Raw genomic sequence first — 144,179 nt, 5'->3', positions numbered from 1 at the left:
AGTATCCAGCCACACACAGAAATGCAGTAAATAGAGGTTCCTGTAGCACCAACACTGCCCATATGTCTACGTGAAACAAGCTGGTAAAAAATCCAGGAACTCATTCCATCAGTGTTTAGGTACTTTTAAGTTCTGATTCCATTAGGAGAATAATGCACCAGTAAACATAATGTTCAAATGCTCAATAAATCAAGAACTATGAAATACTTGTAAGAGCCAGCAGCCCCTTAAGAATTTGAAATGTACTGAACCCTTGTCCCTTGCCTTACAACCAGCTGCCCCAGGACCTGGCTCTACCCACCAGGGGGCCAGCAGCCACCACACAAAGCAGGGCTTGGCAGCCAAATGGGCCAGGGGCATGCCCACCTACCAGTGTGCCCATAGTAGGAGGCCACAGCACAACAGAAGGGCCACAGAGCCCACACAGGGGGCACCCCTAGAGCATAAAGTCCTGCTGATCAGAGCGAAGTGTGCTGGTCTGCTCCACAGGACAGCTCCTACATAAGATCACTTCTCCAAGATCCAGAAATATAACATATCTACCCAGTATGTAAAAATAAACACAGAGAATTGGATAAAATGAGGAGACAGAGGAATATGTTCCAAACAAAGAAACAAGACAAAACCTCAGAAAAAGAACTAATTGAAGTGCAGATAGACAACTGACTCACTAAGAGTTCAAGATAATGATCATAAAGATGCTCAAAAAACTCAGGAGAAGACTGAATCAACACAGTGAGATCTTTAACAGAGTCAGAAAATATAAAGAAGACCACACAGAGCTGAAGTTTAAAATAACTGAAGTGAAAAACACACTAGAAAGAATCAGAAGTACATCAGATGATACAGAGGAATGGATCAGTGAACTGAAAGCCAGAATAGTGGAAATCAACCAAACTGAACAGAAAAAAAAGAAAAAAGAATTTCAAAAAATGAAGATAATTTAAGAGGCCACACTTACACGGTCAACTATCTATGACAAAAAAGGCAAAAATATACAATGGGGAAAAGACAGCCTCTTCAATAAATAACGTTGGGAAAACTGGACAGCTTACGGGCCAAAGAATGAAACTGAATTATTTTCTCACACTGTATACAAAGTAAACTTAAAATGGGTTAAAGACTCAAATGTAAGACCTAAAACCATAAAACTCCTAGAAGAAAACACAGGCAGTACGCTCTTTGACATCGGTCTTAGAAATATATATATATATATATATTACTCCTCAGGCAAGAAAGACAAAAGCAAAAATAAACAAATGGGACTACACCAACCTAAAAAGCTTTTGCACAGCGAAGGAAACTATCAACAAAATGAAAAGGCAGCCTACTGAATGGGAGAAAGTATTTGCAAACTCTATATTCAATAGGGGTAAATATCCAAAACATACAAAGGATACATACAACTTAACATTACTTAAACAAACAACTTGATTAAAAATGGGCAGAAGACCTGAACAGGCATTTTTCCAAAGAAGACATAAAACTGGACAAAAGACACATGAAAAGATGCCCAATACCATTAATCATCAGGGAAATACAATTCAAAAACACAATTAGATACCACCTTACACCTGTCATAATGGCTATTATTAAAAAGACAACAAATAACAAGTGTTGCTGAGGATATAAAGAAAAGGGCACCCTTCTGCACTATTGATGGGACTGTAAATTATTGTAGCCACTCTGGAAAACAGTATGGAGGTTTTTGAAAAAAATTAAAAATATAACTGCCATATGTCCAGCAATTTCATTCCCGAGTATTTACCACAAGAAAAGAAAAACAGTAATTTGGAAAGATACAAGCACACCAATTTTCACTGCAGTATTATTTACAATAGTCAAGATATGTAAACAACCCAAGTGTCCATTAATATTTGAACACAGAAAATGTGGTATACACACAATGGAATATTACTCAGTCATAAAAATAAAAATAAATTTTGCCATTTGTAACAACATGGATGGATCTAGAAGGTATTATGCAAGGTGAAATAAGTCACAGAGAAAGACAAATATTGTATTATCTCACTTATATGTGGAATCCAAAAAACAAAACAAATACACAAATGAAATCAAATCAAAACAAGACAGCTGCAGAGAACAAATGACTGGTTGCAAGAAGGTAGGGGGTGGGGGATGGGGGCAATGGGTGAAGGGGATTAAGAGAGATAAATTTACAGCATAAGGAATATGGTCAATATGGTCAACAACACAGTAATGACTTTATATGGGGACAGATGTAAAAGTTATCATGATTATCATTTCATGATGTTGCAAATGTCAACTCATTATGTAGTACACCTGAAAATACTATAATATTTTACATCAACTATATTTCAATGAACATTTAAAAAACAAAATAAATTAAGAAACAAAAGAATCTGAAGCATAAGAAACTTGGCAAATTAAATAGATGTCAAATTTGTTACATCTGACTGGCCAAGCCAGAGGTCTTCTGGTCCATCCTGTGGAAGAGGATGGTACATTTATGGACCTCTGTCTCCTGCTGTATTTTAAGACAAGTTGCAGAAGGGCTGGTTATTGGAGGAGGCAATCAGAGCCTGGAAGTCAGAGCCTGACTGGAAGTTCAATAAAGGCAGAAAATAAACACTTCATATAATGCAACATGTATATACACCACCCAAATTCAGTTTTTAGAAAACACTGCTGGTCAAACATAGAAAGAAATACTCTCAGGATGACAAGACTGATTTGTAACAGGTATAAGGAAACTGATGACCAAATTAATGTCAGAAGGGAATGGTGCTTATTATGACTGAGATAAATGGGAACTGGGGAGAGAGAACTTATCATTATTTATTTATTTAAGATTGTTCTGGAGAAAGAATGGTCAGATTCTCGGCAACTTCTCTCATACTTGGGGATTGTAATATTCCCAAAATTGGTAAAAAGCTCAGGCTGTTAATTCCGAGGGCCTGGATTCCAAAATGAGGACAGGACCTTGGGAAAGTTATTTAATCTCTCTGTGCCTCTTTCTTCTCTATAAAATGAGGATAATGAAAGAAACTACATCAGCTTATTTTGTTAACAGATGCAAAGACCTGAGAAACTTGAGATCTACAGACCGTAAAGGAATAGAGCGACATATTTTAACACATTAATTTTTAAAAAGCCTCTTCAGCAAGGCACCATAAAAATTTTAAATCACATGATATTGAAAAACCTTATAATGTATAACAGAGCATTAACATTTTTAATACAGAAAGAGCTCAAGAAAGTTTAAGAATCCAATAAAAACCTGAGCAAAAGAATACAAAGAGGTGATTTATAGAAGCAGAAAGAACTGAGTGGATAATATACATACACCAAATAAACAGCCTCCAAGTAATCAGAGATTTTGCAAATAAATGAAATTTCAAGTGAAAAATTTGATAAACAGCACCAGCAACAAGATAGCTTGGTGATAGTTGGGGTAAGAGTGCACAGTTACACAGAGTTGGTAGAAGTGTAAAAATTTCAAACATTATTGGTGATTAGTTTAGGAACATCTATTAAAACTTCTGAACCATTAGACTCAGCAATATAGCAGAAGGTATCTATCTTACAGATAGATAGATAGATAGGTAGATAGATAGGTAGATAGATAGATAGATAAATACAGATGGTATTCACTAAGTGAATACTCAAGTTTGCTCATTGTGTACCATTATTCATATGAAAGATAATGAAATCTACTTAATGTGTGCCAGTACAGGTGACTAGTTAAGGAAACCACAATTCCTTCATGGTATATTGTGCAGCCATGTTAACTTAAATAAGGTGGATTAATACTCATCAGCATCCAAGGATGTTCATGATATTATAAGCATTTTCTTGAGTGAAAAAGAAAGTTACACAGGATAAGAGTAATTACATTGGTGAAAACTGATATCTAGTTATTCCTAAAGATTAGGATCTTAGGAAATAAAGGGTAGAAATAGGATAATTTGACTTCGTTTTGTTTTCTGGAACCTACATATCACTTCTTTTTTTAACTTAAAAATAAGCTATACACTTAGAATTGATTTTTTTAATATTGTTTCCAACATTTCTATTAAATTGAAGGAAAAGATATCCATCTTAGCTCCGTATCTCAAATGCTTGAAACTGAAAAAAGAGCACACAGTCTTTGTATCAGTAGGAGAAAATGTGAGGAAAAATGGTTTACTGAGCTCTTTAAAAGGCAGAGGCAGAAAAGACAGCACTGACCACTTAAAACTTTAGATGGCAGTCAGAATTTTCTACCAATGCAGAAATAAAAGAATGCTAGTGAATGTGTCTCACTTAATAAATAAAAACTTTGAGATAATTTTATATAAAAGTAATGTTTTGAATCTGGGAAATTTATTTCTTTAACACATAAGTTTTCTTAGTATGGATGAATAAAAAGTACATCTTGGTTTTTTCTCCAGACTCTTCTAGGTCTTGGAGCTATGTTTCTGCTTCTCTTGGTAGTGATTTGTTTCCTTTATAGAGCCAGAGCTTGCACCAAAACGACTGCTCTGATTCAATATCTTGCTCCAAATTTACCTTTAGCTGTTCCATCAACTGAGAAATCTTTCATGGGTCTCTATTCCAATCTGCAGGTACACCAGCATGGAAGGTCTGCTGGAACATGCATTATGAAAGAAAAGACATTGACCAAGGTCTTCTGGTACAGCTGTAGCAAAGATCTTCTACCTGCAGAGAATATAAATCTAATCGTAAGTTTTGATATATATATATACCCATGAAACTATCACAACAAGTAAGATAATGAAGATCCCTGTCACCCTCCAAATGATTCTTCATGCCCCTGTAGTTCCCTTCCTCTTTCCCTTTCCAGCCTCACCCTTTACCCTGCCAGTCAGACCTTTCTGTCCCTAAAGACAAGTTTGCATTTCCTAGAATTTTATGTAGATGGAATAATACAGTATATATTCTTGTTTTGTTTTTGTTTTTTTTTTTTTTTGAAGGAGGAGCAGGCCACATGCCCCAACTGTCGTTGTGAGATCAGCAAGAGCCTCTGTTGCCACAACCTGGCCGTGGGGAAGGCCGTGAGGAAGGCCGTGAGTCAGCTGCCCTCCAGGTGTGGCTTCTGCCTGTGCCAGTTCCCCTGCTCCCTCCTGGAGAGGCACCAGAAAGAGGAGTGCCAGGACCGGGTGACCCACTGTAAGTACAGTATGTGTTCTTTTTTCTTTTCATTTAGCTAAAACATTTTAAGATTCAGCCATATTTTACCATGTTTCAATAGTTGATTCTTTTTCTTTTTAGTTTATAATTGGCTAACATTGATTTTTTTTTGGTTTAAAACAAGACAAATTTATCTACAGTTTTGTTTGTTTGTTTTTGTTTTTAGAAATTAACCATTTTATGGTCATACTGCCCAAGGCAATCGACAGATTTAATGCAATCCCTATCAAATTACCCAGGACACATTTCACAGAACTAGAACAAATCATGATAAAATTTATATGGAACCACAAAAGACCAAGAATTGCCAAAGCATTACTGAAGAAAAAGAAAGAAGCTGGAAGAATAACTCTCCCAGACTTCAGATAATACTATAGAGCTACAGTCATCAAGACAGCATGGTATTGGTTACAAACACAGATATATGGACCAATGGAGCAGAATAGAGAGCCCAGGAATGAACCCACAAACTTTTGGTCAACTAATTTTCAACAAAGGAGGTAAGAATATACAATGGAATAAAGACAGTCTCTTCAGCAAATGGTGTTGGGAAAACTGGACAGCAGCATGTAAAGCAATGAAGCTAGAACACTCCCTTACACCATACACAAAAATAAACTCAAAATGGATCAAAGACTTAAACATAAGACAAGATACAATAAACTTCCTAGAAGAAAACACAGGCAAAAGATTATCTGACATACATCTCAAAAATATTCTCCTAGGGCAATCCACTCAAGCAACAGAAATAAAAGCAAGAATAAACAAATGGGGCCTAATTAAACGTACAAGCTTCTGCACAGCAAAGGGATAAACAAAACAAAATGACAACCTATGCAATGGGAGAAAATTTTTGCAAAAGATGAAACTGACAAAGGCTTGATCTCCAGAATATATAAGCAGCTCACACAACTTAATAAGAAAAAAAAAAAAAAAAAACAACCTAACCCAAAAATGGGCAGAATACCTAAACAAGCAATTTTCCAAGGAAGAAATACAAATGGCCAATAGGCACATGAAAAAATGCTCAATATCACTAATTCAAAGAAATGCAAATCAAAATACAATGAAGTATTACCTCACATCAGCCAGAATGGCCATCATTCAAAAGCCCACAAATGACAAATGCTGGAGAGGCTGTGACGAAAAGGGAACCCTTCTACACTGCTGGTGGGAATGCAGGTTGGGCAGCCACTGTGGAAAACAGTATGGAGATTCCTCAAAAGACTAGGAATAGACTTACCATATGACCCAGCAATCTCGCTCCTGGGCTTATATCCAGAAGGAACCCTACTTCAAAAAGACACCAGCACCCCAATATTCATAGCAGCACTATTTACAATAGTCAAGACATGGAAACAGCCTAAATGTCCATCGACAGATGACTGGATAAAGATGTGCTACATTTATACAATGGAGTACTACTCAGCCATGAAAACAACAACATAACACCATTTGCAGCAACATGGATGGCCTTGGAGAATGTCATTCTAAGTAAAGTAAGCCAGAAAGAGAAAGAAAAATACCATATGAGACCGCTCATATGTGGAATCTAAAAAAAAAAAAAAAAAAAAAAAAAACAAAACCATAAATACAAAACAGAAATAGACTCACAGACATGGAATACAAACTTGTGGTTGCCAAGGGGGTGGGAGGTAGGAAGGGACAGACTAGAATTTCAAAATTTGTAGATACTGACAGGCATATGCAGAATAGATAAACAAGATTATACTGTATAGCACAGAGAAATATATACAAGATCTGGTGGTAGCTCACAGTGGAAAAAATGTGATAATGAATACATGTATGTTCATCAGTATACTATATGAGAAAAATAAACTTTCATCTCAAACATTTTCATGTGATATTTGATATGTGTGTAAAAGAAACTACATGCATTATCTTTTAAAATTCTAAATTAATAAAAAATAAAGATACATGAGAACAATATCAAGCAGGTTTCTTTATAGAGAAATTTTAAACTGGAATACAAGCATACCTCAAAGATTTTGCAGGTTCGGTTTCAGACCACTGCAATAAAGGCAATATTGTGATAAAGTGAGTCACATGAATTTTTTGGTTTCCCAGTGCATCTAAAAGTTATGTTTACATTACACTGTAGTCTATTAAGTGTGCAACAACATTATGTCTAAAAAAATAATGTACATACCTTAGTTTAAAAATACTTTATTGCTAAAAAATGCTAACCATCATCTGAGCCTTCAGCGAGTCGTAATCTTTTTGCAATCGTAAAATCAAAGATCACTGATCACTATAACAAATATAATAATGAAAATGTTTGAAATATGGCCAAGAATTACCAAAATGTGACATAGCTACACAAAGTGGGCAAATGCTGTTTGAAAAATGGTGCTGAAAGACCTGCTAGATGCATAATTGTCACAAATCTTCAATCTGTAAAAAAGGCAGTATCTGTGAAGCATAATAAAAGAAGATATGCCTGTATTCTTCCTAAAAATCAAATAAAAGGCAACAATGCCTACCTTCCCTTCTAGTACTTAATATTGTGGTGGAATAATAACAAATTAAAAAGTTATGAAACAAACAAAAGGAAGCAAAATTATTATAAGTAGATAATACTGTTCCTTAAAGTAAAAGTAAGACTACCTTTGAGCCCTATTAATAAATACTCCACCATAAATCTAACCACTCTTGAGCTCTAACCACTCCTCCATCACTGTGGTTTGGTTTTGCCAGTTTCTGAACGTCTTACAAATGAAAACACACTTCAGATAATTTATATCTAGCTTTTTCATGCAATGCTACCTCTGTGGAATCATCCATATTGTTTTATGTATCAATAATTCATTATTTTCATTGTTAAGTACTGTTTTTTGAATAGATCAAAATATATGTATCAATTCTAGTATTAATGTACTTTTGCTTTGTTTCTTTGGCATATATGGGGGCTACTATGCTTTAAGCTTCTGTGAGCATTTCTTTTGGTGGATCTAAGCCACAATTTCTGTCGGATATATGCCCTGGGGTGGAGTGGGTATGTGTATACATGTTTATCTTTATAGATACTACCAAATACTTTTTAAAAATTTTACTAGTTTATACTCCCATCATCTACAATTGTATATCAGTGTTTTTAATTTTTTAATTGAATCTTTTTAGTTTTAGTTATTCTGGTATGTGTGTTGTGGTATAATATGTTGGTTGTAATTTGCTTCCCATGAGAAGTCATGATGTTGAACACTTTTTCTCAAGTTTATTGATCATTTGGATATCCTCTTTTGTGAGGTGCCATTTCAAATTCTTGACTGTTTTTAATTGGATGCTTTCTCATTTTCTGGTTGATATTGAAATACTACTTTAAAAATATGCAAGAAAGCTACAGATATAAATAAGCTGGAGATACAAGTAAACCCATAATCTTCGGAGTTTTTAACCCTGGTTAGTCTGACAACATCATCATGGTCTTTGGGTTTACCATGTGATCTTTCTGATCCAACCAAAATGCGTCCTTAGTAGTGTTCTTTTGTAGGTTCATACTCCCTTGCAGGTAGGAGATCTTGACTAATTCTGTACCAGAAGTCCTTTTCACAACGGCTTTCTTCCCTAAGTTGCATCCCAGAATTTCCTTCCTTCATATTAATTTCATTCAAGAACATCCCTTCTGATTGCAATAGAGACATGCAGAGAAATTTCTGCTGTAACTTATTCAACAATTGCTGGAAGGGCTAAAGTTAAGTTTGGAGCAAGACACTGAGTTATAGGAGTCCTTGTTAGTGAAAATACTTGCTCTAAAAGGAAAAATAAGTTAATGCCAAAAGGCCCAGAAACATAGATCCAAGATCTAGAATAGTGCTGGAGAGAACAATCAGGATTACTTTATTCATCCATAAACTACTGTGAAAAATCATATAGTAAAGAAGACAGCATTTTTCAGGAATCAATTACTTACTCTTAAAGTTACATCAGTGTTTTTATTCATTAAATGAGAAACATATATTACAATTTTCTTATTTATGTATTATCAGGAAAATATGATTTTCATCCAAAATTCTATCTGTTCCACCTTTGCCTTTTAACAGAATCCAATGAAGCGGTCTTTCCACACTGTCCTTGGTGATACAAAGGCAGGAGTCATCTTCCAGTACAAATTTTGGGAGAATGAGTTAAGACAAGCTCTCTTTGCTTCAGAAAAACAGAAATACTGGACACAATTCAAGAGTCAATTTCAAACACATAGCTAAGAAAGGGAAAAAAAAGATATCTAGGTTCCAGAAATTAAAAGGAGAGTTTAAAGATCTCATTTCTACCCTCTATTCCCTTAAATTCTACTCTTTTTTTAAAAAATTGAAGTATATTTGATTTACAATGCTGTGTTAGTTTCTGGTGTACAGCATAGTGATTCAGTTATACAAATATATTCTTTCTAATATTTTTTTCATTATAGGTTATTATAAGCTAGCAGATACAAACTACTATATACAGACTAGATAAACAACAAGGTTCCTTACTGTATAGCACAAAGAACTATATTCAATAGCTTGTAATAACCTCAAATCCCTTAATCTGCTTGTTCACTCAACTTGTTAAGAAAACACTTCGATTCAAGTGAAAACTCTTTATTTAAATGAATTTATTTGCTGTGTAGTATTCCATAATATGAAAGGACCAGTGTTTACTTAACAAATCCTCTATAATAGCCCATTAATGTGACTACAATTACCCTTTATATAAATAGGGCTGCAATAAATAAATTTGTGTTCACATTTGGGCAGGGGTATAGACAGAGTATTTCTGTAATATAAATACCTAGAACTGCATTTTCTGAGTCCAGTGGTTTAAAAATTTCTGGTAATTTTTACCAAAATAATTACTGATATGTGAAAATTTTACATTTCTACTGTGTGTGCTCTTACCTCAAACATCATCAAGCCATCTTGCTGTTTATTACATGGTTTTTCTTGTAAATTATCCACTTGTAGCTATTTCTGCTTTTGAAAATTAACTCTATATTTCTTGCTCATATTGCTATTGGGTTAAGCTTTTCTGAGCTCTTTTTAAATTGACAATGTTATTATTCAATTGTATGGTTTAAGATTTTTTCGTACATGTTTCAATTTTCTTGATAGTTCTTTACTGGACAGACTTTTTCTTTCAATTCATGTATTAAAATGTGTTGTTCATTTCCTTCTGGCCTTGGATTTCACATCACTCAGGAAGAGCTTTCCCATCACTCAGGAAGAGCTTTCCCATCTGAAAATTTTAAAACTTTTCATATACACATTTTTCCTAGTATCTGATAGGTTTGTTTTTGCTTCATATACTTATAACCATAACCACTCAGTGATTTATAATACTCACTTAGCAGCTGGATTACCTGAGACATAGAGAGGTAGAGCAACATGCTCACAGCCATAAAGCGGTGTATGGCAAAGCTGGTATTGAAACCCAGGTGATCTGCCTTCAGAGCCAGCACTCTTATTTCTTCTTATTCTGTACACATCAAATTTCACTTTGTGTATTGTGGGAGATTTGGAATCTGATTTTTCCCCCCAGATAGCCTATTTTCCCAACAATATTTATTGCATTAGTCAAGCTTTCCCCCTTTAGTTTAAAAACAACCATTATTCAATTATCAGCTCTCATATATACTTGAGTATATATATGCCAGGAATCTTAAAGCAATTTCATTTGTTTTTTTTTTTTTGTGCCAGTACCAACTTTAAAAAGTTCAAATAAAAACATTTTCTTTCTCTTTAAATAAAAAGTTATATATGTTTCAACAAAAACATGTTTTTGCAAAGGCATATGAAAATGCAATTCAGATTGTTTTTGGAATCAAAACTCGGAACGAAACTTCTTAAAATCCATCTTTCCCAGGCTCTTCCATCTGGATTCTGCTCACTCCATCCTGCACCCTATTCCTCCAGCCCCTGCACCACAGAGCCCCTCAAGATCCTTTCCCTTTACCTCTCTTTCTAAATCCCCGGAGACCCTCTCTTCAAATCTTCTCTGACTACATAGGGAGTTTGCCCATTTTTTGACTCCTGACACCGCTTTGCTGGGTCTATTCTTCTATCCATCTTCCATTTATTTTCCTCCTTTACACTGTGAAAATTGCTTTGTATTTTTCTGGGGCAATTTCTGTATCCCTGTCTATACTTTATAAATACACATAATGCAGCACAGCAAAAGACCAAAAACCAAGCAGGGAGATACACAATTTTTCTTAGAAAGTACCCAAGAGGGAAAGGCTGTTAATACTTACTCATTTGTTTTTTTCTTTGCTTCTGTTAATATTTCAGTGGAAATGGATTTGCATTTAGCTTGTTTCATATATTTAAATAAATAAATGAGGACATGGGGCTGATGAGGGAGCAGGGCGGATGAGGTCTACCAATGGTCCTGACTCACAGCTACCACTGGCACTGCTTGGGGTGCTTGAGGTGATTCTGGCAGTTGTCCTGCAAGGTAGGGTCCTGGTCCCCTTCTCATTTGATGACATAGTATGGACCCCAGTTCCTGTGGCCTGATCTCTACTCTGGAGAACAGACCCCTGAATGTTATTCTTAGAGTACTGCAACGGTCAGTACCCCTTCTTCACCCTAGGCCTACCAAACCACATTGCTTGTGTGGGTGCCAGAGAAAGTCAACATTCACCCCCACGGGAGACACTTGGGGTCTCCTTCTTTATTAATTTTCCTTATTTCCTTACTTTTTTAACAAACCTTTTAACGGATAGGAAGCCCCTCCTAATTTCTATCCTGATATCCTCCCAAAGGCTGAATTCACTTACTTTCATTTAGAGGCATATTCCTTGGAAGATCCTCTAAGCTTCCAATCTTGGCTCCTCACTGCTCAGGAGGGGGCCCCTCCTTTCTCCCTCTCCTGCCCTCCTGCCCCCAATACAGCCCCAGCTGTCCACCTGCTGATGAGGCCCAGGGAGTAATTTCTCCATCCAGGTCTTATCCCCAATAGCATGAGACCCTCTTGTGCTGCTAGGCTGAGAATCTGCTGGCGCTGCTCATGGAGGGCACAGTGGCTTGGTCTCTTGTCCACGGCTGACTGTCTTCCATCAGCCTCTGAGGTAAACTGATGTCTTTCCTATTCTCCAGGCGTGAGAGAAGAAAGATTCTCAGTGGGTACGGAAGCTGTGAAGTCTCCTTCTTGCCTAGATTATACCCCTGAGTCTGAGTCCAGCTCAGGGAGAACTGAGGCTGAAGCAGACCTAGTACCCCAGCACGGGCATATCTATTTCTTCAAAAGTATGTTTTTATGTGGCATGGGTTTCACAGTTTATTCAGTGTATACTCAGAATATGATATCATTATCTGAATTGCCTAAATATATTTATATAAGGTATTATATTTTACATTTTTTCCTTATGTACTGAAGATGCCTAGCTTGAACCTAAATAGTGTTTTCCCTTGGATTCAGACCAGTGTGGCCTGTGACGGGGGTCTTAGAGTGATCTTACAGGGATCAATTTGCATGAGATGACAAGGGACCACCCAAGAAGAACCCATCCTGAGGACCACAGCCTGGTCCAATCACAATAACTCTGCTCAGGAGTAGAAGATCAGTTTTGACAGAGCCATGCAGTGTGACACTAGGATCTCCTGTGGCCTTACCCTTATGACCATGCCCACGAATGCTGTGAAAGAGGACAATTAGTGGGTTTTTTGTTTGTTTTTATTTGATTTTTTTTTTGCTTATTTTTAATATCTAGGCATGATATTAAAGCACATGATAATCTGAGAGAGATGTTCTGGAGAAGAAATCTTTCCTCTGGAGTATCACACTCTACCCCACGTGTCTATAATGCCATGCGTGGTTTTTGGTGTTCAGACATGAGCCCATCTGCCCCAGGGAACTTTGTGCCTAGAACTTACAACATAAACTTACTGGTGGAATCTCTAGCATCCTTTTTCCATGGGACCCTTGATTTGTATCTTCTGAGACTATTTACCTATAGAATGTTACAACTGAATCCCTGATATGTCCCAACTTGTCTCTGCCCTTCTAATTTCAATTCATGGTAGAAATCAACTTATTGAGAAGCATTTGACATTTTTATTATTTAGTTCAGCTCCTGAACACTATCCTACCCACAGAGACTGTGTCCTCTTTCCTCTTCCCCTCTGCTAGACACAATTGGGTCCTTCAAGGTATTTTTTCCTGTAACAGCACAGTTTGCTCTGGAAATATGCTTAGTTCCTTCCCAGTTCCATCCAGTCTTTTCCTCTTCCACTTCTCCCTCCCTCCCAAGGAGTGAGATTAGATTAGGAGATGTTACTTTAAAAACACCTGCTATACTGAATAATATATTGGCTAAGAATTCAGTTCTTAATGCTCTCAAGTTAACTGTTTTTTTTAATTAAAAAAATATTTAACACCTTTATCGTGGTATGGTTCCTGTAGAGTAAACTACACATATTTCATGTGTACAATTTGATGAATACCGGTAGATGTATACACCAATGAAACCAACGCTACAATCAAGATAGCTAACATTTCCATCACTCTCCAAGAAGTGCAATTTTTGAATTCCCAATTTATCCCTTCCCAAGAGTGGGATTGCTGGATCATATGGTAAGTCTATCAGAAATGAAAAAGGAGAGGTTACAACCAACACCACAGAAATACAAGGGATCAGAAGAGGCTACTATAAACAACTATACGTCAACAAAAAGGACAACATAGAAGAAATGGACAATTTCTTAGAAAGGCACAATTTGCCCAGATTGAACCATGAAGAAGTACACAATATGAATAGACCAATTACCAGCACTGAAATTCAATCAGTAATTTAAAAACTCCCAACAAACAAAAGTCCAGGACCAAATGGCTTCACAGGTGAATTCCATCAAACATTTAGAGAAGAGTTTACACCTATCCTTCTGAAACTATTCCAAACTGCTGAGGAAGGAACACTTCCAAACTCATTCTATGAGGCCATTATCACCCTGATACCAAAACCAGACAAAGATATCACAAAAAAAGAAAATCACAGGCCAATATCACTTATGAATAAAGATGCAAAAATCCTCAACAAAATACTAGCAAATCGATTCCAAGAATGCATTAAGAGGATCATACACCACGGTCAAGTGGGATTTATCCCAGGGATGTAAGGATTTTTCAATATCCACAAATCAGTGTGATACACCACATTAACAAATTGAAGAATGAAAGTTAACTCTGTCTTGATCAGATTAATAACCACTTTGTTCATCTGACATGAACCCAGTTGAATTTATTCTGTTATTTAGAATAATTAAATTTCTCCCAGGGATCTATGCCTTATAATAGTACAAGGCTTACACTGAAACCTAACTTGTTATAAATTTACTAAAACAATGTGCACTTAGCTGTCTTACATAGAAAAAGTTACATGATTTATGGGTCAAGGTAACCTGCCTTTTGTTCTACTCAAACCTTGATCTGCCCTTTCCAAGAGGTACACATCTCTTACCTTTGTTCATGAAAATTTAACTGAACAGGTTTCCAAAATTCTAAGAAGCTGGATTTCCCCAGCATTTAAGGTAAACCCATGAGACTGTTTTTGTGTTCTAATCCCTTCCCTGTATACTTGGAATGTGACTCTGGCTATTCATCCCTAAACACTCGTTTCATGCTGGCTATCTCCTGCCTATCCATAATGTTTCAAGTAAACAATCCAAAGAAATCAGGAAAATTGCCATCAAGTCTTTACTAACAGTTGGTAGAAAAACTGATTCAGTGGCCAGCCATTTTGGACAATAACAAGACAAGTGGTTTTTTGAACAGAACAAAGGGAAGAGTGTAAATGCCTTATGTAACTATAAAATTGATCCATTTACAGCATTTGCATGTATTGTTTTCATAATTTTTTCCAGCATATTAAGTTTTCTATAAACTGAACAAAAGTTTGAAGTTGGTACAAGTGGTTTCTATATTACTTGGTAGTTGAAAGCATTACTATGACCAGAATGACAGGGATCAAAGGCCCACGAAGGGTAGATTCAGAAAAAGATTGTCTAAGATGACCAGAACAATCAGGAGAGAGGCTCCCGCCTGGACATCTGCCCTACATATCATACCATGCCATTATTTCACCATGCCCTTAATATACACGGATAAAAAAAAACACTCTTTCATGAGAGAAAGACAGATACTTTTTACTCCAAGAAGTAGCTTATCCAAATTTCCCATCCAGGAAAAGTAGAGAAAAAGAAAAACAAAAATAAAAACTTTACCTCTTAGCAGACATATGTAAGCAAGACTTTCTCATCTCTAGATAGAGTCTCCTCACATATACAACCGCCCATGACAATATGGTACTGATATAGCCCTTCTTTCCTTTAACACCTTATTTTAAATTTCTTCATTCATTCAGTATTTAGATTGTCCCTGTTACGTGCTCAACAATGTGCCAGGTAAAGAGTTAGGAAGTCTCTACTACCATGAAGTAGGTCATATGCTAGTTGGAAGATGGAGAAGTGATCAATTAAGGTACAGTGTAGTTCGTGACACATGGTAAGAGTTGTGATCTGGAAGGGCACAGATTCAGAGAAATCAGACTGTAATGGCTTCCTGTGAAGGGAAGACTTTTAAGTGAGTCATGAATGGCAAGAACACATATTAGGAAAAGAATACGTTTCAGGCCAAGGAAATAGAATGTGAGTTTGGGTTTCCTATGGCCCTAAATGTAAGTTCTATATGCAGTGCTATTAGAGGTCAGATGCTGAGAAAGCAGACTCTGAGACAAAAATGACCCCTCAGGAGTTTATCAGGGAGTATATGGGATCAACACTCAAGGGAAGAGAAGCCAGGAGGATTAAGCACGGGGAAAGTTTAGCTGCAGTGCAATCACAAAGAGGACTTGGCCACAGTGGGGGGCTCTGAAGCTGGGATGACCCTTCAGAGGCGGAGGGAGCCTTTACACCTCCACATCGACCAGTCACTGGACACAGGCAGAACCCCAGGAAAGGGGAGAAAACTTGGGCTAAACGTCAAAAGCAATTCGAGGAATGAACCCCACATCTATTTATTTACCAAACATCTCTACATCTCAATAAAGAATATTACTAGATCACTTGCCATCTTTCACCTGGGATGAATCCTCTATCTTACAGAAGTTTGGTTTTCTTAGTGCCCACAACATATTCTTTGTCTAATTAGTTACTGCTACAGTTGCAGTTCTGATTTCAGTCAACCACAGGCATGAGGATCAGAAACTCTTACAGAAAGAAACTCAGTTTGGACCATTTTCCTTTAAAGGCAGTTATTATTACGGGGTATTACTGTCTCTACATTCAGCTTCTTAAAGAGGGAAAAAGACCATCTAATCTGCTGCTGTGAAAAGGCAGTGACAGAAAAAAAAAAAAAAAAAAAACCCCAACTATCCTTAGCAACTACCTCCTATCCATAGGACCATAGTATTTGTGGGAAAATATGAATCACTAAGCTCAAGACCATGCCTTCATCTGTTAAAAGACTAGCAAGGATATAAAAAACAGGGATGTGGTTCATAAAGTGTAGTCATGGGACCTGCAGCATCAGCATGATCTAGGAATTGTTAGAGATGCCAATACTCAGTCCCCACCACAGAATTACTGGATCAGAAACAGTGGGGGTGAAGCCATGTGATCTGTGTTTTAACAAGCCTTCCAAATGATTCTGATGTGCTAGAGGTGAGGCTTAACTTACTGCACACGATAACCATCCTAAGCCAAATCTCTAGAAGGGGTCATATTTATTCTTTTTTTTTTTTTACATTTTAAAAATAAAATAGCTATTTTATTTTTCCTGGTTCTAAAATGAACCCATATTCATGGAAATAATATTTAATCTGAAAAGTGTAAGAGAATGGATATTCTATCACTGATGTGAACATTTTAGTGCATATCTCTTCAGACATTTTTCACACATTTTATTTACAGAAAACATGGTACTGTACTTGCTATTTCATAACCTGTTTTTTTTGTTTTAGTAATCTATTTAGCTTAGGATGTGTAGGTGTAACAATAATAATTCAGATGACTCAGCCTGAGAGTACAAATGAACTTACCCTTACCCTGAGCTCACTCAGGCATTACTAACAGGGCACCAAATCTTTTAAGGTATTTCTCTTCCTCAAAATCTCCAAGCTTAGAACTCTGGTTTTAAAGTTTTAAAAGGGCACATATATTTAAAAGCAATCCATTTTTAGTTTGTATTAGGCAGCTAAAGAAAGTTATACAAGCAGGATATCAACTTATAAAGCTAAATGTTTGGGGAAACATTAGCATGTAAAGTATTGGTTTTAGCTTCTAAATATTAGTGTTATCTGCTGTAAGTTTCCACTTGGCAGCTTCTCTATTCTGTGCTCCTTAGTTCTTAGGAAAGAAATATCCAGGAGGAGAAAATATCCTCTCTGTAATTCAAGACTGTGAGAGTATGCAAACTTGAATAAGAAAAGCCAGGAGAAAATTATCCTTAATGTCATCATTATATTTCCCAGTGACATTGCACAATGCCATTCAAGTTCGTAGTGCCTAGAACACAATGCAGGCTTTTGAGTCAGGCTGACCTGGGAGGGGATCTTAGCTCTGGCATTTGCTAGCTCTATGGCTTGCTATGTTATTTTGAGCAAGTTACATACTTCACTTTTAAAGTCTTGTTCTCCACATCTGAGGAAAGAAGAGAATAACAGAAACTATCTTGCAAGATTAATTTGAGCATTGACTAACATGTTAACTGATGGATTTGGTTCTGAAAAGTTCGTGGTTGAAAGAAAACAACAAAAACTCTACAGACCATGAGACGTAAATGACCTGTAACCAAATTCAAGTTGAGTGCAGTAAATATTTCTCCTTTCTCCACTTCCCCACTTCTGCGTGAACTTGAAGGTCAGTAGGTCAACCCCCGGTCCGAATGTGACGGCGACAAAGACTTCCTCCTGACTGCCCAGCCTCTGCTTCCTCACCCCCTTCCACTATTGCAGCCACCTGGCCTCAGTCTCAGGCTCTTATCTGATTCCTCCTCCTCCCTTTCAAGCCAAATCCAGAAGCACTGGCTAACAGTTAATACATGTGGGCTAAATAAACCGAAATGGAATATGTTCTTTTTACATCCAGTGATAACTTTTACCTAGAATTATACAAGGAATCTGAAGCAGAACACGACATAAAGTAGCAGAACGAGCACCAGATTGTGAGGCCATGGCTCTGCTTCTCACACTGGGCAAAAGTCGCTGTGACTGTGGGAAAGTCACCAAGCCTCAGTGAATGAACTTCAGCTTCTCTGGCCTCACATTCATTCCATGACTATTTCGGGGAGCTCCTGGCTGGAAGAGCTGGAATCCCTTCATCACCAGCATCTCCCGGGAGCAGGAGCCCTCTCCTTTGGCCTGGGTGCTCTTCTGTCCAGCCGTCCTCCTCCCCCATGCAGCCCTCCTCCTCTCGGCCACCCCAAGGGCAGGCTAGTTCAGTCCTGTTTCTTCTAACCTTCACCTAACTTCTTTTCACCAGAAAGACTCCTTCATATATATTTCTGATTTCTGTGACTTATTAGATATTTTATTATTTTAATTTGTTATATTCACATGATTAAAAATTAAAACATAAAAATACGCTGTAAAGCCTCTACCATCCTGTCCTCCTCCCCTACTTTCTCCACCCCACCAAATACAGGCTATCACTGTAATTTATTTCTTATATATTCTTTATCCACATATAAGGTCAAATATAAAATTTGTCTTACATTTTAATCTCAAATACAGCATTTTACATACACTGTTCTGCATCTTGCCTATTTTTTACTTTATTTTTTAGTACAGGAGGAGCACTCTCATTCTTACCTCCAGATGAATAGTGTTCCTTTTTGTGAATATACCTTAACTGTCTTTAATTAGAAGATTTTGGGCGTTTCCTATCTTTTGATATTATAAATAATACTGCAATGAAAATATTGTATGTCATTTCACATAGTTGCAATTGTTTTTACAGGGCACATTTTAGACCTATACTTGATGGATCAGAGTATATGCGTCTATAATTTTAATAGATGTCACCAAATTGCATCCACAGTGATCACAGCAATTTCCAGGGCTCTGGCAAATGATAAGAGCATTCCTCCTCAACATCTCCATGAGTGTAAGATCAAACTTTAAGGTTTCACCTATCTTTTAGGTTATAAATGGCATGTTATTCACTTTTAGTTTATATTTTTCATTGTTATGAGTGAGGGTGAACCTCTTTTCATGCATTTATTTTTTTCCTCTGCAAACTGTATGTCCTTTGGCCTTACTTCTAGTGTGTCAACTGTAACAAATCTTCAGTGTGTAATGATATTTTCAGATCCTGCAATACAGATTATTCCTAGTATTTCTCATTGTTTCTACCAATTTCTGGCAAATAAAGAAATCACTGGAATGAATATTTTATCATAAGGAAAGTATTATTACAGTGGAGACACATTCCATTATATTGCCAATTTTTATGAAAATGTAACCATTTGAAGCACTAATTATGAAATATAAATGAATCATTCAACTCAAAAATATAAGATGGATAGAAAATACAAAGTGACATCACAAAATAAAAACAATTGTAGTCAGTATGTATAATCTTAAAGCACAAATCAATGTGTATATATACATGTATATACACACACAAAACCAAAGCAATACTACCATTTTAAGACAAAAGAAAGAATAGCGTCTGGAGAAATCCTCCCACTCCTCCACCTACCCTATACTTTTAAAGCCTGCAGTTGGCTCTTGCTCCACAAGGTTCAAGGATCCATTCCTTGTTTGCTCAGCTTTCCTGTGAGTTGGATCATAAAGAACAGACACCGGTTGATTTCTATCTGGACAATGGTCCAGGCACAGCTGCTGTATTCCTGACTTTCCAGGTAATCATGGATCCTTTGGAAGTAACTTTTAACCTGTAACCTAAGGTTCTCACTACCCAAGATGCCACTTCTCTGTTCAGCTTGCAGTCGTATGAGTGTTTCTAGGTATTCCAGCTGTTGATGAAGTTCAGAGAGGAATCTATCCATTTGGATTTCTTCCCAACCATCCAGAGAAATAACTGCCCTGAAGAGGTTGAAAATCTGCTGAAGCATCTCATGAAGAATGGCCAGTATGTGTCCTTTCTGATACTGGTGAGGATCCATAGACTTCTGGGGAAGCAAGAAGTTTTTCCTATGTGGTAGACACTGCTGAATTGATGAGGTCCGCAATTTATTCAGGAGTTTTAAACTCTCTCTGTTTACTCTTCTTTGTTGGAAAAGAATCGGTTTCAACTCTCGGGAGAAGATGGTGGAAAAAGCCAGCAGCACCAACACAATTTCAAAGAAAGGCTTGTTAATCATGTTGAAGGTAAACTATTCCACTTGTCTCTTGGCAGACTTGATAAAGCTCCACTACTAGAGAATATCTATCTTTTGCGCATCTCAGCTTACACTAGAAGGTGTTCTCTTTTGTAGGTTTGTTTTCTAATGCTGTCATTTCTCCAAGTTTACATGTTAGGCTTTCTGGTTCCCTTTTTATAGTGTTCACGTGACATTTCCTCCACTTTCCCCATTGTGTTGGCTGTTTGAGGAAGTAATCAAAAGAACTTGTTTTCTTTGTATGTGTTCCTTGAGACAATTACAAACCAGTCATCCAAAAGTACCTTCTATTACTCTCATTATTTATTACATTCAAAGTTTCACTCAACACAATATGCTTTCTAAATATTTAGTCAAGCTTATTAAAGTTCTTTTATGGAGAGTTGTTCTTTTTTTTTTTTTTTCAAAGGAGTAGTCTTTCATGGAATTATATTTATCAGAGGCTTAGCAGCGCCTATAAGGCACTCAGGGGCAAAAACTAAAACCTATACAGGCTACGGTTAAATAAGAAAAATTTGATAGAGTAAATTTAAAGATCAAATTGTTTCCACCACACTGGAGAAGAAGAAAGGTTTTTAAAGGTAGAAAAGGGGCAGAAAAAGAAAATTATTAGCAAAGAATGTATTGTTACAGGCAAGGTTGCCTTCCTAAGGGGAACGGAGGGGCCTATGGCAGATGACCTCATCTAGTGCTGACCAGGTAATTCCAGGTTGACTAAAGGTTACGTTGAAATTGCAGTTAGGTTAGGTATTAAGCCCTGGTTTGCTGACATGGTCTTTAGCACAAGTAACTCCATTTGGGACCTGTTGTCTCTTTTTTTAATACTACTAATTTAAAATCTCAAATAGAACTGTAAATTTGCACAAATGCTTGAGCAATTTAATCTTAATGTATGTTTCAGCAAACTTAAATTATTTTGTATCTTATCCAAGAAGTTTAATATCTAAGAGTCTACCCCATGGAAGTAATATGGAAGGGAAAAAATTAGCAACAGAAGTTTGTTGTAAAATTATAGCAATTGCAGAATACTGGCGACAGCATATAGGTCCAACAATAGCAGAATGGTTAAATAAATGTTGGTAATCCATATAATGAAATGCTATATAACCACAATAAATGATAAAACGATATGTGAGAAGAGTTTGGGGGCAGTTGGCTAGTCTATATTCCCTAGGGTACTAATAACTATGGCAAACCAATGTGACGGTTTTACATTAATAACACTTACTAAATTACAAATTCTCAGTTTCATATCCTAAATGCTCCAGAATAACCCTTCAGTCTGCCTTTCCAATCTTATTTCTCACTGTTGCTCCAAATGCAGTGTGAGGGAACCTGAATTCCAGATAAAATTAATGACTCACTATTTCCTCAGTACAACTAGCACTTGTGTGTGTGTTTGTGTTTATTAATGATGTTCTCTCTCTGAAACATCACCTGCTGCCTCCTTCACCCCCAGTACCTGTCTGTTCAAGGACTAAGGACTACTTCTTTAGCGTCTAGATCTCCCCTCAAGGAGCTATAATCTCTCCTCTGGATCTTCACAGCATTTTGTACCTCTTAAGACACTTTTCTTGGTCTGTCTTATACACGGCTATTTATTCACTTGTCTTAAACCTTCTAACATTAAAAATTTTAAGTGTGTGGAATAAATACTCATCTTTTTTTTTTTACTGTCTATGCAAATACAGTAGGAACTTAATAAACCTGTGTTGACTTTGAGTGAATCAATGTGCTCTAGCACAAAGTCATACAAGATGTCACATCTTATATCTGACCATTTCTCTGTAGGCAGATGGGTGAAATCCTGAGTGTTGAAAACAGACTGTAAACATATGTGGTCTCATTAACAACCAGCTCGGCTCTATATTGGTGTCACTTAAGTCAGTCTGGTATTAGTAAGTTGAAATAAACCGAGTCAGTGGGCTCCATGGAAAAGTCTTTTCCTGTACAAAAGTTCAACCACACTGATCAAAAGGTTTCTAACATTTTGGGTGCTGTGAAATTTGAACTTTCAGATCCATGAGAGTCAAATTACAGAAATCTCTTAACTGAGCTAATAAGCTAAACAGCCTTTAAACTGATGCAAAGAAGTGGGCATTGGGAAGAAAAGAAAACTTCACACCAAATTGGACAGAGTAGTAACTGTTCACAAGTAGGTTATGTCATATTAAACCTCAGGCTGATGACTACAGACTTAACATCCAAGTTATGCATAGTTTGCACTGGATGTTGTCCTGTAAAGCATGTCCTCTCTGAAAAGTTTTTATACTTTTCACTTGATCAAAAATTACCTAGCAATTCTGTTAGAGTTAATGGTTATTTGACATCTGTACATGGTATTACTCTGCTTGGAGCCATGGTGTCCATCAGACTGACAAATGTCTGAAAACTTCATTCATGTTTTCACACCTCCTAGGGCAACCAGTAAATTCACAAAATGATTCAATGATCAAAGGGTTCTGTTCTTTCCCACTGGATGCTACAGAACCCAAATGCATGAGGAAGGATAGAGAAAAAGAAGGACATCTGTGGTATCTTATCATCTGAATTATGGAATTTAGGTTTTGAAGCCACAAAATTCTGAAATGGAATATTCTCTCCACCACTGGCTGGTTGTGTGACTTTGTGCAAGTTATTTACTTAATCTCTTTCTTAGTTTTTTCATCTCTAATTTATAAAACATTTTTGAGGATCAGAAGATAAAAAGATTATAAATAAAAATCTAGTATGGTGCCTAAACTACGGTAAATAACTAATGTATATTAGCTTACTTCCACTTAACAAATAACTAAATCAACTACATTTTCCCTGGGGATTCATATAAGTTACAGTAAAATATTTTTACAGATAGAACAGAAGATACTAATTAAAACTTGGACATTTTTATCTTCTTGTGGCTCTTTTGAGGGTAAGTTGAGTTGCTCTGGGCTTCTGGAATGGTTTGATCTCCCTATAATCTAAATAATTTTTACTGTGGCAGCAACTCCACTAATGTTTTTGAAATTTCTTCTTCTCTTCTCTTTTGGACCCTGCTTTTAAACTTTGTTAAAATGGATGGAGCACAGGCTTCATAGTTTAGGGCAGTGTCATCCCACTACTCAGGGGCTATCCTTGTGAGGACTTTTCTCAGTGCTCCATGTATTAGGAAGTCTTTGCACTTTGGTTGGTGGAAAATGAAATATTCCTGGTCCCGTGTCAGCCCTGGGAATAGCTGGCCTGCTGTTTTCTGGGCATTTTACCCCAGGCGTGGGTGATTCACAGATCACAAATTAGTTAGACTCCAGCAGTCCCTTCTAAAGATCTCTGTATCTTTCTCTCTCAGTCTCTGTCTCTTTCCTCTCTAATATCAAGCTACCTTTCTGAATTCCAAACTGACTTATCAACTCAGTGAGACAACTGGTCTGTTTAGGTTTTCTCTCCCTTGTGCTGCAATCTAGAAACCTTCTCCACACAGAGAGAAGCAATAACAGGGCTAAGTATACTTATTTCTCTTTTCTCAAGGGTCATTATCCTATGTTTCCTGTTACTCAGAGCTGTTATTTCATATGTTTTGTTTTGTATTTTAGTTGTTTAAAGTGGGTGGATGAATCTGGTCATCCATCATGTCTGGAAGCGCAAGTTCTCTTAACATTAATGAACTGAACTAGAAGTTGGCAAACTACACAGAGCCCATGGGGCAAATACAGTTCATTGCTTGTTTTCATAAATAAAGTTTTATTGGAATACAACTATGGCCATTTGTTTATGTATTACATATGACACTTTCATGCTATAATTGGAGAGTTGAATAGTTGTGCCTAAAATGGGCATTGTTGGTGACTTCTAAGTTTATTGCATAAATGTATATTTCTACTTATTCCCTTTTCCCACAAAATGATTTATTACCATTACTGTTAATCTAAAAAAAATTAATGCTGTATTTAAGGTCCTGATTACCTCTGCATGTTAAAAATATGCCAAAATAGTGTTAGTAAGGAAAGCATTTTAAATTCAACCAAAGGATGGCAGCATAACATCAGTTACTTAGAGCCTGGTATCAACTCACACTGTTGGCAAGAGAAATCAAAAAGTTCATGGTATCTAATGGTCTAATAATGTGTGGTCAACAACACATTATTACTTCGACCAACTGAATTATTCCCATAATGCATAAGCTTACTGATCACCCTAACCTGAGATACTTACTGGTTCATGTTGTCAAATATTTCCCTTTTTTGCCTTGACTACTCTAATAGACATTTGCTGCTTTCTGGGGCTCCACTGTCATCCCCCCTCTCTTTTCTGAGGGCTATGGGTAAATATGGCCTAATTTCTCTGCCTATTCTTGGATCTTGTACTTCTGGCCAGACTCCTCACTGTGAGACATCTTGCCCCAGTCCAAACTACTCAGTGCTTCACTTTGCCCTGGCCTCAGTGACTATTTCAGACACAGTCATTTGGCCCAGTGATCTCAACAAACCTCTACTCCCATTTGCTAGCATGAACTTGCAAATTAAATTAACCAGATTAATTTACCTATCATAGAATGCTGGAGTTGCAAGTAATCTTAAATAGCACATAATCTCTACTTCGCTTTCCCTTCCTGAAAAATTCAGTTCTAAAGCCAACAGATAAGCAGAAAAAAGTAAGCACTGTGCTGGAAGGGGTAGGGACCCATGGAGGTCCAGGGTGGGATGCCAGAGTTTAAAGGGGATGGGGCAAGCGTGCACATGGGGAGATAACCTGGCATGAGATGCTGGAGCCTGAGAAGAGTAAGTAAAGCATCTGTGGTGGGTGGGGTGAGCAGCTGCCGTGAGGAGTCACAGCCCGAGTGGGGAAAAGAAAGCAAGGTTTTCTATGGACAAGGTGTCAAAGCACTAGACTGACTACAAAATACTCAAAAATCGTGTCATTTACTTATTTGTATAAGTTGTATATATTTAAGGTACACAATATGATGTTTTGATATGTATGTACATTGTGAAATGACTGCTACAGTCAAGGTAATTAATATATCCATTTCCTCACATAATTACCTAAATGCTTATTAGTTTTAAAGAGTGAAAGAGTAACTTCACAGTGGAAAAGCCAAGCAGCCACAGTCTCATTCAAGGGCTCAAAGTGAACCTCATCAATAATAGGACAAATTGAAATCATGGATGACCTGATAAGACGCAACTCAAAAAACACAACATCCCTTCTGTGCTATTCCTGCCAAGTGTAAACAACTTGGATCTAACCAGGAAGTACCATTAGTTAAACTCAAATTGAGGAACATCCTACAAAACAATTGTCCTGTAATATTTCAGGGTTGTAAAAGGCAACGGAAGACCAAAGAACTATTTCAGGTTAGAAGAGACTAAAGAGACTTCCAGTTTCCAGTTCTGCATGTAAGGAGCGTAGAAGTAGTTGCTCTGTCCTAACAAGTAAAAAGCTGAACAAACTGAGAAATCAACAACTCTTTTTGGATCCACAGAAGAGGGGAAGACACAGGGCAAACTGCTGTCTCCCTCATTCTGGATGTTTCTGTAAGAGTGTTTTTGGATGAGATTTACATTTAAATCAGTGCACTCTGAGTAGAGCCTTTGGACTCAAACTGCATCATCAGCTTGTACCTGGGTCTCCAGCCTGCCAGCCCACCCTGCAGTCTTTGGATTTGCCAGCTTCCACGTGTGCGTGTGTGTGTGTGTGTGTGTGTGTACATACACACATCCTATGAGTTGACTAATACACATAGTTAGGTAGGTAGATTGGTGACCCTAAGTTAACAATGGCATCAAGTCACCCTGCTTTGAGCAGAAGCAGAGAAGGTCCACAGTCCATTCAGTGTTGGGACTTTGCCTGGTGTCAACTGAATGACAATCAAACAAGGGATTCCAGGATATTATAAAGAGAGTAGCAGAAGCACTGGAACTTAGAACTGATAACAGGTGGGTCTGGATTACACCTAAATAATCAAGTTCAGGAGCAGCAGAGTCCTCCTACACCTCTCTGACCATATTTCACAATTGAGTTCCTGTTTTCTCTATGCTTAATACTTGGTTAGATAACAATGTTACTTGTGGAATGCATCCATTCACGTGGCAATATCCAAATAATAGTCAACACTTACTATTTGTGAAACACTTCTCAAAAAGCTTTATGTATTTGGTCTTTATCACCTTCTTTGCTTTCCCTCTCAACACTCAGCAGGATTCTTTGGTAAAATGTTATAAGGTGATAGAGGCTGTCGGCATTATAACACGTCAAAGTTATGAGAAGTGGTCCAGATAGCAAGAGGAAATTTTGTCCTGTATGTGCTCTATTCTGACAAATTAAAAGACCTAAGCTTCTCTAAGATGAACAGTAAAAGGTACACGAAAGCTCTTCAAAGATGAAAGCTTTAAAAAGGCAAGTATGGTCATCACGGTCTTGAGGACATTTCATCATGTGGCCAGGAGTGAACTACAAGATAGGCAGGGTAGGGAAGAGAGATTTAGACAGAGGGAAAATGAAGGGGGGCAATGAGAGAGATGGGACGCTGGAAAACCACTAAAGATGATTTCTATGAACTGAAAAGTATCTCAATGGGAAAAGTTAAGAAATGGTCTGTACACCTCTAGATGCCAGGTGTGCTCACTTTTGATTAATGGTAAGATTATTTTCTTACTGGTAGTAGACATGATTGTCCAAAAGCATTTACATAACTCACATTTATACCTATTACTATGTGTGGGGCATTATTCTAGGCAAACTATAAATATGAATTCATTTAATCCACACAACTACTCTATGAAGTAAGAACCATTATTATCCCCAATGTACAAACAAGGAAGTTGAGACAGAGACATATTAAATAACAAATGTTGTACATTACTAAGACAATACATTAATATTATTTCTAATCTTTATAATACACTTGTGAGGTAGGTCTTATTATCTCTATTTTAAAAATGAAAAGAAAAAAAATCTATGATTTAGAGAATTAAATAACATTTCCAACCACATGGGCTTATATTTCTGGTTATGAGGAAGTAGCAGGGTCAAGAATTATTCTCCCATTGTAAACAACTAGAAAACTAGACAAAACACAGGCAACAATAATTTTTTTTCACTGGGTAATAGGCAGTAGAAAACTGATCCCTGAGAGATGGGAAACAAATGAGGCTTTCTGCCTGGAGGAAATTTCTAGATTAGGCTGCAGAGAGGAGAAACCTCCTTGGACAATATCTCTGGATTGAAGAAACAAAAATCAGAGTTTGGGGAGACCAATGCAGCTAGAATTTTCAGGGCAGAGTACCCAAGAAAAGGGAGTGATCCAGAGAAAGAACTCCAGAAATTTTCATAGGGTTCTTTGGTAGATACTGAATGTCCACATATCAGGTGAAACTGTACAAGGCCCGACAAGTACAAGTTCCAGAGGAAGAAAATAACTATCATGGAGTTTTAAGCCAAGGGGAATTCAAGTTTGGAAATCATTCAAGTTCCCACCATAGGATAGGAGAGACCTTGTTGAATATACAGGGTGTTTAGTAAAGACCCCCAAATGAGTCACTCTTAAATGTGTAACTAAATTACTCATTTAGAGCTTAAGAACAAGACTGGGAAAAAAAATGAACTAATCCACAACCAACATGACTGTCTGCCAGAATGAAATCCAAAACTCTTTAAAGAAACACAACAAAACCCAGCATACTAAAACAGAAAATCTGGCATTCAATTAAAAATACTGCACATAGGAGGAAATAGGAGAACATGATTGACACTCAGGAGAATAATGAGTTAATGAAACAGATTGAGAAATAATGGCATTAGTGAAGATATTAAAAATATGCTCCATATGCTTAAGGACATAGAGGAAAACAAACATAAACAGGATGAGAAGGGAAATGGGAAACAAAACAAATGAACTGAAGAGAAAGTCAGGATTTAAAAAATACAGTATCTGAAAATGTCACTACATGGGATTAACAATCAAACAACAAAGACACAACAAGGACGGTCAGGTTACAAGTAGAATTAAAACAGTTACATGTGACTCTTAAGATATTATGATTTGCCCATGGTGCTTCTCATTTTATAGTGCCCTATAAAAAGCCACAGCTAACAATAAAGGCAGAAATACCATCCAAGCAGAGGCACTGTGAGTAGAGGGACAAATGTAAACATGTCACAAGGAAGAGAACAATTTTAGAAACAAGACAGACACAGGCTCAAATTTAGCTCTGTTATTTACCTAGGTGAACTTGCACAAATCTCTGAAAACTGAATTCACTGACTCATCTGTAAATTTGGGATAGAAAGACTTGATACTCAGCAACGTACAGCAATAACTAAGTTAACATGAGAAGATATTTATCACTCTACATGGCACGTAGGCACATAACTCTTTGCCAATAGCTGGCAGAGAAGAACCCTGAAATTCCTACCTGGACTCAAGAAACTAAATACATATCACTGATTAGGGCCTGAATCAGGCTCAGGAAAAGCTGGAGAGAGAGAGAGAGAGAGAGAGAGAGAGAGAGAGAGAGAGAGTGAGTGTTTGTGTGTGTGTAAGGGGAAAAGCTATAGGGTGTGTGTGTGTGTGTAAGGGGATGGTCCTGCGTGCAAAAGATTTTGCACCAAGCTTCTAGCCACTTTGAAAGCCAATGGGCCAGATGATTATCAGTGAACATGTTTATCCCAGATTAGTATATAAAGCCTTAATGGATATTACTCTTTTGATGTAAAAAAGTTAATAGGAATTGTAGGTAGAAATCATCATAGAAAAGGATCTGCCAAAATATATATATTTAGGAAATGTGCCAATCAACTTCACAGTAATGAATGCTCTCTTTTTCCCTTGGAACAATATGATGTATTTGAGTCTGTTTTATACTGAGGTAATACCGGTTCTGAAGCCCAGCGTACTAGGTCTGAGAACTTGGAGTTAGTGATCTCAGCAAGCATCCATTTTTTGTAAAACTGGAATGCTAATAATAACCTTGTAGAGTAGTTATAAGGATTAAATAAAGTAACATATATAAATTGCCTAGTATTCATAATTTAATATTTACTTGTTTCCTGCCTTTTGGAGTCCTTTTACCCTTCAATTCATATTTATTTTATCCTCATATGGGAACTGAACTAAGATTCCATACCACTAACCTCTGATGTCAGCTCTCTCAGTTTAGACTTAATCACTTTTTCTTTTCCTGAAGCAACATTTGAGGGATTAAAAGAGGCAAACACCAGAGAAGTCACTGTAACCTCAGAGCTTTGTCACATTTGGGACTCATTAATCTCTGAGCTTTTTAAGGAGAATTCAGTTGGCTTCACTTCTTGGTGGAGCAAAGAGAAAAATAAACCAGAAAACTATAAAATAGTAAAGAGCTGAAACCTTTGTCCTTTGCCTTCTTAATCTAGCTTACATTTTTCATGGTTCTAAGCAATTATCAAGTGACACAGTTGTCTAAAATCAACACTGCCACATTGTGTAACCACCAGAAAGCAGATATGAAGACTGGCGCCTGACTTGGTCCAGAAATTAATGAGTTTGCTAAGTAATGTAGTCTGACAACCTGGTCACACACTTCTCTTGGTACGGGATGGGAAGGATGACTAGTGCAGAGGCTATGGCCTAAAGTGGTGCCAGGAAATGCTCAGATTGGTGAGAGTATTACAAAAAGATCAGTGAGCAGGGAGGATATCCAAGTGTGCGATAAGCTGCGATGCCAGGAATCCAAGTTCACCTGCATTCTCGGTAAAAATACTCTTGTAGACTAAAATAAGATTTGTTGTCTCAAATAAACAATGTGCTCCTCTAAATAAATAAACTAAAAACTAAGACACCATATTGTTGCTTATACAATCTTATTAAAGGTACAGTAGTAGTCTGCAAAATTCTTTATAAAGACTTAAAATCTATGCCTGGAACACAGAGGGAGAAAACACTGAACAGATTTACTTAAATTCAATTTCAATTTTTGTGGGCTTAATTATACTTACTAACATTAGGTCAATTTATCTTCATGATCAACTTCCTGAGGGCACCTAAGTTTGACCCTGTCAGTGTCAAACTTCAGTCTGACTAGCCTAGGAAGTCAGGAAACTCAACCTGTGCGCCTTGGGTCACGTGTGAATGCAAGATGAGGAAGGTCATTCTAAAGATGCAAAATGAGGAGACTGCTGCCAGAGTAGCCTCTCTGGAAATTCAAGAGAAGAGGGCTTGGAAACTTTTACACACACCCAACAACAGGTAGCAACTGGGACATGGGTGGAGCAAGCTGGACCAATGACTGTCTCTGATAAGCATCCTGTGTGGTGACAGTTCTCTTTGGGGCAGAAATAAAGGTTTTATAAAAAGCCTGTGGACCCAGAAACAAATGTCCTCTTTGTCACTGTGACTGTGCAGCAGATAGAGTCGGGTCATATAATGAACCCATTCATTAGCCTTGGGAATATCAATGGAGCCTCTTCCTACTCATCTCACCCATTCTGAAGGTCAGAACAAGATTAAGATCATCCTGAAATGAACTGACTCCTCTGCTGGTAGTGTACTGATACTTTCAAGATGGTTCAGTTACATCAGTTTCTGAGGCCCTCTGAATTATTTTTCTTTATCCACCAGTATGCATAATATTTACATACAAGGCAGAAAATAGTGTTTCTAAAGAAAACACCTTATATCATAGAACAGGGAAAACGGTCACTATAAAATACTGCCAGGGGAGGGTATAGCTCAGTGGTATAGAGCGCATGCTTAGCATGCATGAGGTCCTGGGTTCAATCCCCAGTACTTCCATTAAAATAACAGTAAGTGAATAAATAAATAAATGAACCTAATTACCTCCTCCCCCAACAAAAAAAATTATATAAAAGTTTAAAATATTGCCTGTCAGCTGCTACCTGGAGAGTTGAATACAAAATATTGCAGTACTACAAGACTATGAGGTTATTTATGGGAATTTCAGAGACCAAGGACACGCATCATTTTATATTCATCACTTAAAAATATGTATAATTTTGAACCATAGCTCATGGCCACATTCTTTGTACTTTCACATTATCATCCAAGACAGTTAAGAAGGTCAGTGATTTTCTTTTTAAAGGAGAGAATGAGCCTGAACACTATGGTGCTTAATTTTAGATTTTAGCAAAATTGAACTCTTCCATCTCTAACTCATGTCTATTCAGCCATAATTAGAAAATCACACACGGATGTGAAAAGGAAAAGTGCAGATTTGTATGCGAGAGGAGGAGAGTAGTAGGAAACCAAGGGCATTAAGACAAGCAATAGGTACAAAGCATTTTGTAATTTACTGAGTATAAGTACAGGCACAGCCACTTTTCTAAATAAGAAAAGCAGTCAATTTTTTGAAAGTCTAAAAATTTTGCATTAGACTTTATATTAGACTGTTTATCTTTTTAATTATCAAGCGGTAAATAACTAAGATTTGGTTCTCAAACTCAGTGGAACAAAGATTCTGCAAGTTGGACCTGCAAAGCCATATAATGGCAAGCACTTCCCAATGCATACACAAATAAGTGAATGGGCAGAGCTTGCTATTTATGAGGAAAATTGTAAGCATTTTACTGATAAATTGCTCTTAAACCATTAGTGTGGGCAATGATTTATCTTGACCTTTCAAGGTGGTTTCTGATTTGTCCAATAATATATAATTAAAGTTGTCAGAGCAGTAATTCATGGTGTTCTTTTAATAACACCATGACTCCTAGATGTCCCTTCCCTTATAGACATTAGAAAACAATAGACTATGATCACTCATCTATTGGCAGATAAACAAATTGAAGCTTAAATAAGTAAAGAGAAAGGAGTCTGAGTGTCCTTCTGTGCCCCCAACAAAAATGAGGACACTGGGTGTGGTCTGTGGAAAAGGAGGTCACTGCACATTAGGCAATGTGGATATCTTTGGCAGTCTTTTGAAAGAATGAAGTTTCAGCAAGTGGTACACAGTTAATTTTGAGACTTTAGCAGAAGGCAGTGCTGTCATTCATTACTCTTTATGCTCCTCCTAAAGAGAAGTTGATTTTTAAGTATTTGATACTTCTTTAAAATCTAGATAGTAAGGGCTTGAAATGACCATGAACTTTATTTAAACAATAAAAACTGTCAGTCATTTTAACAAATATTTACTGAGTGCCCATCAATGACAGCAGTGAAATGCAGATGCTCATTTGATTCCTTAGAGATTGGTTTTGATTTTTACATCACTGGTTTTCTGAATTATCACTCCTCTTGGCTTTCCCAAGAGAAAGAGTAAGTTGTTAGCTTTTAGATTCTCTTGTAATTTTGCCAACTTTTAAGAAGAACTCGAAAATAAACCCTCATACTAAAACACATTAACAAGGAATTACAAATATTAGCTAAAGGCAAGAGAAATACCATAGAAGACTTTGCATATCACCACACGGCTTGATTACTATTTTTAAAAACTCAGTCCATTAATGTTTAAAAAATTAAAGAAGGTCAAGATAAAGGAATGCTTCACTCTGATTCTGGGTATAACCATAAAAGGATGTTTCCAGGAGCACATGAAGAAAAGTATAAGATGAGATTAAATTAGAAACTGGGGCTATTTAAGTTATGTGTATGTCACTTACTGAGATATTCAGTATAACAGAACTTCAGAATTAAATCAAGGTTGAAAGATATTGGAAATTTCACATTTTGGACTTGATTTCTTTAATCTAGAATGGCCTTCTTTTTTCTCATGACGTTTAACTCATTTACTCAACAAATCATTGAACATTAAATTCATTTGTGAGGTGAGTGTTAAAAGAATCGGTCTAAAGTAGAACATGAAGAGACCCAGACTCACATGTACTCCAGTTTACCCAAAATTCTTGAAAGCAATATGATAAGGGGTGGTAAGAGAGAGAGGCAAACACCAGAAATTGGGAACTGACGTGGGCTTATCATGAAACGATGAGAAAGAGGAGAGAGAAGGAATTGCTAAGGTTTAAGACTTTCTGGAGTATCAGCAACTTGACTCTTGCAAGTGTGGAGAAAGTCCTATAAACGAATGGTTTGAAGGACAAAGTACTGTTTGATAAAGAGAAACAGAAGAAGAGAAAAACAAGAATTGTGATTGTGATTTTTTTTAATCAATGAAATTACTTTAGTGTTTCTCAAAGTGTGATTAGGATGTATGATAGTAGGAAAGTAATTCTAAATTTGGAAGTGTATGTAGCTATATTAATGTTATTCAATGATGGCACTTGGTGAGGGCAGGCAGACATTGCTCACCCCCTTATGAAGACAGCCCCCTGCCCACAGTTCCTATGACCTAGGCAGCCACATTTTGTAGCAGGCCAGAGGTGTCCGGACCAGAGTTTGTACATGACCCAAGGACTGCCTCTGCTAGAATCCTATGAGGTGATTTGGTATAAAAGGAGAGCTTAGCCTCCATCGGCTCCTCACTCTTGGGACTAAGAATTGGGATACATGGAGAGTCTGCTACAATTAACAGCGGGAGGTGAAAGCTAAAATGTTGTGACGCAGAGACAGAGCCCAAAATGGTGGTGGTACTCACGTAAAAGCCCCTTCTAAGCCGAGACCATGAGAAACAGAAAATGAATAAGAACAGAAAAGTGCACTGAAGACGAAAATGGAGTAAACGCTCAGAGGGGAGCAGGGAAGCAATGAGCAATAGATATATGGGAAATGACAGGTGGAAAGAAGGGCATTCCCTTACAGCCGCTTTGGTTCTTGACAGCTTCTAGTTTCAGCCATTAATACTTAGACTGGACTCCTTCTCCTTGAGGTAACCTGAAAGACTCTGATCCTTGAAATCAACAGAGCTTAACCGCAGCAGCAGCTTCCATAATAAAGCACTCCCGGAAAGCCTGGGCAGGGAAATGAACTCTCACTGAGCAAAGGGGCTGCAGCAATGGCAGCACATCGTGGGTGCGTGCACGCACACGTGTGTTATGACTTAACAACAGTCCCTTGGAAGTACTTTGTGCATTACACAATAATTGATAATCATGATAACAGATATTCATCAATGTATTATATGTGTAAGGTTTTGTACTAGGTACTGTGAAGACATGGAAAGAAGTTAAGACATGCACTCTCTCCCTGCAAAGCACTCTTATGAGGATTTGACTAAACTTAAAACCTTCTTCCTTGGAACAATTCTTCTTTCACCACTTCCCTTCTAAATTAGGTTCTCTTGTCATTTTTCCACAAGTGAAAAAGTTCTTCCCTATCATAACCAAGCTTGCGATGGCTTATCTCTTTTCTCACACTTCAAGCCATGGTGGGGGGGTACTGGCTATGTATATGGCATATGATACATGCTTAATAAATACTAAATGACCAATAAATGACCGAAAAAAAAATCTAGGCCATGACACAGCAAGTTGGGTGGAGGACTTTTGTAATTCTAAAAAAAAAAAAAAAAAAAAAAAACAAACCTGACAGAGCTTTTATATTCAGTGAAGGCAGTATGCAAAATTTAGGGAAAGTATTCATCTAATCACTTAAATTTTAAAAGGCAGGTTTTCTCTTAATTTTTCAGTTTGAGGCCTTCTCACCAGGTACATTCGTTTCCTTCGTTTTTACCTTTCTCATTCTCAAGTGCTGATTTTTCTAAGATTAGACCTTGATCTTCCCCAAATAACCTCCTTTCTCTCTCTCTCTCTCCCTCCCTCCCTCCATCTTTCTCTGTCTCTCCACAATTCAGTAATAGAGTCAACCTAACTTTTTATGACCAATCTCCAAAGTTCAGTACACAGTCCCCTGCAATTTAAGAAACCAGGAAAGATTTGCAAGTGAAAAGGCAGGTGAGAAAACACGGGTTGATACCATTCTCGGTCACACAAATTCCAAGTGCTCCTCTGTAACAGCCAGGTCATTAATTTGCAATCAGCAAGTCAAATCACTCATTTTTCTGCAAAGTTAAGCAATTAGATAGAACATATTTCCAAAATACGCAACTATGAAGGTGGCCTGGTTCCCAGTAACTACATCATCTTCCTATAACGCCACCTCAAACACGCTTGATGGTCTCCTCACCACACATCTTTTTGGACCTCTAGATTTTGAATTCCAAATTTAGCAAATTATCTTTGCCAACATTTTTCTAACTTGCAGTTCTCAGGGCATTACACAGGCATTGTAAGGCAAATCTCCCACTGTTACTTTCTGACTTAAGTCGAGACTCTGAAAGCTCTCCAGACTCTTCAAGAACGGCTATCGGCTCTTGCTGATCATACACAGGTGATATGCCTGCTCTCCCAACGGAAACTACCACCATTTGGCACTCAGGACCCTCTTATCTCCAAAAAAGGACACACACCTAGCCTCAAATATTTGCTCAGATTGGCTAACCAACTCACAAATGGACTTTCTTATCATTTTCCAGCTGGGCTCTTATTTCAAAGACGTAAGATGTATTATCTTTACATTGGGGAAGTATCAGTAATTCCTGACAGCAATGAAATATGTGACCATACATGCAATGCACAGGCAAAGGCCATTAATACTCAAAACTAAATACACATCTACAAATAACACACGTACTTCTCAATTTGAACTACACTGGAGAAACTTGAGGAAACAGGTCACCTGATCCATAAAGCTCTCCCCGGCTGCTCCACAGCAGGCTCTTGCTCCTCCAAACTCCTGTTTCCCAAGTTTGGCTATTTTGGCAGCACCTCCACAATATTTGTCATATTCACTTTACCATAAACGTACCATTTTATCTCATTAACTCTTAAAACATTAAAACAAATTTACTTTCAAAAGGAAACTCCAATGTGAATTTTTCTAATATCCATTAAATAAACACACAAAGTATTTATATGGGAATAAAAACATTGTCTAAATTTCAGTGAAACTACAAGTAGTACCTTGGTTTAAATGTGGTTTCAGACCGTGCTGATGGAACAGGAAGTCCGCTGCAGTGGAAGCTCTAGGCCTCCCACTTTTTTGCTGCTTTCCTAGATGTGCAGAGCTGAAAGCAGATGGGCCCAACATATACTCTCCTCTCAGCTGCTTACAGATGTACTGGTGAACAATTAGAATCCTACAAATTAAAACTTTATAGCCAGGTTTAGAATAAGATGTTTCTATTTTATTAAAATTCCAGTCATTTCAAAAGCAAATTTTTATAGGGGTGAAAGGAGAGAGGGAGGATTGGAAAGAATTTATAAATAGTATCTTCAGACGCCATGTAACTTCCTACCATTTTTGAAGCACTTTCACATACCTTATTTAATTTGAACCTCATAATAAGCCAACGAGATAGAAGAAAAGTATATAAGTCATAGAATCAAATATCATCATTATTTGAAGGCCTACAAGCTCTTCAGGCTTAAAAACAGGACAAAAGAAGCTGGATCTTTCTTCAAGACAAAACTAACTAAAATACCACCTTTCTTTTCTTTCGACTGGAGTTGTTTTAGCAAATAAGTAGTTCGGACTAAATGAGAACAAAGTTCTGCCTTTTACCCAGAAATCATAATTTTTAAATCATATTTAAATTAGACAGTAACAACACAAAGCAATGAAACACTGAAAATAATTTAAATTACTACTGAAAATCTCCAACTACTTCCTTTTTGTAGGTTGCCTTCCAGTTTGCCTACATGCTTAGTTTTCACAGCTGTATTTTGCTTTCCCTTTTTTCTTTCCAATATATCATATCCTCTCTCCTACTATTTCCCCCAATTTACAAATAAGGTAACAGATTAAATGATCTGCCCAAATTCATGTCCACAATCAGAAAATGACAGGAGTGGGAGTAGAGCCTAGACTGCTTTGCATTTCATTCCAAAGCTCTTTCAACTGCACCACACTGTCTCACGGAGTAAAAGATGTCCCAATTAAAAAAATCCACAAAAATCTGAACTTAAGAAATATATCAATTAGAATGTAATCCTTTAGTTTATAGAAAGATTTACCACTGTAGGAAACCTATAAGTGCTGAAAATTCCCCTTCTGCATAATTAGACCTAGTCTAGCCTCAAGGAGCTCGTATATCATTTACAATTTGACAGAATTCTTAGAGAAGAATGTCTATTTAGAGGTAAAGGATTTGGGTCAATATCAAGTCAATCAGAAAAGAAAACAAAGCATCTTGGAAACTGTAACATGAACCAGTGGAGAAAAGATAATTGAAGTTAAAAACAACTCTGCAGAAATGCATCGGCAGCCCATGGTGCTCCTGTGTGTAGTTACACAGGCTGTTTATATAAGAAACCTCAGAGTATGAAGCACAGTTACAAAACAGTGTTCCAGTTTTCCATAAGCACAGATGCAGTGGGAAAGCAGGCTGCTTTCAAGACCATGCCCAAGTTCCACATTGGGAATTGTATATGATTTTTCAAAATCTTTCTTGTGACTTAAGATCTAAGGCAAGTGTTCTCAAAGTGTGGTACATCGTCAAACTGAATCCAAATAAGCGCTCATTAAAAATGAAGATTCCTGAGTCTCAATTAAGACCTATTAAATCGGAATGTCTAGGGGATGGTTTGGGATCTGCATTTTTAGGCAAGCTCTCCAGGCAACTGTTAAATACAACACTAAAATGTAAAAACCACTGACCTACAGGAGTTATTAGATATCTTAGAATATTAATTTCATAGCTTCTCATTTTGATGTTTCTATATTGTAAGTTTTATTTTTCCCCCCATTATCACCTGGAATCAAAAAAGATGGTTCAGGTGTTTAGCAAATTACAGTAAAACACACAAAGATGTGGAGGACCGATCGAAGTGAGCTCAGGGTTCGTTCCCACTGTGGATCCAGCTCATCAAGGGGCAATGGGTGTCTCTGCCAGTGGATGTAGATGAGGGCAAAATGGAACTCTGAAAAAGGCAGAGGAAGCCCAAACAAGCTCAAGAAACAAGTTTTTAGAACAAAGCTATAGGTCAAAAAAAGTATTAAATAACAGCAGCTCCTAGAACGGGCTGAACGTCCCAGCCTATTGATTCTGCACCAAGTGTCTTTGCTGGATAAAGAATGAGTAAGGTGACGTGGATGTCAGCGTTCAGCTACAGCTATTGTGTGGGTTCTTAAAAGTCTTCACGGGCAGTGTTAGCTTACATAATGACCCTACAGGGCTGGGGTTCTGTGTATTTATTTCTGGCTGATAACTTTAAGAACTGAAAGAACAAAAAAGGGGATGAATATACAAACCATCAGGATCAAGATGATAAACCTGCAGACACTTCAGATTAGGAAAGCAGCATAATAATGCTTAAGGTACTTATCATAATATTTGAGTTTAGATGATGTCTCTAAACTAGTCATCCCCAGGTACCAACAGAACTTTTATAAGACTTGATTAAAAGTGCTATACTTTGTGCTATGTATTTTTTGTTAAATTAACAGCTCAGATTAATATACTCTGAGGTAAGACAAAAAGGTATAATAAACACTTTCTGGATGTTATAATACCAAGAGAAACAATAAGTAAGTCATGAGTACAGACTTCGTTATTTTATTTCTCGGAGAAGCATCAAAATTAAAATAAAATTTAGTTTATTAAAAGCAAAACTTCTCACTAAAATGTCAATTCTTAAAACATGAACACCAAATAGCACTTATTAAGTATTCTTACCCTGTAAAGTGAATCTGTAAAACTTGCTCTTAAAAGAGATCTACAATGAGCAATTCCAGAAAAAAAAAAAGAAGGTAGAGGAGTGAACTAACCAGGAAGAGAAGAATTTGAGACATTGGACAATTAACTCCTTGGCCTTAACAAAGAATTCCACATGCTATAGTTCTGGCACTGCACTGCCACACATTTCATATCTAATTCCCTGTTTCTAGCTAAAGAAAAGCTAACTTTTTCTCTTGGTAGTAAAATAAAATTCGTTGGGGGCCACTACTACTACACATACCTCAGGAATTTTAGACACTAACTTCTTAGACATGAAGAAAGAATCACCTAGCTAAAATATCTCATTTCTTTGTCTCAAGAACCCTGAGCGGTTGATTAATAATAGTATCGTCATTTTACAACTGAGAAAACTGTAGTTCAGAGTTAAACGACTTGTCCAGAACACACCATAGGTAATACCAGTGGTGAGGTCTGAACGTAAGTTTTACGCTGAAATCCATGCTTTTTCTACATTCCCATGGATGTTCTGACTTCCAGTCTATGGACTCAACAATACATGCAGTCATCCCTCAGTATACGGAGGGGGTCTGGTTCCACGAGTCCCCATGGATACCAAAATCCGTGGATGTTCAAGTTCCTTAAGTAAAATGACATAGTACAGGTGGCCCTTTGCATCTGTGGGTTCAACCAACTGTGGATCAAATTTCAATCTGAGTACAGAGGGGCTGACTATATATTGTGACTGTTTCAAGGAGTTAGGTTTGCAGACACAGAACAAAACATATATTTATTTCTTTGTTACCGGTAAGTCAGGGTTTCACCAAAGCCATTCCTAATGGGAAGAGACTGATGTCTCTCCCGCATGACAAATTCAGGGCGAAGTCTCAAAAATATGTATTAAGGGCCTACTATGTGTCAGGCTCTGGGGATACTATGGTTGATCAAGATCAACAAGGTCCCTAACTCTCAAGAAGCTTACATTCTAATGAGGGAGATAAAAACACTAAACAAGCAAACAATGTGTTTCAGGTAGTGACCAATGTTTTGACAACCTACAGCAAGTTAGAGGCATGAAGGGTGCCTAGAATATAGGACAACTGTTTTAAAGGGTGTAGTCAAGGAAGGCTTCCCTGAGGAGGTGATGTCCTCACTGAAACCCAAATGAGGAGAAAGAGGCAGGAATATCCTGGATTTGCTCAAAGGTCAGCTAGAAAGGCCAGTGTGGTTAAAGTGGAGTGACTCAGAGCATGGCAGGAGAGGTCAGGAGGGTAAGTGGCGCTGTGTCATGGAAACCCACATCCAAGGAAGGGCACACATCCGTAGCAGTGCATGGAGGAGCGGCACGCAGGTGGTCATGGCTGCTGTCAGACAAGAGAGATGGCAATATGTTGGCATAGCAGGTTCTCAGTGCAACAGCTATGCCAGCATCTTGCCTCCTCTCCAGTTCCAAGTTACAGGAGCAACACCATGCCTCTTCAGTGTTTTACTTTTCCAAAATCTTCCCTTCCACCTGAGGGAGGGAAAACACACTCATTAATTGAAAATGCAAACTCGTTTCTGAACATTACCACACAGTCTTCTTAGAGCACCCAATTTTGAAGATGTAGTTAAGCACAGGAAGGTTGTGGCTAGTTTCTTTTTTTCATGGCCTTTGATCTAAAATGAGCTCCGAGAATGTTTACTGACTGCTTGTGAAACGAAAGGGGGAAAATTCTGACAAAAATTTTAAGTCAGTTAAGTCTACAGTTGATGATAGTTAATTATAGGCTATTACCACCATATTTACAGTCCACGGTACATCCCAGTGACTCTCAGTACAGTTTTATTTTTACTCTAATAACTCTGTTGGTCAATTTCTGCCACTCTGATGTACTCAAACAATAACAAACTCTCACCCTGCAATGTGTAGTTTATTGCTTTATGTGCTCTTAAAAATAGTGCTCTTTTGGGCCAACAATTCCCAGCTGGGAACTTAACCCACAAGTACATTTGCAAAAGCACCACTATATGACCAGGGATGGTCACTGCAATACTGTTTTTAACAGCCTAAGGACTGGAAACAACCTGAGTGTCCCTCAATATGATTGATACTGGTAAATTATGACTATACATTAGATATAGTCTTACAATAAAGTATTTTGTCATCTTTACAAAAGATTAAGGCATATGAATAATGACATGGAGTATGAAAACTTTTGTGTAAATGAAAAAGTATGCATAATCACATACATATCCTGGGGTGTACATATACATTCTTTTCTTGAAGGGTACATGAGTGATTTATTTTAAATAATGGTTTATTATTTTAAAAACAACTGGATAGGACTATCAATTATTTTTGCTTTCCTCTTTATATATATATTTCTTATAAAAATACTAATATTATTTATCAAAAAAAGAACCTAAGACATACCTATAAAGATAAAATATTTATTTGCATAGTGCTACCAAGGTACAGGTAAGAAAGATGCATACTCACCTAAACTTGACTAGTATCAATTGCATTTGCCAGAGCCAAAGGTTCACTATTTCCTAAGTCTGGAGAAAGGTATATACACACATTCACTTATATATGTACACTATGTGGTATATGTTTCTTGTGGGAGGGCAGGAGGTTATGAGGATTTTATTGCACAAGACCCTATAAAATTGTGCCCTGGGGCTAGGGAGCTGGTGGAAGAGGTAACTGACTTCCTAAAATACAATTCAACTTGATCATGATCTTCTAATGTAAAGATGTTTAGGAATTTTGGTTCACCAAGTACATAACATTGGTTTAAAATTAATGGTAAATACAATACAGATTAAGTTACAAAATGCATCACAGAATCAAGAAAATTTAATTGAATCATTTCTCCCAAAAGTTGTCTTTTAAAACATTCCTAATATTTATAATTAAGAGGCAGATGTAGGTTGCATCACTTTAGAAGGTACATACTACATATTTGAAAACAATAATTCCTTGTGATTTTTTTCAGATTCATTTTGCACATGCAAAAGAAAACTGAATGCCAGCAATTATCTGATTTACCAGTCGGATGCAGGTGATACAGCAGATATCTGCAAAGTCATATGGGCTATTTTAAATGAAGATCACTTAAAGGGAAAAGATAGGATAATACAGTAACTCGCCATATGTTTCTCTTCCTTATTTACTTGCTTTTTTTAAAAGGAAGAAACTTAATTTTATAAGTTATCAAATAATTTCTCAATTTATAAGATAAAAGTTTAGAAGAAGACCATACCCTTCCCCTATTAAACTGCTGAAACTTGAGTTCTTTTAATTTCTCTTATATCAGTGAAACATGGCTTCTATCCGGTTACTGGTAAAATGCACGTCCTCGCCACACACACCTCTTGCAAAAATACAGCCGAACCATGAATTATGTTACAGCTGTAAAGCAGAAAAAATACTATGGGTATCTGATTATACCGTCCAGCAGTTTAGACTAAACTTTGAAAAATAGGTTAAACTTTGAAAAATACTGTCAATGAAATGCCCTGGAGAGAATGCAGGGCCTATTTATAAATTTTTTTTTCCAGAGTAAGAATAAAAATAATTTTCTTTAACATCTCAAATCTTTAGTAGTACAACTGACAAAATAAAGTTCAAATTCTAGAATTTTCAGTATTTTAACTAACTTTAAACTCATTTTAAATGAATAATCTGATTTCATTTTGTGAATAACTGATTAATAATTATTTCGTATTTGTATTTGCCTTTCTGGCAGCAAATCCAGTGTGTCCCAGACATGGTGGGGTGCAGGGGGCAGTTAGCTATACCAGCTCAATTAGTACACGAATTATAAAGAATGAGAACAACTCAATCACAGGAACTAAAAAAATGATGTAACAAATACTCAATGTGCTTCCTTCCAGGGCTAGAATACAATCTACTTAATGCTTCATTAAAAAAAAAGTTTTAAAAAATGGCTGGAGGTAGGGGACTAATTATGTATAAAAAGCTAGAATGTCCTATTTTTCAAGTGCAGTATTATGGAAAAATTTGTGGTCCAATCAAGAACATAACTGTGGCGAAAAAATAACATTCACTGAATGTGTTGGTATTGCTTTTGGGAACAGACAATTTGACAGGATGTGCTTAAAGCTACTCCCTAACTGATAGAAGCCAGATGTGTGTCTGCCCTGCATCTAGGGGATTGCAAGAAAGAAAGGAATAAAGTTATATATGTATATAATTTCATGTATATTTATTTATACATTTAATTTATGTATAACTTAATTATATATAACCATATATAAAGACTGTAAGACTATACATAAATGTATATAATTAAATATAAATAAATTAAAATTATGTATTTTTTAATTCAGATATATTAATAAAACATAACTGAATATCTGTATTAGGCATCAGAAACAAGCCCTAAACTACAACCAGTAAATTAAAGAGGAACTGGCAAAAAGGGTTAGGTTTGTGTTCCTTGCCATCCCCACTAGCCCCTATCTTTCCAGATGGAAGATCTCATACTCCCTCTGACAGTCCAATGTCCAGCTCCCTCCTACATACATATGGTACCCGCTAGACATGTTCTCCCTCAAAGAGCCCCATTCCCCCAAATTACAGTCCTTTACCAATTCTAAACTGCCTTTTCCTCTTTGTATAAGTTCTCTATGGAAATGAGAAAGAAGAAATCTATCCCTTCATTACAGGAATTTAAGACAAATTGTTAATAGGCTTAAGCCTTCCAGGGGGCCTAACTTTTCTAGGAGATAAGTATGATACAGAATTAGTTTTTAATTAGAAGACATGGAAAATGTTTTAAATAGAGGGCTTTCTATCCTCCAACTTCTTGCCCAAAACAGGCCAAGATTATATCATTTACTATTTTCCCAGATTCATATAAACCCAGTAAGAAAGGAAGGTGGTGGGGAAGAGAGAAGAACTCTCTTTTTTTTTTCTTAACATTTTTTTATTGAGTTATAGTGCAACTCTCTTTTTTGAAAGAACGGTATGTACGTTTACATTTTCCCCTATTTAACTCTCAGAAATGTGGTTATGGTGGGTATGATTATCTCCTATTTATAAATGATTAAGCTGAGGCTGAGAAACTTTAATTATTTCAAGTGGACAGCCCAAAGTTAACCTACCAGTAATTCTGTGACTTTAACATTTGTTGGGCATCTATCAAATGTCAAACATTGTGCTGAAGACAGGATCTCTGTCCATAGTGCATTTCCTAAGTTGGGCATAAACTCAACACATGATGTATTTTGACTCAATTTGGTAACTCCTATGATCATGTCACGTACAAAGTATACTAAGAGAAAACATGGCATTGTGATAAATTACAATCATGGCCTCAGTTCTCCCTGTATTCATACCTTGGCCATGTAACTTCACAGAATCCATTCTGATTCCGGAGTTAGCTGTGTAGTTTGCTTTAAGTCAACTAGTCATGTTAGCAAGATAGGATGAAAGCAGAGCTTAAAAAGCACTGTAAGACTGGGCTTGCCTGCTCTCTCTTGAGCCTTAGCCATCACTATGAGAACATATCCAGGCTACTGTACTGAAAAATGACACACAGAGCAAAGTTTCCCTGGTCATACCAGCCAATGCCAGCCAAGATCAGTCAACAGCCCGCCAACCCTGACGCGTGAGCAAGCCCAGCCAAGATGAACAGAGCTGCTTTTAGCTGATCACCCAATATGTCAACAAACACACACTTCTGCTGAATTCCTTTAGACTTTTTTGATTGTTTGCTACACAGTATTATTGTCTTACAATAAGTGACATAAGTAATGGTTACGACTATCTGCTCTGGATTTAAGCTGATTGGATCAAAATTCTCCTTAGAGCAGTGTAGGCCATATTTGTTCAAGACATTCATTTCACTAAAGGCATAGCAAAGTCATCTGACACCCAAGTTCACTGTGGCACTTTGCTGGTAAACTGTAGGATTTCAGTGAACAGTTATGAACAAATATGTAAGCTTTGATCAAGCACTGTTTTGCTTGACACTGGGCTCCTTGAGGGTAGGAGGCAAGTCTCATTTATCTCTGCATCCCCAGGAAACAACAGGCCTTTAGTACAAAGGTCAGTCAGTACTCGCTGAATAATAATAAGGATTTGGTTATTTTATTAAGATCAATGGGAAGCTGCCAAAGAGCTGTAAGGAAGCAATGTAAGACTTGTGTTTTGTTTTGTTTTTTTAAGTTTCAACACTTTTTAGCTCTTATTTTTATTTATTTTATTTTACTTTATTTTTTAACATTTTTAAATTGAGTTATAGTCATTTTACAATGTTGTGTCAAATTTCAGCGTAGAGTACAATTTTTCAGTTACACATAAACATACATATATTCATTGTCACATTTTTTTTCACTGTGAGAGCTCTTTATTTTTAAGACTTGTGATTTGGCAGACTTGGCTGCTCTTTAGTGCTAAATGGACAGGAGGGGCCAAAATGGATGCACAGGGCTGTCCAGTCAGAGATGGTGTCAGCTTGGATTAGAAGAAAAAAGAACACAGACCCCAGAAATATCCCGAAGGCAGAACCGAGAAAACTTGCTTGAGAACCTGAGGGCCTAAGGAAATAGAGGAACCAAGAAAAAGCCCAGTTTTCTGATCTGTGCTCCTGGATGGGCAGAAGTGACTTTCACCGAAATAGGGAACTCTAAAAAGGGACAAATATTTTAAAAATGTAGACTTCTGATTAGAGAGATCTTGAGTTAAGCCCAGTATAAAGCCACCATCTGGAACTTCAATTTAAAGAATCTGTGGCATCAATTTACTTGAAGATTGATGTTCCTTGAACACTAAATCGTATCCTGTTGTGCTGGAAAAGTTCATTTGCCTTATGTGGCCGAAGTGATCTGAAGGAAGGCCATGCTGGATCTTTGTTAGAGGGAAAACTACAGCCCTGCTGTAAAAACTTCTAGAACCGTATTAAACCTTTAAAGGAAATTAAGCTTAAGGAGGGAAAGAGTGTATGTGATGCATTTGAAATCAGCTTTAGAGACTAAGGATGAATCCTTTCTTCCTTAAATTTTTCATGAATCTAAAAAATTGACCTAGACTTTAGAACATACTAAGCACCTCTTACTTTGCTCACTAACATTCATCTTAAACTTCATATTCCTAGAATTTCATTTAATGCAATTATTTTAAAAAAACTAATTGTTTAAGGTCATGATTCAATCATCCTTTTGAACACTGCTGTAGCCACCACACTGTGATCTATAGCGGTGTAAAAACAATTGGCTTGGATTGATAACTGGCATCTTTTCATAAAGATTTCAGTCCTAAATCAAGCCCTTAGAAACATGTCCTTTATTAAAATGTTTATTCTACAATAGAGTCATTACTTTATTTGGGTATGATGCACTCTACTTTGTCTTGATTTCATGGTCATGGACTGCCACCCCAATCCTAGCTAGTCACCTAAAACTGTGCTTTTGGCCTTAAAGGGGCCAAGGTCACGAGAGACTGGAGATAGGTCTGTGCAAGCCTACGAACACTTCTAGAAAGAGACAAGAGTATTCTGGTAGTGGAAGAGGTATATTTGCATGTGTGAAAATGTGGCACCTTTGTGAGTTATAGGAGGAGATGAGTGACTTATCAGTAATACATAGTACTTCCCAAAACCCAACCAAGAGGATCCCTTTGATCACTGGACAGCCCCTACTCTTAAAGATCTGGTACAGTGCATATTTTAAAAAATAAAATCTTATGCTGTACACCTGAAACTAATAAACTATTGTAAATCAACTATATGTCAATAAAAAATCTTTGTAATAGTTGTTTTCCATTAAATTCATATTCTAGATTCTCCAAAGCCTCAACCAAAGAGAGGATCAATTTAGAATATATTAAGTGTCAAACACTTTACATTATTCTTTTATTAAACTCTAACTCCCAACTGAAGAGTTGAGGAAAATGATCTCCATTTTATGCATGAGGAAACTAATCTCAGAAACATTAAGTAACTAGTTTATAATCACACTGCCAGTAAATGTTACAGCTAGAATCAGTATGTCTTCCTCTCAAGTCTGCACTCCATCTATGCCCCCAAAGCCACTTCCAACTTCACCAGCTTTATGTCCTACTCACCAACACGGCTCTCCCTCTGTGGCTAGAGTCATCTCCTCACCATCTCCCTAGCATGCCAGATACTTCCTCAGCTCCACTATGTTCATACCATTTCTTCTGTCCCTGAAATATTCTTCTAAATGATTATTCTGCTTCATGATTCTGAAAGGAACCATCCAAAAGGAAGCATTCTGAACTCAAAGGAATGATCTACCACATTAATTCACAGCAAAACTATAAATGACTCCATTTTCTTCTTTGTCAGGAATCTTTGGAATATTGTCTAAACATATAATAAAAATGTAAAATACGCTAGATGGTTACCTGTGAGCCAACTACCACCAAAGTCAGACATAAAAAGCATGTATCACAGGGGAATCTTCCAAGTAATCCAGAAACCGGGGCTCTAAAATATCTCCAACATCTTTAAGCGGCATGCCCTTAGAATGCTAAGTCTCCAGCCTTTTGCAATTGTTGTTCCCTAAAGGCTATTAACATCAGCCTAACCTGCCCTTTGGTCTACCTGGGAAACTAGAATTCATCTTCAAGACTCTGCTCAGGTGGTGTCTCGCTGCTGCCACTGCAGATGCCAATGATAAATGCCCCTATTCTAACAAAGGAACAGACTAAGGAATGCTAAGTTATATTTACTGGAAGTTGTGTTTTTTTTTGGGGGGAGTAATTAGGTCTATTTATTAATTAGTTTTTTTTTAATGGAAGTACTGGGGATTGAACCCACGAACTCGTGCATGCTAAGCACACACTCTACCACTGAACTGTACTCTCCCCTCAGTTGTGTTTTTTTTTTAAAACATGTTGATTGCCCACTGTGGATAGGGTGCCCCTAAGGAAACACAACTGTCACACATTTGTGATCAACATGTCCTGTGCAGGTAATTTTGGTGCTGCTGCTGGAAGACACATTCACAAACTGGGCCCAATCTCTGCTTTTGCTGAGGCTTTTGCTCTAATTAAAATCTAATGCCCTGAGCCACTAATGATGACAGAGCAGTTTTCAGACCCAGAGACTATCAAGGCTCCAAGAAGAGCTGGATTACAGAAGGGTGCTTTAGGAAGGAATATGGCCTGGCCACATCAACAAAACTGGAGTGGAGGTCACAGTGCACAGGCTGCAAGTAACCTGGGGTAGGGGTGGAGAGGTGGACAGTCTGTAGGAGAGAACAGCAATGATAACAACAATGGTTGTCACTTGTTTCTCCTCTAGGCAGGCACTACGAGCTAGGCTTTTATATATGTTATTGGATTATTTCCAATCGCCCCAAGAGCCCTGCAAGGTTAAGCACCATCATTCCCATTTTATTCTCTTTACAGAAATGCGCAGCAGTGACGCTTTGTAACCCAAATCAGATTCACGAAAAGGAGTTCTGCTTTGTTTAAAAAAGAATCAGACTCACAGACATAGAAAACAAACTTATGGTTACCAGGGGGGAAGGGGGTGGGAAGGGATAAATTGGGAGTTTGAGATTTGCAGATACTAACTACTATATATAAAATAGATAAACAACAAGTTCATATTGTATAGCACAGGGAACTATATTCAATATCTTGTAGTAACTTACAATGACAAAGAATATGAAAACAAATACATGTATGTTCATGTATGGCTGAAGCACTGTGCTGTACACCAGAAATTGACACAACATTGTAAACTGACTATACTTCAATAAAAAATATATATATAAAAGTAAAAAAATTTTTAAAAAATAAATAAAAACAAACCAATACCATGTTTTCCCTTTGCACTTTTTCCATTCATGTTACCCTTTCGCTAAATGTTCTCCAAGTTCCCTTCTAGGGCTAAAATTCTTTAATTTTAATACCAACCAAGGGAAGATAAATATTAATAGATGTTAAACAAGAATGAGAGTAAATGTGTGTAGTTTTAGATATTTCCTCGAAACAGCTCAAGGTGCTCTGTAAATACTTCTTAGAGTGTATACATCATTTTCCCAGTAAATGCCTATAAGAATCTGAAGTAAACTCAAGAAATGAAAAAGAGGAAATGAAGAAACCAAAAGAAAACCTGGAGAACCAAAGAAACAAGCCCAGCTTCTGTGAAGAGGCAAGTCCAAACAGTAATGAACTTGGCAGTGTACTGAAGGGACTGCTCTCTAGGCCACAGTAGCAACATCATACTTAAATTGTCATCACTACCCTTTTATGCTATTCTTTCTGCCAGCATCTGGTAATCTGATATAACCACAGGAAGAAGTGCTTATACCCCCAGATGGTGAGGAAGCCCCTGCACTTGGGATTTTTGTTTTTCATAGAACTGGGTATATTACTACAAATACGCTTATTTTTATTATTTTATTTTATTTTTTATTGTTTTTCTTAACTTTCATTGATTTATAATCATTTTACAATGTTTTGTCAAATTCCAGTGTAGAGCACAATTTTTCAGTTATACATGAACATATACATATTCATTGTCACATTTTTTTCTCTGTGATCTACCATCAGATCTTGTGTATATTTCCCTGTGCTATACAGTATAATCTTGTTAATCTATTCTACAATTTTGAAATCCCAGTCTATCTCTTCCCACCCCCCACCCCCTTGGTAACCACAAGTTTGTATTCTATGTCTGTGAGTCTATTTCTGTTTTGTATTTATGCTTTGTTTGTTTGTTTGTTTAGATTCCACATATGAGCGATCTCATATGGTATTTTTCTTTCTCTTTCTGGCTTACTTCACTTAGAATGACATTCTCCAGGAGCATCCATGCTGCTGTAAATGGCGTTGTTGTCATTTTCATGGTTGAGTAGTATTCCATTGTATAAATATACCACGTCTTCTTTATCCAGTCATCTGTTGATGGACATTTAGGCCATTTCCATGTCTTGGCTATTGTAAATAATGCTGCTATGAACATTGGGGTGCAGGTGTCATCCTGAAGTAGGGTTCCTTCTGGATAGATGCCCAGGAGCGGGATTCCTGGGTCATATGGTAAGTCTATTCCTAGTCTTTTGAGGAATCTCCATACTGTTTTCCACAGTGAGTGCACCAAACTGCATTCCCACCAGCAGTGAAGGAGGGTTCCCTTTCTCCACAGCCTCTCCAGCATTTGTCATTTGTGGATTTTTGAATGATGGCCATTCTGACTGGTGTGAGGTGATACCTCATTGTAGTTTTGATTTGCATTTCTCTGATAATTAGTGATATTGAGCATTTTTTCATGTGTCTATTGATCATTTGTATGTCTTCCTTGGAGAATTGCTTGTTTAGGTCTTCTGCCCATTTTTGGATTGGGTTGTTTATTTTCTTCTTATTGAGTCGTATGAGCTGCTTATATATTCTGGAGATCAAGCCTCTGTCGGTTTCATTTGCAAAAATTTTTTCCCATTCCATAGGTTGTCTTTTTGTTTTACTTATGGTTTCCTTTGCAGTGCGGAAGCTTATATATTTCGTTAGGTCCCATTTGTTTATTCTTGCTTTTATTTCTTCTAGGAGAAAATTTTTTACATGTATGTCAGATAATGTTTTGCCTGTATTTTCCTCTAGGAGGTTTATTGTATCTTGTCTTATGTTTAAATCTCTGATCCATTTTGAGTTTATTTTTGTGTATGGTATAAGGGAGTGTTCTAGCTTCACTGCTTTACATGCTGCTGTCCAGTTTTCCCAACACCATTTGCTGAAGAGACTGTCTTTATTCCATTTTATATTCTTGCCTCCTTTGTCGAAGATGAGTTGACCAAAAGTTTGTGGGTTCATTTCTGGGCTCTCTATTCTGTTCCATTGGTCTATATGTCTGTGTTTGTACCAATACCATGCTGTCTTGATGACTGTAGCTCTATAGTATTGTCTGAAGTCTGGGAGAGTTATTCCTCCAGCCTCTTTCTTTTTCTTCAGTAATGCTTTGGCAATTCTAGGTCTTTGATGGTTCCATATAAATTTTATTGTGATTTGTTGTAGTTCTGTGAAATATGTCCTGGGTAATTTGATAGGGATTGCATTAAATCTGTAGATTGCCTTGGGCAGTGTGACCATTTTAACAATATTGATTCTTCCAATCCAAGAGCATGCGATATCTTTCCATTTTTTAAAGTCTCCTTTAATTTCCCTCAGCAATGGCTTATAGTTATCTGTGTATAATTCTTTCACCTCCTTGGTTAGATTTAGTCCTTGGTATTTTATTACTTTGGGTGCTATTTTAAAGGGGATTGTTTCTTTATTTTCTTTTTCTGTTGATTCATCATTACTGTAAAGAAATGCAACTGATTTTTGAACGTTAATCTTGTAACTTGCTACCTTGCTGAATTCTTCGATCAGCTTTAGTAGTTTTTGTGTGGATCTTTTAGGGTTTTCTATATATAGTAACGTCGTCGGCATATATTAACACTTTTACCTCTTCTTTTCCAATTTGGATCCCTTTTATTTCTCTCTCTTGCCTGATTGCTGTGGCTAGGACTTCCAAGACTATGTTGAATAGGAGTGGTGATAGTGGGCATCCTTGTCTTGTCCCAGATTTTAGTGGGAAGCTTTTGAGTTTTTCATCATTGAGTACTATGTTGGCTGTAGGTTTGTCATATATAGCTTTTATTATGTTGAGATAAGTTCCCTCTATACCCACTTTGGTGAGAGTTTTTATCATAAATGGGTGTTGAATTTTATCAAATGCTTTTTCTGCATCTATTGAGATGATCATGTGGTTTTTGTCCTTTCTCTTGTTGATGTGATGAAATACGCTTATTTTTAAAATTAGATTGAAGATCTATTTACATATTCCTAATTATGTTTCTGCTTGTATTGACAAGAATTATCTTTTACTAAAAGCCTATGTCTTGATTACTGAAGTCAGCCTGAGAATATTTACTCAAAAATGTATGAAATGCAAAATCAAAGTAATTTCATTTCCTGATGACAGTCATTAATTAGTATTTTGCATTCTAAGGCAAATAAATACACTACGCTTTTAAGACAGAAATATAGGAGGAATCTTTGCCTTATTAATTTACAATTAGCTTTCTCCTCTAGAGACATAAGTTGTGTTGGGCTTTTAGCAAAACAAAATACTTTAAAAGGAATGGAGAATGTTTACTTAGGTAATTTCAACTTTGGTTTTATCATGTTTGATATCCAGAAGAAAATGCCAACTATTCCATTTACTATATTGCAAAGTATCTGCTACTGCAAAGATGATGACTTTTTAAAGACCTGAAACAAAAAATTCGGCTGGATTGTTCTGGGAAGAAATAAATAGGTGACAAGGTGCTTTTCAAACACAATGGGATGGTCAGAATAGAACCACAGATGCATGGATATCATAAGAAGGTTAGAAAAAAATGTAAAGCAACAAAATACAACTCATTGCTCTTCATTTAAAACAGAAGATAATGAATAATGAAAATGTCTTCATGTAATAAATTAGAATTTCACATTTAAACCCTCATAATATTTATTAAAAGAGAGAAATGTTTATTTTTAGAAATACTACTCTCTTTAAATTATGTCTCAGAAATCCTAAAAATTTACTCTGTAACTTAAGATAATTCTAGTGACCCATTTTAGAAACATTGAAAATACAACCACTCTCCAATAAGTTCCAATGTTAAGAACTACATTTATTTTTTAGATACGGTAACCACTTAAAGTGGTTAATGAGGGAATATCAATGGATGAATCTTGGGAAAATATAACTCTGTCTCCAGTCACATTTGTAAGTACAGATAATTGCTTCTTACCAGTTTTATTACTCAGTTTATTTCTGATTTACAAAATGTCTTAAAAGCAGCATAATTATGAGCGATTTTTGTTCCAGTTTCCATGTCAGAAGATCAGACTCCAAACTTCTTCCAGATTAGAAGTGAACTTTTCATTTCCTTCAAATTTCATGATCAGTGACCAGAGGGAAAAGACAGAACTGTCAGGGTGTACCTGTACAAACTGCTGCCTGGGTCTGATGCTAGGCAAACTCCTCTCTTTCCTGAGAATTCTAGTGCTTTTGGAGCTTCCAGCAGAATATGGGTTCTGTCCTTGCTGTTCCCTAGAATCCTTTGAACTTGAAAAAACAACTAATGCCTGGACCCCCACAACACAGTGAATAAATCAGAATCTCTAGAGATAGGGGCTGAACATTGGTATGTTTATAAAAGCTCCCCACATGATTATAATGTGCAGGCAGGGTAAAGAACCACAGATATAAGGTTTTAAGACAGATGGATGGTTATATTATGGTCAGCTTAACGAGCTGGTGAACAAATAATGTTGAGTGCAGAAAAAATGAGGGGGAAGGCTCTATGATGAATTGATTATGACCAGAGAAAGCTCTATCCATAGGTACAAGAGGACAAAGTCAACAATTAAAGAACATTAAGTTCTGGCATGACTTTGTCCCTAGCAAGCCATGTGACTTTAGGCAAATCCTCTAAGTCCCCTGGGGTACAGAATCAGAAGAGAAGACAGGGGAAGATTCACCACTTTCAACCACAGAGCTTGACTTCTGTGTTTTATATGTTTTGTTTCTGCATGAAATTTTGAGAAAGGATTCTGTGGCTAAAAACAGTTTGAATATGGCTGCTCTGCATGTCCTCCAAGGTCTCTTCTTAGGCAATTTTACAACATCCAGAGTAACATGAATATCAGGAATCAGCCTACTGGTTCAGCATAAAAAAGAATTTCAGATCATCATGATGATACTTCTGTTCTCTGTGGTCTACACCCACTCTTCCCTATGGATCAACTTTGTGGGCAGGAGTTTATCCAAAATGCTCTCACATCCTCAGTGGCCTTCCCTCTCCTTGCATCGCCCAGGTACTCAATATCCCTATGACTTTTCCCTCTCACCATTGTACCAGATTGCACTCCTTTATGAATCAATTCAGATTTGTAAAGTAAATATAATCAACTCAAACCCAGATTATAACCTATATTCGAGGCCCTAAAACATCACTGTTTCTGGAGACAAATTTTCATTATGGAATAAAGAGGCTATAGGTGTTCCAGCTGTCTTCCGGGTTTACCTCTCCAACTCAGCTCTCCACCCTGCTCTTCACCCTGGGAGGCTAACCTGTAACAAATGTGAACTATTCCCCGGTCCTCTTACGTCCTGTTGGGGACAGCACTGAGAAGCCCTGACAGGAGATCAGAGGGAAGGAAGACACGGAAACTGGGATATAAGTCCCCTGGGCTTGCTCCCTGTGGAGCTGCCACAGCTTAACTGTGACCCTTGGACCAATGCCACAGGTTCTCTCAAAGTGGCCCTCTTCTTGCAGACTCCAATAACTCCCATCCCTCACCTTCTTGCCTCGGGGTGCACACTGTCTCTTCTTCCCAGCCCTTTACTTTGCCCTCTATAATACAGGCAAGAACAGAAATAGCTAAAGATTTTAAAAGACAGGAAAAGGATAGATGAATTTTGTCTGGAAGGAGGTCATGGAGGGCTTCAGAGAAGAACTAATGACTGAGCAGGAATGTGGACACTAAACAACGGTTCAAAAATCAGATAAGGCAGGATGGAAATTTTCTAGGAGAGAAACAGTCCATGCAAATGATCTAAGGCACGAAACAGCCAGGAACTAAACAGAATTAGCACTGCTCTCTTTCTCCTAAAACAGAAACTTTCAAGGATCTTGACTTCAAGGGCAGGAAGTAAGCATTTATGAAAAACGTATTATATGACAAGGATTGAGATCTGTTTTTTCATTTTTCAAACTGAGACCATATTACAAATATGAAGACTGAGGCCCAGAGAACCCAGGGCTATTTTAGATACCTATGGAATTACACCTCCCTAAATAGTTACTTAGTTTATATTATTCTTATGTTTGTATGCAATTTCCCCCCTCTTTTTTTGTATTGTATTCTATCAGTTACTCTCATTACATGGAAAGGACTTCCCAAGATGAATGAATGGTGCCTAGGGTTTTGGATTAACTCACCAGAGCACTTCCGCATCATAACAAAAGTTAAATATTAACTCTCTGCTGATACCTGTCCATTGTGTGCATGTGTGTGCGTATGCATGTGTGTGTGTGTGTGTGTGTATAGGGCCAGTAGGAATGGGACACGTCATAAATGTAAGCAGCTTGGGGAGCAAGTAATCAGGAAATAACGTGTGCTGTGCTGGAATAATTACCTTAAAGGTGAGATCTTCAATGAAAGCAAATCTTTAAGAAATTCAACATAGGAATTAAATTCTTTTAAAATTACAGGGTGTTCTGAACTCTGGATCTGTTAGAATTGATCATAACTATTGATAAATACTCGCATTTGTTGTTTTGAAAACATTTTCCAATGCTAATCATTTCAGGCCACTTATTTTGATTGGAATGGGTTAATTCTGGGGTTATTAATTTTTGCTGCTTCCCAAGTATGGAAAAAGTAATTCTTTAATAATATGCCTACGTGGGCCAAAATCTACAAATGTTTAATGCAGGTATCAGGTTAAGTGTCACTCTACAGCTTCCTGAATAATGCAGAAATCAAGTTAAACCCAGTCCACCTCTCAGCACTAAGGGATTCATAGGGATATAAATTTACTTGGCCAAGACAATAAATTCAGTTTTTTAGCACAAACCAAATTACCTTCTCAGATGTATATTGCTTTACTCCACTTAGATCTCCAGTCTTTGAAGCCCAGGCATCCTATTAAGAATCTTTTAATAATTCTATTATAGCTCAATTATAGCTCAATCTTACACCGCCTGACTTCAATGGGATATTCTCTATGAAAAGGCAAACTGACTTGAGTTCCTTTAAAGTTTTAAAAAGTTAATTAATATTCACCAAGCACTTTGAAGATAAAATGTGTCAAGAGTAATAATTATTTTTAAAAATAAAATCACAGGGAGCTACCATTCTATAATTCCTGGGTGTATCTTTGTTATTTTTTTAATCCATGCTTCAATATCCCCCGAAGTCAGGAGGTGGTGCAGATATCAGCATGTAGTCTGTATTTTCTTTCAAGTAAATGCAAAGTCAGGGGGAAAAAAAAGCACTTTTCACACCATATTTTGTTTTCCACAACTTTTAGGCATGAAGCATATTTAAAAGCACTACTCTAAGTATGAAGGAACCACTACATCAAAAAGCAGCAAGGAGGAAACTGACCAGTTTTAAGTCCCAGCTCTCTCAAGGCTCTGTGATCATGGCCACAGTTACTATAAATCCAAACCCGAAGATATGGACTATATTTTCTATGTAGAGCCCTCCACTTAGCCTTTAACATTGCATCTCTGTTACCCTAAATAACCAAGTGTTTGAAATCAGCTTATTTTCTCTATATATCAAATTGTCAAACACCATGATTTAAATTGGCCATGGAAATTTGATAAATTATATAATTAATTTTTCTAACACTTAGAGACTTTCAAAAGACACACTCCTAAGAATCTAGAAGAACCTTGTAGGAAGTTATAAACTGTGGCAGGGCTGAGGTTAGATGCCTACCCTCTCACCAGTACCTCTGCGTATTAAATCATCCCACTGTGTGGCCTTCACACAACATGTGTGTGTGTATGTATATGTGTATGTATATACATATTATACATACATATATATGTGTATATATATAACATTTATCATGTGAGTACGTGGTGGTTGTTTACAGAGGTCAAGGAAGCACTGTTGAGACTGAGCACATCAGGAAACTTGTCTCTAGAAAATTACTTAGGATGCTTGGCTTCTAGAGAAAATGGCTCACTGATTCAGCTTGTCAAACCCTTGACAGTCTTCTAACTTACCAAGTTGATTAGCATAAAATGCCCACTGGCAGAAGCAAAAACCGAACTGTTTAGATTCTCTCTCACTTTGATGATGGGTGTCAAAATTTTTTGAAAAAGATTTTAAAGGATGACCAACAGGTTTAAAGAAAGTTAAAACAGTTTCAAATCTGAAGCCTATTTAGAAAACAATGTTGTTTTTGCATATTAGCATTTATTTAGCTTTGTCTGTACCTAGCAGGCATTTCCTAAAATTACAACCAAAATCCAATGAAAGCACATTGCTTGTAATGATCTGAGAGAAGTTGGCTAAGTGAATAAAATTTTAAAAAGTATTTACTCCTTTACGACTCATGATTGCAGTATTTTGCCAGTAAATCTATAAAAATTTCATATCATCTGTATTAAAGATCATGTTTTTGAATGAGCAATTCTTAAAAAGTAAAATTAAACTAACTCATAAATTTGAATAGTAGAAAATATTGCAGACTTGAAATTAATTAATAAAAATATTCCCAAGTCCAGGAATATGATAAAATAGCTGTCTTATGTTACTGGAATAACATTTGTTTTCCTGTCCTGTTGGTAGCTAACAGAATTTTAACTGGGGTGATGATGTATTCCACAATACACAGGGTGACAATTTCAAAACCTTCCCACAAAATAAGTATTCCCATGTCTTTTAAGCTCCTAACTAAGCAGAACATTTTCATATAAAAAGTCCAGCAAAACCATGAATGGTTGCACAAGTTAATACCAATCTACAGGGGAGCCAGCAGGAAAGAAAATACATACCAAAGTCACTCATGGATGGAGGGCAGAAAACTCTTGGAATGATAAGAAATATCACGGTGTAGCGTATTTTGCCGGGGCAAGGAAGGTCAGCTCTGGGCTGGTTCTTGCCAGGAAGCTGAATGAATGCACACTTTTTAAAGTGCCCATTCACTGAGGTGCATTTTCCCAGGAGTTTTTATAAAATGCAAGCATAACCAGGGCCTGTTTTGACAAATACATCATCTCTTTGTGCTCACATGGAAGTATGGCCTGTCACTTGGCACTTGGTGGATTACTTCTTGAAAAGGAAGTCCTGCTGTCAGAAATTGAGAGGTATAAATGTGGGTTCTTAGGAAGTGAGGATAGAAGAGTCAGGGACAGCATAGCTATTTTTTGCTATGTTCTAATCATACGTATAGTAACCACCCAAGCCAACTGGAGGCTGAAAAGTCTTGAAGACAAAGCTAGAAAAAAAGTTAACAGGGATACCATAGACCATGATTCAATTAAAGGAAGACTCCTAGAATTTAGGATATGAAAGCTTGGATGGAACATTATTTGGACTAAACTGGATAGTCTAATTGCCTTGTTTAACCATTTCAGAGAAGTAAAAACAAGTCATCTGTGAGAACTCTTAACCTACAAAAAATACCAAATTCATATTAAATGTGCATGATGCATGAATTGGTTAACAGGTCTATGGAATGAAATGCAACGGAGAGTAAGCTGTGGAGGGGATGGCCTTGGTGAACTCTTTTTCCTCTTTTCCCAGCACCATGGCAAAGCAGGTAGCCTCACGTACATAGGCAGGCTGTGAAAGACTAATTCTTTGCAATGAAAGGTCCTTTTGGAGTATTTTGCTTTATTTTCTCAAACATTGTTTTTATCTATAATTCCCAGATAGTGACACGGAAATTGCTTATATAATAAAAACACACTCCAAATCAGACTTTTCCTCATAGGGTAGGAGGTTGGGGAGAATTTTTTTTGTCTACTCATCACTTGCTAGGGATTTTGCATAGTAGCTCTCAGTTGATCATCACCCTGTGAAATATGGTATTCCATCCACTTCACATAAGATAGAACTGAGGTTCCAGGTGGTGAAGTGATCTGTTAAGGGCCAAAGAGCTGGGAAATGGCAAAACAGGATTCAAACCCAGTTCTGCCTTGCTTCAAACTCAAAGTGCTTTCAATTTATTAACTTATTTTAAAAGCATGTTTAAAATATCCAATTCTTGTCCAAGGAGAGGTCAGAAAAGCCATATAGCAGGGTTTTCCCTAATTATAAAGCATCACCTTGGGACTTTCAAGTGATGATTTTGTGCCTGAAACCAGAAATGGAATAGAGGCCAAGTGTGTGGTCTTTCAGATTAGCCTACTTCTCACCCTCTTGTTCCCAATCTTTTTTCCTCATGGTTTCCAAATATTCTTCTTCTATTCTTATTACAGACTTTCATTTCTCTCTCTGCACTTTTGGAATTAAACAGAACGAGCAGATGCTGATTCAATACTAAAGTGGTATAGGTAGCTCCTAATCACTCGTGCTCCCAACACGTGATATGCAGTAGCGTTACTTCTCATGTTTAACTCTGATGCTGTTTCTACAGATTTTTGCCATGTGATATGAGGATCTGGCCATGCAATAGGAGAGCATGTATCTATGCTGCCCTAAGCTGTAACCAAAGAATTCTGAAGCAAGATCTTCTGCACATGTATGTAAAAAATAAATATGATGTCTGATGATCACAGAATCCAAGTTTTAAGTAGCTTCTCCAGGTCACACAGCCCTAAAGTGCCAGCATCACTCTAGTGCCTGTGATTCTAACTACTTCGCAATTTTGCTTTCCACCAGAACTGACTATAAATAAAATTATTAACCACCTCACAGAAAATACAAAGACTATAATGAGGGTAGACTCAAAAGAAAAACATACCATGTATTGAAGAATGACTTGTAGAATGTATGAGTTGTTCTGTTTTTGATTAATCAGGCACAAATTATCAAATATACCATGTAATCTCAGAAAAACAAAACCAGTATGAACATAGGGAAAAAGGAGGTGTTCACATAACCTTTAGAATCATATTTTTAAGGGATCCATTGCAGGAAATGCATTTTACGTCATGACCTGTTACACAATACATATATAACAAAGATGAAAGTTTTACAAAGCAATACTTATAATCACTATGTGCAATGCATTCTGTTATTTCACTATTTCTTTTCTTAAATAATGTTTATGCTGATGTACACAATTGATTTCATGATACACTAATGGGCCAGACCCATATTTATTTATTTATTTATTTATTTATTTATTTATTTATTTATTTATTTATTTATTTATTTATTGAGGTGTAGTCAGTTTACAATGTTGTGTCAATTTCTGGTGTACAGCACAATGCTTCAGTCATACATGAATATACATATATTCATTTTCATATTCTTTTTTACATAAGCTACTACAACATATTGAACATATTTTCCTGTGCTATACAGTATAAATATGTTTATCTATTTTATACATACCAGTCAGTATCTGCAAATCTCGAACTCCCAGTTTATCCCTTCCCACCCGCCTCCCCCTGGCAACCACAAGTCTGTATTTTACGTCTGTAAGCCTGTTTCTGTTTTATATAAAAGTTCCATTTGTCTTTTTTTTTTTTTTCTTTTTTTTTTTAGATTCCACATATGAGTGATATCCTATGGTATTTTTCTTTCTCTTTCTGGCTTACTTCACTTAGAATGACAGTCTCCAGGGCCATCCATGTTGCTGCAAATGGCATTATTTTGTCATTTTTATGGCTGAGTAGTATTCCATTGTACAACTATACCACATCTTCTTTATCCAGTCATCTGTCAATGGACATTTAGGCTGTTTCCATGTCTTGGCTATTGTAAATAGTGCTGCTATGAACATTGGGGTGCATGTATCTTTTTGTTTTAAGGTTCCCTCTGGATATATGCCCTCCTGGGATTGCTGGGTCATATGATAAGTCTATTCCTAGTCTTTTGAGGAATCTCCATACTGTTTTCCATAATGGCTCCACCAAACTGCATTCCTACCAACAGTGTAGGAGGGTTCCCTTTTCTCCACAGCCTCTCCAGCATTTATCATTTGTGGACTTTTGAATGATGGCCGTTCTGACTGGTGTGAGGTGATACCTCACTGTAGTTTTGATTTGCATATTTCTGATAATTAGTGATACTGAGCATTTTCTCAGGTGCCTATTAGTCATTCATATATCTTCATTGAAGAATTGCTTGTTTAGGTCTTCTGCTCATTTTTGGATTGGCAGACTTACACATAAAAACCCCCTGTGCTGCCACTGCTTTTATCTTGCCCAAGACAGACAATATTAATGGGTCACAGCATCCCTTCCAATGAGTTCAGTCAAGCCTCAGGACTCTTTCAAAATTGGTGTTCTAGGCAGCAAATATCAACTGGAGTTGTGAAAAAGCCATGACATGGTCACTATCTAAGTTCCAAAGGGACAAGGTGCAGAGGTAGAGTAGTTCTCTTTGTTATATGCTCTCTTTGTATCCCTAGTGCTTGCTTAGTACCTGGCACATGGTATGTACTCAAATATCCATTGAAAAGATGAATCAATAAATGGTCACTAGGATTAGAGATTAAGCTTTGGATCTTCAAGTTCTTCTGTGAGTCCTTTCTCTCCCTCTCTTGGCTACCCTGTTATCTTTAAATGTAAAGCTTTCATGAGTCAATGGTATTCAGTACTGTATGTACATTCCCTTCTTTCCAAATCCTATTTTGTAATGAAAAGTTATCTGCACTACACTACTTGATGTTATCTCTATTACTTTCAAAGACAATTGGTTTACATTTACAGAATTACCAAAAGGGATTATGAAATTGAAACCATAGTAGAGTTCCTTGATAAGCTGGTCCTGGAAGGAAGGAGGAAAACTGAAACGATAGGACCTGGGGCTGGATATTGGTGCATCTATGTTCTCACTTCAATCTTTCAATAATATGATCAGTTTCATACCATTACCCCATCTTACTGGTGGGAAACCAAATCCTTAGAAAAGAGAGGTGATGTCATGCAATAAATGTCTGGCAGAGCCAGGACTGAAACATAGGTATTTCACTGCTCTCTGTGTTATACATCAGCTGCTCCTGAAAATGGCACATTAAATTACAAAGAAACAATGACCAGAAGCCTTGAAACCATTTGAAGGGTGTGAATTTAACAGGTTATCACACTGGAAAAATAAAACTTAATACCATAGGTAATACACTTCATCATATAACTTTATTTTTTCTTCGCCAAATCTTTGTGAGTTATTCATTGCTGGGTATGTTTTTCTTGGCAGCTGTTAATCTTGGCTCAGACATAAGTTCTTACTACAGAGCAATTCAAATGTGTTAAGTCCTCTATTACCCAGAGCAAAAACAAGACTCTGTGTGTTTGTGTTTGTGTGTGTTTATGTGGGTTAAGTCCAAGGGGAAGTATAAAAGGGAAACAATATATGAGTTGGGGGTGTGTGTAGGGCAGTTAAAAGAAGTTACAGGCAGAATAACAATTTTGGCCTTCCAGCTCTCACCAAAAGCAATGTAAGGAAATGGAGTAGAAGAGAGCAGCATGGGTCAAGTTCAACTCACATCCACCCCCACCCAAGTGTACATAGCTTGATACAGTCATAGAATCTACAATGTGTAATTTGCCCAATCATGATCATGAGTCACTGTAGAAGTTACTAAGAAGGTTGTTCAAAAAAGTAATTTCTGCTGTAAGTTTAAAACAGTGGACATTTGGCAGTGTCTGGAGACATTTTTGGTTGATACAACTGGGTAAAGGCCAAGGATTCTGCTAAATATTCTACAATGCACAGGACACGCTTCCAAACAAATTAGATGGACAAAATGTCAATAGTGCCAAGGTGAGAAACTTGTTTACAGGTGATACCGTTATGTGAGCAACACAACTACTATATTCCAGTTGCCTCTCTGGCTTCAGTCTCCTCATCTGTAAAATGGAGGTAATAATAGTACCTGTTCCATTGAATTGTTATGAGGATTGAATGAGTCCTATTATGTAAAGCATTTAGAACAGTGCCTGTGGTATAGAAAGTGCTCAGTATATGTTGTTGTTGTTGTTGTTGTTGTTGTTGTTGTTGTTGTTGTTACCACCACCACCACCACCATCATCATCACCATCACCACTCTCATCAAAGCTCACTACTGTACAGGGCAGTATTCCCCAAAGTATGACATCTTTTTAGGTGGATTCTGGAGGAAAAAAAGGAGTCTATGATCAAATAAACCTGGAAAACAGTGGATTAAAATCAGACAAGTTTCTATACTACAGAACTTCTCATAATCTTTAATAAGCAAAAATAAATAGTATGTAGAATCTTCACAACTGAGCTGAATAAAGACCTCTATGCAGAATCTTGCATATCGAACATACTTTAAAGAAAGGCTTATGTGGTAAAAGGGTGATGGATTGAGACTCTGCAGAGAGGATTCAGCCCTTGACTCTACCACTTATCTGAAGCCTGGATTAGTCTCCTGACCATCTTGGCCTCAGGGATCACCAATGCAGAAGATAATTTGGGCCCTTCCAGTTCTGAAAGGCTCTGATTCTCCTGCACACTGAGTATCACTAGCAGACCTTGAAGCCACGCATTATCAGGTAACAAGGACATCATGGTCAAGCAAAATCAAGAGCTGTGACAAAACCCAGGACAATCACGTTCACCAAATTCCTATTACAGAAGAAGCTCAAATATCCAACACTGGGAAATCAAGATGAATATAATATACACAATAAACGCTAACTTATTTGTTGTGTTGTTCCTGCAAACACAGTCTAATATTTTAAGTAGAAAGCAGGGTAGCAGAGAAGAATATGGAGACAAAAAAAGTTTCAACTCAAAATGCACACCAATATAGTTTACTCAATTATTTCTCATTAGGCACTAAATAAAATCAGCAGAGAACATAACAAGACAGGATGATTACCTCAAGGAACTAAAACTCTATTTAAGGAGAAAGATGCACATATATCAGGCATTTAGTGAGTGCTCTGACAGAGGAATAAACAAAGAATAATGGGAGAAAAGTAATCTTAGTTATTGCCATTTTTTGGTAAGTGCACAATGGCAAAAACACAAAATAAACCTTAAAAATGAAATGTAAACATCTATCTTCTTGTTTGGGTTTCTAGATAAACATGCTCAATGCCTGCTGTTCAGGCATCATCTGCAGGTGTCAGGAAGGTACCTAAACTGACGGTATGAATGCGGCTTGTCATTCTCTGTGATCTTCACCCCTCTGAGTGCATCAGTATGGCCTGGCCTGAATCCACTATGCATGACAGAGGGGGCACAGGGTGAAGAGATCTGTACCGTGTATTGTCCAGGGCACTGAGTAATTATATTATAACTTTAAGCTACTTTAATCTGCATAACTGGAATTTCTCACTCTGCAGTACACTATCAGCCATGGCTATCTAAACAGCCAGGGTACAGGTAATCCTTCTTTTAATACCAGTATCTGGTAAAGCCCACAGAACCTCTGTAAGAATAATAATCTCAAAAAAAAACCCCACCTTTTTTGGCATCTAAGGATTCCTCCTCAAACTAGACTGTAAACTAGATTACAACGGAAACCAAAGGAAACCAAGTATACTGAAATAGCTAAATATTAAAACACATATTTTAATAGAGTAATATATGTGATTCTTTATTAACAAATTAAATAACAAAATCTAGCGGTGGATCTTGTAACTACCATTATGTCAAAGCTGTGCCATACATAGACAATATTTCTACATGTCAGCAACAACTGCAATGTGATATGAAAGTATCTGTGATTTCTATTGGAGATAAAGTCGCAGGTTCTATTGTAACTTTTTGCCTCCATTTATATTTGAAGGAAAGGCTAAGTTTCAATTAAAGGTTAGTGCAAATAAAATGCAAACAAAGAAAAACGTTTTTGCAGCCAAGCCACACAATCCCCTGAATTCTATCCATAGGCCCTCTTGTGATCCATGGACTCCAGGTTAGGAAGCCTTACCTTTAGGTGATATACTAAAGCCTCAGAACTTTGATGATAGAAAAGAACAAAAAAGTAACTCATCACATTAATTTCTTCTTCCCACTGCAAATCATTTCAAAATCTCTCTCTCTCTGTTACAGTAAATCATCCAAGTATACTCACAAAATATACGAGCTCATCTGATTCTCACCACAGCCCTGTAGGAAGGTATTAGATTAGCACTAACTCCATTTAACAAACAAGGAAAGTGAGGCAGAGAACTTTTAGAAGACCTGTCCGAATCACTAGCCAGAAGTTAAATGCCAAACAGGGGCTCAAACACAGGGCTCCCAACAGTAAAGTCCATTCCCAGTCATACCCCTGGTGGGATCCGTAATGTTGGGGCGGGGGAGGGAGACAAAAAAGGTGAATGTTAAGACTCTTCTATCCACAGCAATCTACTAAATTCAGTTACTGCTAGATTGAGCAGGAGACTGATAAGCAATGTTCACTCATCTCCTTGTGGTTCGCTCCTACACATGATTGGGCATAAACTATGGTCATTTTCTAGAATGCCACAGGCTCCTGTAACTATACCAGGCCCCTCTGACCCAAAAACAACTCAGCGTCTCCTATTATTTCTGGAAGTTTCTTTTGTGTTTGTCACATTGTTTCTATTTTATTAGCCTTTTGATTTGAAAGATTTTTGAAGTATTTCTGATGACAAACTTGTCTGTTTTGGCTTTTTCTTTAAATGCTTTAAATTTCGGGTTGCTTTCAATCTGTGTAGTCCCTGTTTTCCATTTCAGACACAAAAAGAAAAAAATGAATTTCTAATTTCAAACTACTTTAGAATATCTTTTTGTCAAAAATATCTCTTTCAAAATGCTTGGATTTGGGTTTGATGGTATCCTGGAATGTTGCTCTGTATCACCCTCCTCTTGACCTCTCTTTCCCTGTGCACATAAAAGATTTGCTTTTCTGGAATATAACTACTCTGTTCCAATGAGTCTCAAAAGAGGAATTCTGATGGAAAAAAAAAAAGAGCTTTAATAGATTTTACTCTGTAAAAGTCATTTTTCCATTATGAAGCTTTTTTTTTTTAACATTTTTACTTTCTTCTCACATAAACGTGTCTGATTTTTTCCTTAGCATTTTTGCTTTGACCTTTGAACTCATTTTGATAATTTTGTTTTGCTATTAAAGTTCCCTTTGTTCCTCTGCATTTTAATCCTTGTTTTGTTCAGCCTGCAAACTGACTCAGACCACTCTTTAGCCCTCTGTTTTTGCTCTTTCACTATCCCTATGCTGAATTTCAGACACTGCAAAATGTTTGCCCGAAAGGGGCCTTTGCAATTACACTGCTCAGGAGTACAGTGCCTTTAACTTCTACAAAATAGAACTAACGACTCCCTACCTCCTTTGCCATCATGGAGAGCAGTGGACGAGGCTGGGGGGAAGGGGGAATAGTGCTAAAAGAAAAGTTTAAGTCCAAGTAGTGCTGACCTAGATATGGAAGGGGGGGGGTAAGAAGGGGGTTGGGAGACACAGAGAGAGAGAGAGAGAAGGAGGAGGGTATGTGAAATGGTAGTGTCCTCCCACGGAGGGGTTCCCGTAAGTCCCCTAGAAGAGGCACAGCGACAGGAAGCACTTGAAACTTCGCAGGCAGAGCTCTAAGATGGACCACACCTGAAGACTCACAGGTAGTGCTGAACTGTGTCCTCAGTTTACACATCAACAGCCCAGATGACATGTCTAAAGCCACAAGTCAAGACTAACGATTCAGCAAGGGAACCCAGGCCCCTTCCTCTATTGCTCTCTGCCTGGGCTCACACCTTTCACCTAGAACCAGCAAAGCCCTGTTTTCACCTTATTCCTTGGCCTTTACTCTTCCTCTGGTGGGTTCTGCTACATGAACTCCTGTCTCAACTCATGCCTGAATCACGGTTGGCTCTGACAGTTTTTCTTCAATCCTCACAACTCCAAATAGGCTCTGTACTCACACAAAAGGTCAGATGTGATAATAAAGAAAAGCAAATTATCATTTATTTAACTTTCACAACAGTTAACTGAGGAAGATATAATTATTCTCATTTCACAAAAGAGGGAACTGAGGTTCAAGAGTAACTACCCCAAGGTTGCACAGTTAAGTAAGTAAGCTACCCACACTTGCCTACTACATTTCAACACACAATCACTTTTATAATTTTCACAGGCAAAGAAATGCTATCTTTTTACTCATTCCGTCATTCATTGTTTTAAAAAATATTCATTAAATACCTGTTATGGGTTAGATGCCCCAAAGGTTTTAACAATATTCTAATTCCAGTGCCATGGTTCCAAAAAACAAAACAAAAAAATTGTCTATATGATTCTTTAGAAATGATTTTCAGAGAAAATTTACAATCCATCTAAAAATCAGGCTTAGTACTTTAAAAACACTACATGTTTCTTTTGGTCACAAACACAACTACCTGTATCGTCTATACCCTTCGCCAAGCTTGAATATAAAAGGCTTTGAAGTAGTCCCCAAAATGAAAGAAAAAATGTGCTATAACTGAGAACATTCAAAATACTATATAATTGACTCCCAAACAGATTTTTTAATAAGAGTTCTACAAATATTCTGCTTAATTACTGTGAAGTACAGCAAAGTAATCAAGAGCAGAGAGGTGGGACAGGAAAAGACTTCATTTTGAATCCCAAAGCCACACCCTTTATTAGCTGTTTGAGCCTTTTAATCCCACCAGACCATGGATTTCTTGTCAATAAAATAGGAACAATCATTGCACCTAGATTGTAAGGTTGCTGTGAAGATTATTGTAGGTAATACAGATAAAGCATGTGGAACAAAGCATGGCACAGAGAAAATGATCATAAAGAGAGCTGTAATCGTCATTATCATTACTGCTCTGGCAATTAGAAGAATTGGACATATTTTACTTTAATTTTTGTTTTTGAGAAAAGATCTAGATGAAGTTGATCCTCTCCAGCAGTTTTGGAAAAGAGTTTTGTGTTAGTTGTACATAGTAATTTGGACATGTGTTCTAAAATAAAAGCAGACAATAATCAATTACATTGTTCCATTTATAGTTTAATTCCAGTATAAATTATATTTTTATGTTAGCTAATAGAGCTGTATAGCACATTTGTCTATTTTTCTGAAATATACAGATATCTTATTTCTACTTTAATAAATTTTGCAAAAAAATTCTATTAACACTTAATGGTTAGTACAATGAACACTTTCAGAATGAAGATTTGCTTTTCAAACAAATCTGTTTTTTAAATTATTCTTCAGTGATTTATAATTAGCTTCCCATTTTCACTGGTCTCTGTCACAATGTGCTAATTTAAAAAAGGAAATACAGAACATTAGCTTTTACCATTTACTAAGTATATTTATTTTAAAATGAAACTAAATTTTGTCAAATGTTTTGATCATCTTTGTCATTACATATGATTTGCTGCCATTTCTCCAGACTTTGAAAAAAATCCACTTGGGTATCTTTATAAAGTTTTTTTGGGGGAGGCGGTTAATTAGGTTTATTTATTTATTTATTTTTAGAGGAGGTTCTGGGGATTTAACTCAGGACCTCCTGTATTCTAAGCATGTGCTCTAGCACTTGAACTATACCCTCCCCTCTTGGTTAGTCTTTTATATTTCTTTTCATTACCTTTCCACATAACCTTCTTTTGCCTGTAAAGATATTTTCAGTAGTTATGGCTGAAAAACCACAAAACACTGAAAGAAAATATCATTTGGCTAATTTAATATTTAATAAGATTAAGATGTCCTATTATATTTTTTCTCTTTGATATGAAACTAGAAATCTGTTTCCAGATGTTAAAAAGCTATGATAAAAATTTAATTGTTCAATTATTAGAACCAATTAGAACGCTACTTACCACACATCAGTCCAGGTACTAACTTGTAATTTGTTTTACTTCAGAATACAATTCAAACTACTGTTGGCATGACTGACAATATGCGTACAGATAATCACTTAAAGAAGAAATTAACATTACTTTTCTCATTAAAAAAAAATTCCCAATCCCAATTCCCAAAACAAAAATAAAAACAACCTAGAATCTTATCATTATTAGGGTGCTGGCAAACACGCAGCAGCAGGAGCCTTACAAAACTTAAAATTCAGGTTGTAAGCTGTAAACTGTTTCTTTTGTTTTTAAATTTAATATTGTTCCACTCTTACCTATAAAAAGGAAATCAGTTTTGAGTCATAGCAAAGAATATTTAAAGGAAATGTCAAGTGACAGTATTACCAGTTAGTTACTTGAAAATCCATTCTAGTCAAAAGCCAGTTAAAACTTCATTTAAAAGGCTTCATTCACTATAAGATTTTACGACTGAGAGCTCACACCTTTATTGCTTTAGTCTATTGTTTCTTATTTGATACTTTTTTTTACGTTAATGAAGTTGAGATAATAGGTAAAAGGTCAGATTTAAAGAAGGAAAAAATTACCATAACCCCACAGGGTTATTCAATAATGACTTTCTGACTTGAATTTCCAATTGAGCATGTACTGTAATGCACAAATCTCAGGCTATTTTATTTTAGTAAGATCTTATCAATTTGACTTTTGGGGGACTAATCCTTTGCTTGCATCATCTTTTAGAAATTCCAAAATTTAGAAACTTCAAATGTCTAGTAATTAATTGGTCTTGATTGATTATTACATGTCACATTTAGACCAATTAGAAAAGCACACACATTACAAGTTTCTGGAGCAGACCTTTCTGAGCTGATTTGTTTATCTTATTTTATACATATCCAATTGACTAATGCAGTCGAAGTCCACCTGAAATTTGACAGAGATAACTTAAACTCAGTTGTCAGATGGCACTGGTTTTTGGACATAGTTCTTTTCCTTTCTTGTTACCCTTCTCAGAATCAGGATCACTACTTCTAAGCAAAGAACCTAGATTTACAATAAAAGGAAGAAAATTCAACCAAGCAGTAGTGGCAGAGCTTTTAAGTGACCAATGCAAAACCATCTTGTTCACTTTAAAATTTACCATTTAATTGTACTTTTTACCTCTTTCAAATTGTAGAGGCTGAAGTAAACCCACTTCCACACACACACACACACACACACACAAAAGCAGAGAACTACAATGTAAACTATAAGTAATTCAAAATAAGTGAAAAACCTTATTAAATGCATTTCGAGCCATGGTCTCCTACATGCTACCCACCCTGGAGGACTTATTACCAAATCATATTCTGTTGTTTTTTTCCAATTAGGTTGAAAGGAGTCTGAATAAGGCTACTGCCTATACACAAATGGCATTAATTTTCCCATTTGGGTATAAGTCTTTTAACTTCAGCTGTTATGCCCTTGGCAAGGAAGTGGAGCTGAACTGGACAAGACTAAAAGATTTCGTGGGTTTGATTTGCTGTGGATCACAAAGTTGGCTTTGCGAATGGCAGAAGTCGACTACTCTCTTCTCTGCCATTGTTAACTCACTGGCATCAGCGTAAAAGGGCTCTGGGGAATTCGACTCAGACTTTCTCTTCTGGTTCTGATTTCATATGGATATAGGCTCACCAAGCAGAACTGTGATCAACCTACATAGATTATTTTTTTAATTTTCTCTTCACAGTCTTTTTTCTCTCGGTACCCGCTCCTTTGTCAGAGGCGGTGCAGATAGAGAAATGGAAACTGGGCCACAAACTAGTTAGCATGAATGCCCCCAAGGCCAATAAAAACTGCATTTCCCCTTGCTGAAAGTATAACTTGTAATTAATATAACCTTTCTTATTTTACTCAAAGGATTGGTACTATTTGTGATGTTAAAAAAATAGTCCCTCAAAAGGGGCATTTCTCTTAAAATGGAAATTACTTGTTTAATTAACTTTTAGAATACACTTAATTTATAAATTGGTCTCAAATGTTGAACAGCTTGGAACGTGGTATACAGACAAAGTAGAGTAGATTGTATATTTGATAAAGCCATGATTAAGAATTTCCAAATTAGGTTTATTTTTTTTAGTGTCTGCCGTATATTTTAATACACTCAATAACTACATACTGGCTAAAAACTCAATTACACAATAAAGCAAAAAGTACGAGGGAATCTGATTAATGTGTATAAATTTTGATCCCTAACTCTTTATTTTTTTTCACCCTTTCTGTGCTGCAAACCAACACATATATATCATAATCATGCTTGGATGTTTTTTTCCCTTCATCTCAATCCTCACCAAAATTATTTTGATTTCCTGGACTCGGCACATGAGGTGTGGAGAAAAAAGTCTCAATATCCATGAATAAAGCAAGCACATTAGGGTACTTACAGTGTACCAATGAAATAACTGACTTACTTCCTATACACCTTTTTAAAAAGAGAACATAGTTTAAAAAGTCCTCAGTGAAAATACATTTCACAATACAAAGATCACATTTCATTGCTTCCTATTTAAGACTGACTTACTTTAGGTTCAACAAAATTTTTTTCCTAGTCTCTAGAAATATCTTTTAACAAAAAATAAACTTTCTTGCTCCTATACAAATTTTTGGAACACTAGGGAGACTACTCCTAAGGAAACAATCTGTTAAATACGTCAAGAAACTTAAAATACAATTATTGATTCTTTTGTTAATTTCCTTTAAGAAGTCAAAGAATTAGAAAAGAACAATAAAAAGATTTTCCTCTAAAAATCATACCATTATATGTATTCTAAAATGTCTTCAAAAAGCCATTTGGTCTTAAAGCTAGATTTCATCTCTGAAATGTTAATATTCAGGAATTTAATCTACTGCTTTCTTAAAGTTTAAATTTGTTGAGACCCAAAGGTGTTATATGTTAAAACTACCTAGATACACAAAACTAAGAAAAACTGTGGCAATTATATGAAAAATTTAATGACACCTACTGTCATCAAATGTCAGTGTTTCAAGCAAAAGACATCTTAAAAAACGATTAATAAAGGAAATCATTAATATAAATGATTTAAAGTACTTTGAATTATCCCATATAGCTACTAATAAAATTTAACTATAATGTCAGTTTTAAGGCAAGCCAAGCCAAGTATTTTTTAATCTGAGAAAAAAAATCATACACAGATAAATTCTTCTACTTCATGCAGTTTGATACAGTTTCCTTAAGGATCTGAGATTTACAAGTGGGCATTCTCCTTAAAATTCTAAAAGTACAAAGCATAATTTTATATTATCTTTTAATTTTATTTCCTCAAGCACTTTATAGCTTCTAGAATAGCTATCTATTACACTGTACAAAAATAATATCCTTAACTTTTCTTCCCACATGCATTGAGAAAAAAACAGTGCTCAAGTATAAAGCATTTTATATCTTCCTTCTTAATCATCTATTTAAAATTTCAAAAAGAGACAACAGTCCATGTTATCAATCAAAGCTTTGTTTCTGATACATGCTTTTCAGAACCATAAAATTTCACCCAGTGAAGAACTCCACTTTTTAAAGGAGCTTCTTGACTTCTCATATTTCCCTACCACGCAAGCAACATCCACATGTACAGTTATACGGCATAAATAAAAAAATAATCATCACATACTGATAATTGCGTAAAGTCTGATAGTTCAATGAAGTTAAACACAAATAAAAAATTTTCATTTGGAGGCCTAAAATTCAACCTAAGAGGATTTTTACATCATAAATTTAGTGCATTTGCCCAACTTTCACGAGTTTCTGTTACAAGTTATGAAAAAGAGGGGTATAGCTCTTATGGATGGCCTTAAACCACTGTTATTTCTACAATATGTCCCTTAAAATCAAGATTGAGGCCTTCGCTTAAGGACTAATGTCTGAAGACAATGAAAAATAACCAATATTAAGCTTGAAAAATAACTTATAAGTCAGTCTCTCCCCCAACCAAACCCAAACTCAACAACAAATAAACCTAAACTTGGTTGTCAATTTTAAATCAAATTTTTACCAATTCAAGAAAAATTTATTTAAAACAGAGTATAAAATAGAGTATTGTTTATCCTTCTGTCCTTAAGAGAAACATTTTAGTGCAGAAGTAATAAACTCCAGAGGAGAAAAAAAAAAGATCATTTTCCTAATTCACTTCAAAGCTGCCGCAATTTCAGTAAAGAAAGCTGAAAGGCCCGACCGATTCCAGAAACTAGAGTTCCCCGGGCGGTGAGGGATGTCCTGGCACAGCGCTAGCTCCAATCCAACTGTAGGTCTTGAGCTGTCACTATTAGTCCTAATACCACTTATGCAGGGACAAAAACGGTCCCTCAAGAAGCCGATTAAGAGGTCACTTCTGCTCAAATTTTCCTTAACTTCTCCCCCGCCAAAGCGGCGCTAAGTGAACATTTCTGTCCTGTTTTCCACGACTGCCATTGTCTCGCCGTAGGATCGGAAGGCTCTTTTCAGTGAAGTACTGTTGGAAATACCTGTATTTTACAGCGCATCATTCTCCCACCTGAATATGACGAAAACAAACTCTAATCCTACCAGGTGGGGATATAAAATACACGCCCAACTTCTTTCACTCTAAGAGGGCAAAGCAGAGTAAGTTGTGAAGTGACAGTAATTTTAAATCGTACACGGGCTCTCGCCAAACATCACTGGTCAAAAAGCGCTCACCTCCAATTCGCTCCTGGACGGACGGACGGACACACACACACACATACACACACACACAGTTCCTTCTTCCCGGTTTAGGAGGAAAGAGCCGACCTGTGACTTGAGAGACTACGCCAGGGAAACAACCTGCTATTTGGGAACGAGCAGAAGGCGGTTCGGAGCAGAGCTCGGGTCGCCGTGCCCCGAGATGCGCCGGGCCCGGCCGCAGCATCCTCGCTCGAGTACTCACGGGCGCCGGCGGCCCTCCGCCCAGGGCGCGGACGGCCGAGTGCCAGGCCCCGAAGCCCTTTCTCAACTCTTAGAGGGATGCGCCCCTACTCCTCTTCCCGCGCGTTCCTCACTTACCTGGGTGTCGGGCTGGAGAGCGAAGGCGCCCCACGGCTTCGCCCGGGTGAGGGGATCAAGCAGGGGCCGTATCCTTCCCGCCCCTCAGGCCGCCGCCTCTCCGCTTGGGTTCGCGCGGGCCCCGCGGAGGGGGACGCGGGGCTTTCTCCTCAGGGCACTAGACATGGAAACTGCGCGCCCCGGGTTGCGCCCTAAGTTGTGGGCAGGTCGAAGAGGAATGCGAAGCTCCTCCAAGGAGGCCGTCCCGGCCCCTGAGCCCTGGCCTCCGGCGGGCGCGGGCGGTAGTGGACAGCCAGGCACCTCCGCCCGGTCCACACCTGCCGCCGCCGGGGCCGCCACCGCCGCGGCTCCTCCCCGGCTCCACCCCTCGCCCGCCCCCCTCTCCTGCAGCTGCTGCCGTCGCCGCCGCCGCCGCCGCCGCCGCCGCCGCCGCCGCGGGAGGTGGGGGGTGGGGGAAGAGGCTCCCCGAGCCGAGAGCCGGAGCCGGGCGCTGCGCCTCCTTCCTCTGGCTGGGACAGGACCCAGGTCGTTCCACCGCAGCGCCGGAATCTGGTGGGGGCTACGGCAGCTACTACAGTCCCTGTGGCCCCGGCAGCCTTTTTCCGGTGGGCGCGTCTCGCAGAGGGTCAGAACTAAGGAAGGGAGACGGTGCCCACCTTCGTGAGCCGGAGCTCTCTGGTGCACTCTCCGAATCCAAACTTAAACAACTGCACAGCGGAAGTGCCTCCAAGGTCGGACCCCTGCATTTGTAGGGGTCTTCTAAAAACCTGACCGGTAGTATGGGCCCCATGGTGTAACTACCTTTAGAACAAGTGGGGGTCCTTCCATCTGGAATGACCTCTCCCGTATTCGCAACCCTGTCGGTGCTTCGAGGCCTATCTCGGATGCCGTCTCCACCGTGCGATTTTTCCAGGTGCCCACCCGCGCCCAGATTGATTTCGCCCTCTTGGACTGCCAAGGCTCTCTGAACCTCTCTACCGGCCCTGCATTTGGGTGAAAGCGCTTTGTGAAATGCAACGGGCCGTCTCTAAACACGTTAGTTATTTTTATTGTACTGTGTGGAGTCATATTCAGTACTACAGTATACAAGCAGAGGGACTTAGGCTTTCCTAATCTTTTCCACTTGAGTTTATATTTCTTGAAGGTAAAGGCTATAGTAAGTTGCTCATCTCTGGACGTTTTCAAGCAAATATTGAGCGGTACAGAGTGAGAACGCACCAGATGACCTAGCTGGAAATTCTGGCTGTCCTACTTTTTCTGTATCTTCTGAAAGCCAAGCTTGGCGCCTTGCACCTAGATATAGGATCCGGGCGGGCTGGAGGAAACTGTCTTTCTGTGTATGAGTGTAATTAATTTTTGGCAAAAGTCAGTCTAATTCCCACAAAGAAAAATTCCACGTTTTGGAGTTCAGTGAGACAAGGTTCTCAGTGGCATTTTATTGATGGTGGACTATATTGCCATGTAAAAAGTCATTTATTCAGTCAAAATGAAAAATATTCATCAGATACTCCCTAATGAGTTGGTACTTCCTAGAGGCTCCTTTCCTTAGCCAACTATGGAAGATAAGTCAAATGCAGTTGATGTATTAACATGAATTACATTTGCATGAGCACCTGAGCTCAAGGACTATATGAAAGATTCAAATTTTTAAATTTCTGTATAAAATACAGTTGAATAAAATATGTTCATGTACCGTTTGTCATGTCCTACACTTAAGTGTATGTTTTGAACTGAGAGGCCAGTAGTATTTAATGGTTAATGTTATTAAGTAAATAAGTAGGGATCAAAGAATCTCATCTGTATTTGAGCTTAAAACAGATTGAATTCATGAACTCTATCTCAAGCCATCTTGCTTATCTTGACCAGGAAATAAAGAACAAAAACTAACAAGGTTATTTCCATTAAAAGATTCCTGGTAACTTTTGAAAAGTGAGTCTTCAAAATATGTAGTCATAGTATAAAGGAAAAATCAAATATTTTACAAATCATGAAAAAATGTGCCTTCAAATGTAAAAGATGATGAATCTTAGAAAAAGCTAAGTGCTTTTAAATATATTTAAATATATGTATACATACATATTATATATATATTTAATGAAAACTATTCACAGAAAACAAAATTAAAAGGATTCTTTGAAGTGAAAAAATTACTCTAACTTTATAATGGAAAGCATGTTATTATCTAACTCAAATAGGTATTTTAAACATAATATATAGAAAGAAAAAAAGATTTCATTATAAGTGAGTTCCACTAGGCAAGACTTTATGCAAATCCAATAGGAAGAGATATTGAATAAGCAAGCATATGCATTTCATTGGTGGAACATATTTTTAAACTTTTATACAGAAGCCCAGAATAATGTTATAGAAAAGATAATACAAATGGTTAACCAAAACTGCATATAATATTATGAGTAGAAAAGAGCCGAAGAAGGGAATAATTCACCTCAAATAGTAAATATCAACCTGAACAAAAACTATTTTAAGCCCACAGAAAAAGAATTATCTTTGAGACTTCGATTTGAGGCAAACAAGCTTTTTTCCCTGACGCAAACACATGCAATATCCCAGTAGACCCAGGATTAGTAGAACATAGCCATAAACATCCCACACTGCAAACCACATAGGGATATTCAACTGAAACTATAAAAAGGACTGGCCCAGGGTACTTTACATACAACCATTTGTTCACATTTTACTCCATCATAATGACAACACTGTCTGAAATTTGAAGATTTCCCCCTAATCTTTACCTGTAAGGGAAAGATGAACTATTTACTTTCTTGCCATACTGAAAAATAAAGAAATAAGCCAAATTTTCTCCCAGCACATAAATGATCTCTAAATATATTACTTACAAAGGTTAATTTATTATTTCAATTATTACTAGTTTCTCTACCTTAAAAATGTTCTATGTAACTTATCCCATCCTTATTTTACACATTCACGGACAACCCAAGATTTCCAGAAGAGAGTGGAATAGAATCTTTATTTAATATAAAGTTTGAATACACACACGTATATCACACACCGCCCCTCACCTCCCCACACAAATGAAGTACTGGACAAACGAGAGTAGAAGAACTAAAACGTCTTTTTCAAAAATAAATATTTATAATAATTATGAAGTAAATCATTAACAGAAAGTCTACAAAGTAGACTTTCTATTCTGTTTTTAATTAATTTATTTAGAAAGTTTTTTCCCCATAAGAAAATGCAAATTTTGGTGATTGTTATTGGTATTATTTTTGAACACTGAAGTGGTGCAAGAGGCATGGAAAAGAATTTCTTAGAAGCCTTTCTGACATCCTTTAAAATTCTGATAAGCTTTTATCTGGAAGTTAGCAGATAATTTCAGTTTGATTCACCTCTTTGGTGACATTGGCACATACTTTTAATGTTTTCTTTTTAGTGAAAAAAAAATCTTGCTAAAAAAGACAAAAGAACAGATACCTACGCAAAAGTCACCATCTGTTAAAAGCAGATAGTGGATATATGAATATCTGGCATTTTGAAATATTTCATAATGAAGAATGAAAATTGAAATAAATAAGAGACTATGTTTCCTTAACAATGTAAGTAAGACATTGAGGTAATTTAAAATTATTTGTGATTCCCCATTTGTCCTTACACAATTTTTAACACTTTAGTTATCTTCCATCCGTAGTTTTTTGTGGCTGCAGTCTCATGCCTGCTACTTTCTGGTTAAGTGTTCTAACTGTAGAGAGAGGTGGGAAAGAATAATTTTTGGTGCATGTAGAAAGGGGGAAATGAATATTTCTAAAAGAAACAATGCCATGCTTTTTAATATTAAATACTATAGTTAAAATAGGAACAAGCTGAAAATGTTACCTGACGTATCTTTTATTCTGTGCTGAGTTTGGAACATTATTTTGCATGGTAGGGTTTTTTTTTTCTTTAAGTAACTAGTCAACACACATTTTATTTCACCTAACTCCCATAAACTAGAACTAGTGAAATAAATATTCATGTTATTGAAATAAACTGAATATGAAAAAATGAGACATACCCAATTTTGTTCCTTATATGGTTTTTTATAAGCACATTTATCAAAAGTCATGGTTTTCATTCCTTTAAGCATGAAATGATAGATATATTCTTGGATTATGCAATTGCCATTACGTATAAGTACATTTATTAAATGCTAAATCAGTTTCCATAATTTTTCAACATTGCCCATTCAACCCTCAATTTAGGAACTAGCATGAAATTTTTCCTAGTAGAAAATGTAATCAATAACTCCAGCTGCTAAAAAATTTTCATGAGTTGCTAACATACAGAAGGTTAATTTCTGGCTCAGAAATAAATCTATCTTTCTGATTAGTGACCTTATTCATCTTGACTCATCCATATTTTGAAGAATTGAAGGATGTCATTGGTACCTAAAAGGAAGAGTGGTGGTTTTCAACTTCAACACACTCACTGATGATTCAGATATATCTACGTGGGCTTGGCATCAATTATTAGGTTGTGATAGTGTAATTCTAGGACTTGCTAACTCTGATTCTACATCTTGCTTCTCTCTTGAAAGCAAGTGAAAGCAGTGTTTTTAAAGGGATCTTAAATTTGCTCCAATTTAAAGAGGTAAATCATTCATATACGTTACTTATACTCCACCTCAGATCTTACTGAGACACTCCAAAATGTTAAGTATCACAGAAGTAGATGTAGAACTATTTAATACAAAATTCAGATCTCCTGGTTTACTCCTCACTCTGCCTTTTACCTTGGATAAATCCTCAACATTTTTGTTCCTCAGTTTACACACCAATAAAAGTGGCCAAAAACACTGTAATGAAACCTCATATGATCGATTGTTGTAAAAATTACACAAAATAATGCATATGAATTGACTGGTAGAATGGAGGGCACACCATCTCTCTTTCTGGACAGAGAGACAGAGACAGAGAAGGAGAGACAGAGAGACCACCAGTTCTATTTCCCTTCGGCTCCTCTGTAACGGTGCTGCAGCACACCTGGTATATTAGGTGCCGTATGAAACACATCAAAGACCTTCAGATGTCTTTGGGCTGCTGGTTTTAAGGCTGAAAAAGCCAGCAATTTTTGGAACCACATCAAGGATTCCAATCCATTCCCACTTCCCATCCAATGACTGACTAGTTAATAAAGGCCATGACAGTGTGCATGTTGGATACAAGAAAAAACAAGTTCACAGCCAGGGAAACCTGGCACACTCATTAAATCCCTGTCCAGCCATGGGAAGAGAGCTAGGATCTAAGATGTCCAATTGAGATCCAAATTGTGGGCGTATATGTGTGTTAAAGGGAAAAAAGTGCAAATTATCTTTATGGCCACTACTCACCCTTCATGAAATCATCTGAAATGAGAGCTGCCTGTCTTAAGGGAGACATGTTGACATACCCAACATCCTGAGGTAGGAGGCATTTATGTTGCTGGGATATATCTTAAATAATTTTACAAGAGGATGTGTGAGAGGGTTGTCTTTTTTTCCCTTGCTTGCTGGCTACTATATAAATTTCCAGTACTTAAATCAATAAAAAATGTTAAAAAATTTTCCAGTACTTGACATTTGCACGAATATATTCTTTCAGTGAGACTTTATCACCATGGAAGCTTTCCCAGACATTGTCCTAACCTTCCTTCTTTCTTACTCAGTTGCTTTATCTCCTGTTTTCCCACAATTATAAAACAAACCAAAACAACTTGGTAATATCATTTGCATTGCATCTCCTCTTCTAGCCTTTCAAGGACAACACTGTGCCTTATTTGTCTTTGTTTTGCCACTCTGGCCGGTTTCCAAACGTATGGCATGTCTTCTATAAATGCAAGAATGAATATCCTGTTCCAGTATTTGCATTTCTCAAACTTGCTATCCCACATTAGGTGTTCCATGAAAAAAAAAAAAAAACTGACAGAGCTTGAGAAAACTTGGATTTAAAAAAAGTTAAACAATTTTTAAAAATATATGACTTCTCAGAGCCATTAATATTCTAACATGCAGGTATTTACCAAACTTTTTTGACCATGGAACCCATTTTCACTTTTCCAGAGTTAGCAGGGCAAAGTTTGCAGAACTCAGCTCTAATCCAAACAAAAGCAATTCACACATTCAGCAGCGGTTATTTAAGATTTTCTAAAATACAGTGTGTGATACCCTTTCAACAAAAAGCCAAAAGATTCACAAGTAGCATCTTTTCAACAATATTTAATACAATGGAATCCTAGCACAATGGAACAATTTAGACCCCCACCCCCTTGGAGTGCATTGTGATAGGATTTCATGTGGGCTGGATATGAAACTGACTAGTGTTATTTTACCCAAAGTAAGCCAGCACAAAGGCAAAAGAAGGGGGAAATGTTTGGCACAATATTTTGTCAGACAATGGTGTCAGCGTTGCAAACACAGTAATTACAGCTCTGGTTCTAGATGTGTACCATATACTTTTTCAAAGAGCTTTCACTCACACCATCCTGGGAAGACAGTTTGAATTGAAGGAATGCACATGAGAAAGGTGAGGGTGTAAAACAAACCCCTGCAGGTGGTGATCTCCTTATACCAGGTGTCCTTCTGCTTCTTTCCCACCTTCTCTAACTCTCCTACCTCCCCTCCGTTACTACCTCTTCACCTCTTTTACTTTCTTCTGCTCCACAGAACATGATGTTTTCCTGCTTTGTGTTGCATTGAGGCTGGTTGATATTGCTAAATCAACACATAGAATATTGATTTAATTGAAGATAATATTGAAAATATATCTCAATTAGTATGGCATGGACACTGGCCAATCAGAGCGGAAGGTGACCAGAGCTCTGGAATGAGGTCTAGAAAACACCCCCCACCACCCCACAATCTGTTAGGACTAAATCCATGAATTACTGAATCCAGCATCTGGGGGATGTCCCCAGGTAAGGGGCCAGGGATATAGGAGGGACACTGGAGGGGCCACAGGATAATAGCTATTTATGGTCACTACAGAGCTATATCAACGTTTAACAACCTGGTCATGCCAGATCACATCAGCCCTTCATTCAGTCACTTTTTTCTGAGTGCCCACCATGCGCCAGGCATTCTGCTTATCCCTGAAGAGAGGGCCAGGAGCAAGATTTTTATTCTAGTTTCAAATTTCTTATTGAACAAAGTGATCGAGAGGCAAATTAAAATGAAATTATGATTATTTCTATTTATCTAGCATGAACATCAACCTCAGTCTACAATTAGATTTTGGATACAAAGGGGAAATAAGGGGAAAAGAGGTTAAACTTGGGAGTGGGAGTAAAACAAAATCACGCTTCAAAGGACATGAAGTAGTCCTGTGACATTATGAAATACTTTGGTTTCTCTTTGTCTTTTGAAGACACTTCTCACTTTTGGAAACTTCTTTGCTAAAAACCTTTTCTTAGCAATTTTTTTCATTGAATATTCAATTTATGTAACCATGGAAATTGTGGGAGAAAATGTTTATTAAACATATATTTAATTTAAAAAGAAAAATAATAATACAGGACAGTGTCACTTGTTCCTAATTGGAGTGTAGGGATCTGTTGTATCCTACTTGCTGTGAAGTCATTAAAACATGGTTCTTGCTTATATACAGCATGATCCTTTAAAAATCTGTTTCTATCATCTGAAATATACATTGAAACTATCCCACTATCTCTTTGACTTATTTAAAGAGGAAAAACTAATCACTGAATTCCTTCTTCCAAGCAGAGTTCAAGATTTATTGTGACCCTCATGATAAAGCTGTAAGGTAAAATCACCATCCCCATTTTAATGGAGAAACCGAGGCTCATAGGTTAGGTAGCTACTCAGATGACACAGGGGAAGTGGCAAGGTCAGCATTTGAACTGATAAAGTTTGTAAGTTCAAGGAACTACTAATAAGCTCAGCTTTGCTGACAAATTAATCATGCTTCCTTAAAGTCTGTGAAATCAATACTCAGTATCGTCTTACATTACCACGAACTGAAGAAATCACCATTAGAAAAAAATTGAGATGCGATATACATATAAACCATTCACTATGTAACTATTATGCTACAAGACACTGTTCACCTGAGTTCATTTTAAAGCTGAAATGGGTCCTAATATACATGAAACAAATGTCGAAGCTTCTTTAAAAGGCTTGGTAGAATTCATTATATATCGTTATTTCTAAGATCAGAATACACTTTTATTGTCTAACGTGAATTCAAAGCAGTCTAGGCCTTTTCATCCAAAACAATACACCCCCAAAACGAATGTATACTTAGTCCCAGCATAAGACTCCATTTCGTCTGCTTTTATTTTCTCCTAAGAACTAGTGCTAAATCTCTAGCAGTGTATGTAAATATTCTCTCCCAGGTTAAAAAGCGGAGTGTCCTTGCATAGCAGGTTTATACTCTGCTCTCTCCAGTGGGTTGTTTTTTCACCTTTTCCCTCTACAGGTCACTTTAATCACTTTTGACTATTTCCTTAAACAGAATGGGAAACTTGACATGAAACAGAATAGGAAATAAAAGCAGGATATAGAGGAAAAAGAAAAACTTTTATGAGAATGGAAAAATATACAGATGAAAATATATGTGTCTGTGTGTATGCGTGCATACAATTTCTATAACAGGCATACAGTTTTCGTTCTTCTTAGATAAATCTAAGAAGATAAGAGGAGGGGATAGTAGGAGCAGTAAGACGATTGATATTTATAAAACAACAAAGGTTATGGACTTGGTCTCTGAATTCCAGAGTCCATGAAACTTGAGAAAGGACAAAAAAGGGCTCCATTTGTTGATAAAGTCAGGAATGAATACGTAAGTGTGATAATAATTATAATATATAGAGCACACTAGTATTCAGAGATATGGAATGATTTATTTATGTTAAGTATAATTTATTATCTTTTGAAATGTGAAAACAAAGGTGTCATTTTGACAATTGAAGATTTTGGTGCCATGCATGGCCCATAAATGCTTTTTAATGTACTAGTTAACAGAATGCTGAATAAATGCACTTTTACTGAATACAACGGCAAGTCAGCTTTTATTATAGTTTTTAAGATGGGTGGAAAGGTGTTTTTCTTCATACATAAGTTTGTAAACTTGTGAAAGCTTAAAAACTTCAATAGGTGCAGCCTGAAAAATTAGACAGATTCAAAAGTAATTTAATTGGAATCAAAAATTTAAAGTGGGCTACCATGGTACCTAGAGATATTTGGGGGAGAATTCTAGTTTTAAGAAAAACAACAAGAACACTACCAAGAGAGGAAAAGCACTGGACAGAAAGCATCCAGTCACTTGTTGTAGGATTTCTTATTTTCTTATATTTAAGCTCTCGAAATTGACATATACTAATCTGATTGTGTATAAATGCCTATCATGTCTCCAAAAGAATTTAAAGAGAAACCTGGATATATATTGATTAAATTATATGAATTTTCTAAAGGAGCAATTCTTGGGTCTTGGCCTATGGTTAAAACATATGAAGAGAAAGGGACAGTGTTTCTGAAAAGAAATCCTCCTAACCAAACTGATTCTAATTTTCTCATTTTTAACATGCAGCTGAGCAATAAAAATGAAAAAGTAACTATTGATACATAACGAATATTAGTGATATTTTATACTTTTTTTAGTGTCTTGGAATTAATATGTTAAAGCTTTGCTCAAACTAGATTAAATCACTGAATTGATATTAGTTAACCAACTTTTAATACATTCTTTACTTGTTAAGATATTATTGTCTTTGGCATTTAGGAAAAGTATAGCTTGCTAATTGACATGACATCACTCTTTTTCTCTACTGGTATACAACTTCTGGTTTTTTAAGTGCCTTCTCAAAAGTATATTCTCACACTTTGCCTTGTCATCTTATTTTAAATATAACCTCTTAAGACACATTTATAGTACAAGTTTAATGTTTACGAGTGCTAATCCTGTAATCGTGAAAAACTGGAGATGGAAAAGGCCCAAACTATCTAATGCCGAGCCCTTACCAAAATGGGATTTCTGTATACTGAAAAATACCATTTGCCACTATTTCCTCATGTACGTAAATCTTTTATAAATTATCCTGGATTCTAATAGTTCTCATAGTTGGGATATTTTTCCATTTTCTTTTCTGTTATTCAGAGGTAATTTTTTATCATATACGATCAAAATATCACTTCATATTTGTACCAAATGCATGTTTGTCTCTTGCTGTTATTTTTGGAGAAATAAACCTTGTGCTGATATGAACAAGGGAATGAAAGAATTGCCTACCTTTCAGTGCTAAAATAAGAGAATGGAAGAAAATCCAAGTAGCAGACTGGGAAATAGTACTTAAAATAAAAATCCGTTTAAATAGTATTGTGTTTCACATTATGTTGTTCAGTATTTATCTCTTTAGCACCATGAACACTTAAGTCACCCCTCCCTCTGGAATCTTGAAGATAAATGTTTTCTTTCAGAAAATCAGAATTAAAAAGAGTGCTGCCATCAACAGAGGGTCCTAAGGAACATGAGAGGGGGTCCCAGGTCAGGACTCCTAGAGTGAATTTGCTTAGTGTCACACATAAGGTAAAAGGCAAAGGAGAAGGAAACAGAATGAAACATCATGGAGACTGGAATGGAGGAAGCTGGGAACAGGTGCACAACTGGTAGACCCAAGGGAATCCCCGAGAACAATCTATTAGTACTTAGTTACTCACAGGCATCTAATATGAATCCTGTCCTATATTAGAAACTGAATAGGAATACAGAAATATAGGCTAAGATTCCTCACTAACTTCACTTCTAGGTGGTGGACACACTTAACCTAGATAAACAACAGTCAACAGGGTTTTCTCTTATGTTAAAGATGTTAAGACAGAATTGTTCAGTGGAGGGTGCAAAAAAGACTGGTGAATTTTGGGAGCAGTTAGATTTCCACTTGGCTTTGTCCCCAGACACTTCGCTCTGTCACCAGTGACAATACTCATTTGCAATTTGGGCCCTGTCATCACAGCCAAATACACAAAAAAATGATTTCTCTGGAATAACTTAGATTTTAGAGAGCGATTTCAGAGAGAAAAATCAATGTATCTTACAGCACAGCTAGATTGCTGGCTGTTACAAAATCCTCTTTGTAATTTCTTTTATAACTTCCCTTTTTATTCACTGTAGAAGGAAAAAATACAGAGAGAAATGCTTTGAATACAAAAATATACCATGGTACTGAAAACTATTTGCTAATGAATCTGATTCACTTAATTCTTTGGAACAGAATCAGAGAAAAATTGAACTGAGGAAATCACAGAATTAATTTTATTTAACCTTCTCATTTTACAAATGAGGAAATAAAGTCCAATGAGATGCAAGGAGTTACCTATGGTCACAGAGCTCATAACTGGTAAGACCTTATGTCTCCAGGCTCTGCATTCTTATATTTACACCACACTGTTTCTTGTTGAAGTATTTTCATACTTAAAATGATACACTTTATACCTGAATAACCTACAGATTTGGAAATTTCAGGTTCTGTGTTAGTAGAAGTGCTTGACTTGGAGTCAAACACCCCTGAACTGGAATCCTGTTCAGCTTGGCTGCTAATTAGCTATAAGACCTTGACAAGTTCATTTATTTATTTTTCATATGGTTATTGGGCACTTACTATACACCTCAGCTATTTTTTAGACACTGAGGATAAGTTGCAAACAAAAGCTTACATTCCAATGAAGGATGAATAACAATAAATAAGTAAATTTTAAAAATTATGATGTCAAGTGTGATAAATCTAAGAAGAAAAATAAAGTGGGAGGAGGGGAGTCAGAGAATGACAGAAAGTTTTATGAAGAATATTAGGAAAGGCTTGTTTGATAATAATAGCTAATATTTACAGAGTTCTCAGTATGTGCTAAGTCCTTTACATATAATCGTCAATAAATCCTTACATTATATTATGAAGTTGGTCCCATTAATAGCTCTCTTTTTCAGGTGAGGAAACAAAGGCCCATAGAGCTTAAGTAGCTAGTAAGTAATAGAGCCAGAGTTTTCACCCAGTCGGTTTGTCTCCAGAGTGTCCTCTAACCATCCCCCTTTGCTGCCTTTTTAATAGGGTAACAATGCAGCAGAGAGCTCTGCAAGTTGCAGTTCCCTGTCTACAATGGACTCATTTGAAAACTAAAGATGTAATATTCACTCAAAGCTTAGCCCTGTGTCTGTCACAAAGTAGGTTCTTTAAGTTAAAATTCTTTGGCTGCAATTTACAGAAACTCAACTAAAGACATCTCAAGAAAAATGAAGAACGTATTGTTTCATATAAGCAAACTGAGTGGGCAGACAGAGGGGACCTCAGAGATACCTGAGGTCAAGGACTCAAATGCTCAAATGGAGACGTTCTCTTTCCCTCTCCTACCACTGTCCGTAGGCCAGTTGTCCTCTGTCCTACTATAAAAGGACTTTCTCTTTGTGATGTAAAGTATAGCTGCAGATTGCAGGCTAACATTCTTTTATATTTTTATAACTAATTAATAAGCCCTAGTCATAGTTAAGAACTTTACCTGTACTCATTCACAAGCAAGCCTCACAATGACTCTGTGCAGTAGATGTGACTTATGCCCATTTTCAGATGAGGAAATTGAGGCATGATATTTAAGTAGCTTACCAAAAGCCACCAGATAGAAAAGGACATAAACTTAGGCAGTCTGTTCCAGGGCTAGTGCCAACATATTCTGCCTGGCCTGCATTTTAAAATCAAATTAGGAAAAGAAAAAAAAAGATGTGAATGAACTGTGGACAGAATTCATACCACCAGCTCCAACCAGACCAATTCCCAAGACTGAAAACCTTTGATTAACAGGATATGTAGACTACTGCCACGTAACTGGCCTGGCTCTTCTTCCCTGAAACTCCTGCCTGCCACACTGAAGGACTCTTCAGACCCTATGCTTGTCTATTCTCTTCATTCTTGGTACTTCTGCTGGATCCCTGCTTGGTGACTGAATCATCTTTTCTACCGCTGGGGCTAATGCCTAAATCAGGAATTGGATAAGGCTTCTTATGTACAGTAGCAATCAATGTGTTTCATATTTCACTCTCAAGTATGAAAGTATCGTAAAGGTTAAGTGGAGCCAACTTCCTGAACCAGAGGAGGGGAAGATGGATTGTGACAGCTCTAAACCTCCAATGAAGGCATTTGGGGATGGACAGGAGCAGTCATATCCAAAGAGCTGTGTCATTTATCTCCAGGGAATCTTCTCTGAGGCTTGCATGGCATATTTAGTTTTTCTGTTCCTCTTTTTACGAAGCTTCATCTTGATCCAATTTGGCAAAGTACTTTTGCAACCAACAAATGTTCAGAAATAGGTGTTGGGACGAAAGAGAAATAATCAATTCTTCCAGAAATTCTGCAGAATTGAAGGCTATATTTATAATTGGAAAGCTTCCGTTGCTTTGTGACTGCTAGGCATGGAACAGTTCTAATTTCGTATTCTTTATTCTACCACTAAGCCTAATAGTTTACAACACTGAGTTTGGTTTTTCTCATAACACAAACTGTCCAATTTATTTTCATGGCAGTCATAACTATGAATGGACCAACTGGAAATAGCTTTCAAATAGATGACTGAATAAGCAATTCAATACGATGTAACGCCTCTAATGGTGATCAGTAACACAGACTGTCATGTTTCGTTGTCCATGACACACTTTTAAAGCAGGAACAGACCACGTAAGTGTCTATCCAGAGGGTAGCACACAGGCAGTATTTTGTGGGAAACTGGCAGATTATGGACGGCTTCTCTGGGATCCATTAGATCCTGAATTCCTTGGAGTGTAAATGCTGTGTTATTCACTTCCTACATTCCCAATGCTGAGCACAGTGCCTACCACATGGTAGGATGTTCTATATGGCTTATTAAGTGACTTTCTTCTTCTGAGACACAGTAAGGAAATAAGACGGTAAAAGGATGGTGGTCCAAGTTCAAAGTAAGAGAATCTGAATTGATGGATGGGTGAAAAGACAAGGTGAGAAAATGATAGGAAATGAGACTTGAGGTTCATGATCTAGACAAGTTAGGAAAGCTGAAGAAGAGAGATGGGAGCTATGGAGTGCATGAGGACTTTGGCTTATAAAGGGTCCAAAGAGTCCTCCTTTGCAGAGGTTGATGGTGGACGCTCCATTGGAGGGGGTCCACACAGAGGGGCGAGACACTAGCTCAAGACCATAGGTTGTTTTTACCAGCCCTAAGCAGGTGGGTTTAAAATAACTTTTTGTGGAAAAGGTCTTATAACTACATAAAAAGGGAATTTTAGAAAAAGAGTTGTATAAAGTCACTGATATCCAACCATTATCCTAATTCTCAGTTCGTATAATTCCTGTATCCTGATCAGCTGCAGGTTCAGTCTTTAACCTGGAGCCAGTAGCCAGTAGGATAAGTATAATGATGATGATGGTGGTGGTGCTGGTGATGGATGACAATGGCTTACATTCATTGAGCACTGATTGTATGCCTGACATTGTTCAGTGCCATTTAATTATCATATTATTTCATTTAATTCTTTCAACAATACTACAAGGTAGATACTGTTAATCTTCTTATATGTAATGAAACAAAGGCAAGAAGAGATGAACTGGCCCAAGACTGCCCAGCTAATAAGTAATGAACTTGGATAGTCTGATTCCAGAGTCTGTGCTCTTAACCCTTCTGCTATGATTTTTTATTTAAGTTCAGATCCAAGTGGGGTCTGAGAGTAGTACTGGTGACTTAGGCTGCATTCCCAGAGTGCCAGGGGTAAACCCTGGGCAGCCAGGTACTCACCTCCTTCACCGTGCTTCCAGATCTCTCATTTGCTTCATCTGTAGAGGCAAGTTTACTTAAATCGCTCTTATCATTATCACGACAAGCTTAATTTAGTAATTATTTAAAAAAAGCTTGTAAAATTGGGGACAATATGGGAAATGTGAATATGGACTGGAGGTGAGATAAGAAACTATTGTTAATACTCTTAGGAATGATAATAGTAGTAGTGAACGTAGATAATAGTGAAAATATTTTTAGAGGCATACTGAAACATTTAGAGGCTAAAGGTCATGATATCTGGTGCATACTTTAAAACAATTGAGCAAAGAGAAAACAGATGAAGGAAATATGGTAAAATGACACCAGTTATTAAGGTGGGGTGACTGGTTTGGGACTTTATTATAATCGATTCTCTCTACTTTGTAAAATATTTGAATTTTTTTATAATAAAGTTAAAATAAATATAATATTACATTTCTTAATTTCAATACTATCACACATTCCCAGTTCTTACAGTGATAGAACACAGTTTCCAGATGTGAACCATCTCTCAACCTTGTTCTCTTTGCTGGACCCACTTCTGTCTATAATGAGCAACGTGATTTATCTGTTACAGCAGCAGATCACAAAAATTTTATGCTGAACTTCACCCAATAGGTGATGTTTGAATGTGTGACATTTTCCTCAGTCTTTGCCTTATTCGTAAGCTTGCAGACTTGAGGTAAGCAACCTAACCGCTCTAGGCTTCTTCTGGAAAAGATACTATAATTGCATCTATTTCCAGACTGTTAGGATTCAGGAGATAATGCGTACAAATCACTCAGCACCTTGCCTGAAATATAGTGAGCATCCATTAAGCATTAACCATTTTTAGCAGCAGTCAGATTTTTAAAAAATGTGTTCTACCTCATCAGGAGTCTCCACATTGCAGCTGGGGGGAAAAAAACACAAAACACCACTTAGTAAAGTGAAGCTACACCTTAGTATAGCTCTGTTTTCAACTTTCTCACCTCAAACAGGGACATTGTGTGGGTCCTCCTCTCAAACCAAATCAAAGTTGTTTTTCTTTCCACAACAACATTAATTCCTTTGATTAGAGAGTAAGAAGGCCATGGGATGATTTCTAAGCTGTGAATAAGCAGATACAAAGAAGATGATAAAAACTGGGTTTGTTAAGCAAGCCTTGCTCATTCCAGAATGATGACACAAGTTTGCGTTAAGGACAGTGAATATACAGAAAGCAGTAGCACTGACATTTCAACCTGTTCCTTTAGCCATGTTTATTAATGCCCTGACTTCTGGATTCAGGGAACTGCCCGTTCCCTACGGAGGACGTTCATTTCAAAGGTAAGCCTTTAAGTGAATTGAAAGGACCCTGAAGAGAAAGCCTGCCTTTCCTGCCCTCCACCCCTCTCCTCAGTGAATCTGAATGCAGGGCTTTCGTCTTCTCATCTCCCAGCTTAGGTCCCCTTTCGTTTTGTGATGCCCTGTTAGGTGGCTTTGTTTTGGTTTTTCTGGGAGGCCTGCCAACCTCATCCCCAGAAAAGGTTAGAAATGATTGAGATCAAACGTTTTGAGACAGTGTTACATTTCCTTTTCTTCCCCAAGCTTGTCTCTGTCTAGCTCCATAACCTGTTTTGTCTTAAATCTTCTCTCCTTCATGTAGTGCCTCTGCAGCCAAAGAGATTGCTAGGACATAGAATCATGCTGTTTGAAGTGATCCTAAGAGTCAACAAATCCAACTGCCCGATATAGGAATCTCCTTTACAACACCTCCAACCCATGTTTGTGTTCAAATATGACTTGCGCACCCTTCATAAAAGGGAATTCATTACCATGCATGGTGCTAATTTCATTTTTTAATATATTTTTTACTAATTTCTTTTGATTTTAGAACTATAACTAGTCCTAGTGCCAACTAATAGAGTTGTACAGAACGTCTATGAGCTAAGTAGCTATCATATTCCCTCCTCTCTAACTTGCCTTTTCTTTTGCAGATTAATCTCATTTTCAAAGCATTAAGGAGAAATTAATTAGGTGTGAAATTGGAGGGTAGCCATAAAAACATATAGACAGGTGTGCTTTATGGAATTCATGTATTCATTCATTCAACAAATGACCCAAAGTAGGGGCCAGGCACTGTACTATGTTCTGGGGATATATACTGAATGTTTGCATTCCCCCAAAATTCATATATTGAAATCCTAACCACCCCACCATGTTGATGGTATTAGGAAGCGGAGTGTTTGGGAGATGATTATGACATGAGGGTAAAGCCCTTATAAATAGGATTAGTGTCCTTATAAAAATGAGGACACAAAATGAAGACAAGCCATCTATGAACCAGGAAGGGGGTCCTCACCAGACACTGAATCTGCCAGTGCCTTGATCTTGGACTTCCCAGCCTCTATACATGTAAGAAATACATTTCTATTATTTATAAGCTTTCAGCCTGTGGTATTTTGTTATAGCAGTCTGAATGGACTAAGACACATAATAAGACTCATAGCACTGTCCTCACAGAGTTTACCAACTAACAAGGAATACAGACATAAGAAAGATAATTAACCAAAGACAACTACAAGGCGAAAGTAAAAGTGTATAACAGGGGCACTTTTGCTAGGTCGGTGGTCAGAGAAGTATTCCTGAGGAAAGAATCTTTGATCTCAGATCTGAAAAAAATGTAGAGGTTGGCCACGCAAGAAAGTATGTGTGTGAAGGGGACCGAGAAAGGAGGGGTGAAATAAGGCATTCTAGCTGATGGAGTAGTACTCGGGCAGTTCTGAAGTGAGGAGGAAATGACTATGTTAAAGGGAACATGTGAGATTAGAACCTTATGAGCAAAGGGGAGAGTCTTACAAGATAGGCTGAATCTTACAGGGTTTTGGGCTTTTACTCTGAGAGTAATAAGAAATGAGAGTGAGAATTTTAAGCTGAGAAGTCATAGGGTTTCCAGACATTTTGCCACTTTGGCCCTGCTCTTCTGGACAGACTAGTTAGTCACCATTCTGTTTCAGATGTGGTGCAAAGTACTAAGCACATGCTCCAGATAGGGTCTGGTGAGTTCAGGGTGGGCTGAGCCACCGCCTCCTTTACTCTGGACATTGGACTAATGCATCCTAACAGTGTATTTGCTCAGATGGTCAGTATGTCACGGCATATTCCATAAACTCTGTGGTCTGCTAAACCAGTACCCGGCTTCAATTGGATTTCTGACCCTAGATGGACTACAGAGGAATCTCAATCAAATTGAGATTTCAGGGGTTAAATTCTGCTTCTCTTTCTGCCTCTTATTTAGCCTGTATTATTAGAGAGCCTTGCTTTCGTTCTGCTTTTTCTCCTTTCCTTCTATAATTTTTCCCCCAATTATATAATTATAATTAATTTCCTAATTATAATTTATTTCCTAATTATAAAAGTAAACTTTTAAAATACAGAAAAACATAGCAAAAATAGAAATAATCAATAATTCAAATAAAGAGAGAACCACTGTTGCCACTGTGGTTACCATTGTCTAAGTGTCATTTTCTACACTTGAGATCATATTGTAATGTAGCAGGATAGCCTGGGTTTTTTCCCATTATTATTAGGTCACAAGAAGTTATTTTCCACTGTAATTAAATGGTTTTCATATATGCTTCTTGCTAAAGGACATTTAAGGTTCCCGGTATTTTAATTTACAGAAGAATATCTTTATATTTAAATATTTGCTTGCATTTCAGAATATTTCTTCAGAGTAGAACCCTAGAAGCATATTTAAAACCTCTTTGATATATAATTACAAATTGCTTTAAAAAATTGGCTAATTTAAATTTATAGTTCTACTTACATTGTATATTCTAAACAAACAAACAAACCATGTTAATGAATAGGAGAAAACAAAATTGGATTCTTGTTTTAATTTTCATTTTTAATTACTAATGATGCTCATGATTTAAAAATTTTTATTAAGCCACTTATATTTCTTTTTGTGTAAACTGTAGGGTTTTTTTTCCTAAGTATGCAGGGTGGTCTTACTGATTTTCTTACAAATTTGTATAATCCTTTTTATAAGGAAGGATTTTAATTCTTAGTTTGTCATAGCTCTCATAAGTATTCATCTCTTTCTATCTGGAACTTTTAATTTTGTGATTTTAAGAAATACAAATAAATCTTTAAAATACAGCCTTATTTGCATACATACTATTTGAGTGTTACTGTAGTTACAAAAAAACCCCCATAGATTTCCTTGCCTGATTTACTTTCTCTTTCAGTTTGACATGAACTTAAAATTAAAAAAAAAAAAAGTAAAGTAAAAACAAGCTTCCATGGGCTTCACCCTAAATACATCTCATATAAATCCTTTCAAATGCAGTTAGAAGTAAGTCAGGAAGAGTCCTATTTCTCTAATAAAACTAAAGATTTAAAAATATAATTGAGGGAATGAGTTGAGGCCTGCAGAGGATGAATTCCAAGACTTGCCTTAATATTTTACAGCATGCCTGTGTTTCATTAAACAGAGAAAAAATTAATGAGATTCACATAATTCTTTACTAGTACATAACTTCTCAAACCACAGTCAAATGATGTTAACTTATTATGTGTTGTAACTTTCACTTAAATTCTAATTTTAACCCCATTCTTCTTAGGAAGGACTTTGAGATCAAACAGTTTTGAACCAATTTTCTAATCTACAAAATAAGGATAATAAGGCAGACTAAACACCACAGTGTATGCGAAGTACTGAGCCTAGAGCCAGCCCCTGGGAGTTGCTCGATTAATGCCACCACTCTACTTGGCCTCTCACTCCTTCTCAGGGTAGGTAAGACGCTATAATTCTTGACGAAAAGCATATGTGCATCTGAGTGCAGGCACCCTACATTGGAATAGCCCCAGCAGCATGTCAGGCAATCTGAATGGAAAAATAAACGATGGCTGAATCTTGCATATTGAGAATCAAGTGTGTGGCTAGTAATGTGTAAGGCACTGGTCATGCAGAGAATAACAGAACTCTTTCCCTGCATTCATAAAGGAGTATTGGAACCTTCTGAGTAAACACTGAGACATGCTTGTCAAATTAATTTACCAGTAGGTCTAGCTTTGTCTGCTCTGCTGCTCTAATTCTAAATTTCCCTAGAAACAAGGAATAATCACACTGATCACTTGGCACTGAGGTGTTGGTGAGATCCACTTGGCAAATGTGCCATGTGATAATCTAGAAAAATCAGTGAAAATAATGTATTTATTGAGTCAACCATGTACAGAAGCACAGGTTGTTATAGCACCCCAAGGTACCATTTAATGTCAGAAGAAGTGGTTTACGTGTGATGGTGACGAAATGTTCCAAAAACGGAAAATAAAATAACAAAAGTAAGCCAATTGCTCCCAGAGAAATTGCTGACTCACCTTTCTTGCACAGGGCAGATTACTGACTGATAATTCTTTGTGGAAATTCCAAATTTCTTGGAACAACACTGCTTTTAATAGTAAGTAAAATGAATTTTTATGAATTTGTTTTAATGTTCTTATGATTCACATTTTTCTTGTACAATTATTTTTTAAATTTTCAGGATGTGTATTCTTAAAGTTTTGCAAAACTGAGACATTTAATTTTAAAGAAAAATGCTAAAAGAGATTATCTTTCACCTATCTGATTTGTTTTACTTAGTGGAATAGAAACATATGTATTATGACCTACAAAATGCCAATTGCCAACATAGAAATCACTGAATCTTTTTTTCCAAAAAGGCAATTATTTTCTTAAACTAGGAGAAATCCTAATTTGAAGAGTACTTGTAAGAGAAAAAGAGAGCTGGTTCTCATTTCTTTCTTTTCTGTGCATTTCTCATCTTTCTCTAGAATCCTCATATGAAACAAATTTTAGTTTCTTTTTAATTACTTTCAAAAGTAGACCTGACTCAGACACATTAAATAATTTCAATTGGAGGCTCTTTATTCCTGAAGAAGCTATTCACTTAAACATCAGATAAGTATTTGAGCTTCCAAATGATATTACCACTGTTCAATTAAAAATGTTTCAAGTGGACTGTGGGATAGTACTTTTGTTACCATCATAGTTGACACTCTCAGATTCTGCTTTCTTCCCACCCAGTTGTTTACACGACTTTCAAGGGAACTGTTTGCACAGTCTGATGGGTAGAACATCACTGGTAAAAGTCACCTGTCTACTTCACAAATCTGGATATCTGAGAGGTCAGGTAGAACAGAAAAATTAAAAAGAAAAGAAAGGATAGGAAAAGGAAAAAGAGAAAGAAAGGGACAAAAAGAAAACAAAAGAAAAAAGAAGAAAAAGCTTAGGGTAGTAGAGATGTGTTTTAATTAATTCAGATATTTTCTGAATCTTCTGCAAGGTTATCCATCACTGCCACAGCAAACTTGTTTTCTCTCAAGGCCGTGTGGTAGGAAGTTTAAAAAAGAAACCTGGAAAGCGATAGAAGGTGCCTGGCATCTTCTGAGTACAGGCAGCCCTTGCCTGTCGTGCGGCGTTCGCTGGATCACTGTCGTGTTATAAGAGCCAAAGTAAACACTTGCACAAGCAATATCACAAACAGCACTGGTTATATCTTTAAGCCAATAACCACTCCTAAGATTGTGAATGGAGGCAGGAATCATTCATTTCCTGTCCCTGCCCCTTCTGATCACTCATATGCCTTCCAGCATATGCATAGGTCCAAAGGAACATATACCTGATTTAACTTTATAAAGTGTAAATAGAATTGCTCGATACAATCAGAATCCAGCTCAGGTGCTATGTTTGGGGGAAAAAATGACTCTAAATTATCTAGAAAGAGTGCTATGAAATCTGAAGCTGATTTTAACATGTTCTAAAGTGTAGCTATAATTTGATTCACATATATATTTTTACTTGCTATAATTTAACTATTTTATTTTGACTTTTCTCCCTTTACTCCCTTAGTTTTCAGATTATTATGAAAAGTATAAAAAGGAGTGCCAAATGTTCCTCCCTTTAATTCACGTCTTCTCTCACTGACAATTTAGAATGCATGATGTTGACAGGTGTTTTTAAGAATAAAGAGTAAAAGAGACTAGAAAAAGTTGAAAAATGTTAGGAGCTAAATTAAAAAAAAATTAAACCAGTCCACATTATTTACCCAATATCATTATGAGGAAACTTTCCATAGAATTCAGAGCATTATTTTTTGTTTTTTGTTGTGCAGAAGGTTGTACAGGGGGAGATATCTAACAACATCTTTGATTTAATGAATTATATTTTGGTTCTTTCTTATCATGTTCTTTCTACAATTTTGTTTCTTATTAAAATTCCTGTAATTCACCAAACCATGAAATTTATATTATTAATTTATTTGGAGCATGTGTGTGTGTGTTTGAGAGAGAGGGGATCGTCAGAAATGGCTGCCTTTGTAGTGTTGCAATATCCAGAGAGAGTAAAAATTGCACTTGAACACAATTGCGCTGTTATGCTGCTAAAACAGCTTTGGAGCATAAGGAGTTCATAACAACTTACTAGAAAGTGGAAAAACAAAAAGTGAAAGAAAAAGGTCTCCTTGTGATAGAATTATATCAGAATACAGGTACATTTATCTCTGCTGCCATAATTTAGTTTATATTGGGTTTTCATATTTATTAATTTCTATTATATTTGCCACGCAATGGACTACATTTCCAACTACGTACGTAGTGAGGACTTCTATACCAATAATCTGCAGCTTCTTGGAAGAAAGTATAAAATTACATGCGTTCACATAAACTTAAAAACATATTGGCTTGATATTTATTCTCCAGATTCTGGAGGAAAATGCTAAATTCACATTTTTTTTCTCTACAACTTTGTCTCTGCCCTTGTTTTTGTTGCTTTGACTCCTGATGTGGGGTGGTGTGTTTGTGTGTGTGTGTGTGTGTGTGTGTGTGTGTGTGTGTGTGTGTGTGTGTGATTACAGTTGCCAGCTATCTTAAAGGGGGTTTCAACCATCATGAGGAATGACAGAATAGCTTTTAGTTAAGGGTAACTACAGACAAGTCACCAACATTGGTCAGCATTATAAAAGGTTAGACTTTACCAGGGACACCCTTGAATGCTAGACATTAAAAAGAAAAAGTGATCTATAAATGTAAATCAAACTATAAATATCATAAAATAAAATGTTTAGGAAATGTTCTGTTTCATTTATTTTTCATTCAATTTTAGGATGCGTCCATTTTATTTTATAACCTTAAAACTTTCTTAGTCAACCTAGACTTGCTTTTTTTAACTTTCCCCCTTTCCCTGTGGCCATGGTGTGTCTTGGAGTCTTAAGCAGGAAGACAAACTCTGGAGATGTAAGATAAAAGGAATAGATTCTTCTGTGTACATGCTCAAATACATTAAAAAAAAAAAGTTTGAACAAGTCCACAAAATCTGAGCCAAAAATGAATAAAGAAAAGAAAAATGCATGCAGAACAAAAGCCTTGAATTATACACACACGCATATACACACAAAGAAATACACACACTTGGATATCTGGAGATTCTTGGCTCTTTGGTTACTTTCTTACCCTGAAAATTATGTTGGCATTGTTTTTGGTGAAAACCACATCACATTACAGATCTGATATTCGTAATGTCAAATGTAAGCATTTATATATAGGACATTGTGTGCATCTTAAACACAAAATGATATGTCATGCTGTACAAGAGAACTTATAAATTCCCTTCCTAATTTTACAGACATTGTAAAAGAAACAATACTGATTGAATCAATAGTTCATTGCAACTGAGAGTTGATTTCTGTGTAAAGTCCCTTAGACATATCTACTCTACAGTTGACAGCATAAAATGATGGTTAAAGGGAAAGATATCCCATGTTCCTGGACTGGAAGAATTAATACTGTTAAAATGGCCATACTACCCAAAGCAATCCACAGATTTAATGAGATCCCTATCAAATTACCCAGGACACTTTACACAGAGCTAGAACAAATAATCCTAAAATGTACATGGAATCACAAAAGACCCAGAATTGCCAAAGCAATACTGAAGAAAAAGAATAAAGCTGGAGGAATAACCCTCCCAGACTTTAGACAATACTACAGAGCTACAATAATCAAAACAGCATGGTATTGGTACAAAAACAGACATATGGATCAATGGAACATAAGAGGGAGCCCAGAAATAAACCCGCAAACTTTTGGCCAATTAATCTTTGACAATGGAGGCAAGAACACACAACGGAGTAAATACAGTCTCTTCAGCAAATGGTGTTGGGAAAACTGGACAGCTGCATGTAGACAATGAAGTTAGAATACTCCCTCACACTATACACAAAAATAACTCAAAATGGCTTAAAGACTTAAACATAAGACAAGAAACTATAAACCTCTTAGAAGAAAACACAGGTAAAACATTATATGACATAAATCTTAGCTATGTTTTCCTAGGGCAGTCTTACCCAGGCAATATAAATAAAATGAAAATAAACAAACAGGACCTAATTAAATTTATAAGCTTTTGCACAGCAAAGGAAACCATAAACAAAACAAAAAGACAACCTATGGAATGGGAAAAAATTTTTGCAAAAGATGAGACTGACAAGGGCTTGATTTCCAGAATATATAAACAGCTCATACAACTTAACAGCAAAAAAACAAACAACCCAATCCAAGGCAAGAAGACCGAAACAAGCAATTCTCCAATGAAGACATACAAATGGCCAATAGGCATGTGAAAAAATGCTCAATATCACTAATTATCAGAGAAATGCAGATCAAAACTACAATAAGGTATTACCTCACACCAGTCAGAATGGCCATCATTAAAAAGTCCACAAATGATAAATGCTGGAGAAGGTGTGGAGAAAAGGGAACCCTCCTACACTGCTGGTGGAATTGTAGTTTGGTGCAGCCATTATGGAAAACAGTTTGGAGATTCCTCAAAAAACTAAAAATAGACTTACCACATGCTCCAGCGATCCCACGACTAGGCATATATCCAGAGGGAACTTTAATTTAAAAAGATACTTGCACCCCAGTGTTCATAGCAGTACTATTTACAATAGCCAAGACATAGAAACAACCTCAATGTCCATTGACAGAGGACTGGATAACAAAGTTGTGCTATATTTATAAAATGGACTACTACTCAGCCATAAAAAAGAATAAAATGGTGCCATTTGCAGCAACATGGATGGAACTGGAGAATGTCATTCCAAGTAAATTAAGCCAGAAAGAGAAAGAAAAATATCATATGCTATTACTTATATGTGGAATCTAAAAAAAAAGACAAACTTATTCACAAAACAGAAACAGACTCACAGACACAGAAAACAAACTTATGGTTACCAGAGGGGGAAGGGAGTGGGAAGGGATAAATTGGGAGTTTGAGATTTGCAGATACTAACTAATATATATATATAAAATAGATAAATAACAAGTTTAAACTGTATAGCACAGGGAACTATATTTCATATCTTGTAGTAACTTATGATGGAAAAGAATAGGAAAGCAAATATCTGTATGTTCATGTATGACTGAAGCATTATGCTATACACCAGAAATTGACACAACATTGTAAACTGACTATACTTCTGTATATATATATATTTTTTTTCTCTCTCTCTCCCCACCCCCGCCTCTCTCTCTCTCTACTTATACATATATGTAAAATAATTCAGACTCTTGAATCTAAACTGCTTGGTTTCAAATCGTGACTCTGTCCTTAGGGACTATATGGCCTTGAGCAAGTTGTTTAAACTCTCTTTACCTCAATTTTTCTCATCTGTAGAATGGCCATATTAATAGTACCTATTTCATAGGGTTCTTTGAATTAAATGAGTTAATACATGCAAGATGTTTAAAACTGTGCCTGGTGCGTAGAAGTATTCAGTAAATGTTAACTATTATCATCAAACATTTCTGCAACACTTGGGAATTCAAACTGTACATTGTTTCTTGGAACAAATTAATGGCTGCATATTACTATATATTCTACAGGTTCCTGAGGAAGAAGTTAGCCTGTGTAGTTGGATCCTGTATATTGTAGCCATCTCAGATCTGGTCTTCCACTTCACTGACTGGCTTGACCCCCTTTAATTTTTGCAGATCTGGTTCTTCATTTTTAACTTGGAGTTTGATTCACTTCCAATTGATTAGCTCTTTTGCAACTGCATCCTCCTCTTTTTATCTGCTTTGCCTGTCTGCCAAAATGATGCTTCCCAACTTGTTCCAACCCCTGTATTTAGCTCCTAAAATGACTCCAACACCTCTGCATGCATTAACCTTCAATGCCTATTTTGTCCTGTTCAGCCTTGCCTCCGCTTCCTCCAGCTCCCTGCTCCAGGCTGATAACAGAAACAGGCTGTAGAAAACAGTGGTTTAGTAGCTTAGTCTTCAAGCACAAGTAAAGGCACTCCTTGTTTCATAGAAGCTGCAGAATATAGCAGTGATTCGCACATTTTAGTGTACACTAGAATCATTTGGGGAGTGTGTTTGAAATGCAGATTTCTGAACCTTTTCCCTAGAGATTCTGATTGATTAAGTCGTAGATGGGCTGATGAATTTGCGTTTTAATCCACTTGCTAGGTGATTCTGATACAGGCTGGTCTAAGAAGCTTAATTTGAGAGACACTCAAGTTGACTAAATTTCTGCCCTTGAATACATAGTCTGCTGTATTGGTGTCTTCTACGAACTCCTTTCTGGTACTCTGGAAAGCATTGTGCATTGCGCTAATGAATTATGCTTAAAAAATTTATAGTGAAAAGGAGGAGTGTGTGGAGATAGTATTTTCCCCAGGGTTAGAAATTTTTCATTACCCTCAGTTCTTACAGCAAGTTACAGGGTCGATAATATATTTTTGTCAATATCTTAGCTTTTAGAAGACAGAAAAGAACCCTGACTTTCCCCAAATTACTCTTCTATACTATTTTTAAGAATTATCTATTTAACCTTTTAGAATTTCAGATACTTTAATAATTATCACTTACCCCTTTAGAAGAATATGCAGTCAGAAGATCGAGGAAAATGAAATGAATTCTCTAAGCTGTAATTCTTGAGTCAATTCTTCACTCCAATTTTTTCCCCTCATTTAGGCATCTTCACCCCCACACACCCGAATCTGAGCTTCCTGTTACTACTGCTAACCTCAAGCCAGAGGCTAAGAGAGAAGAATAAAGCTTTCTTCACTGAGCAAGACTGAGTAATGCCAGTTTCATCTTCCCTGGGGCTGAGTGTGCCACTGTAGCCCCGCCAATCCTGGCTTCTTCTGGAAGCGGTCCAGCTCAAACCTCCTGCCTACATGACCTGAGTGCACTGTTCTTCCAGACCCTGAAACTTCTGTCTATGAGGAATTCAAACCACACAGGCAGCATTGAAGTCCATTCTTCCTTCCTGGCTTCTCTGATTTGGCAGGTCTTCCTTTTCATAACATGGTCATGTGTTGAGTGTGTATAATTTGCTAGCACTGGCTATGTACTGGAAAAGGAAGACATGGTCTCTGTCCTCCAGGAGTTCATCAGCTAGCTAGGAAGTCAGAAAAATAAATGGCTAGAATGTAATGTGACTTGTGCCATAACTAAAGATGGATCAAGTGCGCAAAGTGCTCTCCCACACTGACTCATGACTGATAGTGTCCTTGGAGCCTCTGAGGCTCCGGGACGGAAGCACCATGATCACCTAAGCTCTCTTTCCTCATGACTGAGATTCTAGATTATTCATGCATTCCCGATGTCCCGCTCAATGGCAGCATCTTCTAAGCTCTTCCTTTACCATTAACCAAACATAAAAAGTGCTTCCATCACCCCTCAATGGGAAACAATTTTCTCTTCCTTCAAAACCCCATAATACTCTGCCTCAACGTTCCTGTGGTACTTACCAAAATTTACCTCACATTATGGCTATTTAAATACATGCTTTCTTTTCCTTCCAGGTTAGAGATTCCCTGAGGGCATGGACTGTTTGCCTCAGTGCCTCGCACAGAGCACCATACATAATTGATGCTTAATACATATTTGAACAAATGAACCAACAACACCAAAAAAACCCTTCTGATAAAAGGTCCTGAACCTGAGGTGTCAGAGATTGCCTGATCTGAATCACTTCCTCTTGGTTTTAGATAATGCAATCCTCTACCTCTGGTCTTGGCAGGGGCAGGGGTGAGGGGGTGAGGGGGAGGAAACAATCAACTCAAACTCTCTAAATTCTGGAAAGATGTTAGCAGATCCAAGGAGTTTTTATCTACACATAATATGTTGACAGAAAAATATAAAAAATTCCAATTATTCCATGTTTATATTTTAGTAAGTGTTCTGCTCACAGAAGTCCAATATATAAATCTGAAGGTTAAGTTGTATAGTTTATTGGAAAAAGACAACGAAAATAGTGGTAGTCTTCCAAAACTACTGAATTAAAGTATTTTACCTTGACTTTGAAGACTAAGTAAAAATATTGGTGGAAAATACCAAATATAGAATATTTACTCGACAGTTAGGACAGCAGATAAAATAATGGAAGGGCAGCAAGTTGAGCATTCACACAGAACTTCACCATTAGGCTCCCTGCAAAACTGCTTTCTCCATGTAGATTCTCTATTTAATACCTAGAGCCACTGAGTGACATTGGTGTTATTAACTCTGTTTTAAAGATGAGAAACTCGGGCTCAGGGAGCCTAAGAAACTTGGACAAGATAACTTGTTTAATATGTGGAAGAGCCAGGCTACAAATCTAGTTCTATCTCACCCCAAGTCCCATCTTCTTTAATTATGCTGGTTATGTATCAGAGATGTAGCTGAGCCACCAAAATGAGGTATCAGGAATAACTCATTTTAATACATTTTTAATGTACTATAAGTAAAATTAATAATTTATACACTTTGTAGATGTAGTCGTTTAGTGGCTACATTATTGTACAGAGCTCTTATGGATTATAATATTCAGGGGGAATAGAGGTGCATAATTGCCCTAAGTGGGAGTAAAAAATAGACTAGAGTTAGGACTTGTGCAAATCCCCAAATAAGTTATCATCCAATTAAAAAACATCAGCGTTATGAATTAACAACCAAGCTACAGATACATGGCCTTCTCATAAGGTATTAAGAATTGACAGGATAAGAAGGGGGAAGCATTTAGATTCTTTACTTAGAAACTTGCTTTTTCTCTCTAACATTTAGTTCTTTTTTTTATAAAATGGGGAAAAAATAACAGTTTCCACTTGGTACAGAGCTAAAATGAAATGATGTATATAAAGTGTTTATTGGAATGCCTGAATAAATCTTATCTATTTTAACTATTGTTCTTAAAGCACAAATATTTATTCACTCAACATTCATACAGCAAATATCTATTGAGTGTTTCAAAGTGTCAGGCTGTATTATGGGCAGGATAAATATAATTGTGAATAAGACAGAAGAGATTGTTGACCAATGAAAATGTAAACAGCAACATTTTATTAAAGAGTAATTCTATCGCCACTAATAGTAAGATCTGCTGAGTGCACATTGTTGCTAAGTGCCTTGCCTATCAAACACACAAATGAGAATTATTGTCTCCATGTATGGTTGGAGAAATTGAGGCTCAGAAATAATAAATGATTTGGCCAAGGCCATATAGCTACTGACTGAGGGACCTGAGATTTAACCAATGGATTGGTGCAAAGTCTATGATCTTTTCACTACACTCCAGACATTCTCCTAACAGGTCCTTAGCTCAAGCGTTTCTTGCTATTTTCCCCTGTATTTGCAGAATGAGTTATTTGGAGCATGGTGATAGTTTCAGAGAGTAGTGATGTAAATATCTTGCTATAGTTAGTTGGGGGTAAAGGTAAAAATATAGTGTGCATGCCATCTCTCTCTCTTTCTCTCTCTCTCATGTATTTATTAATCCACTTGTTAAATGAATATTTATTATATTTCATCTTCCAGGCTCTATTCTAGGCTCTAGGAATATAATGGTGAACCAGTCAGACATTGCCCTTACCCTCATGAAACTTTTATTCTAGTGGGAACAATAGATAAAAGTTACAAACAAATGCACAAAATAATCACAAATTGTTTTAAGTCTTATAAAGGACATAAACAATGAGCTGACATCTGAAATAATGAGGAAGGGTTAATTCCCTGAGACTGCATGTCAGAAGAGCCTCACTGAGTACATGGTACCAAAGGCTGGCTGTTGAGAAGGAGATAGCCACAGGAAGGGTAGAAGAGAGTGAGCCTTGTTATAGGACATGGAAATGCCATGTTCCAAGGACTCAGTGAGACTTTGGATTCCAGGAACCAGAAGAAGATGCCCAGTATGACCAGAACTGCCAGCGTAATATTCCAAGGGGCATTTCTCGGTCTTAGTGGATCTATAGGCTTAAGCTAGTCACTTTTTTCTTTCAAGCTCATCTCCCTGTCCTAAGAATTAACCATCCCACTTTTCCAGATGCTTGCTCTCATTTTTCCATCTCTTTTCTCAATTCTCCTTTGGAATGGAGTGTAGGATTTCAACTTTTAGTTATGTCTTTGGTTCTTTGATGTGTCAGGATCCCAGTAGAAAACAGAATTCCTCTCAGGAGTTTTATTAAAATGATTTGAATGAAAGGAGGAGTAGACATAGTTACGAAAGTCAACAAGCAAAACTGGGAAATCATTCCATCCCTAGAGCTACAGAAGGGGAAATCATGCTGGGGGAGCCATAGCGGAGGGGCTGGCTGACTAGGGCTATAATCAGTATAGGAAGGAAGCTGTAACCATAGCACCAAAGGGAGGCAACAAGAAACACCCTTACCTTGATCTCCGTCTGGTACCTCCTGTTGATTGAACCCAGCTGGAAGACAAAAGGCATTTATATGAATTCAAGGGATACAGTCCACAGAAGTCGGTATTCTAGGGCTCATAGCAGGGTGTAGAAGAGTAGAAATAGTTCTGAGGAGATTTAATCCAAACTCAAAAGATGCCAAACTACAAAAGCGAAGAACATCTAGCACAGCACACCCATGGCAGTAGCAGAGAACTGCAGCACCAAACAGAGGTGGAAGGGGGAAAAAGAGGCCTGCTCTCTCTCCTTCCAATCTGCTGCCAGTACCTCCCATTGGCTAAACCCAATTTTTTTCTATTGTTACTAAGTAACTGATCAATTAGGAGGTCAGCATAGTTAATGGAGGAGAAATTCCAGAGTTCTAAGAAGATGCAACCATCTTCTCAGGATTTGGTGGGGCTGACCATGTGCTCTTTCTTGAAACCCTTTTCTGCCAGGCTCCTTGGACATCTGACTCTTTTGGTTTAACTTCTAATAATAGCAGGTATAAGTTTTATACACCATGCAGTTTAAGCAAATAAGGAAGAAATTTCATTTCATCCCAAATTAATCTAGTGACTTCTACGTTCATTAGTGTTGAAAAACTTAAATTTATCAAATTGGTATCAATGACAGTTTTTTGTATTAAACTACACATCTCTTTGATTCTTGCCTCCTGAATCTTTTCCTTTTTTCAGACTGATCTAAGCTGTGAGGGGCCTACCTTCGCTTCTTCTATGGGAGAGACTGTATCTGTTGGAAATGGCTCCTGTTCTCTTCTCTGCAAGTGCATGGTGACTGCTCCTGGAAACTCGGTGGTCTGCCTCTGCTGACTCACTCCACACAATGGTTGGCACTGTGAGTTTCAGTCTCAGTAACATCCTCCGTTCATTCATGCCTTTCGCCAGCTGCCCTGCTGCTTCTGCTGAAGGCTCTCCTATCCTCATTTTATTCTCTAATAACTGGTCATTTTGACCCGTCATCTTTTGTGGTAACTGCTTGCAAGACAATGATTTCTCAGTTGTCAGCTATTTCTGATGCTACTTTAGACACACGAAACATCTGGGGATCTTTTATACATCTCAAGGAAATCCAAAAAGACTCAAAGGTGGGTAGAGAGAGAGAGGAATCTGTGCTCTGCATAGACTCGCCCAGAAAACATTTCCACTTTCCTCTGGCTACTCCATGTTGACAAAAGACCCTTGGGAATCTATCTCCTTCCAGAGTTTGTAAAAGGAGCACAAAGCCCCTTGTTTTTCAATCCCCAAACCCATCCAGGCATCTCTATCTCCCACTCAGAACTGGACCCTGAGACAACAGCTCTCACTAGCATCCAAACTCCCTTGATCTTTTTTTTCCCGTTTCTCTCCCGGCTTCTCCTTTCCTCAGTGCAGAAAGGATTTCTACTTCTCTATGATACAAAATCTGCTCTTGTGGTCATAAATTTTCACAGAGTCTATAGTTTAAAGAAGAGAGTACTCCAAGTCCGCCAGAAGCTTAAGTGTGTGGGTGAAAGGAGGGCGGGGGTGGGGGGGAGTCCACCAGAAGCTTAGGCGTGTGGGGGAGGGGAGGGCACATCAGGGAACCAAAGACATAACTAAAAAAAGCTTTCTCTTTCAAAGTTAGTGTTTCTATCACTGGTTTTCAAGAGCCTCTTTTGGAACCTGAAAAGAATAATCTTTTTCTTGCTGGGATTCTTCCCCTCTCCTTTATTCTTTGTTTCCTTAACACATTAAGCTTCAGCCTCAGGGTTTACAGTCAACTATGCATAAAAAGGAATTGGCAAGAAGGACAAATACAATACATTGGGTAATGTTTCAAAATCTCATTGTTAGATTGTCTTTGTTTCATTTCTGGTTTCTCTTCCTTCTCCCACACTGTCAACAATGGTGTTCATCAAGACATTGTCAATGAATAGCTTCTGTCCTTTCTATGTATTTTCTTTCAATGCCTAAACATAGTTTTGTACCTGTAATTCTTCACTTCTTTGGGGTCATGTACCGTTTTGAGATTCCCTGAAGCTTTAGCGACTATTTCCCAGAAAAATACACTTAAGCATATACATATTTTCTTAGTCTATTTGGGCTGCTATTAAAAAACAGAAACAAAAACATAGACAAGGTGACAACAGCAAACACTTATATCTCACAGTTCTGGAGGCTAGGGAGCCCAGGATCAAGGTATTAGCAAATCCTGCCTGATGGTTACTGCTTCGTGGTTCATAGACCACTGTCTTCTTACTGTGTCCTCAAATGGCAGAAGGGGCAAGGAAGCGCTCTAGGGTCTCTTTTATAAGGGCACTAATCTCATCCATGAGGGCTCCACTCTCAAGACCTAATCACCTCCCAAAGGCCCCACTTTCTAATACAATCTCATTGGGGTCAAGGGAGGGTGGTGATGTTGCTGGTGGATAAAACCGGTGTTTCAGGTTCTTGTCCTGTCCCAGAAATAATTCAGAGACAAGACATGGAGGTTAAAAAAGTGAAGTGAGGATTTATTAAGTAATGGATAGTACACTCTCAAGGGGAGAGTGGGAGGGCTCAGTGAGCAGCTGCCCTGAGTTTCTTCAGCAAGTTGGTTACAGAGGGTGTAAAAATGAATGGGCGGAATATTCACTGGGGAGGGAAGGGCTTGGGGTCGTATTCCCTGATTTTCATCCCAACTCCACCTTCCTGAGGGGAGGAGGGATTCTTGTCCTTATTTAGTCTGGATCAAAGTGTCATAATGTCAGTGCGTGATGGGTACTTCTAATCTGCAAGGCTAATTTTATTGTAATAAGGGCAAAATGAGCAAAAGGTTAAATTTGGACACTGGAGATTCCTGCTTTTTCTCACCTTTCTTTGTCGGTCTCCAAGCCATTCATCACCTCAAAAGGTATGATCGCTTATCAGCCTAGAGGTTCCTGCTTTTCTTTCTCTGCCCAGGGACCCCTGGTGCTTACATGATGTATGGTTTCCTGTGTTTGGCCCGTGTCCCTCTTTTCTACCCAATTCCTGCCATTTGGCCTGTGTCCCTCTTTTTCTACTCATTATCTAGCTGTCTGCCTGCTCTAACAGTTAGGATTTCAACATATGAATTTTGGGAGGGCACAAACATTCAGTCTATAGCATATATGCATTTTTATTATTATTTTAAGAGGTTCATAGAGTTTATTTAAGCCATTAATGAAACCATGAGGGATACAATTATCTGAGTTAAGGACAATTTGTCTTGTTCATTACTATATTCCCAAGGCCTAAAAGAGGTCCTGCCACACACACACACACACACACACACACACACACAAAGTACTCAGAATTAATTCTTCAGTTAAATAAATAAAAAAATTAATACCTCCAACTCTTACCTCTCTCCTGAATTCTAGCTCATTTTACCAACTGCCATTCAGATGTCATATCAGAATGTTAATATATCCAAATAGAACCATTATCCTTCACTTTTGTCCCTTATTTAAATCAGTAAGTTTTTCTGATTCTATCTTCAGCATCTTTGACTCCTTCTTTTGTCCCTGTACATTCAATTGGCTTCCAAGGTCTGTTGATTCTACCTCTACAATCTCTCTCAGTTTCCCACAATCTATTGCCGCTATATGAAGGAGGTACTTTGGGGTATCTATCCAGATCCAACTGACCCATGACCTTCAATCCCTCACTCCCAGGATGCATTTCAGGAAGCTAGTTTATCTGCTGGCCCCATGCCCATAGTTGGTTGAACACCTGATCAAAGCTAGGTCATTCATATTCTGTCCTTTAGGAATTTGGAATTAGGACTGATAAATTCTAATTCACTTTAGATTAACTCCTCAAATAGAGGAGATGTAAAAACTATAGAGTTCTGAGATATCCACCTTCAAACAGGTAGGGTGAATGGTAGAAAAAGAAGATATGCTGAGAGAAAAGAATTCTTTCACTCCAAAAGCAGCAGGAACCAGTAACTCAGAATCCAGAGCTAGTATCCCTGGGTCCTGACTCCCCAGCACCAGGTTCCTTTCTATTCCAGAAGTCCGGCTATATTCCTTATTGTGGGTCCTATAGTGTATGCTTTTTTATTCTTATAGACTTTTAAGAAATTTTCTTCATTTCTTTGTTTGCTTGCTTTCTCTAGCTTGTGTATTTCTGTTACCTGGGGGGTTGTGTGTTAAAGTGGAATTAACCTTGTCTCATTTTCTGCTAAGGCAAGATAATAGATACTCCATCTCATTGTAGGTTGAGAGGTGGAACAATTATGTCTGTAAATATTGACGCAACTTTTGAACTACCTCACTCACTTGAGGCTACAAAAAGAGCTGAAAGAGTGGGAAGCAAGAGAGAATTTGTTAAAGAAAGGGACTCCAAGCTCCCAACACTGGGGCTCTTAATTTCTAACAAACCTGAATGGAACCTGGCAGTGTGTTTACCTAAAAGGGGATCCTGTCCATGAGAGAATGCCTGCAGGATATTCTAACAGACTGAGGGAAAATCAACAGCATTCAGAAAGAGAAAAGGCACTGCTGTGTCAAGTGTGTGCAGCTTAATTGCAGCTCGAGCACAAATTTTGTGCTTAAAAGCTCTGGCAATCACTGGCTTCTGTGTTCTGCTTATTCTGCCCTGCCTTTCTCAATTTATTGTCTTATGGTCTTTGAAACAACAGGCTTGGATATGAAGGTAGCTTACCCTGCCAATGGGCTGGCTCTGACCATCTGGCCAACATGTCTTAATGGGAGTTACATGAGAAAGACAAGAGTGACACCCCAGTTTTATCTCCTGTTTAAAGCAACCCCTGGCCAGAACTTAGTTACATGATCACACCTACCTCAAGGAAGCCTGAGAAATATTGACTTTAGCTGGGCTGCTGTTTGATCAGCTAATACTTGAGACTCCTCTTGCTAATAAAAGAAGGGCAGAACAAATACTGGGCAACTGGTCATCTCATCCAGAATTCTCTTTCTAAGTCAACTGACCCTACATAGTACCTGCTGATTATTCCTGCTAAAATATACTTTGATCATTTCACTTATCTCAAAAGTTTCAATGATCTCAAATTCCCTACTGAATAAAGTTCAAACTCACTTTCTCTTAAAAATAATTCTTAGTATGTTACTAGACAAATACACTATAGGCTTAATTATCCATTTTTCTATTTTTGAATGTTTCTATCCTTTCTTTTGTTATTATGAGCAGTGTTGCCTTAATATTTTTGCAGTTAACATCATTGTGTTAGTCACTGCTAAAAGGACATTTTTTTAAAATGTTACTCATAGTCCCATATGTTACTTAACATATAGCACAGGATACATATTTATTAAATACTTGCTCAGTGAGTAACAAATGGACTAACTCTGCCATGAAAATGTGAGCCATGAGCTGCAGAATCTCAGGTTCAAAAATTAAGTTCAAACAATTAAGCAAGTTTTAACATAAAGCAACAAAACAAATAACAGAGAAAGAATATTAAAGACCCTGGAAAATTTAATTAATTGTGTTAGTTCAGGTAATGCCAGCTGCTGTAACAACAACAACAACAACAAAAAAAAACCCAAAATCAATGATTTAATACAAAGTAAAACTTTATTTTTTACTCAAGTTATAGTTTAATACTGATCTTCATATCTGGAGAGAGGAAGAGGGAGGAGATGGTAGTAGTTTTTCAGGAGCCAGGCTAACAGAAACTCTGTTGTGTTCAACCAAGTGGCTTCCAGGGTCATCCCTGGGAGCTAATATCTAGTTGGAAGAGAGGGAAAGAGGAATGGCAACGAAGCATGCCTGCTTCTTTACTACGTTGGCCTGGAATTAACTAGTCACATGGCTCTATTGAGATAAACGGGGGGCTAGAATGAGTAGTCACTGGTTGAGCAACCTCATCCCAACAACAATCCTTCAACAAGGAAAGAAGCACAAATCTTTGGAGGGTCTCCACCTGTCTCTCCCACATCAGCATTAGTTGAGTAATCAAAAAATGTCTTAAAATCTGAATAGATCACATATATGTGGAGGGAAGGGGAATTGAAAAGGGTGTACTTACTGGTCTCTCATTTTACTTCTCTTCATATCCTTTTAAAATTTATTAAGAATCTCAAGAGTAGCCTCTCTCTTCTACTTAATGCTTAGGTTGGAAATAAATGCAAGAACAGATAACTCCTAAATTTAAATCTTCTAAATGCAAGGGTCATCGTTGTAAAGTGAAAAGAGCCTGGGCTTTTGAGTCACACAGATTTGGGTTTAAGTCCTGCCTAGCCCACTGTTAAATATGTTTTTCTGGTGCAAATGATTTAACATCTCTCAGGCTCAGTTTGCTCATCTGTAAAACAGGGAGGAGCATTTGGCTGGTGTGGGACGATAATTAAAAATGCTTAGTTTCAACCTCTTCTGCCATTTAGGAACTTGATTCCACCCAGACTGAATGTGCTCCGCGATCTCACACAATGGTAAAGAATTTATTTTCCTATTCACCCTCCCATATTTATTCTCCAACTGGCTCCTTGTTCTAGTCTTTCTCCTCCCTTGGTAATAGACCTAGTCATTCATCTTGCTCTTTTCATCACATCCCTTTAGTTCAATGCCAAATCTAATTCTTCTCTGCTAACAGAACCTTGGCTCATTGTCTGTGTTTGTTTTTATCTCTGTTTTAGCCAAATTCACTCATGATCTCCTCCAAGAAATTCTCCTCTCAACTTAATCTGGACCCTGGCATTCCCTTTCTTACAGACTCCCTTCTTGAATTTCCCTGTTGGTTTTATAAAGAAAATCAATATATACTTATTCTCGTCCTCTGATTAAATCCCAAAGCCACTGAAACTATTGTCCTGCTCTCAGCCCTTATCCCACTCTGAGCCTTCTCTTATAGTCTACAGAGAATCACCTGCTAGACTGCACACATCAGACTCATATTCCGCTAAGGATGTCATGCGGGGAATTCATTGAAAATCCTTCTTGCATGTCGCTCTGCAAAATGCAATTCTTACTCAGACCATCCTGTTGTAATCTTGGCCTCAAAGAAAGCTGATGTAATAACGACTTTCACACCATCATCTTTTCTGATTGCTTTACACTGATAGACAGATAAACACAGGCATTGCAGCCATGGGCACAAGGACAAGTCCCAGCCTTCAGCCAGCGTTTCTGTTCCCTCTTTCTCTTTCTTTCATTTACTAGCTGCAGAGGGCAGAGAATAAGCCTCAGAATGTGGACTACACAAACTAACATCCTGAACTTGGCCGGGAACTCCTCCTTTTCATCCTCTGGCATCCCTGTCTCAAACCATTACATGTTCCCAATGCGAATGGCATGTTCCATCTGGAACTTTAAATAGAGTGGGAAAATGAAGTCACTACAGGTGAAAATGCACATAGCAAACGTTTGCTGTTATTTCTGACTAGCCAACAATCAACACCTCATCTCATTTTGGAAACCACCCTCACCCTCAATGCCCATGTCTACGAGAGAAGGAGGCACCCAGTTTGAAATGTACAGAAATACAGAATCATTGTGTTGTGTAACCGGAACTAACAGTGGTGTGTCAATTATACTTCAAAATCAAACTCAGGAAAAAAGAGATCAGATATGTGGTTACCATAGGCAAGGGTTATGGGGAGAGGGAATTGGATAAAGGCAGTCAAAAGGTATAAACCTCCAATTTTAACATACACAAGTACTAGATATAATGTACAACATGACAAATTTAATTATCACCACTGTATGTTATACGTGAAATTTGTTAAAAGAGTCAAACCTACCAGTTCTCAATACATGAAAAAATTTTGTTTCTATTTCTTTAATTTCGCGTTGATATAAAATGATGGATGTTCACTAAACTTTTTGTGATAATCACTTCATGATGTGTAATTCAAATCATTATGCTGTGCATCTTAGACAGTGCTGTACATCAACTACATCTCAATAAAACTGGAAGATAAAAAATACTATTTGGTAACTATTCCTCAGCAATGAATCCTCAAAGCACTTCAATTCCCAGTGTGGTATCCCCCACACTGAATGTGAACTGGCCCTGTGTAGCCAATAGAATGTGACAGAAATGATGTTGCCTAAATTTTGAGGCTAGGTCATAAGAAGCCTTAAGGCTTCCACTGTGTACTCTAGGAACACTTGCTTAGGGGAAGCCAGTCACCATGAAAGAAGTCTGACTACCCTGGGACTGCCATGCTGTAAGGACGCCCAAACTAACCTCATGGAGAGAGGGAGGAGTGAGGGAGATTGATATATAGCCAATACCCATTTGTTCCTGCTGTCTCAGCTCAGGAGCCAGATGTGTGAGTAAAGGAGGCACCTTGTACATTTGGCCACAGCAGATGCCATGTGGAGAAGAACTGAGGAACTCAGATTACAGCATAAACCAAGGCCCCAGACATAACAGCCCTAGTGGAGCTGTTCCCGCCTCTCCAGCTGAGGTCCCAGATGTCACAGAGCAGAGGTGAACTGTCCTCTCTGTGCCCTGTTAAATACTTGACCCACAGAATCACGAGCTGTGGTAAAACTTGTGTTGTTTCATACTATTCAGATTTGAGGTGATTTACGTAGCAATAGATAACTGAAATACACCAAGTGTGTTTATTATTAGATAAATGAATCAAATCTTCACTTGAGCATAGTTCTCTTGTGACAATTCAAGGTAAATGAGAGAAACTCCACTTTCAAAGATCCAATGACATGCCTGGAGAATGGCCAGCAGTTACACGGTTCATGTGCCACCACACCCACCACACCCACCGCTAACAGATGCCCGCACTTTGTCCCACAGAGAGCAGCCTTGCAGTCCCGTCATCGCAGGGTCTCCGCGGCCAGTGCTGCGAGCATGCGTGGTAGAGCCGACTTACGATCCCCGTCTCAGACGTTTGCCTTTTCTCCCTGTTCTTTAAAAGACCACTGAATCAAAAGTGAATACAAATCAATAATACTACAAATTCAAGACTAGGCTTGAGGGTATTTTTTGTTGGACATAATTTTACATCAATCTTTTATCTAAAAAAGATGCAACAAATTGAGAATCTTTCAAAAAATTCTGATAAATGTTTTGATTGAATGAAAAGGCAGCTTATAAAACTGTGTGGAATATGAAGCCGATCTAATAAATACATAATATATGTACATATAATGATAACAAACTATAAACAAATACGGTGGGATTACAAATAATTAAAACTTCCTGTATTATGCTTTTCTGTTTTTTCCCAATTTTCTATGAAGAGTACATAAGTCATTTGTAATTAAGAAATAAAATGAAAATTTAATCATAAATACCTAACCTACCTAAAATATCTAACAACAGGTTCGAAATGGGCGCCAGCCAACCTGGAGCATATCTGGTGAGTTTTATAGCCTTGATGATATCAATGTGTGTAAACTATATATTTACTCTAAGGGAACATCAACTCCTCAATTTATGGAATTTTGAGGGCTCTCTGAAATCACTTCTACTTACCACTGTTTGAGTCAGGGTCCCAAGAAACAGAAACCAGACAAGCAAAATATTATTAATCAGATTTTGAGAACTGGAAAGACAAAAAAAAAAAAGGAATGCTGGGTATTCCCAGTTAGAGGAAGGGCCGTCTCTGATATCTAAACCTCTGAGGAGCAGGTGTTGGGTGTGTCTGGTCCTGCTGCCTCTGGAGTCCGAGGAGAGACCTCGATACTCTGAGACTCAGGTGTCTGAGAAGGGAGTACTTAAATCCTTGTGTTGGTACCTCGGAGGGGGTGAAAGCTGGCTTTGAAATGGTGGGGAAATTGCAAGCTGTAACCAACATCTATGGAACCAGCTGCTGCTGCCAGTGGAAAACCAGTTCTGCCAGGAGCAGCAGGCACAAGGGGAAGAGCAAGTCCTTTCCTCCTCCAGCTTTCCGTCTCCTTCTTGGGCTCCCTGTTGACAGAGCTGTGGAAGGACTGTGGTTTGCAGGGACAAATGCAGCATCATAAACAGAACACAGAAGGACGAGAGATGCTGATCTCACCATCTGCCCTGTCTCTAACAATGCAGCTAAGAGTGCCTGTTTCCAATACACTGTATCTAACCATTATTAAGTCTAACAATGTGCTATGAATATCCGCTGATGAATCATTTTTCCTGTATTAAAAGCCATCTTTCTAATGATCATGTCAACCAACAGGTAATTGTAAACAAACTCTTACACGATGTCTGAAAGCCTTTGGACTTGAGCTCATCTAAAAACATTGGAGTGAGTCTTCATTACCAAAGAAGGATCAGACCGTTCCATCCTTAATTTTCTGGGATTTTATTTTCTTTTGCTCAAGAAAACTGTAACTAATTTGAAGATCTCTGAAGTAATCTTTTTAGTAAGCTGAACTTCAATAGGATTGCATCAATTTATATTGGGGGGGGGTCTTTATAAGAAAGAGCTTCTGATTCTAAAGTTGTCAGAAATGTATTTTCCACGTCACATTACCTTCTTTATGAGGACTCCTGGGAGAAATTCCCACCTGATCTCACTACCAAGAACAGATACAATTCTTCTGAGCAGCCAATCTGTTTTTATCTTACGGACTCTGAACTATATAACTGATCGCATTCTCTTCACTTAGCTGCTGGCAGGCTTACTGCCAGATTGCCTCCCTACTTTATCCCCTATTCCAGTGTATGTGTGTGTCACAATGATATGCACTTTTTATTCTATTTCTGTCTAGTCTCTTTCCCTGATTTCCTGTATTCCACTTTTAACTTATGGCACTTGATCACATTTTATATATCCATTGCATTATGGAAAAGGCAGAATATACTTAAATACATAAGAGAAAACAAGCAAAAAGAGTTTATAAGTGTTCTTGGGCAAAAACATCTGAAAAGATCAAGTGATGCAATTTCAAGCAATAGGCTAAGTAAAATAATAAAAATACATATAAATTTTAAAACATTAGAATGTTTAAAGCTGGAAAATGTTTACATCTTTATCTCTACCACTGCAAAAGATGTATTATAAAATAAAACCTTCTGATATAATATTCAGTTTAAACAGCATCGATTTTACTTAGTTGCTCTCTCCCTGCATCCCTCTGGGTTCTTATTTATACATCATGTATTGCATTTTATTTTAAACAAGAAACTGTTTTTAAGATGGCTTTTCAAAAGTGTGCTATAACCTGAACTATTATTTGATTATGTCCAGAATCCAAACTTTTAAACTTTTTTTTCCCTCCATCAGAATATATTTCCATTTTAAGACTAAGGGCAAAGGGAAAAGCCACTTTTATTACAATATTGGCTCGTAGTTGCAGATCATCCTAGGGACATGGCAAGTAAGTATAAATAAGGGAACAAAGGTAAGATTAACAAAATACATGACAAATATTTTTCTGCCTTGCCAAAATATTAATCTTACTTGAACTGTATCTTTTCAGGGTAACTAGGTGGCAGAAAATTCCTCTGCAGAGGAAAGAGAGGGTCTTTGGCTGATGAACTTGAATTCTAAGCCCCCATGCCCATGGATATCACTTTAAGAGACTTAAACACTCCACCAGCATTTAGAATGAATCCTGGCTAGACATACATTTTAATGCCTTACTACCAAATTCTTGTTACAGGGTCTCTGAGCCTCAGGCTCCCCCCAAAAACAGTACCTGACATTGCAGAAACTCGAGAGAATTTAGCTAGATAATGTCTGTGACACAGCCTGTCTCAGAATGACTCAAAAAGTGGTAGTTATGGTTATTATTTTTAACTGTCTCCTACTTGGGACAAGATCAATTATAATATATCCTCCTGGGGTTCCAATTTTCTATCAGAATAGGGCAAACAACTGCTTGAAAGGAAAATCTGTATTTTAAGCAAACTGTTGTTTTTAATTACTTGAGACCAAAACCAATGGCCAGCGTTTGGGTAGAAGAGGCTGGCTGCTGTAAGAGGGGATACATTTCTCGTGTGCAAGAAACATCACCCCTGGAAATCTTAAATGATATTGGTGTAGTCCTCGAAACAATTCTGGCTCTTTACAGAATACCACATAAGAATTGGTTGCTGTCCTGTGTTCCTTTGAAATCTACGCTCTGACTTGCTTGGTAACTTATCTGAAAGGTGCTGCTGGCTGAAAATAGCTTTGGGTCAATCCTATTCCTGCCTGGTGGGGGCGGAAGGAACTGAATCCTGTACAGGCAAGGCTATGGTGACAGGCAAGTAGGAGATCTGTCCTGCTGTTTACAAAATGTTATAAATATGTCCCTGCGAGAATTGCCTGGAGAGAGCTCTAAAGCACTTACTGAGTAGCAATAATACTTAAATGTCCAATCCTAACCCACATGGTTGCCTTTTTTCCAAAGGGCCACTTCACACAATCACATAAGAGACCAACAACTGAAAGAGACAACTTGGTAGTTTATTTACTTGTGAATTTTATCGATTGTAGAATGGTCTAAATGCTCAACATTTGTCCTTAAAATTCCACTCAAGGCACCACCCAGGATCGTCTCTGCCTGATTACATCTGACCTCATGTCTAGCAATATCTTTTGCTGTGTCTAATCCCACCATATTGTAGATGATTTACGCTGCTGTCTCTTTCACTAGAGTGGGTGCTTCTGGAGAGAACATGATTTCTCTTTGCATTTCCATGTCTATATTGCCTTTTATACCTATGTCTTTGCATTTTATATCTATATAGCACATAGTAGGTGTTTAATAAATGTGAGTTAATCTATTTAAACCATCTGCTCATTATGAAACCCAGGGCAAGCAGTGTTAGAAATGCTTTAAACACTTGCTACCTCCTACATTTGCTTACTTGAAGCTTAAATTTGGAGGAGCTTAAAATGGAGTTTAAAAAACACCAAGTCCAACCAACAAACATTCCACCTAATGGTTCTGAGAGGCAAAGAGGTTAAACAAGTTACCTAAGGGCACAGCTCTGACCAACGGCAGAGACAGAACTGGCATCAACAACTCTTGGAATTTCCATTCAGGATTTTCAGATGATATGTAATAAAACATCATTTTAGAACCAGAAAGTTCTTTCTCTCAGTGTTAGTGTTTCTGTTCGTTGCCCATGGCAACTAAGGTTTCAGTGGGATTTCATCTAATTTGTGGGAATCCACAGGATGAGCTCCCTAGTCTCCCCCATACCACCCCGTAAAATCTTCTCTTCGATGTTCCAAAAGGAAAATACAAATTCTCCCCCAGGATCCCATTCTGATTTTCCATTTGAACATTTATTTTCTTTTCCTCAAAATCAATTGAAAACAGGATTTAAGGTAATATTGTTTTTACTTCTCTTTTTTGGATAATTTTCTCCCCAAATTGGAGTCCATTCATCATTGCCTCAAAGAATTAAAACAAAATATTTAAACATGCTTGTGACAGATCTTATAAGTGAGATGTTTTGGTTGGCTTTTCCTAAGCTGAAAATGGTTTTATATTGACCTTACTACTGAAAGCATAAATATCATTTCAACTGCTGTATCAGCTATATTATGATTTAAATCTTTATACAAAAGTGGCAATAAATATCTATTTCTATAGAATTTTTCCACAGAGTTTTGGCCTAGACAGAATTCTTTAAAACAGAAAAAAAAAAAATCTAAAATCTAAAACAGGTCTGTCCTCGAAAACTATGGCACATAAATTACCAACTTTAAATAGAATTGGCTTATAACAAAATAATAATAACCAACATTTATATCTTGAGCTTGTTATGTGTCAGGCATGTTTCCGGTAACTTTGCTTTTATTCACTGGCTCAATGCTTATAACCACCCTATAAAGTGGATACTACTACTGTACCTGTTTTACATGGTAACAGTAAGGTGCAGCACATTCCCATCTTCTGGACAACAACTATGTGCCAAACACTAAGTTAAGTTACTTCATGTACTTTTTATTTAATTCTTATATTGCCCATGAAAGATTAGCACCATCCCTAAGTGAAAACCTGAGGTTCCATAAGGTTAAGTCATTTGCCCAAAGCCATGTAGTTAGCGAACGGTGGGGCAGACGGGCAAACCCACATCTAGCTAATTCAAAGCCCAAATTCTGTCCACAGGCAGCAACTGCCCTGAAGACAGGCAGAGATTTGTGATTCCTTCCCAATCCTGAACTCACTGAACCTCTCCCTGCCTACCTCTCACTATCTATAGTCTAAGGTTATAGACGGACTCTGTTTTGTTTAGGGATGGTATTCACAATATTTACCAACAGAACTACATGGATACTGTCCCATCAGCCCCACTGGGGCCACAGACCTAGAGCAAGGGACCTAAGTTACTCAAGGCTTTACTTGCGCACGTGCCCGTGTGTGTGTGTGTACATGTATGTATGTGTGTTTCAAGGGTGATGCTGATATGTGTGTGTTGCAAGGGCAATGCTGATATCCCAAAGGTAGGGCCAAGAAAACAAGAATAATGAAATGGTACTCAGGAGTCTCAAGACAGTGCCTGTTCACCAACTATCATGGAAGTATTTTAGTATTTTGAGAAGTGATACTCACATAAAGCAAACAAATATCCAATAATAAATTTCATGAAAAAAGAAAACTCAAAGCCTGGCAACATAAGCTAATGAGAGGAAGCAATGAATGGAAGTATAATGTAGAGACTGGGAGTTTAGTCTCTGAAACCAAACTGGATTCAAGTTACTGCTTCCAAGTCATGTTATACTGACAAATTGCTCAGCCTCTATGCCTCAGTTTTCTCAGCTGTGAAATGGGTGCCATGATAATACTCACTTCAAATGCTTGTAATGAATATTGAGAGAGATAATCCAAATAAAGCCCTTAGAAGAATATTTGGCTCACAGTATGTGTCAGCTATTTCTGTAAGGCCCCCTATGTCTTTAGAGGGCATTTTCATACCCCTTCTTTTATTTGGGGGATTTTTGAAGAATTTCTTGTAGTAGTTTGCAACCACCAAGGTCTTTCCACTACTATAATGTTCACATTTTTAATATTTCCTCTTGGAAAAGTTGTTTTCCTGTATTCTTCAATCTGAAAGTCCTCGGGTTAATGAAACCCTTGATGAACTACATTAATGATGAATAGTAAAGACACAGATAATGTAAAACAACAGTTAATGCTGACGATGATTCCCATTTGGCCTTTAAAAAGTTCTTTCTGGGGGAACCCTCCTACACTGCTGGTGGGAATGCAGTTTGGTGCAGCCACTGTGGAAAACAGTGTGGAGAGTCCTCAAAAGACTAGGAATAGACTTACTGTATGACCCAGGAATCCCAGTCCTGGGCTTATATCCAGAAGGAACCCTACTTCAAAATGACACCTGCACCCCAATGTTCATAGCAGCACTATTTACAATAGCCAAGACATGGAAACAGCCTAAATGTCCATCAACAGGTGACTGGATAAAGAAGATGTGGTATATTTATACAATGGAATACTATTCAGCCATAAAAACCAACAACATAACGCCATCTGCAGCAACATGGATGCTCCTGGAGAATGTCATTCTAAGTGAAGTAAGCCAGAAGGAGAAAGAAAAATACCATATGAGATCGCTCATATGTGGCATCTAAAAAACAAAAACAAACAAACAAACAAACAACAAAAAAAAAACAAAGCGTAAATACAGGACAGAAATAGACTCATAGACATAGAATACAGACTTATGGTTGCCAGGGGGGCAGAGGGTGGGAAGGGATAGACTGGGATTTCAAAATTGTAGAATAGATAAACAAGATTATACTGTATAGCACAGGGAATCACAAAGGAAAAAATGTGATAATGAGTGTGTATATGTCCATGTATGACTGAAAAATTGTGCTGAACACTAGAATTTGACACAACATTGTAAAATGATTATAAATCAATTAAAAATGTTTAAAAAAAAGTTCTTTCTGGGATTTTCCCCTTGAGGATTATTCTTTACTTCAATTAATCAAATATTTATTGAATGCCCATTTTGGGTCTTGTACTGTGCTATACAAGGGATACAGAAATTAATAATATTAAGTCCTTGACTTTGGGGAAATCAGTCTAGCATGAAAACAGACCTGCAAACAATGTTTTACAATAAGGTCTTATATGAGGTGGACAGAGGAATCATCTCTACTTGGGAAATGATGGAAGTTTTCGTGAATGAGGTGAGTGTCCCCTTTAGTGGACAGGAGGGGAGGGGACATCCCAGCCAGGAGAACAGCAAATATAAGGAGAAAACACGGAGGCTAGAAAATGTGTGATGTGTTCAGGGAACAAAGAGGAGTTCAAGGGCTGCAGAGAATGTTGCACCTGGGAGAAGCGACAGGGAAGACCCAGACCAAGAAGGATTTCATTTGCTCCTCTGAGGCACCTGGATCTAAACCTCTTGAGAAAGGGTTTCCTCAGCAGTGACAGACTCAAACATGTGTCACAGAGATCACAGAGCTAGAGGCAGCAGGGGACAGGTTGGGTCTGAGGGGATGTCAGGAAGAAAGTTAACTTTTTCTTTACATTTCTCTTGCACTTCCTTTGGACATGCATTGTCCCTGTTCAGTGTGACACCAGATGTGCCAGGTAGCAGAAAGCAACTGGGCTGTAAGCCATATAATGCGCTGTGGAAAGGCTCTCAAAAGCTAGGCTTGTGCATCTAGAAAGAGACACCCACCCCTCACCAAGCAGGGTTTATGTGTCCCTAACTTGCACTCCCACATCATTTGTTTCTACTTCTACAATGCTCTTAGGACACTGAATTGTTCCTTTACATGTCTAACTACCACTCTGGCCACTGGCATCCAAGGACAATGCCTCTTTCTCAGGCCCCGGTGAGGTCTGTAAGGCACTGGGCGTGAATAGGACCACAGTGTGACTCCAGAGTCTGGAGTAAGCCCTTCTTGATGTTCTGTTGTACTTTTGATAAAATCCCAACAAAGCTCATCTTCAGTCCATTGACAGCTTTCACTCCACAGCTGCCCTAGCTCTTGCCAGACTCAGGACCTACCCACACGCTGTTCCCTCGACCTCCCTTCTCTCTTTTCCACCTAACTCTTTGAAAGGCTGACTCTTTCTCCTCTTTCCTCCTGCTGTAAATATCGCCCACTTGGGGCCACCATCTTTGATCACCTACAGGAGGTCCCTTTGCTCCCTCCTTCCTTCTCCATCACTGTTCCTCTTTGCCCTTTTGTACCATATGCTACAGTCTGTAATTACACTTCATTTGCTTTAATACACTATAATTACTTTTTGAAAAGTCACAATATGCAAAGTATATTAAGGGCTCTGAAAAGTCCTGCAGTTAAAAAATTTTTTTTAAACTTTGTGTAACCCTGTATTTATCAAGCTTATTGGAGGCTAGAAACCTCCCTTCTGCCTTAGTTTTCCCTCAGAAAACAGCCATAGCATCCTTCGAAACTAGTGCCTGCAGAGCATATTTTGCAATGAGAGGTAGCAGGGATGTTCTGCCCAGGGAGTATTTAATGTTATTACTTAGGAAGGGTCAGAGTTTCATATAAGGATACAAATGGAAGACATATTTTCAGCTGGGACACTATGCAAGAAGAAATTCTTCCCTCCAGGGCCACAGTGTTCAGAACACAGACTATGTGGAGAGGAGCACAGAGCCTCCCAAAGGGGCAGCACACGGAGACACCACCTGGGGAGACCTCAGGCTTAATGAGCCCTGCAACGTGCAGCATTTCTGTGCGGTGACATGAGCCCAGTGCACGTGGTAGCAGCATGACGTGGGCCAGCACGAAGCCTATCTCCCCAGCCAAGCTGGTCATGGGAGTCCTCCTGTGCTGTGGGGGAAATGGGCTATCTCCTGAGCTCCTAGTATGCTCTTTCTACCTGTTACACAAATACCCATGATTAATGTACACTAGCTCCTGGGGCATAGTCTTTTATAGGAATTCTTGTTGCTACCTGCATTTTTCTGAGGTAATACCTCTAGTTGTTGTTACAATGCATGTTGTCCTAGCTCTTCAAATTGTCTGCTTTTTGGCAGACTGGGAAGGCTATTTGCATAAGTTGATACGCTTGGGCTTTAGCTTTTGGTTTTGAGGTTAAAGTAGGAGAAAGGCATTCATTTTTTCCCACTTGCTTCCCCTTTTCTCCTTCTTCAAATGCATGGGTGCCAGGAAGAGATCAAAAAGTTGAAAAAGTGGTGGGTGGGTGGGGAAGCATGGTGTCTATCCCCATAGCACCACCTTTGAGATGGCTACTAGGTGCTTATAGAGATGAAGAATTATCTGTGCTCTTGACTTAGAGACTGTGAACAGAGGCAGGCTGTGGGGATGCCCAGGTGCTGAAGGGGAGGCACAGAACTGGGAGAGAGCTAGCTCTCTAGCACGTATGCACACACACCACATATGCACACAGGCACACATACACACAAACATTTACATAGAAGCACGCACACACACGCACTTGGACTTTAGACTACCCTTTGACTTTGGAGCCATGAGGGATCAGGCAGCTGTATCCAGCCAAGCAACACTGTCTCAGAAAGAACAGAGGACAAGCAGACACACTGACAAATGCTATAGACTGAATGCTTGTGTCCCCTCAAAATTCCTATGTGGAAATCTAACTCCCAAAGTGATGAGAGACGAGGGCTTTGGGAAGTGATTAGGTTGCCAGGGTGGAGCCCTCATAAATGGGATTAGTGTCTTTGTAAAAAGACCCCAGAGAGCTCCCTTGCCCTTTGCCATGTGAGGACATGGGAGAAGTCATCCACCTAGGAACCAGAAGTTGACCCTCACCAGACATCAAATCTGTAGGCGCCCTGATCTTGGACTTTTCAGCCTCCAGAGTGTAAGAAAAAAATTTCTGTTGTTTATAAACCTCCCAGTCCATGGCATGCTGTATGGCAGCCTGAGTGGATTAAGACAAGGCTGCAGTGGAAGGACATGAGCAGCCTCGTTCCTGTAGACAAAGGAGACACCCAAGGACCCTCATAGTGTCCTTTTCACTTGGACCAGGGCAGATGAGATGAGATGGCAGATGAGCCATTGTAATTTGAGTGTAAGTGTTAACTTGCCCTCATTTCTACATGTTATTGGAGAAATGGAAGAAACATAGAAAAGCTCAAAGGACAATATAATGAATACTTATATATTTCTACCACCTAGAATTAACAACTGTTAATGTTTTTGCCAAAGTTGCTCCCCATGTTTTTTAAGAAATAAAAACTTGCAGATGAATCTAAATACCTCTTAAATATGACTCTTACTCCTCAACCCCCTTTCTCAGAGACTAAGACCAAAATAAGTTTTGAATGTGCACTTCCAAATCAGTTTTCATCATTTTATATGTGCATAGTAGTATCCATATGCTGTCATCTTATTTATGCTTTTAATTTTACGTAAGTCAGTGCACAATTTTGCAATATTTTTCACTTATCATTATATTTTTATATATATTATTGATGATTTTAACTGGTCCAGACCAGTTAAATATAAATATAACACAATTTATTTATTTTCTTACCTACTGATAGGCATTAAGGGTGTAGTCAGTTTTTTTGCTGATACAAAATATGTTGCAATGAACATGTCTCTGTCTGTCTGTCTGTCTCTCTCTCTATATATATGATACTTTGATGTCTTTATTTCTCTCCCTTTTTTGATTTAAAATTCCAAGCACTATTTATGTTCATTGTAACAAGTCAAGCAGTATGGAGGAAAATTAAAAACCATATTCATTTAATCCAGAAATATTTGTTGAGGGCTCACTATTTTCCAGGCAATCTGATCAAGCAGGCAGATATAATAAGATAAACAGGTAGGAAATTGGAGACTCAAACCCACTTTTTCAACAATCAGGCACTAAATCAAGCCCTGAGGATGCCAAAATGAGTAAGACACTCTGACTGGTTTTTAAAAGCTTACTGCCTGGTGAAAACATAAAAATAATACAAGATGATTCTCTACTGGAGAACAGAGCACCCAGTTTTATGGGACCCCCAGGGAACCTGGGGATTTCTTTGTCGGCTAGAGCTGAGGTAAAATTAAGCCATTGTGCCAGCCTAGAACGTCTGATAAAATATTAAGCCCTGCAACTGAGAGACAATCAAGGCAGACGACGCAAATGATAGTTGTCGACCAACATCAAAGGCCAGAGTCAGGTCTAGTCTTTTAACAGCTCTGAAGTTTATAATATAGCATGGTTGTCTATAATCACTACATTACTCATTATATCTCCAGGACTTATTTACCTACTAGTTGGAAATTCATACCCTTAAACAAGATCTCCCCGATTCCTGCCTCCTACACCCCCAGCCCCTGGTAATCACCATTCTACTCTCTGTTTTTAAGACTTTGTCTTTTTTAGATTCCACATCTAAGTGATGTCATACAGTATTTATCTTTTCTCTGTCTGACTCAGTTCACTTCGCATAGTACCTTCAAGGTCCATCCATGTTGTTGCAAATAGCAGAATTTCCTCCTTTCTCATGGATGAATGTGCATATCCCACAACTTCTTTATCCATTTATCCACTGGAGGACACTTTGTTTGTTTCTGTATCTTGGTTATTGTGAATAATGCTGCAATAAACATGAGAAGATCTTAATTATTCCCACAGAAAAAGAAATGATATAATTATGTGGTGTGATACAGGTATTAGGTAATGTTACAGTGGTAATCATGTTGTAATATATAAAAATCAACATGTTGTGTACCTTAAACTTATACACTGTTACATGCCAATTATATTACAATAAAAATGTATTCAAACGAAAAGGTCAGAGTCAGAGAGGCAAACCTGAGGGATGGAGTGGAGGTTAGAGTCTGGGAAGCTACAGAGTTGGGGGTGGCGAGCTTAGGTTACATAACAGCAGAGAGTTCAGTCAGAAGCTGTAGTCAGTATAAGGGTGAACAAGGCCAGGCAGACGATGTGGGGTGCATTCCTGAAGGAGGGGCAGGAACTGACATAGGCATTCACACTTCAAAGGAACTGGGACCAGGCAATGGTGGAAGATGTGGCTCTAGCAGAGGGTAGGTAGGAATGTATGGCAGGCAGAGGCTGTTGCAGGGCATGGTAGGGAGTTCAGAGCCATCGAATGGCTTAAAGCTATGAAAGAACAAGATTAGGTCTGTGTTTTTGTTACCAGTGGAGGCTGTACAGAACACTTAGAAAAGCACTGGAACAATGCAGAAAAAAGAGACACAGAAGGCCTGAAGGAAGCATTCGACTCTTAAATGGAGAGAGGAGAGGATAAGGAGCTGAGAAGCATGTCAGGATGCAGGGAAAAAACATATGTCAAAGTATTTCCTTCTCTTCTGAAATAACCAACTGCAGAGAAAATGTGAGAAAAGAATTGAACACTTCTTACTCTTCTTTTATATAACTTCATCTTGGGGGACAATTTAGCTAAATTGAAGAGAATATTAAAAGCGTGGTGTGAGAAGTACTTTTCTTTCAGTTACCTGTGAAGGCCAGAAGTATATAATTGCATGAAAATTAGAATTCAGCACAAAGAAAATTTTCAAACTTTTAATAGGGGGATGTCTGTCCTTACGCTTTCTGATCCAGAAATTCTTTTCTAGCAAACTGGAATTGATGTTTACTGAGGCTATAAGCCTGACAACTGTTTAATGTGTCTTGTATATTTTGTTACCTTTTATTAGAGAAGAATAACATTGCTCTGTATCTTCTGTCCTATTATACGTGTGTTGGTGTGTGCAATTTCTTACTCCACTGATGGATAAAGAAAGAAATAAAATGATAAAAGAACAAATTCCAGCTCTCATAACCTGAACTTCAAATCCTAACTAAAACCATGTCCACCTCTACAAAAATGATAGAAATAAGATCAAATGTACCCTCTTAGAAACATAGGTTTAAGCTGTCTTCTAAGGAATCATTAATTTCAGAGTGTGCCCCTGGCTTCAATAAGAAAATAATTTCCTTAATCGTTCTTTCCCTGAGTCTAGCCCGCTTCTCTCTCTAATCTGTTTTGTTTTCCGCAAAGTTCTTTTAGAACATGAAATACCCATATGTGTGTTTCTTTTTTTCCCTTCAGCAGCTGCATTCTCCACCACATATTTACATAATCTGGTGGCCAGCTCATCAGTCCATTCCTTCATGTGGAAATCACTGGAGTCCAAAGGCCTCTCAGGGGTGGCACGGCACTAATTATTTGTATGACATTACTAGAGGAGCCATGCTTGCCCCGGACTCATTTTGAACTTATCAAGGGAGGATGTGGATGACATCAGGGAAGGATTTTACAAGGCTCTGTCTAGACTGCCAAAACAATCTGTGGTGGGAGAAAATTGCGTAAATATGGGCTACCAGGAAACAGTCATTTTTCTTCTCCCCTCCTTGTGGTCTTTTTTTGGTGTGGGACAGAGTGCAGCCTGGGCTGGCAATTCTGTAAATTATACTCTTTGAATCATGTAATAATAACTCAAGGACCAGAATGATTTAATGCCATATGGTAAGTGAATGTGGGAATCATCTCAGACCAAATAAATAAACAGAAGAAGCAAGTGACTTTGAGCTAGTTTTAACTTGCATGTTTCTTCCAAATTTCTTAGCTTTATCCAAGGTTTTGTGGGCATTCCAAATAGACAGGCACTCTAACAATAAATAATAGGTGGATCAAGTGATGATCTAGTTTTTCTCCTTTGGATGGAGAAGAGTTAGGGCCCAGAATTAATCCATCAGTGTATATGAGAGAGTCTTTGCCTGCATCCTAGCCACTCAGGGGTCTGGTGGAGCCCCTGATCAGTTAAATTGGGGAAAAAAAGGTACCAAATGCCTCCGATGTTCCCCCAAATGTACTTTTTTCCAGATATACAAAAGATGATTTCAACTGATTATTTGCTTGGTCCAATCCCCCAAAGCATAACTGGGTGAGTTTTCTTCACTGAATTTGCTTTATAATACTTGTACCCAGGAATCAGCATGAAAAAAGAAAATAGGTGCACCCTTTGAAGCGTCAGGCCCAGGCAAGCAAACCTGTTCTCTGGGCAGCATTTTTCTCTATTTTTTTTTTTTTTAAACCTGAGACACAGAAAGGAATTCAAGTTACATAAAATCCTAGAAGATATTACTTTTTCTTCCTCCTTTTTCTGGGTTCCTATTCCATTTTTGGCACAAATTCTCTTGACTCTACCCACTGACCAACATATACCATTTACCGTCTCCCCGCCTTAGATCACCCAAATCTATTCCAAAATTGGGCCTATTTTGGGGCCAGTTTTTTCAAAGACTTGCTGAAGGTTACTGAACATCCAGACTAAGGGGTAAGTGACCAACTTGTTTTGCATAACAAACCATTTAAAGTTTAGTGGCTTAAAATGACTACCATTTTTATTATATTTCATGACTGTCTGCAACCTGGCTGGGTGGTTCCTCTATTAGATTTACTTGAGCTTTCTAACGAGGTTGTGATCAGATAGCCTTTGGGCTGCAGACAGGATTTGGGGATTGGCTCCTTGTCATTCCTCCATAGGCTTTTCTCTACAGGACTTTCCTTTTTCAGGGCCCCTCCATATGGCCTCTCTCTCCATCAGGGTAACCTGGATTTCTTACATGGTGGCTTACGGATCTAAACGAAGGAAGCAGGCCTTTTTCATGAGCTTAGAAGTCTCAGCAGATTACTTTCTTCTTAGGCCCAACCTAGATTCATGGGTGGGAAACACAAGCTCTACCTTTTGATGGGAGGGACAGTATGCATACACAAAGACGATCAGAATTGTTTGGGATCATTTCTAACTATATATAGCATAACTATATGCTACGGGAAAGACAGAAGGAAAGAAGAAAAAGAAAAGAAGACAAAAGAAAAGAAAGAAAGAAAGAAAGAAAGAAAGAAAGAAAGAAAGAAAGAAAGAAAGAAAGAAAGAAAGAAAGAAAGAAAGAAAGAAAGAAAGAGAGAGAGAAAGAAAGGAAGGAAGGAAGGAAGGAAGGAAGGAAGAGAGAGAGAGAAAGAAAGAAGGAAAGAAGGAAAGAAAGAAGAGAGAAAGAGAGAAAGGAGAGAGAAAACAGAAATAGAGGAAGGAAGGAAGAAAGAAAAAGAGAAGGAGAGGAGGGAAAAAGGAAGGAAGGAAGGAGGAAGAAAGAAAAATGAATGAAAGAAAGAAACAGAAAAAGAAAACAAAAAGATTTTCACAAAAGTCATGGCTTTAAAGAGTGTACTTCAACTGTTGGGCATCTTAGGCAGCATGACTACATTGTGAAGGAGATGATTTGAAGTACCCTTCCAGCTCAAACTGCACCATGTGGAGGCATTTTACATTGACTGAAGTCAGTCTATTCTGGTCATACCTCCACAACTGTCCTAAGAGCCACACAGCTCCCACCTCAACCTTAATTTATGAAGAATTGGAGGGGACCAACTAATGTCATTACACAGTACAATCCTCTCCCACACAATGTGGAATCTTGGAGAATCTGTGAACTGGATAAGAGGTAGAGGCTAAGTAATCAAGGGTAAAACTGGTGTATATAAAGCCTTTGAAACATAGAAATATGTGGTGTGGATGGGCAACAGTCAGCAGCTGAGAGTAAAAGGGAACTTGGCATTAGAAATCCAAGGTTCTGGTCACATTCCTGTCGTTTGCTGGCAATGTGACCTATAACAGATCTTTGGAGCTCTTGAACCTACAGTTTCCTCAACTGGACAATGGGGATGTAGAGCTGCCAACCTCACAGGCTGTAGGATTGAAAAATGAAAAAAAAAATGCATGAGTACAGTTCCTTTGTAAGCTGTAACGTGCTTTGCAAATGCAAACTATCAAAAGCATGAGATGAAAAGTAGTAGGAGATAAGCTAGAAAAATATCTTATGAAAGATTACATGAAGAAAATAATAGGAAACAAGTGTAGTGAAGCTGGTAGAAATTTAAAAGCACATAAGCCACAGAGATGGCTCGAGTAATAAATCTGTTCAATCAAAAATACACATTACATTGTTCTTATAGTTGAATTTATACTCCTGGTTTCTCTGGAAATTATTTTAAAAGTTTAGTTAGCTAATGCTATTTGCAATGCCTCTATGATTGTATTTAGATCAGAGATGATTCATCAAAAACAGAAGTTATTCTATTTTTTAAAGTTCCTTAGGTGTTTGCTTCTCAAATTCTAGGACAACTGTCCAACTTGCATTAAGGTGGAACTTGGACTAACGCTCCAGTTGGCTGCATAAGACCTCATCACAAACAATGAGTCACAGGGAAAATTTTTTTGACACAAAGCAGTTAACTCTTCGTCTTGATTCAGATAAACTGACTGGCTTTTCACCAGATGTAGTGAAGAGAGAAGACAGGGAGGACAAGAGGGAAGGAATTATTTTCTCCTGTTTTTAGCACATGGTTCAAAGGGTGTGTCTGCACATAAATTCTAGGGCCAGCACTGACACATGCGTTTTCACACACATGTGGAATGAGGAGTTAGCTTAGGGTGTGCCTGAAGCCCTGTGTGGGGTTTCTCTTGTCTCTTTGTTGAAAAATAAAATGCTGTGTTCACTTATAGAGAATGATTCACAGAGCCTCCCTTGAAACGTGCGGTTCCAGGAACCTGTGTATAGTCTCCAGAAGGACCAAAATGGGTCCAAGGCTGCACAAGCATGATGGGACACTTGCCAGGAGCCAACTGCATGGGATTTAAGATGGTGCAACAGGTGATGATTCAGCACTTGAGAAAGAGGATTGAGGCTGTAGGATGATCCTGCCTTTTCTCTATTTCACTCAAATTGACACTGATGTTGATGTCTCCTTGAGTAAGGAGCGATGTCAAGATGACTCATGCTTACATTGTATCACCTAGTCTTGAAATGTAGTACAAGAACAGTCCTTAGAATTCTCTCCCTCCCGTGTTAGTAAAGTTAGAAGACACTACCACCTGAAGAGACACTCTCGTCCATGGAGCCCCAAAGGGCAAGATCCACAGGTGTGTGGAGGACTGGTTCTTAGAGAAAGGACAGCCTTTGAAAATTCTGGCTTGGGAACACAGAATTTAAATTTTATGCAGATAGCAAATTCAGTTTTGGTTTCTATTAGTGGAACCACAGATAAAATGTCCTCAAATATGTTATACTTGGGTTCAAAGAATAGACATGTAACTTATAAAATAGTCTTTTAAAAAAATAACTCAATTTTGTTTACATATTTAAAACCCTGGAATGGAAATACCTTCAAATTTCTTAATTTGTATAAGGATTTACCGGTACCATCTACATTGTTTGACTGTCAGTTATTACTTAAAAACAAAAGAAGGGCTCTTGGGAAAAAAAGGGACAAAGTTGTTTGAAGAAATGCTTTTTGAACCCCTTAAGACAAATTATAGTCAAATAAATTGGAAGATACTAAGGAGAAAACTGATGTGATGGACAGCGGAAGAAGAGGGGAAGGGCCAACTGAGCTCCAGTGGCCTAATGCAAATCCCATTAAGCCCTCCATGCTCCTGATGGCTCTGTGGGATGGATCACTGCTCCATGGAGAGGTAGAGCTGTGCCTTGAAAAAACAAGGAGAACTGTTGAATTGGTCACAGCAGCTATTTCTATCAGCAGAGCTCAAGCTAGTATAGGAAGCCATCCCTCTATCCATGATGCCAGAGGGCCTCCACTGAAGCTGACTCACTTGGCACTCTTCAACTGAACAGGACATCTAACTAATCTTTCTTTTAAACTCCCTATTAATTTCTCTTCCTTGTGTGAGGTATCTCAGGATGTGCTGGAAACACAGTAATTTAATTTTTTTGTTTTCTCTAGTCTTCTTAAGAAACTCACTTTAGAGGAGACAGAAAAAAAAAGTGTATGTGTGTAAATGGGTAGATACACACACATACAAGTGTGTATATACATATATTTAGATACACACACACACATGTGTGTGTGTGTGTATGTGTGTGTGTGTATATATATATATATATATATATATATATATATATATATATATATATATATATATCTCTAAAGTTGCATCTATATGAAGCCCAAAAGATTCAGTCAAATCAGTTTGGCATCACTGTTGGCAAAATAATCCTTTGTTGGTTTTAGTTTTTAAATTGGTATTATGTATATGAGCAGCTTGAGTCTCTGTTTAAGAGTGTAAAAGGAAGTGATGACTAGAAAGATTTTCTTTTCTGTCACACTTTAAAAAAATTTGTTCTGTTCATTTTCAACTTAAAATGTTGAGGTAAAACCCAAATCTTACTTATTTATGTGGATGGCTCCTGGGGATGCTTCATTCATATTCTCTTTGGGAATTAAGGTTTTTTTTTTTTTTTTAAGCTTTAAAGAGAAATAGAAAAGAAAGTGTTCCTGCTTAAAGACTCATCCCTGGAGTGAAATGATTTAGGACTGGGGCAACAGGTACTTCGGGAGGATACGCAAAATGCTGTAGGGCAGAGAGCACCAGAGTTGGGGTCAGGAAACCTGGATTCTTGTCCTGAATCTGCTTTTACTTAGGTCATCTTTAGCAACTTAGCTACTTGGGGTCTAAATTGTCTAACCTGTAAAAGGAGAGGGTTGTATCAAGTCATCTTTATGTTCTCCTGCACCTTTTGTATTCTGTGATTTTTTTCATGGTATGTAGGTTGAAAAGGTAGAAAGCCCCAGATATAAAAATAGTCAAGTCATTGTTTCCAATAATATGATATGATTTCATACAGAGTTGATCCAATAGTATGTCTTATTAAACAATTTTAGAAGTTTGAAAAATATTCAACTGAGCAGAAAGTAGATGATTTTAGGCTGAACATCCTACTATATTACAAAGAACATAACAATAAAAAGTAGCATAATAGGGACCAGTTTACTTAGTCTAATTTTTCTTTCTCTGGTATTAGCTCCAAGGGGTATTTTTATGGTGCAATATCCATGTTGACTTATGCTGAAGACTTCCAAAGCTTAGAAATAGCCCATAAATGCCCATAATTTTGCCTTAGCAAAGTTTTCGTTTTTCAAGTTACCCACACCCTTTTTACAATTATTTTCAGAAAACAAGTTTAAATAGTATATGCTTTTCTTAGCAAATTAAGAACAAGACTCCTGTGTCTTCTCTCTACTTATGATCTCTTCCTTGGCAAGTCCATTCAATCCCACAAATACAACTATTATTTTTATAGAGACAAACATCTAAGCACCAAATCCATATTGTCAGTGGAAAATCTCCACTTGGAAGCCTCTGTGACAACTTAAATTCAACCTCATTGTCTCCCACCAAGATCTGCTCCTCCTGCTCCTGGGTTTCCTATCTTGGTGTTGTCTCTCTCCACCAGACATCCAAGTTAAAACCCGGCAGTCATCTCTGCACAAATTTCTACCTCACACCCTACATTCAAATGTTTTAAGAACCAACAAATTAGTAGCAACTCTGTGTGTGTGTGTGTGTGTGTGAACCATTCTTTATTTTCTGAGCAATGATACAGAAATTTCAATGTACCAAGAGACAAATGTAGTTAAGGAATCTCACATGAATTCTATTTTCTGTCAAATGTAATCCCTACCCCCAAATAACTGGATATTACCTACATGGCTTTTAGCTTTCTGCTTCAATATGGAAAACTTTTCATTGTTCAGGTGGTCCTAAGTCTGAAATCAACATGGCTCATTCATGACTGGGGTGAATGACAGAACTCAGTAACAAAAACATACAAACTGAAACTCCGAAGGAAATTTCCAGGCTACTTCTCCAGCAGGAGGAGAAGGATAAGCTAATTCCTTGATTAGTTTTCTTAGAATAGAGTTTGAAATACTTTTCCTATTCTTCCAAGTGGACTAATCCAATTTGCCTTTATCTGGGTGAAAACCACCAGGCCTTAACAAAGGGACAGGCACCTCTCTCTCTCTCTGAAATTGTGGTCTCTAGACCAGCAAATTCTTGAGTGCCACTTCAGACCTACTGAATCAAAACTCTGCACAAGCCCTTCAGGTGATCCTGATGCACGCTAGTCTGAGACTTCTGTTCTCCCAGACCGAAAAACAACAAGCATTGAATTTAAATACGTTATCACATCTTATTCAGTGTAGATATGCAAATATATATTAGAAAATATGTCATGACCCTAGACTTATTTTGTTAAAAAATAAGTCAACTTCTATTGGCAATATTACTTATAATCTCTAATCCTCAAATAAGGAAAAAAAATCTTGGTATGATAGCTCTGAATCTTACAAGTGTTGGTCCCCAGAGAAAGGGACTTTACTTTGTTTTGCAGATTCTACTGTAGACCCCTTTCTTATGCCCATTTCCTCAAATCCTTTCTTACCATTATGATCTGCATTTATGTTATTACCATCCTTTACAAAGGCTATTTGGTAGTCTCTAATAGTGTACAGATGGTCGTACTCCATTAGCTCCATGAGTTACCTTTCTGAAATATGTCAAATCATGTTACTCCATCTTCTCAACATTGCCTCAGAAAAATGTTGTTTCCTATGTTTTAGTTATATCACTAATTACTCCTCTGTGCTATAGTTTCAAACCTTCCTATGCTGTCTGGTTTGGTCACATTGGACCATTCACCAAGCCCAAACATGTATGTGCTTCAACAACTCTGCCTCTATTCATTTGGTTCTGCAAATGAAATCACCTCATCACATCTTTTATTAAAGTTCTACAGCTTCCTCTGAGGTCCATTCTTTAATTCGTACTGGAATTAACTTCATCCTTCCCTAATCCTGGGCAGAATGAAGAGGGTATAATACATCCTAATTTAATGCTGTGTGTATACTACCTGTTGTACTCTATAACCATATAAAGCAACTTTTATGTTTCCCATTTTACAGATGAGAACAGCAAGGTTCAGAGAGATTAAGTAACTTGCCCGGGATCACACTGATAATGACTGGTGGAGCTATGATTCAAACTCAAACCTATTTATAGCCTGGGGTTGATGACCTCTTGATTTATCATGATGTGCCTCCATCTAACCTTTTTATCAATATCTTGTATTAAAGCACATATGTGACTGTATCTTTCATAAATTGCTTAAATTGCCGTTAAAATGTGTTACATATATAAATGCTTAATAAAGTTTTGTTGTAATGAAATTGAATCAAATTCCTTCCTAGCCATTTTCAGCTGAGATATTTTTCACATGCAGTAATCTCTCTTTAACTCTGCTTCCTCGTTAAGGATATACTCTTCATTAATTCAATCACTGTGTGAGAGATGAGTGAATAAATGCTGATGCTGGTAACATTCTCACTTTTTCACTTCTGCAATGCTGATGTTGCTGCTGGTGTATGACAAGTAACTTGGCTCAGCTCAGATTTAATAAGCCAAACTGTTCGTACATGCTAATGTAATAGATGGCCCCCTTTCTTCTTGCAGAAATTGCAGCTTGATTATTAATTATGAATGCCCTAAGACTACGAGCATTCTGCAAGCTACAAGTTCTTCCTTATCTAAGCTCTTCTTTATTTTTTGGAGTGAAAAATAATGGAAACATATTTGTATCAAGGTATTAAATGCAGTAGCAAACCAAGCAATGGTTTTGAGAATTTAATTACTATGGTCTACCTGCTTAAAATTGATTGAAGCCAAATAATTGTCTCAAATTTTTGTTTCACATATTCTTTAAAGATGCAAAATAGATTGACCCAACCAGACCAACAAGCTTTGGCCTTAATAGTGGAGCAGCCACTGGCTTGGCTCTAGGCCTGTATAATTCTCACCTAGCTTCATCTCCCCCAGAACTATGAGCATCAGCACATTTCCCTAACTCCCAGCTACCCAATTAGCATCTCCCTCTGCCCCATCTACATGGACTTATCAGATGACTGGAGTTTTGACTGCTATATCCTGATAGAAATGCTTTTCTCTTGACACCATCTTCCCTTCCTTATTATTGTTTTTTCTGGGGTTCTATCTTTGAATTTACCTGCTCTTTTAAAGGACTCAGCGGGCTGCTTGGTTTTAAAGCAGATGCAAGGGCTGAAAAAGCTCAACTAACTTATCTTCTAAAAGCAAAGTCCAAAGAGACAGAGGGAAGGAAGGAAGAATTAAGACAAGTTTCAAGAAAGGCCGCTAGGGAATGAACTATTGATCCTTCTCTAGAGATTAAGCACCATCTGGGAGGTATAAGGAGAAGAAAATTAAGTTGAATCAGTGATCTATTTTAAGAGGTCCAAGCCAAATGATTAAAGTAATGAATCTTACTGAATTTCCTGAACTACCATTGGTTGCTGAAGAGAGAAATTTTATTCAAAGTCAGTAAGACAAGCCTTATTTGTCTAATTCAACTGAGTTGATCAATGTTCATCTAGTTTTTGAGCATAGTGGAGGAAATATGAGAATGAGTAACATCCTAGTTATTTTTACAGGCTTAATTGCTTTCTTACATTTCCAAATGACAGCAATTCACTCCAGAAAGCCACACTCAACTGAATTTCCTGCTCTTCATCTATTTTCACCAATTTCCCTTCCTGACCTTATTCTTTTGCTCACCTTTTCCTCTCAACATCTTTTCAAATTTCAAAGAGGCAAACACTGGGTCATAGCCAGGTTTGGGCAATAGGCTTAGGGCAGGAAGGTGTGGTTAGGGTGGAGGTGGTAAGAAGGCATTCTAGTTCTTTTATTTTCTCATTTTGGGTCTGGTTAAAAATGCAGCCTTTGTATGTGTGGGTGTTTTTCTATGGTGCACAGGTATGCACAACTCTATTCTCTCAAATGACTAACTATGACTATGCCCATCTTGGAATAGTCTATGAATTTATATTAGCCACAAGGGAAATTCTATACTCAGAGGCAATTTTGCATGAGTGTCCAACTTTTCAAATGATACTAACAACCAAATTAGTTCAAAAAGAAATAGGGTGATTGACTTTTTTCATTTGATTTTTATTTTCAATGGGAATAACCATATGCTAACTAAGGTATTTCTTTAAAAAACATCACTCTGAATAAATAAATGCCTTCCTAAGCACAAGTTAAACTTGATTTACCATTGGTTTAGTAACATCGATATAATGAAAGAATCCTGGGACTATTAATTTCCCAACAAAGAGAAGATAATTTAGTGATGCACAGGGAATTTCTGAGCCTGTGTGTTCAGAAATCTCTATAGAAAGAGATTTTGTGCATGGTTTATGATTTGAGGGTTGGATAGTTAGAAATGATGTTTTAGATTCAAAGAATGTTGAAACAGGAAAAGACATTGTAGACCAGCTGGTATAAACTCTCATTTTATAGGCAGAGATTCAGTAGCTCCCAGATGAGTGACTTCAGGTCATCCAGCCACTGGGGGCAGAGGTGGGTCTGGCTTTTCTTCATTTTCCATGAAACCACACTTACTTTTATTCTAGGATGCTATGATTCTGAGCAAACTCTATTAGGTTCACACACGCTGAAAGAGGGAAAACACTCTTGGGTTTTGAATACCATCAGGAATAGTGTGGATGACATAAGTGCTGATTATAACTTTAAATTCGATCAGGTATAGTTGTGTTCTTATATTAATGTCCATATATTTTTGTCTCCTGCTCAAATAATTATTTTATGCTTATGACCATCTAATAAAGTCACAATGCAATGTAAATAGATATTTGTAATATGTGAGGAACACTGATTCCCAAATCCATTGTAAATTACACACAAATGGTACAAAAAAAATGCTTAATTTTAGCTTTTTATTTCTTTCTTATTTAGGAAGGCTCAGTCAAGTTTCATTCCAAATAGAAAAATCAATATTAAAGAGTCCATGGAAGTAGATTTTTAATGTAAAAAGGAAATAGGGCATCAAACTGACTGAGTGAAATTCACAAGGTTGAGTGGAAAAGCCCTTGGCTGACTCCTAGAGGAGCATCAATTCCATTTTGATCATACTGAATGACATGAAGTTACCCTAAATAGTCTCTAGATTACAACATTTCGAATGTAATTTTCTTCTTAATTCTTAAATTTTTGAATTTACCTTTAGTTGTTTGACATAGTATGGTATAAGGGGAACAAGAGAGTAAATATGAAGAACATTCAGGGTAAAAAAGAGAAATTATTTCCCCTAGTCATGCTTCTGTCAGTCTGCGTGCACAGATCTACCTGAAGTACATATTTCTCTACACGTTTCTGATGAAGTCTAAAAAACATTTAATCTTCTTTTTGAAATATTTCTCTTTTCCACTATCTCTTATTTTATTTTCACTTTCCTACTTTCCCCAATGATATCAGAGAAAAGATAGGAAAAACAGTGAAACAGAGAGAGTATAACATTTTTTTGTTTTTGTTGGTTTGTGATCAGGGTTAACATTAAGAGTAGTAAGTCGTACTGGTAGCATGTATGGACCCTTGATATGATGTGATTAGAATGGTACTTCATCTCTGTGGTCTTCCTCCCCAAAACACATAACCCTAGTCTAATCACAAGAAAACATCAGTCAAATCCCAACTGAAGGGAGTCCTACAAAATGCTTCACCTGAAATTCTCAAAACTGTCAGCGGCATTAAAAATAAGGAAAGTCCGAGAAGCTGTCAAAACCATGAGTAGTCTAGGGAGACATGACTGTTAAATGGAATGTGGTATCCTGGATGGGAACCTGGAACAGAAATAGGATGCTAGGGGGAAAAAAGAGGACATCTAGATGAAATATGGACTTTAGCTAATAAGGTATCAATACTGGTCCATTGATTAATTGTGACAAAATTATCCCACTAATGTAAGATGTTAGTAATAGGGGAAGTTGAGTGTGGGGTATATGGGATACTCCATATATATATAACTGGTGCAATAATTCTGTAAATCTAAAACTACTCTAAAACATAACGTATTTTTTAAGCACGTTAGGGTCTCCACACAGACAAGGGAAGAGAAGCAGGGAAGGCATTTTAGCAGAAGGTACATGTGTGCAAAGGCACAGACACCACAGCCCACTCCCTCTTCCCCTTCCATTTTACTTCCAGGGAACAAAGAACCACAGGCCTCACTATCTTGCCTAAATAAGATTACTGAAAGAACAATGGAGTTGGAGATAGATATCTGGGCATATTTTGTCTCTCTCATTTTCTAGCCATATGACCTTGGGCAAAGTGCTTACATTTTTTTAAGCCTTTTTTCTTATTTGTAAAATGGAATTAACAATGTTTGCCTAATTAGCAAGACGGTTATAAAGATTAAATGGGAAAAGAGATGTGAAAGAACAAGGAAATATTAGAATTATTTGTTTCGCACACCCTAACTGTTCTATTCATCCTCCTCAGGCCCACGTGCTAGGTGATTGGCTCCACTTCTTTCCTGATCTACCCTGCTGTGCCACAGCAATAACTACACTGGTCACACAATGACATGAAGAACGGTGAGCTTGGTTCTAGGCCTCGCTTCACCAGGGCAGTGACGATATCGGAGGGTTCTAATGTAAGCTTAGCATCTGTAGTCAGAAAGTCAGGGTTCAAAACTCACATCCACTGCTCTTTGCTTCAGCGGTTAATATCTCTATTATAAATTATGGATGATGAATTCCTTCTTATCATTAAGCACTTTTTGTTTATAGTTATGCATGAAGTATTTGGTATATTTTATATACTAAACAAATGACTGGGAGTTTTGAGATTGAAATTTCTATGTGCCAATTTTCACATTTATCACTAAATTCATTGTCTCATTTAACCTTTGAAATTATTCTGACAGGAGAGAATTAACGTGTCCATTTTGCAACTTAGATTCTGAGAAGTGACCAACAATATACTTCTAGTCCAGGATTTGGCTTGTGCAAACCTGAACACCTCTGTCTGAACTGTGCTTCTTCCTGATGCCACCACCTCACACTCTCTTACCTCTTACAAGCTTTTACTCAAATGCTACTTTCTCCGAGGGCTTTACTAACCATCTGATGTAAAATGTCAAATTTTATTCCTACCCCTCAACTTTCTTTCCCTTAACCTTCCCTATAGCAATTGTTACATTTTAATTTCCTAAATAACTTACTTTTACATTTTATTTATTGTCTGTCTTCCTCTCCACCCCTATTCCCCCCACACACATGCTAGAATGTAAGCACCATCAGGACAGAGATTTTTGTCTGTTTTGTTTACTGCAATACCCCAGGGCCTAGAAGAGTGCCTGGCACATTACATGAAGGAATGAAGAATGAATGAATGAATGAATGAATGAGGTTTAGGCCCATTTATCTTAGCAGGATGACCACAGGCGAGATCATATGTCCTATCTCTGTGAGTTCCTTTCTCTCTTTAATGGAATTGGGGCCTGGTATCTACAGGTTACATTCAGTTCTACCATTTTTATCAAGGAAGATCTCTACTTTACAGTGAATAAGAAGATTTTCAAATAAATATCTTTTTTAAAATATCTTTGTGGAGTTTAGTTGGTATTATTGTTGTTTTATTGCTTTTAATGTCACTTAGTTTCCTCCATCAGAGGTTAGAAGTACTACTTGGAATTCAAGAAGATTTGGATGCCCTGAATGAAATTTCAGCTGCCCAAGCTATGTCAGACAGAAATAAAACCTGGGAAGTTTCTTTACTACATCTCTAAACAATCACTGTCTTGCGGGAGGATATAGCTCAAGTGGTAGAGTGCATGCTTAGCATGCATGAGGTTCTGGGTTCAATCCCTAGTGCCTCCTCCAAAAATAAATAAATAAACCTAATTAACCCCCTCAAATAAATAAATAATTTTTTTAATTAAAAAAGAAATCTCTGTCTTGCAATGCCCCATGAGTGTTAGGGGAAAAAAGACACAGTATGAGAATGGTGGCGGTGGAATAAAGCTCAAAAGATTAATGACAGTGGGCAGTAGTATCTGAAGGTTTGAAGTACGATTAGAAAAGGAATTATACTCACCAGAATGTTATTCTTCTTTGATTCATATTGGTTTAAGGATTTCAATTTATATAAAAATGCTTTGGGTTTTCTGCGGTGTGATAGGAATTAATTTTCTTTAAATTCTAACTTCATTCATATGAGTCTTTCTGTAAGTATGAACAGGGGAGGATTTAAAGAAAGTTTAGCACATAGATGAGTTGTTTTCATATTAAGAATCACATAGGAATCCTGTAAAAATACAGATTTCTGGGTCCTTCTGTAGCCCTTTTAGACTGTAATCTCCATAAGAGTAGGGATTTGTCATTTTTTGTTCACTAGAGTATCCTCAGTATCTACAGTGCCTGGCACATAGCAGGTGCTCAACAAATTACGTTGAATGAATGAATGGGAATCTAGGATGGAGGAATCATGACAACTTGCATCTTTGAAAGTTCCCTTGGTGCTTCTGTTGTAGGAGGCCTCCTGCCCCCACCCCAACCACAACTGAGAAACCCTAATTTATACTTTCAAATTATTCACCACTGTAGAGTAGTGATGTCATCACTATTGTACTCTTTTTCACTGCTTAATATTTGTAATACTTTCCTGACTTTTCTTTTCAAATTTATTTATTGTCAAATATCACACAGAGAAAACTTAAACATCAACTTAATAAACTGTTATAAAGCAAACAGCCATGTAACCATTACCCAGGTCAAGAAATAGAAATTATCACTTCCTAGAAGCCACTCTTTGGCCTTTTCCAACCATGACACCCTCTTTGTCCCCTGAAGAGACTCACAACCGTGACCTTTCTGGTACTCGAGTCCTTCCCTTTCTTTACTATATTCCCATCTAAAAGTGCATCCCTAAACACAATAACTTGGTTTTGTTTATACATAAATAAAATAATGCAGTATGTTTGTGTCTGACTTCTTTTACTCAATGTATGTTTGAGCAAGTCATCCACGCTGCTGTGAATGTCTTAAGTTTGTTCATTTTCTTGCTGTTTGTTATTCTATGTATGGAAGGGTTAATCTGCATGACCTTATCGTTATTACTAGAAAGGGAACTCAGATGGTTTCCTGTCCCTTTCATTAGCAAGAAAGAACAGAGACAGAGATGTAGATGTAGATATAGGTACAGACATAAATACATAGGTTTAGATACAGATATAGGTATAGAGATACAAGTGTCGTATATATAAACCTGTGCTTTAAAAGAGTACACCCAGCAAACAAGTTGTATTTATCAAGTAACAACTTCATGGATTTGTGTTAATCAAAGTATATGTAACTGCTGCTCAGAGCCGATAAGTGCTCTCTGCCTCTTGCACTGAAGCTTACAGAGCCCCAGGAGCATGCAGAGCCAAATGTCCACAAGTAAGGGCTCTGGAGTCAGGCTCCCTGGGTTTGCTCACTACCATTTATTCTTCCACTTACTACCTGTGTTCGCTTGGGCCAGTTACTTACTCTCCCAGAGCCTTAGTTTCCTTGTCTATAAAGTGGAGATTTCAATAATAATACCCATCTGATCACTGCAGTAATGTAAAAATGTAATGTCTGAGAAGAACCTGATTGATATTGGGCACTTACCATGTGCCAGGTACGCCACTAAGGACGTCTAAAGAGTTTATGCATAATTAATTCATTTAACCTCCTTTGCCTAGAGATCTACCAAGGAAGTGCAGAAAATGCCAAAGTATGAAAGGCAAAAGCAACTTGAGGTTTAAGCTTCTAAGGTCAAATGGGTTGTATTCCAATTCTCCTGCACATTTTAAAATAGCACAGAATAACCTCTAAAGTGAACCTTGGAAGTTATTTAGAGACATACTTGTGAGGGATGCAATTTTTCAATGTCTTTACTTTTTTAATGAACCGTGACTCATTTTATAAATCAAATTGTCTCTTTCTCCAGCTGTTTCCTTTGGACAAATAAGGTTTTTGCTGGCAGAGTTATACTAGAGTAAGAGCTTCTTTGTCTTATTCTGGAAAGTCAAACATTATAGGTCTAGAGGAACATATTAATAAGGAAGTAAATCTCAAGTAAAAGATATGATAACATGGCCAGAAGCTTTAGTTATAATAATAATAATGAGCATTAACCTTTGTTAGTTGCTCATCTTTGTACCTTAACACTAGGCACTGAAGTAAGTGCATGTCACAAGATGGAGTTTTGAGATAGTAAGATCTGTTTTTCTCTGTATGCTTCCCTTTCCTTTCACCTCATTTAATTAGAAATGTGAGCTGAAGGAGTGGAGTGTCTCAGCAATAACCAGTGTGGTCCCACATATATCCCCCCTACAACCTTCTCAATCAACTTGCTATTACCAATATTAAATTAATGCATTTCATCTAACTCTTAAAAATATGGCTTCTAGAAAATTTTAAATTACACATACAACTTGCATTATGTTTCTATTAGCACTGGTGTAGAACCTAGAAGAGTTAAGAGAGTAAAGGGACAACGTGCAAAGGACTGAGGTTAACAGCCAACAGGGGTGGGAAGTTTTAAAATAAGTTAAATTGAGTTATTAAAATAAAGTTCTGTTTATTACATGCCTGAGTTTTTCTACTGATTTTCATAGCTGATGCCTTTGTCTGATCTCATTTAATCCTCACAACAATGCTAAGATGATATTATCCCTACTCTAAAGATGAAGAAACTGAAATTTAAAAAAGCTAGCAAACGAAACCAAAACCTTACAGCCAGATACTATATCAAAGCCAAGAAGTCTCTCTCCAGAACCCTTTTTAAATACCAGGCACAACTCACTTACTAAAGTATACTGGCTGCAGTAAAACAGCTGCCAAAATCAGTGCTTTTGCCATATCTGATACACTCTTTCTTCTTCAAAAAACAAATAAAATCTAAACTATCAGTCAAGCTGACCTCCCCAGGATGGTCCAGTGCACATCTTCACCTCGGAAAGATAGAACGAGATTCAAATTCTAAATCAAAAGGGGTGGGCCTAGATGCTTTCAGGTTCCATTTTTGGGTATGGAAAACAGACTACATACAGTATAAGTCTTACCTTATGTTTGTATAGTTTCTCACATTTTACAAAACACTTTCACATAAATGATTTATTTAATGACAAATGGGAACTAGGAAGGAATTAAGCGACTTGCACAGGGTCTAACAACTCACTAGGCTGATGAATCTTAGATGAACCCTCTTGCCACTGAAACATGTTATATTCCACAATGCTTCCTATAGAAAAAATTAGCAAAAATCATTTATTCACTCATTTTTTCATTTGTTAAATAGTAATGGAGAGTCGACTGTTCTGTATTAGGGATACAATGATGAACAAAATTTGATATCTGCCCTTAAAGAAGAAATTCTCATGGAGAGTAGAGACTTAAATATAAAGAATGATCATTTCATACATTCATGTGATAACAGGAGAGAGTAATATGAATTTGCCAGAAGGTGAAGAGAGAGCAGAGGAAGACAGAAGACAATCACAGAGATGAACCCTTGGGCCAAGATTTGAGTTAACAGAAGTTTTTGAAGTGAAGAGGTTCCAAGTATAGGGAGTAGTTTGTATGAGTAAATGGAGTCTTGGGGGAGAACAGCTAGTAATGTCACAAAGCTGGTGTTGGGGAGAGGGGGACATGTGGGAAAGTGAAAGGAGGTGCATTTGGAAATATGAACAGAAGCTGGAGCAAGCATACCCTCAGGTAGGTGTTTGAAAACTCATTGGAGGGTTTGGAAAAAGAGTGATAGTTAAAAATCATTCCAAAGGAAAAGAAATGTGAATGATGATTACAGAGAGAAAAGCCTGGGGGAAAAGAATCTGATTTAGGAAGCTATTGAGAGAGGGAGAGGGAATATGAATACGAAAATGAATACAAATATGAGGCGCTAAACTGAGAGAGAAGCCATGAGGGAGGAAACGAGCAGAGGGACTGAGAGACACCTGAAAACAGGGTTCACAGCACTTGTGCCTGATAAGATACTTGTGATGGTTAGTTTTCTGTGTCAACTTGACTGGGACATGGGGTACCCAGATATTTGGATAGACATTATTTTGTTTCTGAGTGTGTCTATGAAGGTGTTTCAGTTAAGATCAGCATTTGAATGTGGTAGATTGAGTAAAGCATATTGGGAAGGTATCATCCAAACCACTGAGGGCCTGAATGGAACAAAAAGGTGAAGGAAGAGAAAATTCTCTCTCCTTCTGATTGTCTTAAGCTGAGTACACTGATCTGTACTCAGACTGGAAATACACCACCAGCTCTCCTTGGTCTCCAACTTGCTGACTACAGGTCACGGGACTTCTCAGCCTCTATAACCGTGTAATGTGTGAACCATTTCCTTATAATCAATCTCTCCCTTTCATTTTTGCTCTGTGTGTGTGTGTATATATATGTATATATATATATATATTCTATTGGGTATGTTTCTCTGGAGAATCCTAGCTAATACAAATGTTGGAGGAAAGGGAGAGGGAGAAGGAAATGATGACTCCCAGGCTTATGGTTTGGCACTTCCAAGAACTAGGGAAGTTAGTCATTGATCAACATCAATATTACTAAGGGGAAAAAAATCACTTTCCACTTTTAGATGATGAATAGTAGTTTTTCATTTCCTTCCTCTTTTTAGCAAGCATAAAATCATCAAAGCTAGTTATTACAAACTCAC

The 144,179-nt window shown here is 37.5% G+C and overlaps 1 protein-coding gene across 1 annotated transcript; it reads right to left on the bottom strand.

The window, feature by feature from the left end:
* Positions 1-19,587: 19,587 nt before the first annotated feature.
* IFNE (interferon epsilon) lies at positions 19,588-21,453 on the bottom strand. The gene has a single exon (XM_031449624.2). It carries the CDS (start codon positions 20,491-20,493, stop codon positions 19,912-19,914), a length of 582 nt encoding a protein of 193 aa, XP_031305484.2. The 5' UTR covers positions 20,494-21,453; the 3' UTR covers positions 19,588-19,911.
* Between the last annotated feature and the right edge of the window lie 122,726 nt (positions 21,454-144,179).

This window comes from Camelus dromedarius, chromosome 10 (assembly GCF_036321535.1).
Source record: "Camelus dromedarius isolate mCamDro1 chromosome 10, mCamDro1.pat, whole genome shotgun sequence".
In the NCBI taxonomy this organism is placed as follows: Eukaryota; Metazoa; Chordata; class Mammalia; order Artiodactyla; family Camelidae; genus Camelus; species Camelus dromedarius.
The sequence above is the reverse complement of the archived record's forward strand: the minus strand, read 5'-3'. Positions and strand labels throughout refer to the sequence as shown.

Coding starts and splice junctions, on each gene's coding strand:
- IFNE (XM_031449624.2), bottom strand. CDS start 20,493: ATGATTAACAAGCCTTTCTTTGAAATTGTGTTGGTGCTGCTGGCTTTT.